This window comes from Alosa pseudoharengus, unplaced genomic scaffold (assembly GCF_046254945.1).
Source record: "Alosa pseudoharengus isolate Yale_2024_CS ecotype anadromous, Long Island Sound unplaced genomic scaffold, YU_APseudo_1.1 YU_APseudo_1.1_scf_5, whole genome shotgun sequence".
Lineage (NCBI taxonomy): Eukaryota > Metazoa > Chordata > Actinopteri > Clupeiformes > Clupeidae > Alosa > Alosa pseudoharengus.
The window spans coordinates 2,398,318-2,522,457 of NW_027468837.1; the positions used below are offsets into that span (position 1 = coordinate 2,398,318).

A 124,140-nucleotide genomic window follows, 5' to 3' on the forward strand; every position below is an offset into this window, starting at 1 on the left:
CAAAAATACACAGATATAATGGTCATGTAACAAATATAAGATGTGTTACCATCAAAACAAGATGCATAGCTAAATATAGGATGTCTTACGGTACTCTGAAGTGGCTAAATCAATTGTGGGGAGGAAAGATAAAGGCTGAAATAAAGACTAGCCAGATGGTAACTGCTTCTCCGTGTGCTTCATTCTACTATGAAAACAAGAATAAGAGACACTGGCACATGTGTTAAGTTTACAAAAGAAGAAATAAATCATTTTATTTAGATAAGTCTTTAACAATTTCATTAAATAATCAGGAACAACAACTTCAGGTAAATAACAAAACATATGTTTACAAACAAGCAGTAACTATTAGAACTACAAGAATGACAAGACAACAGTATAACAAAGATCAACAAAATACTTTAACATGATGAACAAAACATCAATTCATATTAACATTCACACATATAAACAATTAAAACATTAGAAGAAATTCAATACATTTAACAACCATACAGCATATAATTTGATACAATATATAATTATCGATATCATTTGCCCTACACATAAGGTGATACACTAACGCCGCATTCACACCAGATCCGTGTGTGTGTTGTCACAGCTGTGGCGTGTGTGTGTGTGTGTGTGTGTGTGTGTGTGTGTGTGTGTGTCCATCTAAGCCTAGCAGACGATGAGGTGTAAATGCTACTGGAGTTGGTGTCCCTGTCTGTGTTAGAAGGATAGGCAAAGTGTATGCTTTCTACCTAACATGGGACTTGACCAAGCTCAAAATAAAGAAATTGTCAGATAAGAAAATTAGAAATTGAATTACAAAACTAACCAAACTATTATCACTATAATCCCTGTCATTATTGTTATAAGCAACACTCTTATCACAACCAGAAATGTGCATACGCCCAGTTGGGCGAACACACACACACACACACACACACACACACACACACACACACACACACACACAAACATGTTTACCCAGTTGAGGATGATGGGAGATTACTCTCCTCCTCTACCACATCATTGTCTTCCTCTTCATCCAGAAACTACCCATCCATGTCCCATGTCCATGCCACCGTGGTCCTTGGGGTCATGTTTGCCATCAGCAGTTGGCTGCTTTCACCTCAGTTACACATACTTCTCTCCCTCCATCTAAAATAGCAAAAAATCACAGGTCTGATAGTAAATAGGTTGTTTAGTTTTATTTTACATTACTTCCACATAATCTTAATCACCACCAACCATGACTCTTTTCACTAAAAGTATTATTGTCACTGGAGGACTCCAATATTGCTTGGAGAGGTAACATTAGTCTTAGAGCTCACTAGGTGTTATTGCCTTGGCTAAACCATACATAGCATACCAGCTTACAAGCAAACATTGATTCATGAACACGAGTCAGGAGATATGACAGAAAACATCTAAACAGCATATGCATACACATACACACCGTGCATAGGCTACTGCAGTTGCGTAAAGACAAAACACCCCCTTAGAAAATAATGTGTCGACGACTAGGCTTGGGTGTATGAGCTCCCATCATAGTTAGCCACCCAAAAACCTCATAATCGTAGCAGCCAACCTTACAGCCTAAAAGCTAAACAATACTAAGACACATTTATAACAAATCTTCAGTCATGTATTCATGAAAACAGCAGTCAATGAATAAAATCCTTACGTTACACCATCGGTGATCAACACAGTCTTCACGTCGGTAACGTAACATTAACGTTGTCATTCATGTCAGATGTTTCTATCTAAGTAAGCTAAGCAACTTGGCTACAAACAACTGTAAATTGTGCTATACATATTACGAAGGAATGAAAGGTTTATTTGACAATAAAATACCGAGTAGGTGTACTTGACATAAAGTTGGCAGTCATGAAGCACGGGAGTGAACTTTATCGCGACTACGCGTCAGGGACATGTCGCAGCCTCTTTTGATGCTAACGTTACCTAACTTAGCTAGTTTTCTGTATCAGCTGACAAGCAAGGAACATCGTTCAAAATAGAACAAATCGTTAAAATGTCAGTCCTAGTAGGTATGTAATCTTTTTTGACATATAGTAACCCCCCAGAAATGACTGAAAATAATGAGTTTACTAAAGATTACGGTGTGCTAAAATACCAGCTGTCATATCAGCTGAAGTGAACACACACACGCATTATGTTACGGCCATGCATACAAGGTGTAATTACCAGCAAAAATAACTTTTAAAAACGATTTTGAAGTAATAACATGGATAAAAAGTAGTAATAACATAAAAAGACTTGTTTTTACCTCAGATGATCCAGTAGTTTCTCCTTTAGACGACGTCAAGATCAATGATGCATAGTGCTTCCTGCTGTTTTTCCTCTAGTGGAGGGAGACGTCAACTCTTGATTTTTCCTTCACGTAGTAAAATAAATTCGCGCCACAAATCCCTTAACCAATCATATCGCCAGAAAGCCTATGATGTGACGTTTTTGAGGAAGTTTTCATTGATAAAATTGGTTGGGGTATGGCTGAGTTATTAGACTGAATGTCATCGGTACTGGGGTACCGAAATTAGAGCGTGCGGTCTGCAAAGGGTTAAGCATACAATCTGGCTCTCTTAAGACTACAGATCCTGTTCAACTGTTTCCTCTGCCCACAACTGTTTAAAAACTAGTGTGATCAACTCCCAATCTATATTCAACTTTTAAACTGTCTACTTTTAAACTATCAACTTTTATTCAGCTGTGCAACCACCATGTCTGTCCTAGCGTCATTTTCATGCACTGGTAATTCCTTGGAATTGCATTTCTAGTTAAACATTGTTGTATGACAAATTCTTAAAATCAGATCTTATAGATCATACATTAGAGTCTAGGCAATTGAGGGACCAAACGTCCACAAAACTCAATAAGTGCAGCTAGGCGGGAGCTTACCCAAGGGAGGCACGCTACTGATGATGTGTTCCAAGATTCACACCAAACACACGTGCACCCACACTCGGAGTGAAGTGAGTTCTCTATAACGCAGGCTGCAGTAAGTAGTACACTGAACCGCACAGCTCACCGCACAGCACAGCAACACACGGCACGGCACAGCACAGCACAATAAAGCACAGCAAAAATGCAGTGATAGGGTCCCACCACCAGGTGCCTAGCCTCCCCTTAGGAGCGCCCCGACCTGCCAAACAAACAAACAAACAAACAAACAGACAAAACAAATAAGGCACCAGAGGATAGCAGTAAATAAACCAAAGAGGACACAACCACAATACACTGATGACAGCAACACTTAACACTAACAAAGCTTAAATCATGCAAAGCGACAGCATACACAATCACATTAAAACAATTAAACTGAGGGAGATACGAATCGTGCCACAGCGCACGGGAAACACTGGCAACATGCAGTAGATGTTATAATTAAGCAGCTTCATGCAATAGATGTCATAATTAGGCAGCTTCATGCAGTAGAGGTTATAATTAGGCAGCTTCATGCAGTAGAGGTTATAATTAGGCAGCTTCACCAACGAAACCAAAAGAAAACCCAAAATAAAGTCAGAGTCTACGAAAGCAGACGCAGACACTAACAATACGCGACTGGACAAAAGACGGAACAAACCAACAAAATAAACTCACGAAATAGTCACAAGTTGCAAACAAGACAAAGAGACAAACAGCAATCAATCAGACAAAACAGCAGCGCCTGTGAGTCCGGCCTTCCAGTCAACCAGGCTACACGCACCCGCTCCAGATACGGTGAGGTCACAGATCCGCACTGAGCTGGCAGGAAATAGGAATACCCTCAACAGGAGTGGTGGAGGAGGCAAAGAGCAGTTACGAGGCACGCTAGACAGGGAGCATTATCAACGGAGGGGGAGCAAGAATTACAGCGCAGTCACTCACCGGTACTTCCAGGTCTTTTAAAGGTGTTTGGGCAACAGCTGCTAATCAGGGGGATTGGCAAGTAATTAGGCTTGAGCAATCCAACCCCACTACAATCTACCCCTGGGTTTTTCATCGGCGCCCCGACATTGGACTAACAAAGGGCATAGAAGTTAAGGCACCGATCTGGGAGAGTCAACAGCCCCTAATGCAGCCCCCCCTGCTGGTGTCGGGAGGTGGTGTAGGTTGGAATGCTGACCTGCCTTGAGTCTGGTCGTCCTCCGTACTTCAGGCATACTGGTACTGGATTGGGTTGGCGACAGAGGGGCCTCACCTCTGGATGCTGCCCAGTGTGGATCAGCATGTGACTCGGCAGTGGTTGTTACTTCCCATCCTTGAACCAGGGTTGGTAGGCTGATAGGCTGCAAGGACAGAGGAGCAGCAGTGGGTGGTGGTTCAGAATCAGGGACAGTAGAGGCAGCTGGTGCAGGTTGATCGTGGGACTGGGGCTCGTCGGGTCTCAGAATGAAGAGGTCATGAGACTCCTCTTCCTGGGAGGCCACACATCTAGGGACAAGAGGAGGGGGACTGTTTGGAGGCTCTGTGCCAAGATGTGGCTTCAGCATAGTGCGATGGATATGCTTCACCTTCTCCAGAGCATCAACCGGTGCGATGGTGTAGACCACACCTCCTGGCCTGGGAACCTTCAACACTTGATGTAACCGTGAATCCCACAGATCTTGAATCTTATTGCGGCCCCTGACCCCATGATTACGGACATACGCCAGCTGACCTTCTTGCAACGGCCTGTCCTTCACCCGAGGGGCATGACGTCTCTGGCGCTGTTCAGCAATAGTGGCCAGACGCTTTTTGGCCCCATCAAACGCCAGATTGAGTCGAGTCTGATGTTCCACTATCCAGTCGTGCACTGTGCCCGGCACAGGATCAGCCACCCTACCCAACAAAAAATCCACTGGTAACTTAGGATCTTGACCAAACATAAGGAAATATGGTGTCTCACCCGTCGACTGATGTGGTGTGGTATTATAGGAGAACACCACCTGTGGCAGACAAGAAGTCCAGTCCCTTTTACGTGAGGTGGGGAGAACACGGAGAAGATTGTGCAGCGTCCGGTTGAAGCGCTCACATTGGCCGTTACCAGCCGGATGATAGGGGGTGGTCCTAGACTTTGAAACATCATACAAGAGGCAAAGTTGTTGTATTAACACACTCTCAAAGTTACGGCCTTGATCTGAGTGAACGCGACTAGGGACGCCGAACTTGTAGAACCACTCGGTGACGAGTGCCTGAGCAACGGTCGCAGCCCGCTGGTCCCTAGTCGGAATGGCCAGGGTATATTTGCTAAACACGTCAGTCATGACAAGCACATTTTCAACCCCGTTACGGGCAGGTTCCAGTATGGTAAAATCTAAGGCTAAAATCTCATTAGGTCGAGAAGCCAGCAGGTGTCCCATAAAGCTATGTGCCACAGGCTGCGTTTTTTTACTGACCTGGCAACGTTCACACTCCTGGCACCAACGTTTAATTTCCAAAAACATGCCAGGCCAGTAGCAACGCTGCTGCACCAACTGGCTCGTCCGCTCAATGCCCTGGTGACCGTGACTCTGATGGAGCTGGCCCAGAACAACAGACTTCAATGCCGCAGGCAGGACCAGTTGGAGGACCTCCTCATTACCATCGGGACGGAAGATCCGACGGTACAGTAGGCCATCCTTGTTAACCAGGCGGTCCCACTGGCGCAACAACACCAAAGCGCCAGGAGACAGTTGATGCCGTCCAGCTGCTGTGGGACGTTCCTTCCTCCGCCAATATGCCAAAATGTCCCGAATGTCAGGGTCAGCTTCCTGCAGAGATTGTTGCTCAGAAAGAGAGTGGTGAGGGAGAACAGCAATAGAAGATTGAGTTACCCGAGTAGGGTGTTGGTCCACCACAGCCTGTTGCAAAGAGGCAGGGAGAACAGATCCGGGGGCACCTACCAAGGAAGAATCTGGGGCCAAGTACTGCCGTGAGAGGGCATCAGCATTAGTATTCGCTTTGCCGGACCTGTATTTCAGCTGGTAGTCAAAAGCAGCCAGCTGAGCCGCCCACCGCTGTTCCGTGGCACCTAGCTTGGCGGTAGACAAATGACTGAGAGGATTATTATCCGTGAAAACTACACACTTTTGGCCTAGCAGGTACTCACGGAATTTCTCAGTCATGGCCCACTTGAGCGCAACAAACTCCAGCTTCATGGAGCTATAGTTTGACATGTTGCGCTCAGTGGGCCTCAGACCTCGGCTAGCATATGCGATGGGTCGAACCCTCCCGCCCTGCTCCTGAGAAAGAATGGCACCCAACCCACTATGGCTTGCATCGACTTCAAGGATAAATGGCAGGGAGAAGTCGGCATACGCCAGTACAGGTGCACTAACCAATTTGCTTTTCAGTTCTTCAAAGCTGTTCTCACACTCTCCTGTCCAGGCTGGGGTTAAGCTTCGGCCAGATGCCTTTCTTGATTTGGTACCTACTAGCTCTGCCACCAACTTATGTAAAGGGACTGCCAGCTTGGCAAACCCCTCCACAAAGCGGCGATAGTAGCTGGCAAAACCCAAAAATGAGCGGAGCTCGGAGACGTGGGAAGGCCTTTGCCAATTAGCTACCACCTCTACCTTCTTTGGGTCAGTCGAAACGCCCTGACTGGAGATGACGTGACCCAGATAACCCACTTCTTTCTGGAAAAACGCACATTTCTCCAACTTGGCTTTTAGGCCCTCCTGTTGCAGGCGTCCAAGTACCATGTCCAACCGCTGCAAATGCTGTGACACAGAAGAGAAAACTACCACATCATCCAAATATAGCAGTAATGACTGGCACTGCTGGTCTCCAAACATGCGCTGCATGAGTCTCTGAAAGGTACTAGGGGCATTACAAAGCCAAAACGGCATTCCAGAAAGAGCATTCAAGGTTTCCTCGATACGAGGAAGCGGGAATGCATCCTTACGAGTCTTCCCATTTAACTGGCGGTAATCCACACACAAGCGGGGACTCCCATCTTTCTTCTTAACAAGAACGATGGGGGACACATAGGGGCTGCAACTCTCTCGATTGATCTGTGCCTCCAGCAGTTGTTGGATGTGAGACTTTACCACTTCGTATTCTGACGGGGGCAGCCGGCGGTAATGCTGCCGGACAGGGACATCATCCACTAGGGGGATCTCATGCGTAATGAGGCGAGTGCAACCCAAATCCCCTTCATTAGCAGCAAAAACTGAACTGTAACTCAGCAGCAGTGACCGAACCTGGCTCTGATCTTGACCCGATAGGGCGGACAAATCTAGGGCCTTTATTTTGGACTTAATTGGGTCAGGAGTTACAGCGCAGTCACTCACCAGTACTTCCAGGTCTTTTAAAGGTGTTTGGGCAACAGCTGCTAATCAGGGGGATTGGCAAGTAATTAGGCTGATAATGACGTGACACCGTCAACGTGAGCAATCCAACCCCACTACACATATCACGAATTGTTTGACAACTGGGTTTTTTGTGTCTTTTAGACCAACACATGGAGTGGAGGCCAGACGTGTCGCTGGATTCTAGAGACCATATCAGCTCAGGTACTGCTACTGCACACGTAACTCCAATTGTAAACAATGAATCAAATACTAGGCCAAAACCATGCCTTGGAAAATGCACTGTGTTTCACACACATGTGGTTATACACCAGGGCTCTTCAATTGGGTCCGGCCCGCGAGGTCATTTGTACTGGCCCTTTAAAAAAAATGTAATCTCTAGCAAGCGCATGAGTTGTTGTCCACTCTTGCATCTCTCGCTCGCTTTAGTCCTGCAGCCACTGCACCTCAGCCCATTGAGCAAGTTAGGCTACATTACAATTCATTACATTTGTACATTTATAAGCTGAACTTAAGTGCCATAGTTTAGTTTCAACCTAAATTGGCACGTTGGAGTTTATTAACTACTAATATTTAACAGGTTGCACCACACAAATAGTTTCTGTCAACAATATCGCAAAAAAACACGGGCACAATTTCTGCAAAACTTGGTGGAAAGGTGGAGCATATCCGACTCAAAGGGAATTTCAAAGTATTTCTAGTAGCCTGGCTATTGCCAATGTCCTTCATTTCTTCACGTCTTACAACATAAACAAATGCAATAATAGTCTAGTGAAGTCAGAAATGAGCCTGTCTAAAGGCCTCTTGGAAATCATGTGGCATGTTACATTAAATGCGCAATCAATTGCGATTCGAAGCAAAAAGTATCACTGATAGTAACGAAGGTAAATTGCATATTTGTAAATGTGGCGACGGCAAAACGTTAAAGTGAATCGTAAACTTTATAATAACCAAAGAAAGTAAAGGAGATGATTTGCACCTCCGTTCACCAAATATAGGCCGTGGTTGTGTTTCTACAATATGTTGGCACAAAACGTAATTTCTGTCAGAAACCAAGTAGGCTAAACATTTTCATTGTCATTGTGAACTATGACGATGCCCATGTTCAGTAGGCGTTTCATTTAGGCCTATTCAAGCAGTGACATTTGGTTTAATGCATGGGGTAACGTGAGGTGCGTCAGAAAAAAGATGGGCCTGTCCCTCTCAAAACATGTTAAAATAGCGTGATTAGCAATCAGAAAATAAAAAAAATCCCGGGGGAGACACCCCCGGACCCCCGTGTTATTATTATTAGGCTATTATGACTGGCCTGCCACCACTGCTAAAAACAATCTAGAGGTCACGGCCATCTCATTTAAATGGTGGGAACGTCAAATGTAACAAGTAGGCCTATAAGTCAGAAGAGCTACATATGCGACTGATTACACATTTAATTCACCTGAACTGTGTGTGAAAAAAATCTTGGACCTAGCAGTTACTGTGCAAAGCACAGATTCCATTTGTGTTATCTGTTATCTCAGATTTCATTCCATATTATATGGAGTAAAACTTGTGCCACCTTAAACTGAATTTGAATATGTTGTATTTGCATTTGAATTGCTGAATTTGAACAATTGTATTGGAAAAACGAATTTGAATAGTATATGTTGAAACTGAATTCATTATATTGTAACTGAATCTCAGGCAACTTGAAATTGAATATAATATTTTGAAATTGAACTCATTTGCTCTGATACATAAATTATCCTGACTGAAAATTTCGCTCTTGGAACTTTCACATTCAGTTCTCAAAATTCAGTTTCAAAACGTGAAATTCAATTTCAGTCTACCGAGACAAAAACAGCTGGTAGCTCAGGAAAAGCAATCGAGTGCAGAGCTATTGTGATCGCGTGACTAGTGCCGAGCGCGAAGCAGAGCATAGTGTGGGCACTTGGTTTGCACGGTTATTAGATCTGCACGCACGATTCATAAAACACATTCTGATTGTAGGCCTACTGTCTCACCTACCGTTTATGTAATTTTAAACAAATAAAACATTTGTTGCAGTATTATTTCAAACTTCTAGCTTGTCAATCCTTGAAATACAGAACAGCCTAGGCTACCCAGCCATCAAAAATCGATGTAGCCTAGGCCTACTTACCCACCGTTTTTGTAATTTTAAACAAATAAAAATGTTTTTGCAGTATTACATCTAAAACTTCTAGCCTGTCAATCCTTGAAGTACAGAACTACCCAGCTAGCCATCAAACATCGATGTATGGTCTTACCTACCGTTTTTGTAATTTTAAAGGCTAAAACATTTTTTACAGTATTACATTTCAAACTTCCAGCCTGTCAGTCCATACAGAACTACTCAGCTAGCCATCAAACATCAATGTACTGTCTACCAATTGCAAACTTCTAGCCTGTCATTCTTTAAAATGTCATGGGCATAACTTTCTCTCGTTTTCGTTTTTCCTACTCAACTACTGCTCTATTTCTTATCCTGGACTGCCACCTACTGGATAGAAAAGGCAACAACCTAGTAATTATGTGAATAAAAATCTACATGTTTGAATGACCAAAAAAGGACAAATCATTACCGTTTTCTTACGTTTAAAGCCACTCTTGTAATAGAGTGGTGAAGTCCCGCCCCTTCTACTTCCGATCCATGGGACCTATCTTTCAAAAAATTATGAACGGGAGTTAATGGAGAGATAACAATTATTTTTTGGTCCAGTTTGAATTGTGCCACAAATTTCACATATGATGTGTGTGAATTTAAAAGATAATTTTTCACGTCAAGAAAGTACTGTTGTTCGATAGACTTCAAAAGTTATGTTGGTTTTGTGCGAATCCACTCAGTGGACTACATCTCTCGTCTCGAACGATGTACGTCACCAACGTAATGAAACGATAAGAGCTGTTATGCTAGTTAACGGTTGCATCTTGCTGCCTGCTATGTCACTTAACAGTATGTAATGTACAGTCTATGGACGAATACAACTTACCTGATGTGTTTAATCCTCTGACTCATGGTATTTTCTTCGGCAAGGAAAGCCCAATTAAGACCTGTTGCTGGTATGCTTGTACAATCTAGTGTGGCTGTGAATGAGCTAACGTCACTAGCGCGACTGATGGGTTTGTAGTCGTTGGAATTACGATCTTTCACAATGTTGTAATTCAATAGTTACGAAACAAACTGCAAATGTCTTTACATGAAAAATTGTCTTTAAAATTGACAAACATCATATGGGTAATTCAAGGCACAAGTCAACCGGGACCAGAAAATAATTTCTTTTTCGCCATAGACTGCCATTCAATTTTTTTTGAAAGATAGGTCCCATGGAGGCAAACGGAAGGGGCGGGACTTCACCACTCCTATGATGTGTAGGCTACCTTTATTTGCTTCCAATTACATATGGTTATGGTTACGCTTTTGTCCAAAGCAACATAAATACAAAACAATATAATACTTAAAATTGAACAGGGAACAAATGAAGATGTTGGTCAGACTATAATAAAGAGAATAGCAATAATAAACAACCATGTCAATTCAATCAATAGCCTAATGACATAAACAATGAGAAAAAAGGGAAAATAGTAATAATAAACAATAATGTACATTAAGTCAATAATATAATAAAAATAACAATAGCATGGTAAGACTACATTATGGAGAATATCAATAATAAACAACAATGTCAAATTAATCAACAGCCTAATGAAAATGAAACAATACTATACAAACCATAAGTGTTAATTCAAGTGCATGTTGAACAGATACGTCTTTAGACCCCTGTTAAAAGACCCAAAACTATCACAGGAACAGAGAGCACTGGGCAACTCATTCCACCAACATGGAACCACTGAGGAAAAGTCTTGAATTTGACCTATGTCTGGTCGACACAACAGACACTCTTCAGAAGACCGCAGTGGGCAGTTGGGGATGTACGTCTTGATCATTGAATTAAAATAACAAGGAGCAGATCCGGTCAGTGTCCTATAGGCCAAAGTGAGAGATTTAAATTTAATTCTGCCTAATAGGGAGCCAATGGAGAGTAACTAGGAGAGGAGTTACATATGTCTTTGGCTGATTAAAGACCAGACTCATTCTGACTCAGCTGTAACAATCTTACTACACAAGCAGGTAAACCAGCTAATAGTAAATTACAATAGTCCAGCTTGGAGATGACCATGGCCTGAACAAGAAGTTGTGTGGAATCCTGTGTCAGATAAGGTCTGTTCTTCCTTATGTTGCAAAGGATAAACCTACATGATTTTGCAATTGCATCATATCTAATATCAGCTGATTACACACATAAACTAAAATTTAGATTGCCCATAAATTTGGAAATCCATTTGGAAATCCATCACCACCAATGGCAAACAATTGGTGATGGTGAATTGGCAAACATCAATTCCAGAGAAAACAACAGTGGACATGTTTATTAGTGTGTAAAGTGTTTTACAATATGTGTTGCATCTTGCAAAGATATTTATTAAGAGAAATCAAGCTTCGGTGTCCATGTCTGATCGGTGCCAGTCCATTGTCCTCAGTCTATCTCACTGTCCACTGTTCATTGAGGCCTCTCAACCTATGAAAATAAAACCAACAAACAATCAGTGTTTAGCTTAAAGGTCTACTGTGAGTCTTTCTCGTTAATTGTTTATTCATCTCTGCGCAAAGAGGTCTCATAAGCATCAGGCAATCAGGATACACAAGTCTGTGCACCTAAGAGACAAATCAGTTGTTTCTCACACACACATATATACCTGGGATCGTATACATCATAATAAATATCATTACACCTTCTCTGCACACACACGACTTGGTCAATACAATGAGTTAATTAAGAACCAAGGACATTTCTATCGTCATACAACACATTATTTGCAATCTACACACACATTACTGAAACAGAAGTATCAAGACAACACACAGTTAAAGTATAATAATTAGGTTATTGTAATATACTGTGTCTATTTCTCAATAACTTTTACTAGCTTCTAAGAGTTTCAAACTGAATATGTTCTATATCGATAATATGATCGATCAAGACTCAAGAGACCCTAGTTTAACAGTATTTCTACAGGCTGATTTATGCTTCTTCATCGGCTCCATGCAGATTTAGCTAGCTACCATTTGCTAGTTATCGCAATCCAGTTGTCTGGCAACATCACGGCACGAAAAAATTGCCCCACGTAGCATTAGCTAACAGACAACACAACGATGAAAAAAGCTTAACTAGGGGGACATATCCAGTTTTCCATGAATGATACTGTTTAACCTGAGATTGTAACGTGTTCTTACAGGCCTAAAAGGCACAATGATATGACAATGACCAATCATATTGTTCTATCAAAGAGTAAAGTTATAGTAGTCTAACTGGTTCTGAACTATGGAAAAAACTTTAACTTAGTCGATGAAACTATGCTGGCTAGTCAGCCAGCGCTAGCATATAATGTACATTATATAAAGTAACGTTAACAGACATGGCATATGATATCAACTTACTTGGACGTTTTCTGATGTGCCAGTCGCTTCCATCTCTTCTTTCTCTGTTCGACACTGTAAGGAGGTTCAGGAGACAGCTTGCTAAGAGGGTGCTATGCTCTTTGCTTCGCGCTCGGCACTTGTCACGCGATCACAATAGCTCTGCACTCGATTGCTCTTCCTTAGCTACCAGCTGTTTTTGTCTTGGTAGACTGAAATTGAATTTCACGTTTTGAAACTGAATTTTGAGAACTGAATGTGAAAGTTCCAAGAGCGAAATTTTCAGTCAGGATAATTTATGTATCAGAGCAAATTAGTTCAATTTCAAAATATTATATTAAATTTCAAGTTGACTGAGATTCAGTTCCAATCTAATGAATTCAGTTTCAATATATACTATTCAAATTCGTTTTTCCAATACAATTGCTCAAATTCATATTCAAATTCATATTCAAATTCGGTTTAAGGTGACACAAGTTTTACTCCATAATATTAGCCACCATCAACCAGCCAATGATGTTGTTATGCATGTACAAAATACAACATTTGAACACCAATATTGCTGCTGTTGTACTTGTATATACAGCTGTTAATGTGATTACTCATATTTCAAGCCGCATTTCTCCGGCCCCTCAGTTGTGATGCTTTTCATGAACTGGCCCCCATTACAAACTAATTGAATAGCCCTGGCCTAGGCTTACCACCATATTAGTTCTGATACCAAATAAAGTAAACTTCATAAATAGGCCTGCATCCATTGCGAACATATTTTATTATTAGTCTTAAAATGTCCATAACATAAAATCATCGTTGAGCCACAACATCATCAACATACATAGTTTGACTTGTACTGCGCTGCGCTGATTAAAGACTGCTGCACAGTGGCGGCGACTAGCGCCTTGAGAGCTCAAACAACGCTAAGAGAGAGCTACGAATGGTCCAGACCAACCTTACGAAAGTGTGACTTACAGAAGATATACTTAGCGTACGAACGTGTCGGGAATCATGCCATAACGTTAAAGGTGCGATTTGTAGGATTGTTAACGAACGTTCTGTAGGCCAAAATCAAAACACTGGTGAACGTTCTCAAGACTACCAGAAGTGAGCCTCTTCTGGGTTGCCAGATGTAATGAAGACTTAGCTAACGTCAGGGGCGGAGCCAGACATTGTAAACATTCGGGGCTTAGCCCATTTAATTCTTTTTTAAATAACCCCCTAAATAATGACTTCTAGTGAATTTTGTGTAAACTAATGGACACATTGAGACTTAAAAAATGTGAAACTAACATTCAACAGATTCAAGGTATCTGACTGGCACAACACTGTGTAAAATTATAGTTTTGGGTCTTTCAAGAGGCAATATCTGTTCATATCTGTTTAGCATGTACTTAGTTAATTAAGCGTTTCTTATGGTTTGTATATTATAGTATTTGTTTATTTTCATTAGGCTATTGTTTGATATGACATTATTGTTTATTATTGCTATTCTCCTTCTTCCTCTTCCCTGATCTCATCTGTGTGACAAATATATAGAATATCTTATACTATAATATACATAATATTATGATATAATTACAGTATGGCCAGTCATCATGATACAAGGGTATTTTAGAAGGAATGCATTAACATCTTGACATAGGCGTTTCTAAATTATATTAATTTTGTAATTTAGCAAGATTATTCATAGGTTTCATCAGGCCCCTTTACACAGGTGCATAAAATCAAGCACCTAGATTCTGAATGCAGACTGCATGGTGCTTGATTAACACACTTATGGAAAGGGCCCTTTCCTCTCAATATATCATTGTAATGTTTTTTTTTTTTTTTAGTTAATAATTAGTTAGGCAGCCAAAACAACATAACATGACTTTTATACTCCTTTTATGTGGACTCTTGGATTATAAGATCTGTGGTGGTGGATAGGATATCAACAAGGTTTTAAGGTAGGCTAACAGTTAACATTATTTTGTGCAACATATGACACTGAAAAGTTGACATGGGCAGATAGCTGTTAATGGGTTTTTCTGACATTTCAAAACAGTGTAGCCTAATTTATTACAAGACGAGGATCACTTTGTTTTGGGAGCTGGAATTTCTTATTCTGCAGTAGGCTTAGCTAGCCTATGAGAGTATTGAATTTGCCTTTTCCGCCGACGAACGAGGACATTTAAAGGTGCGATTTGTAGGATTGTTAACGAACGTTCTGTAGGCCAAAATCAAAACACTGGTGAACGTTCTCAAGACTACCAGACGCGAGCCTCTTCTGGGTTGCCAGATGTAATGAAGACTTAGCTAACGTTAGTTGACCTGCAGCTGCTTTAACGTTTCTCCAACCATGACCCAGCTACACATTACGGAAACAGTGAAAACAAAAAATACCTCTCTAACCAACGTAACATCCTCGTGTTAGGCGTTCGTGTAGGCGTTCATGACTACAACTGACAGCTGTTGACAGTTGGCCTTTGCCAATTTGGCAACCCAAATAGGAGGACGCGCTAGCCCATTATTAATATGCTATTCTAGAATTAATCGTTCAAAACATAAACGAAAATTCCAAGAGATTCCGCCCCGTAACTGATTTTTTTTCATGGGTTTTACGGGGTTTCACGGGTTAGAGTAATGTTGTCAAATAAGCCATTACTTCAATTCATCGTGTTTCCTCACTCTCTGACAACATATGGTGATCATTTTTGGAATGGTTACAGTTTATTTTCCATTATTTCCTACATACTGGACCTTTAACTTTCGGGAACTATTTGAGGCTTCCATTAGCTGCCATTGTTGAAAAAAAATGGAACATTAGCGTCAATGGAGTTGTCGCAACTCTACCTTTATATGGCTCTGGTAGGCCCTATTGGTAACCAGCAACAAGTGCAATTTGTTAATCGCTGTCATTCTCTCTCCTGCCAACAAAAATGTGTTACTTTCCAAGTAGCAGTGCGTAGGCCTAATTCTGCTTCATAAAGCAGAATACAGAATACAAATACATTGGTCATATAAATAGCCAGTTTGGTCTACAGTGTAGGCTAGAGTTGGTAAGTTATGGTAGGCCAACTTGGAGTGAATATACAGGAGGATTTCTTTGGCTCTTAGCCTGGCAGGTGCGCACGTAGACATAGCCTACGGCCGAACACTGCAAGCGCCAATGAATCGAGCTCTCCCAACAACCACGTCGTTAACTTAAATAGGCCTACTGTAGGTTAACATCACTCTGAGTTCGCATTCAAGCAAGCAAAACGATGATTTGAATACATCTGTTTCTCTGGAAGGAACACAGAGACAGGCCAGAATGCAGGACTAATGTTATGAGAGTAGATATGGGATATTCTACGGGAAAATATTAAAACGGCAAGACAGCGGGGAAAAGTTAAAATGATAGGCATAAACCCGGAAAAAGTTGGCATGTTAGGTATTTTTCGGTCCCTGTGATTATTTGTGAAATTGTGCAAACGGTCTTTTCAAGTCATTTGAGAATGAAGGAGTGTAGCAAGCTCCCAAATTGACGCTCATCTGAGAAATTGAGTTTTGGATAATGTTCAGCTTCGGCAGCTTTACAATGACTCATGTGTTGAATTTGTTATTACCCAGTGTGCTTTGTTGAATGGTCTCAATGTTTTATTGTTTTATTTCATGTGAATACTTACTAGAGGAGTAAATTATTTCAAGTAGGCTAATGCAGTTGCAGGAAGTGTGCATTTAGTTTCCATGCTTCTTGTGTTTCCACAACAATGTTAGTGAGTAAATCTACAGAAATGGCCACCATCTTGGTGAAGTGTGATGTGTAAGATCAGAAAGCAGAGGGTGAGTTTAGAACAATTGCTTAAATCGACGTGTTTTCATAGCGCTCCATAGCGCTAGGTAGGCTATCGACGATTGGCCGGGGAGGGTCATGTCTTTTTTGAAAAGACTGCTGGAGGGTCGTTGAAAATTTTCTTGCAGGCAGGGGAGGGTCATGCAACTTTTGATTGAAGCACTCAAAATCCCTCCGGTGACCCCGTTTATAAATAACGAACGGTCCCTTGGGACAGCGCCTTTGTAACGTCGAACGTAAGAGGCAGCTTGTTAAGAAGCTTCCTAAGGGACACTTCGGGGAACACACTTAGGAACATAAACAACTTTGGAAAGATATATCTTTTGAGTCTTCTTAGCGGGCTAAGAGTGAGCGTTATCGGGGAACCGGCCCCTGTTTCGTTGGAAGGGCAATGGGTAGCAAAAGGGCAACACAGAGACAGGTCCGATGGCAGGGTTGTTGTGAGAGTATTAAAATCTGGGATAGCCTATTCTACGGCAAGACAGCGGGGGAAAGTTAAAATACGTGATAAACACGGAAAAAGTTGGCATGCATTGTTTCGGTCCGCATGCACAGGGATTATTTGTCATATTATTAATCACATATGATTATTTGTGAAATTGTGCAAACAGGCGCAACACATTTGAAAAGGAAGGACTGGTAGCATGCAAGCTCACGAAAGATTGATTTAAGAACGTTATCACAGTGTGTGGCTGTGGCGCAAAGCAGCGCGGGCGGAATGGCAAGGGGAGGGTCATGTCTTTTTTAACAATTCTGTCGGAGGGTCATTGAACAATTTCTAGCAGGCAAGGGAGGGTCATGCAACTTTTGACTGAAGCACTCAAAATTGTGGCCCCTTCAATAAATAACGAACAGTCCCTAGATTGCTGCTGGGCTATAGCCTATGTCTTGGTTCATGTCCGTTCACAACTCATTGCCGTCAAACGCGTAGCCTATCTCGCGGTTGCATCCATTACAAACAAACATGCAATGTGAACGTCTGGGATTGGAAAGAGCAATAAGCACGAAGTCAAACCTTTAAATGAAAAACACTCTTTAATAATCAAAAAAATAAACCGCTAATGAAGTAAACTTGTGACCTTAAAAAATCGTTTATCGCTTGTAACTCCGTGATAACAGGACGTAACAGGAAGGCATTTGGCTGAGCAACGGAGGTTAATATGCTCTATATTTTGTCCAAATGATGTCTGTCTATCATCGTTGCACTCGGAGAAAACCAGAATGTTTAATTTGTCCTGCGTTTCTTCTACGGCTGCAAACGGGATTCACTCGCAGTTAACCCTTAGAACCCTAAGCTGTTTTTAGGGCATTTTCACTACCTTTATTCATAAGGATTTATTCTGGTCATTGTAAGTGCCACACACATATATTATATATTGTTTTTTTCAGGAGAGTTTAGGCTATTCAGATCTGCCATCATTTCATGTATTAATACTAGCATTGATTTTATTTTGATTTTTAAAGAATTAAAATATAAAAAGTGTATTATAAAAATTCTTATATTTCGACATGTATCTCACCACAGCAAGCTCACAGCTCTACATGCATTTCATGTGTGTGTAGGGCAGACTGTCCTGAAACGGGCAATATAATTGCCATGTTGGAGGGATACTCTGGGGCTGAGCAATTTACAGAAATATTTGCTGTGTGATTTACGGAAATAAATGCCATTTTTTATTTAGTGATGAAAAATGACCTTTCTGCGCTCATATCTGTGACACGAACTGATCGATCTGACCTGACTTGACCCGAGGTTGCGTGTTAGCCTGCGTGCCTGTGTGTATGCAGTCATAATAATTCTCAACTCTTTACTGCATTGCCATGAACAAAGTAAAGGCAAAAAAGGTGTTTATTTGTTGAAATTGGGATGCAATGTGAGCCTTGAATTGGATGCCATGCAGGAATTTGCTAGGATCTCAAAACCGGAATATGAACATGCTTTGCCATAGAGAAACACATGATAGCATTGGATTATAAACATGCTTTGCCACAAGAACAGACAAAAACGTGGGGTAAGTCCAGCTATATGAAGTTATTATTTTGCTGTCACTTCGTCTGTTTTATAACCCAGAAGGATGTACTTGGTATCAAATGATAGCTCTGAGTCTCCTCTTTCATCTGACATGCGTGGCATATCTATGCGATCACGGGTCCGCGAGTAATTCAAACGAGAGTAATGAGTGTGCAGCGTTGGTTTGTGTACATGACGTTATTATTTTGCAGTCACTTCGTCTGGTTTTATAAGCCAGAAGGATCGATACCAATGGATAGCCCTGTGCCCCCTCTTTCATCTGATATGCTTGCCATATCGATGCGATCACGGGTTCGCGAGTAATTCAAACTAGAGTAATGTGTGTGCAGGTGAATGCAGAGAAGTATAGACTGTAAATATGATGCAATTTGATTTAATTTCATGATTTTTTTTAATTTTCATACTTGATCGTACAGACAAGTGTGTAGTCTCGTTGGAAAGCCCCACTTCTGCTCTGTCGTGCAATAAAGGTTTCATCTCGCTGCGATGAACCGTTCCGGAGCAATGTAACAGAGAAGAAAGGGTGTGTTTTTTGACGCACTTTGCGTCAATCGGGTTCTAAGGGTTAACCAAATATTTCTTCATTAGGGCAGGGCAGGCATATTTCTGGCTATTAAATGATTTCTAAACCAGTCTGCTAAAGTCTGTAGTGAAGTCTGTGTAGGGTTTTCAAGGGTTCCATTTCTTTTTACGAGACACCCTGCTCACTTGAGCCATCTACCGGTTGTTTGGGTTGTTGCAGCGTCTCACTGGGAAAATACAAATTCAAGTTGCGTGATACCGCGTGATCCCACGCGCGGACCGCGAGTGAAGCTGGCCAAGTCGAAGCACTGCCCACTGTACGCCAGATCAAGATGGAGAAGAAGGCCGAAGACCAGATCAGCAAGATGGCAGCGAACCTCAGCAGATGTTCCAATGGTCCTTTTAAGGACTAACCAGCTCGCTGAGCTCGCCACTGCAGAGGATGGAGGACCTTCCGGCCAGAGGGGGCTACCGAACGTCCAGGGGTTCCAGCGTATCCAGGGGTTCCAGCGTATCCGGGGTTTCGGCTTGCAGTGGGACTGTTTGCTGCTGTTTGAGGTAGCGCAGCTGCACGGCGGGAAACCGCTTAGGGAAACCCAAGCGACACCACGACCCACGTCTGGCCGGTTCTGGTGCTTGTTCGGGGGAGAACTGACGTGACAGAGGCAGCCGAGAGCCCTTCCAGTCGGGAGGGGTTATCGTGCAGCCGGAGGCTTTCCGGTCACTTGGACTAAGCACTGGGACTGACACCGACGCAGCCGCGAGCGGTGAGCTGAGCTGTCATTGCCGGGGACGACAATGGCTCAGGAGGGGGTTATGTAGCGTCGGTGGATGTTCATGTCTAACGTTGAATGAGTGTCTCCCAGAATGCAGTGCGAGTGAATGCTAGAATGTGTAATGTCGGTTATAATAGTTGTAGTTACGTTTACCATGTTGTGTAGTTGTTAGCGTGTTACTAGTCTCTTTGGTTGTACCTCATGTGTTTATCCCCGTGTTGATGTGTGTGGTGAACCCTTATTGTGTGTAGCATGTGCGGCTGAGACTACCCCTGTGTTGCCCTATGTAGTTGTCCTAGTGTGTCTGAGTCTTCCTGTTCCAATAAATGGCCGTCCTGGCCAAAGGTGAATCTTGTCTGAGGGTGAGATCGCTACAATATAATTATCAACAGTATTGAGACAGGGGATTGGCTGGCAGTGGTGTATGATGATCACTGGTGGTTAGGAAAGTCCATTGATGTAGATATAGAACACCAAGATGTGAAAGTTGAGTTTTTGCATCGTCGTGGTCCTACTGCCAATTTTCACCCTAAATATGGGAGGAGGGTAACCTAGAAATCTAGACGTACCCTAGCAGCAGCAAATGTAATTTGCAGCCAGGGTAGTCTAGCAACTCTCTGTTGGCTTGTGAGCTGGAAAAATCAAACTTTGATCAGGCCAATCATATTGTGTGTAGAGTCGGTGGGCGGGCTTAACATAATGATGACAGAGTTGCGACGGTTCCACGTGAATTCCCTGCTACTTGAAAACAAAAAAGATGGATGCTGTTGCTGGAAAACAGCAGTCTTTGAATCACGACTGGAGTTAAGCTTTTTTTTTAAGTTGGCAAAAGTTTGATCAACTAGCCAACTAGCTCCACTGGTGGGAAAGCGCATGGGACTCATGAGATGTAGGCAGTGTTGGGAAGGATACTTTCAAAAAGTATTCTGTTACAGAATACAGAATACATGCCCAAAAATGTATTTTGTAACGTATTCAATCTGAGTAACGTATTCTGAATACTTGGATTACTTCTGCATTGATTTCCAATGCAGCCATCAAATCCTGCTTACTAAACAGGCCTATTCTGGTGTGTTCTTCTGTTCCAAATGGCTAAACCCTGCTGAAAAAAACAGCTAGAAACCAGCTTATGCTGGTAGCTGGTTTTAGCTGGTCTTTGCTGGTTTTCTTCCAGCTCTTGCTGGTCTTTGCTGGTGTAGCTGGTTGGGCCACCAGCTGGATATGCTGGTGTGACCATCTGAGGAAGCTGGTCATGCTGGTGTGACCAGCCTGGGATACAGCTGGTACAAGATGGTCATGCTGGTGACCAGGCCGTCAAGCTGGTCATGCTGGTCTGCTAGAACATAAGCTGGCATGGCCAGTTAAACTAGCACTATAGACCAGCAACACCAGCTAAAATGACCAGCTTGAGGTGGTACGACAAGCAAAACCAGCTGAATTACCATCATAAGATGGGAAAACCAGCTGAAGGTATGTGAGTTTTGCTGGTCTAGTAGGTCAACCATCATAGGGTGGTGAAACAAGCTGGTCAACCAGCAAACCCCCTTTAGCTGGTCAGGCTGTTTTTTTCAGCAGGGAAGTGTTAGGCCCATATAGGAGAATGTAAAGTCAACAAAGCTACCAGATACAACTATAAAATAGCAAGGTGACCAGTAAAACTACAGCAGGCAACTAGGCTAGGAGGAGGGATGTCTGTTTCTGTCCAGTAAAATATTTTTAAACTGACAGGGACAGCTTGTTCCCTGTTCAACACCTCTTGTCCAATGTCCAAGTCCCGCAGGTTAGACAAACTATTATATATAAATATCTAATACTTGGCTCTACACCGAAGGCAGTAATGACAGATAAAACACTACATGTACTTACTTGCTGAGAGAAATTGGAGCAAATCATAGAACTTACTTGCCTGAGGTCCTGTAGAAACTCTTTGTTTGAAGTTTGATACTCTTTCCCTTGATACTGCCATGTCAAAACTAGTCAAATATCTTTAATCAGTTTGATTCTCGATTAGTTTGTCAACACCGTCAGTTGTGTGTCAACACCGTAAGATGGAGGTTTTTCATTTTTATAAAAAAATGTATATTTATTTTGTTCAATTGAGTGTGTTCATATATTAAAACACCAACTTATCTACATGCATCAGTGTCTTGTGTGCACAAAACCACTAATTGTATATATTAAAAATGTCTACACACTTAAAGACTTTAGAGTGTTGTTGAATTGATCAAACACACAAAAAAACATATTTTCATGTGTCTGACGGAGTTGACAAATGACAAGTTACGTCAGTAAATGTCAATTTTTATAAAAAGTGGTTAATAAAAAACCTGTTCCTTTTCAGGCATGATGAGATCTATGTTTATGATGATATCCAATTCAAATTAATGTAGTATTGATTTTTTGTTTGTCACTTTTCAAAAGTACTTTTGTCCCTTATCTCAAGAATCAGTGAACCATATCTTCTTTTATCTACAATCTTATTCATTTTTATCATTATCATTTCTATTATTTTTTGTATTTTAATTTATTTTTTGTCATTTGTATTTTGTTTTATTACCGTTTTTATTTTATTTTATTTCTGAGAGCACCTTGGGTCAATTGCATTGCGTTTAAGTGTGCTATATAAATAAATGTGACTTGACTTGAACTCAGTGACGCTACCACAGAAGATGTATCGTAGCAACTATTAGCAACCAAACATGACTAGCCTAGCAACCAGCATAGTGACATCATAGGTGGCCAATCAAGCCACTTCAAAGTCTCCCTTTCTCTGTGTACCTCTCCATACAACCATCAACAATACCATGATAACAGTAACATTAAATTAAATAACTTAGTGTTTTATTAACAGAAGAAAAGTGAAGGTATGACCAGTATTGCGTGACTCTTGTAACTGGCTCCAAATCAGACGTTAGTTCATTTAGCAGCTCCAAAATGGCTTTGCTGGAGGCAATATGTCTGAATTGTGTCTTTTGTTGTGAAATAACAGTGGAAAAAAAGACATTCTGTGTTCAGCTTCCTTCTCACAATAACAGTAGCCAACTATGCGTAACGCTTAGCACCTCCCTTTCAAAGAAATTAACAAATTAAACACAGATACATTTACAATAACCTGAAATGACTTTTGGACTTGGTAAATGGCAATGTGTGTGCTAAATGAACATATTTCAGGTATAAATGGCATAATTGCATAGTCATTAAGGCAAACATACTAAAAGCACATTTCAAAGAAGCAATACTACATGTGCACCATTAATAGATGAGCTTGCACATTTGTTTGAGGGTGATCAAGTTTACAGTTAATATGACCAAACCTTTAGTAAAATCATATTAGTAATCATAGACCACATCATCAGTCATCCATCATCAATCCTATGCTGAGATTCAGTTAAATTATGCATATTTATGATGGCAAATAGTCCAATATCTCGTACAGAAATTTGCTAAAGGTGGAGAAATATTGTGCAACAACCGAAGTGTAAAAGGAAGTATTAATACAATGAAGAGACGACAATGATATACTGAAAAAAGACCGCAAATACAACTCTAACATCTTGGTGAAAACACTTTTTTAATACAAGATTTGAACATACAGTGTCTAGTGGCAGAAATCAAATAATGTAAAACACAGACAAAATAATAGATTCTTCTATGCATTCTCTTCATCACTGATTTTATTCAACGTGGAAACAGAATAGGTCAGGCTTCAAAAGATTCATGAGGCTCCCTTTCATTCAATCATATGTCCAGTTACTTCTTTCCTTTCTCCTCTAACCGTTTCTAACAGTCTCTGCATTGTGAAGCCCTCACATTTCAGCTGGCTGCTGATGTGGTTTAGCGCAGGATAGGTCTTGCCCACTGAAATGGCTGTCTGCTGCCGCTTGATAACAGTTGCAGCACAAGGAATATATATGTGTGAAAACAACAGAAAAAGTGATTCCAGTCATTAAAACTTTGCAGAAAGTTATTGTCAGCCTTCATTTTCCAGTTGTAATGATTCATTTGTTCGACCAGAAACACACGCACACTCACACACAAAAAATATATATATCTTGGTTGAAGCTAGGGCACTAATGTCATGCGTAAGGCCCATGGGATTTAACACACCAATGACAAACTATATATTTCAAAAAGGCAACAAAAGGTACAACATTAAGAGATTTGAGATGAAAACTGACAGGGATATCGATCTGTATCTGTTCCAAGGTTCTGGTTAACTTTAAATCTCAAAGAATTGCTTTAGTAAAGAAAAACTGCCTTTGTTATACAATATGCGCCACAGTAGTCACACATGAAGTAGAGTGAAGTGCCTTAACACATTTTGTGTGTTGTGCTATTTCCCACTTTTAAAAAAACAAACAAAACAAAAAAATGCATGTATGTATATATATATATATTTATATATTTATATGATGTTATGATAATCACTTGAATTAGTACTTTAAAGACATATCATATACTGTTTGTCTAACTTACATCCAAAAAACTGAGCCATATTCTACGTGATTAACACTTTGCATCTTTGGTTTTCCACCCAACATGTGACTTGCTTGAGACTATGATTGTGGAGTGTTGATAACATCTAAATTCATTGCTTTATGATATGAACTTCATGGTCAATGATACAAATAGATGAAAATTCTAAACATATAATAAAAGGCCACAAAAATATTCACTGCATTAATCTAGCAGACTTATCACAATTAAATTGAAGTACTGTCTCCATTCTCAACTTTAAAGACACTCAACATCAGGGAAAGAGAGCTGAGGAGTATGTCAAACACTACAATTGTATCAAAACGTCATGAGTACTTTATTTTGTTGTTTTCTCTTTTCAGCGCCTTATTCAAATTAAAATTGACTCACACAAAACCTGATGTGAAATATAAATTAACTGCACATATGATATCCCAGACACAGAATCAGAACTTTCTGAGGTCTGAAAATGATCCAATTATATTTATGGAGGAGCATTTTACTCATTTATTGATAACATTTAAAGTACAGTGAATCTATTGGCTTATACTGTGCATTGGTCCACAAAGTATAGCATCTGTAGTATGTGGGCACAGGGAGGGTAATTTAAGAAGATAAAAAAAAAAAAAAAAACAGCTCAGCACCATGATCTCGTTACAGAATGGTTATAGCCATCATATCAGTATACCTCCCATTATTGCAAGGGCTCATTTCTCTGGAGAATGCTGATGTTCTGGGGTAACTGTTAATATGGCAAAATAAAAATGACCATCACCACCTCCAGCAATAATAATAATGATAATAATAATAACAATAATAATAATAATAACAACATTGAAACTGATCCATTACCTATGTGAATTTGACCATTTAAAATTACATTTAGAAATTGCAATTACACCTACATTATATTTCTTGTATCAAAAACTCTGTAAAAAAATAGACTGAGAATTCACATATTCCTTTAAAAGATTTGAGATGACTGATGAACGTTTCACTTTATCCTGGACTTTTAGCCAGCTGTATTCATGCAATTGAGGATTTCCAACTAGAATTTTCATATCACTGAATACGTTTGTCCATTAAAGTGTCAAAGGGAGCATCACTGCATAATCGATTATCCTTTGTCCCAAATATAATCAATTTCTTGTTTCTTGACCACATTTCACCTGAATGTATTATTATTATTATTATCATTATCATTATCATTATCATCATCATCATTATTATTATTATTATTATTATTATTATTATTAGTTGTTGTTGTTGTTTTGAATGAATTTCAAGCATGTTCCATCTATAACATCTATCATAGGTATAAAAAGCTACTAAATCCTAGGAGATGACTACAAGAGGCCTTTAATAATAGGAACATGAAACAGATACAGTCCATTATTTCAGCATACAGTACCATCTTTTATTTCTGAATTGGGTGTCAAAATGAAATAAAAACAAAACAAACAAAAAACCTACCACTACTGCTGCTGCTACTACTACTATTACTACTACTAATACTACTGCTAGGCACACACACACGCACACACGCACACGCGTTATGCATGCATGTATGTATGAATGCATGTGTATATATAACTAGGTTATTTCAGTCATGTGCTCCCAACCCTTGAAATAAAAATAATAATAATAATAAAAAATAAACACTATTTTAGTCTATCAAGACATCTTTCAAATATACATTGGATTAAACAGAAAAGAAAATCTCTAGTTTTAGACTTTTTGGCTACCTCTTGTTATGCTCATTACAAGAATATGTATGAATCAATACAATTAGTGTCAAGGCAAACCGTATGAAATGAAACCCAACCAGACGTTGCCTGTCGGGCTGTCAGAATTCTCCATGATTACCATTCTTCTTGATTTGTAGTTTCTCTATGAAATCCTTGCCCCTTTACTCAGTACCTATTTCATTCTTGTATTATTTAAAAGTAAATGTTCAGAAGTTTAAAAGAGTGCTGTTAGGCAAATAGTTTCAAATCACCCAAAAGGAAAACCAAACTAAAATAATGATTAAAAAAAAAAAAAAACCCAACATGGAAAAGAGATTTTACAAGCCCATAGTGGGGGAAAAAAGCATTGGGACAGAAGGGCATGTGTCCCAACTTGCGGTTCAGCAGTAGCTCGAGTGAACTCACTTGAGCAAGTGGTTGTTGGCAACTCTTGCAGGCTACGTCCTAGATCATTCCTTCTCTCCATTTTTTGACAAACCAGCCCATGCCCTGCCCACCCCAGCCCACCCCAGCCCAAAATCCCACATTGTAGTGAGCCTCTGTTTCCCCCTTTTAATTCCAAACAGAAAACACTGGCATGGAACTGCAGAAAGTCCCCTCTTGGCTTTATGTGATGCCATTGTCAAATATTAGGGGGGGACATAGGGTGGTGGTGATCTGTAGGGGGTCATGTTCTTTGGGCGGGACCCCTTGCCTTCCATGGGTGCCGTGAAGGGAGGAGGCGGCTGGTAGGGAGGGGCATTAGGATCCTCATCCCGCAAAGCAGTATACTCTCCAAGTAGGTCCTGATTAAGGGGAGTGGTCTCTGGACTGGCCATGTTGGGGTACTCTGGTGGGGGAAGAGGTGGCTTCTCTTCCTGCAGAATGAGGGGCATGCTAGATGATGGAGGTGGCTTAGAGTCATCCAGTTCATCAGCAAATATGATTGGCACTCCCTTCTTGATAAATGTTGCCTGATCCTCAATAGTAAGTTTGCCCTTACGTTTCTTACGATAGCAGATCATAGCTATAATGCCTGCAATTAACAAGATGGCTGCCACCACTACTGCTGGAATGACAGTGTGCAGGTAAACATCATCAGTGCTCTGGCGACTCCCGCCTAATGGTGGTGTGACAGTAGGCGGAATAGGTACAGGGATTTCACCAGGAGGAACAAACATGTAGTTACGGCAGCTTCCAGTACCCGTGATGGTGATGTTTAAGGGTTTAAATTCAGGACCCATTATCATAGCAAATTGTTTGGATGGTACGCCTTTGATATTAGAAATCTTGCTGCTCATAGCCTGAATTTGTTCCTTAGGACAAGGGTTCTGCTGAAGGCTGTTGTTGGTCCACTCCACCACAATGGAGCCCTTGGTGATGTTCTTCAAAGTTACGGTGCTGCTATTACGATCTCCGAATGAGATGGCCAGCTTTTTGACAAGAAGAATTTTCTTCTGGATGTTGCTGGTTACACTATGTGGTTCCCCTTCGAAACGAGCAGCAAACAGAACAGGTGGCTTGTCACTAGTAGCCCAGCGATTTACATGAACCTCAAAGGCATCTATTGCATATAGACTGCCCTTGTCAGTTGCCTGCATGAAGTACTCATGTTTACCAATATGCTGCCAGTCTGGCAATCCATACAGAAGTTGGCTTGTGCTGTTGAACTGGATCCATGAGTCCTCTCCTACCACCTCATTGTGGTTCTTTCTCAGAGTCAATTTCAACTGATCAGTAGTGCCATCCTCTTTGTCAAAGAAAGTGTCTCCTTGTATTTTCACTTCAAAATATGTGCCTACCCATGCATTTACTTGGTCAATAGGATTGTGAAGTTCCGGCTTCTGATTATCCATGCCAGGAAAGACAGGAGAGGGAGTAGTGCGCCTGGGTGGTTTGGTTGGAGTCATTTTAGACATAGGAGTGGTCTTAGGTCTCCTGGGTTTCTTGGTTGGTTTTCTCGTCGTTGGTGTTGGTGGAGTAACAGAAGGCCCAACAGGCATGGGTCGGGTCATGGTGGGCTGGATTGCAATAGTGCTGGTTGTCTCCATAATTGTTGTTGGCAGAACTGGACCAATTGTTGGTGTATGGGCTATTGGATCTCTTGTGTGAATTGTAGGCTTCACAGGCAAGGGCACAGGTCCCCTCACAGGGAAGGAGGAGGTGTCTGTTGTGGGGGCAATAGAAGGGGATGTGGGAGTGGGAATAATACGGGTTGGAGGTTCAGAGTAGGTGGTTGGAGGAAGTAATGAAGGTACAGGAGTAGGGGTGTTGTTGATATGCCTACGTACTCGCTTAGGAACATGAGGTTTTTTGTTAGCAATGTGCCATCCAACAACAGGGTATCCTAATTGTGCCGACATGGTTCCTTCCTTCGCTGGTACCTGGACACTGCTGATGTTGGGTACAGAACCTTGGTCCAGAGCACAGCCTAGTTTCCAAGATAAAAGAGCACCATTTTCTACCACCTTTTTGGCATTTCCAGGCCCTGCCATAAAAGCAGACATGTCGAACAAGCGGTTGTTCACCACAGGCAAGATCTTCATGTGCTGGAGCCCAACTCCTGAAAATTTCTTCATCTTTGCAAGCAATTCCACTCTCTGCCTTGAAGTCATCTTTGTAAGGTCAGCATCAAGGATAACTGTAAGCACTGTTACAGGCTCCTCATTAACACAGACAAATGACTGCACATTGTTGCTTGCTGCTTGAATTGCCAGTTGAATAGGGTCACTGTCTGCATGCTCCTCTGGATGCACTTCAATGGAGAAAACATCAGGATGGGGTGAAACCTGGCTTCCATTAGAGATGAGAACAGATATGTAATGTACACCTTTGTCTGCCTCTAGAGGAAGGCCATGAAGGATGCTGCTCTTGACATCCCAGTGTAACCACGCAGGTAAGTCATCCTTGCCAGCCTCAACAATCTTAGGGGGGGAAAAGGAAGGGAATAGGAGTTAGGCAATTGCATCTGAACCAGTGTTAACAAAGGCGTATTGCATATTAAAATAGAATATACAGTTAAGAACAACATTATTCAAATGCAGGCAAATATTGATTTAATGTTTTTTTCTCTTTATTTAATGTTATTTTCTCTTAATCAATATTTTTGTTCTGACTGAAAATGACACTGCCACATGCCAAAAGGTTGCAACCCAGAATCTGTGCCACTCACCAGGGTCAGACCTCCCATGCAGGGTTTCCCGCAGAAAATTGGTTAGTCAAGGTGGTAGGGTGGGGTTTGCGGGGGGGGCACTAAACACGAGCACTAAAAAACATTGTTTCGATTTAACTAAATGAAATTAAAGAGCTCTTCTTAATAGTTCATATTGTTGGTTGGTTTAATAGCCTACTGTTGCCAATGAAAAGTCATTGCCCTAATGGGTCAACACATCGCTCTCAAGCTACCAGTCGCTTGGGCTACTACATTTAAACACAATTGTTGCGCGAGGCATTCCAGCCTACGAATTTAATAAACAAAGTAAGTAAATCATGCATAATTAATAAATAACTCAATTTAGGCTACCGTAGGCCTACTTGGCTAAGCAATACGGTTTCCATTACAGCAGCGCACATTTAATGACTGAAAGCGACTGCCTGTCTCGCAATAAACACAGCGGGTGGAAATCCCGACCCTCTTTCAACTACATGAAACTTAATAATGAACCATCAAACCAGATTTCAGTGCCCATCAGTCCCAACATTTAGCAATATAAATCAAACAGTCCAAAAGTAAAATAAATCCCAAACCAAACCGAAAATCGTATGCTTTTGATAGCCTGCCGGCGGTATGCCGCTCCAAATGAAACGGATGCCTCACAATAAAACGCAGAAATAAAGGCCTGTCTCGATTACAAGCCTGGCCCAAATAAAGCCCTGTGCTTTGTGCAGCCTAAGTAAATAATAGAACCCGGCCATAATTTGAGGAAATACGGCATTTAAATATTGTAAAAACGTCCAATTCATGGCACGTTGCTTGTTATTTTTTATGCGTTCTGCAGAGAAGGGATACTGGCGTTGGTCATGGTTTGGAATGAAAGGGAGAAGTAGGCCTAGAGTAACAGAGCGGATATCGCTCATATACCTATACATTTTTTTTTTTTTTTTTTTTTTTTTTTACGACGTAGTTAAGGCGGCAGGTGTGTGTTACTAAGGCGGCCACCTTAGCTGCAAAGTGCTGCGGGAAACCCTGGTATGAGATATTGCATCCATACTCAAGATTAATTCTTTGTCTCTCCTTAATTAAAATGTGATGTAAAGATGATGGTACACGGGGCAATTTTTTGGGCAATGTTGCCGGCAACACAGGTCAACTAATGAGCGAAAAGGACAACTAGCAACTTTATTAGCAAAACCACTGCGAGTTAGCTAAATCCCATTCAATCTCAATGGAGCAATGGTAGCTAACAGTTTACTGGGAAAAAAGCGACGTCTTCTTCAAACACCAAAGAGTTTTTTGTACCTTAAAATAATGTTTTCAAAATCGTTTCAGAGGTTCATCAACTCATAACAGGGTGAACTACACTTCTGCATTTGCTTCGTGGGGGTTGGGGGGTGGGGGTTAAGTAAAAACAATTAATATCTTACTACTTGTATTTTGGATGAAACCATAACCATATGAAGTAATATAGAAAACTATATTATATTGAACTATACAGTATCTTAATGCATTCTGTCAAGTCCAATATCCTATATGGCAGGGGTGTCCAAACTACAGCCCACAGGCCAAATGTGGCCCGCGTTTGCGGCCCCAAGCGTTTTACAGGAAGGGTACACCGTAACTGAATCGCTCTGATCGCGACGCGCAGAAATAGTACAAGACTGGTCTATTTTTTTTTCTCCAATGTATGCACCGTTATCACATCTGGTGTAGCCAGGTGCACTGATCACAGTGGAAGCTAGGCTCCCTGTCAGTCTTGCATTGTATCATACGCAAAACTGTACCACACCAGTGCTACAATGGTAAATCATCCATTGCACAGATTGATTTTTTTGTAGCATAATATGTCGCACTGTACAGCCCTGTGAGCTGGCCCTACACCCTCAAATCACTGGTATAGCTTGATCACTGTTGCAAGAACAGTGCTGCAAGAACTACATGATTAGTCGTCAGATATAAGCAATTCTACAAAGTACAGGAAGACAAAGGCTTTCCTACAACAGCTCAGTAAACCAGTACATCAATAAAACCACTGACAAAATCCTCCCAACTGGCATATCCAAAACAAACCTACATGTCATGATTCACTCTATCCGTTACACAAACGACAGGTAAAAATGTTATGAGAGGCTGTGAGAGAGCACAAGCCGCCATCAGCCAAAGACAGACAGAAGGGGGGAGAGGAATGTTCCTTTGCCACAAAAGAATTTCACCAAACCTACAGTCGAGGACATAGGCTAGCCTATAAAGAAGCGCATTGTTATAGTGAACTTGATGAGGGTACAAGAGAAGAAAGAGCTCATTGTTGCGTTGAGAGGACAGCTGGAAAGATAAGATTCATAGTTTTGACGGAATATGTTCAGGCATGTCTAATGTGAGGACAAATATGAAGGCAAGGAGATGGGGAGGGATAAACTCAAAGTTAAGGATCAGTTCTACTAGATAAGTGGAGGATGGGAAGGTATTTTTGGTAAGCCAAACAGAAGTTTTGAAACTTTCTTTGCTGTGATATGGTAAGCTAAGATGCTCCAAATCTATGTAAAGAAGGGTAAAAATAGAAGTCCAAAAGTCCCAAATGGACCACAATCAGGGCTGGACAGGCCATCTGGCATATTGGGTATTTTCCCAGTGGGCTAATGGAATTCAATGCAATTGAATTCATTTGTATCAATTCAATTTTAAAGAGACACCAGGCAATGTTTTCGTGTTAATTAATCATCTTCGTAAGTCAGTATATTGTTAAATGACTTATTACAGGGCGAATGAAGACTCTCGTCTGCCCCTACTAGGAAGAATATCCCGCTTGCAAGTTCAGTGTATCCGACCCGCCGACCTTCAGTCTCAAAAAGACTCAGACATCGCGAGAAGCAGGATCAGTTTACATCCAGCATCCCCAGCACAGAGGCAGGCTACGAAACGCTAGCAATTGTTGCAAACGTGTGTATAATGGCAGAGCCGGCGAAGAAGCAGCGAAAACCCTTGACGGAAGATGCAAAGAAAAGGAAAAGAGCTTCAGACCGAGCGAGGGCTCGCATACGTATCGACACGTAAAGACGGTAGGGGGAGCTTCGTAGAGAAAAATCATCAGGCTTGCCTGGTGTCCCTTTAAATAAATAAATAAATAAATAAATAAATAAATAAATAAATAAATAAATAAATAAAAAAGACCCAACGATCAACCAATAACAACCTCTTATTAGGGCCCACCCATCCCAGTCTGGCTCAGTGCCAAAACTCTGTGATCTGTACATCAAAATAGATAAGCAAAGCGTATACAGGTTGAGGAAAAAGAAAGTTAAGGCAAGAAGAAATACAAATGTAGCTTCAACAATACCCAATATTGAATTATTTGCAAGTAGCCTAGCAACAGGTTGAACTTGGATGAGGATAATGGAGAGGTAAGCAAGCATATTACGGGGCGGGCAGAATAGGGTTGGGCACCGAAATTCGGTTCCAATATGGATACCAGTGCCGATAACTGAATAACAAGACGGATTTCGGTACCTCATTTCGGTGCCACTTCAGTGTCTCACAACTTTACTGATATGTCTTCTGCCCGTTGCCCGAGTGTCTATTGACGCTTGATGTTTTGGTTTAATGTTGTATTTGTAGGGGTTGTATGAATGTCCTCTTTTTGTTTGTTTTCTTCTTTGTGTGTGTTTTTGCCTACGTGGTTGATGTCTTGTCTTGTGTTGTCACCTTAAGGTGTCTTATTTTCTTTGTGCTGTTGTTACATAAGATGATGCATAACCTTCTCTGTGTGTGCAGTAACACAGCCAGACACATCCACAGTTAGCCTAGCTTAGCATAGCTCATTGAGTTGCCAACTAGTCTATAGATCCCAAAAATGACAAAAGAACCAGCATTTTCCTATTTACATCTTGTGACGTGTATAGCTACAATGTGTACAAACAGGGACGCAGGAGACATTTTCAAGGTGAGGGGGACCAAATTGTGAGCAAAATCCCAGATAGTAAAATCCAGCTTCCAGATATCGGACTACCACTTCTGACCCACTGTCGACCATCATAATATTTTAAACTTGCCAGAATATTAAGATAATAACATTGATTGTTTTCAAAATATGTTTTGATCAAAATTGTCAGAAATGGAGGATGGGCAGAATGCCAGATCTGCCCTCAGATCAGCTTCTTGCTATTTGGGAGGTCTCAGCTTTTTACACTCATGCAGTTCTACTTTTGAGTTATTTCACACCGCTTGGGCCCTGAATGAACATGAGTTTATACAGGTCATCATATGCCTGTGATCCAAACAAACATGATCAAATGGTCAGGCCTACTTAACCCTTAGAACCCGATTGATGCAAAGTGCGTCAAAAAACACACCTTTTCTTCTCTGTTACATTGCTCTGCGACTGTTTATCGCAACGAGATGAAACCTTTATTGCATGACAGAGAAAAAGTGGGGCTTTCCAAAGAGACTACACACTTGTCTGTATGATCAAGTATGAAAATGTAAAAAAATCATGAAATTAAATCAAATTGCATCATATTTACAGTCTATACTTCTCTGCGTTCACCTGCGCACCCATTACTTTCGTTTGAATTACTCGCGAACCCGTGATCGCATAGATATGGCAAGCATATCAGATGAAAGAGGAGAAACAGGGCTATCCATTGGTACCATGGATATCGATCTTTCTGGCTTATAAAAACAGACGAAGTGACTGCAAAATATTAACGTCATGTACACAAACCAACGCTGCACACCCATTACTCTCGGAGTAATTACTCGCGGACCCGTGATCGGATATATATGCCACATATGTTAGATGAAAGAGGAGACACAGAGCTATCATTTGATACCAAATACATCCTTCTGGGTTATAAAACAGACGAAGTGACAGCAAAATAATAACTTCATATAGCTGGACTTACCCCACGTTTTTGTTTGTTTTAGTGGCAAAGCATGTTTATAATCCAACGCTATCGTGTGTTTCTCTATGGCAAAACATGTTCATAATCCGGTTTTGAGATCCTAGCAAATTCCTGCATGGCATCCAATTCAAGGCTCACATTGCATCCCAATTTGTTCAACAAAGAAACACCTTTTTTGCCTTTACTTTGTTCATGGCAATGCAGTAAAAAGTTGAGAATCATCATGAGTGCATACACCATAGTCACACGCAGAATGGTCATTTTTCATCGCTAAATAAAAAATGGCATTTATTTCCGTAAATCACACACCACATATTTCTGTAAATTGCTCAGCCCCAGAATATCCCTCCAACATGACAATTATATTGCCGGATTCAGGACAGTCTGCCCTACACACACATGAAATGCATGTAGAGCTATGAGCTTGCTGTGGTGAGATACAGGTCAAAATATAAGTAATAAATATGATTTTTATATTTTAATTCTTTAAAAATCAAAATCAAATGATGGCAGATCTGGATAGCCTAGACTCTGCTGAAAAAAACAATATATAATATGTGTGTGTGTGGCACTTACAATGACCAGAATAATTCCTTATGAATAAAGGTAGTGAAAATGCCCTAACAACAGCTTAGGGTTCTAAGGGTTAAATTGTTTGGCATAAAGTTGTCAATCAAATTACCAAATCAACATGCACTCTCCACTAGTTACCATTTATTGATGTAATGTTACCAGAACACATGGTAAATACCAAAGAAATGGTAAAGACCAAAGAAATGGTAAAAACTAGGGCTGTAACGATATGCGATTCGATACGATCGCGACACTCATATCCACGAACCTGTGTCGCGGTGTGAAAAGGCAGAACCGTGACACACCCTTTCTAGTGTTTCATGCAGTGCTTTGCAGCTTACGCCGCCGCATAAGCAACACACATCTCCCGCTTTACTTAGGCCTACCGGTAGCCTACGTTGTCCAAAAATAAATAAATAAATAAATAAATAATAATTTCATACCTCTCTCCTTGCTTTCATTGTAGACTATGTGTTCAACTTTACCAAACAGTATAGAAGTAAACCCCCTCTCCTTGCCGTCCCTCCCTCTCTCTCTCTCTCTTGCTCAATGGACACGCGCGACTCGGCCAACACAATTCAAATAATACAATCGTGAAAGCAATGACGCATAGAAGACGACTAGCTAAATTACTATTACATCCGCTTAGCATCATTAGCATACTGCACATATTTGTTTAAAACTCTTGCATTCAAGTTGACTGATACTCTCAATACCAATGTTTACCAAAAGTGCTGCCTGTTCCAGGGAGAACAAGTATTACCTTAAAATTTAAACACACATGGGGGAAACTGAAGAGTCCAATCAGTAGCCTAGACTATGATAAGCTACCCAACTATGCTACTTTGTTTACAATATTTCCAGGCTTCAACCAGACAGCTGAATTAAAGAGGTGGAGTTGTAATATAAATAGTAGGCCTAGGCTATAGGCTAATCAGCATAGTGTGCCGTCATAAATATCAGACATTCAGTACTCTTTTTATATCAGGATATAAAATACTGTTATATTATATAGCCTATTACTTTGTAATCATCTGGTGTTCTAAGGTAGGCCCCTCCCCTCCAAAAAAAGAAAAATCGAGATTTGTATCGAACCGTGGGTCAAAAATCGTGATATAAGGGGGGTCGTGAGGTTGGTGTATCGTTACAGCCCTAGTAAAGACTGTTTTTAACAGTGTGTATTACACCAGGTGGAAAACTGTCTGACAAGAATTGACAGCTGCCACCACAAGTACAATCCAGATCTGTGGGAAACATAGTTGCTTTTATTTGTAGTGTACTTGTGCTGCTGTCCCTTTTTGAATTCTAGGAGTTTTACCATCCATGTTAAATGTTTCATTGCTTGTTTGTTTATCTTAACCATGTTGGAAATATGTGTCTTTTCACAAAAACACATTATCCTTTGGATTATGTCATGCGTCTGTTAATCTATCAAATCAATCAATCGATCAATCAGTCAATGACCTAGGCAAAGTCTTTAGAAAGTTAAACCTAACAACAACAAAATACTAGCAGTTTTTTTCTTCTTAAAGGGGAACTATGCAGTTTTTTAGCTTAATTTACCTTAGTAAGTAACCTTAAGTAACCTTAGTAGTCATTGGAATGGTTATATGACTTTTCTGGGTTGAATGGTGGCAGTCTCGCTTCCCCCTTGCGTCTGTGAGTGGAAAAAACAGCCTTGCAACTTTGGTTGGTGAGCCGCCGGCCTTAGAGTCAGAAAGTCTTGCAGTCTTGCAATGTAACAAATTGCTTTACAGCACTACACACATATACGGCAAGAAACAAGGTAGCGATGGAGTCCCTCAGACATTCGTCCTGGCAGAGCCGACAAAAAGACGCAGAAAGGGAGTAAACCATTGTCGGAGGAACAGGGAAAGAGGAAACAGCAGACTGAGCAAGGAGTGTCATAAAATATATACTGTCTTTCTCACTAACTTTCACAAAATCCAAGCATTAAAAAGCCAAACAAATGATGTTTATCTGCAAATACAACCGTCTTGGAACATCTGTAAAGTTCGGGCACCATACTTCCGGTGAAGTCAAGTCTGCATGAAGCTGGAAATGGGCTGGTGTGTATGTAAATTTCAGGACTTTACAAAAAGGTAAGGACCAGTGTCAAATAAGAGACACCACCAGAATCAGTTCAGAGCTGCGTTGAGATTCGCCCGTTTTACGGCGGCAGTATCAAGTTGTGAGATTTGCATATGAAGGAGGTGACAATGTGATTTTGAAGTTCTCTGTATGTCCATTTTACCCACCGAGCTGCCGTTATTCAACTATGAACATTCAACAATCAAATGAATCATTGTAAGAATTACCTGGAGATTGTCCAAAACACAAACTGGTAAAAAAAAAAAAGGTAGACATACATTTAACAGCCAACTTGTTTTGTCTTTTACTGGGCCAAGCCTGATTCCCTCATCTTGTTGTGACTGATTTGGTTTTGGAATTAGGAGGTTATGGAAGTCATCTTCCTCTTTTTCAAAGAAATAACAATGAAGTCAAATTCAGCTTAAAGCTGCAGTTTTTTATTTATGCAAGATTTTATTGATCATATTCACTGAAACCAATACTAAGCTCCGACAGAACAACATAAATCAGCCGGTTTTAGAAAAACACGCGCACTTCTACCTCCACCTAGAGCAGTGGTTCTCAACCTTTTTTGAGCAAACGCCCCCCTGACCTTACTTTGATCCTCTGGCGCCCCCCCCCCCCCCCCCCCACACACACACACAAGAAAAAAAAAAAAAAAAACTACACTCCCGGGTAGGCTATAGGCCACTCACACTCATGCTATATTACTTAAGTAAAAAAACGAGCCCATTTCTGTGCTGTTTTGGTTTCTTCTAGCCTGGCGGGCCATCCTATATCATTGACATGTATAGCCTGGCATCGAATCATTCACCTCGCTTAATCCAAGGGGCGGGCAGAGAATTGTCTTTCAAACTGCCTAGGCATGCAATAGGCCAGCGCTACGACCATATCCGTATCCGGTCGGCAAAACGGCAAATACATCCTTCTTCGAAAGGAATGACTTAAGTGCATTGTGTTGATCTACTTTCAAAGAAAAGCACAAGTCCAACTCCTCCAAAGTTGACGCCAACGCCGATTCAAACAACCGCTCTTCGTTTGCCATAGCCACCTTCCTTGTTGTTCACCGTCGCAGGATGTCGTTATCCTGTTAAGCCCGCCTTAAGACTCTCTAACGAAATAGAGCGCTGTGATTGGCCGTCATCCACGGTGTTAAGCCAATAGAAATTCCTATGGTTCGATACTAGACGTACAAGCTGAGCAAATTAATTTGCCGCCGCTAGGGTGCGTCTAGATTTCTAGGCTAGGTTTCTTCTGGAATTATAAGAAAATGTCCCTATGAGCCTATTTTATTATTAAGCAGATTTAGCCCACTGTTAGAAGCAATAGGAGACTGGTTGGATAAAAAAAAAACACTACCACATCAGCATTGGTTGTAATGATTTTTTTTTTTTTTTTAATTAATAGGAACATTAAATGTAGGCAACAAGACGTGTCATTTTATCATGGACAAAAATCAAGTGCACATCACGTGAACAACATATGCACCATCGCAACAATCCAACCAATCACAAAACAGATTCTGCGCGTGAGGCCTGTTTAGGCCTATATTTCGTATTTGATTAGCAACGGTGTTTTTCGTGGAGACTATGGTCAGGTGGTCGTTTCTAGAAAAGTTAGCAACGACGTTGCTCAACCACCATGGTACGACGCAACTTGCGACCAAACAACGACACTGTTACCTAGTGTTCATGTGCTTCGGAAAAACCTTTCTCCGAGTGAAAACATCATCATTCAGCGTCATTCACGTCACTTAATGTGTGAGTCAGAGGTCGGAAACTGGGGCTAGATTTTGCTAACAGAGTTGCCCAGTTAGGGGCTCATCATCACTTTTGTCGTCACGTTGTAGTTCGTTTGTAGTCCATGTGGCCTTTCATGTCCAACAGTTTTAATGTGAACTTGGTAATTTGCCCTTTTTATCACTTGAAAAGCTGCATATCTTTCTTTAACGAGCATCTTACACTATATTTTAAGCAAATACAGTTGTTTGTTTAGGATTAGTGAGTGTATGTTTTAACCTTTGTTGTGGCATCCGTGTTTGTCACACATTCGATGGCAAAGCACTTGAACACTTGCTGTCGGAAAAACAAAGTAGCCATGGGGGCGGTCCTTGTCATTCCGAGGTGCTCTGAATGCACCCTTACACCTGTTCCCAGAAAGCATCGTACCTGTGTCGCAATTCACTACCTCCGACGTTCGAACACCGTAGTTCCAACAACGTTGTTGATGATGCAGCGATACATATCATTGGTGGAAACAGTGGCAACGTATAATACCCCACCCCCTAGAAATGTTCTGTCACGGCCTATGTCGACACTTTTCTAATCTAAACCGAGTGATTAATGCTGGCATTGTCATTGCCATCAGCCAAAACCTAAACCTATTGCAAGCATATAAAACAGTTAATTTAAGCAGACCAATATGAGTCATTATTTGTGTTAAATATCTATGTTGGAAAAAATATATAGCCTGGACAAATGTCTGGGTATCCCATAGGATATCAACTGTCTCGTGGCTTAACGGCAGCGCGTCAGTGCGCTGAGCGCTCGGCCGGAGTTCGCGTCCTATGTCTTCTTTTCATCTCTGACTAAGAGTAGGCCTACGAGACACAACAATAGGTTTTGACCATACATATTTATGTATATAGTTACTCTACATCGAGAGACCATAGGTAGGCCTATAATACATCAGTCAAAATCAATTGAATGTCACACTAGTTCACCTGCAGGTAGCGAGAAGCAAGAGGACAATCTCATATCATAAGAAAATCGAACCTACAACGTTGGGATAATAAGTCATCTGCTTTAGCCACTACACTATTTATCACTGCTGATGTAAGGGACTGTGAAGATTATAATACTAAAAGCAAGGCAATACTTGAATTAACATAAATAGCAAGAATGAGCCAAGTAGGGGAGTCAGTGTCTTAATCAAAATTAAGCTACAGGATAGATCAATCATTGAGTCATGAGATAAACATCCACTTCGCAAATTTTGGTTTAGGCGGTTGTGATTTTTGGTTAGGCGCTCCGGACACCAACAGGAACTACCAAGGAACGACACAAGTGCGACTGCCTAGGGGCAGTAGTTCAAACGACCAAACTTTGCGTCCTTGTTTGCGATTGAGAGTTCGAACTACCCTTTCTAGAAACACCAAATCCAAGAACGATGGAGCGTACTACCAAGGTTGCGACGCAAGTTAGCAAACGATGCTTTCTAGAAACGACCCCCAGAGCAGCGAGCAGGGCTGGGGACGTGAGTCCGGGCGTGTGCAGGCCCGAACTGCACTGTATGACCACTGAGCATAGATAAACAGTAAAATGTAGCTGGGACGGTAGAGGGGTTAGAAACCCATGAATGAAAATAGTCTATTTATTTCAGGTAGCCTATTTTTGCACCAAAAATATGTGAAAACCATGGAAGTTTAAAATGTAAAAAAAAAAAAAAAAAACTCACGTTCCCAGCGCCCCCCTAGGTTGTATGAACGCCCCCTAGGGGGCGGTACCGCCCCCGTTGAGAAACCCTAACCTAGAGCCTGTTATTTGTTTTGCAAAAATCCACAGCTCCCGAGCACGAACTCGATGTGAGGGTGCTCGGTGGTAGTGGGGGAGGGGCATGAGAGTAAACATTCAAAATTCCCCTCAATCTGTCAGACTTGCCAACTGCAGCTTTAACACTGTAGTCATTACTACAACATCGCGTAAGTGTTGTAGAGTGGTCACTATTCAATTGTTATACCCTATTCCTCCTTAACCTTCCAACAACAGAAATACGAAAGAACATACAGAATTTGTTACCACAATTACAGGACAGACGTGTGACTAGTTTGTTTGGTTTGTAAACATCTTGGAACAAAATTCTGTTTTTAAATTAAATGTGGAGAGTAGGGGTGATCAGTTTGGAGTGGGGTGATATCACTATGACCTCATAAAAGTGCTGGGTGTTCGTATTCTCTGCTACAGCTGTCAGACAAGATTTCCCAAGTATGCACAAAGGGCCTCTGGTTTCAACTTCAAAAATGCTCGACAGAGCAGAAGGGATGCAGTGAATATCGGATTAGCTCATGCGGCTGAGAGAGAAGCATGTAATTGACATGGGCCAGGAGAACACAATGATGGAATGGGAAAGCTTTGTAATCGGGAGTGGGGGGAGGGGGTGGTCAAGCATATCTTGCTTTCACACTTTTTGTTAATTTTATACAACTTCATCAAAAACATCAATCTGTGCTATTGTACACCAATGCTAAATTTGGAGAGACAAAACACCAATTTGATAATAATAATTAAGCACGTGGGGTAAGCACTTGATTTATTTTATTTAAATAGGGGTTAACAAAAAAATAAACAAAATTACTACGATTCTCCACCAGAATCAATTACGGGCTACTTTGTAACTTTGAATAATGTGTTCATTCAAAGCAGGTTAAAGTGTGTTTCTATGTGCCCTAGATCAAAGGTTACAGCATTATGAACATAAGGATAAGTAGAGTGTCAGGCAGTATAGATTTGTGCTCTTGAAAACATTTATCTGAAAGTAATTGCCAACTGTTTTCTTATCCTATTCTTGTTTTATGTTGCACACATTTCCCTTGATATAGTTTCGACATAAAAATGAAGAAACAATATATCTAAAGGGGTTTTAGGAGACTTTTAAAATAACTCTTACCGTAACTCTGTTACCATAAAATGCTGTTTTTCCCCCCTCCCTCAATGGCATTAATCCCAAAAATGCCATGGTAGGACACTTGATTTAGAATATTTAATTTGAAATGTTTCATGCAAGTATAGGAAATATTCTCAGGTTTAAATGTGTAACTCTGTTACCGATATGGTAACGGAGCTACAGCAAAGTCACAGAATTCTTTCTATGTCATTCTATATTTTTATCTATCTATGATGTGTATGGTCACGCTAAAAGCCTCTGGGGCATGCCAAGTTTCTTGAAATTCTGTCCACGGGGGTCCATGAAATAAATTAATTTGTACATGCACATCTAGTGACTGTACACCCATCAGCTTGTAGATAGTGGTGTTAAGTGAAGGGTTGCCGGTAGGTGATGGTGATCAGGGGTGGGTAGTAACGCGTTACAAGTAAAGCACAAAACGGTACTTCTACTCTTACTCAAGTACATTTTTGAACCTGTGTGAAAGCTGGCCCCCCATGTTATTATTCAAAAATGATTAAAAACACTGCTATTCGTTTGTGCTACGTTTGTGCCGTAAAAATTATTGTTTGTGCTGTTAAGGGTTTTAAGCAATTAAACTTTACATTTTCTAGCCAGTGACGTCACTCAAATTTCCCCAAAATAGTCTCAATCGTTTGTGCTACGTTTGTGCTCATTTGTGCTGTTAAAAGTAACATTTGTGCTACTATGTTTTTTAAGACATTCCACGTTATTTGTTACACGTGTGACGTCACCAGCCCCCCATCAATGTCCAAAACTCACCAAAATGGTCTCAATCATTTGTGCTATGTTTGTGCTGATTTGTGCCGTTAAAAATAACATTTGTGCAGCTATGTTTTTTAAGTTAACACGCTTTGTTACATGTGTGATGTCATTCAGCCCCTCATCAGTGTCCAAATCTCCTCAAAATAGACGCGATCATTTGTGCTACGTGCGTGCTGATTTGTGCCATTTAAATAAACGTGTGTAGGGTAGGCTATGTAAATTGTCCAGTGGCCTTGTCCAGCAGTTGTAGCTTATGCTTGACATCACCCAGCCCCTCCATGTCCAAACCTAGGCCTATACCCAATCGTTTGTGCTGATTGCATCAACATTTCTCCTACTATGTTTATTACACGTGATAGCCTACCCAGCCCCATCAATGGGTTTTCTGTAACTATTTTTACATTACCAAGTTCTATCTGCTATGTGCATGACATCAGTCTCACACACACTGGCCAAATCGTCCCAAACTTTAGCCTACCAAATGTTTTTTTTTTAGGTTTATAAAGAGTATATTAATTTAGTCAACTTTATAAAGTGCTAAAAAGGCTACAAATGTACCTTTAGTTTTAGTTTACTGTCGTATGACTTTTTTGAATGTTTAAACATTATTTTGACAAACATACCAATTTAGCCTACCTTCTTGCCCATCTGAAATAACTCCTAGCTTTGCTGCCTACTTCCTTTCTGTTTTTGCTGTTTCATATCCACGGTGGCCTTGGAGACTTGGGTCAGCAACAAGTAGCCTAAGTGCTGCTTGTGTGCACAATCCACTGTAATTCTGATGCATAAAATGATGGAAGAAATGTGTTTATTTTAGAGAATATGGGCTACAGTGCAGTGATGAGTTATGGTAGGTCAACTTGGAGTGAATACACACACGGGAAATTATCTCTCGTAAGTCTCTCATAGCCTACTCCATAGCTGCGTGATAGTATGCCTACGCACACTGCTGTGCACACCTGCAGACGCTACTGGCCGGAGAATGGAGTGGTGTTTCTCCACAGCTGCTGACTAATGGCCAGCAGGTTTATTCTGGTAGTGGTTGCAGTAATTCTGACGTTATGCACAAGCAACTGGTGTACTATAGAATCCCTGGCAGCACAAACAGCCACGTAGGCCTAAATAGTAGCACATCTTCTTTTCTTTTCTCGGTTAAGATCAGCACGATATAGCTTTGTAACTTAAAAAATAAACAAATGTTTCTTTTTTTTAAAAGCACAATCAGCACAAACGATTAGGACTACGATTGGACATTGATGACGGGGGGGGGGGGGGGGGGGGGGGTGCAGGGTGATGTCTAGCTTAAGCTACAACTGCTGGGCAACTTCTACATAGTACACGTTTCTTTAAATGGCACAAATCAGCACGCACAGCCAACGCGATCGCAGCTATTTTCAGGAGATTTGGACACTGATGAGGGGCTGGATGACTCACACATGTAACAAAGCGTGTTAACTTAAAAACATAGCTACACAGATGTTATTTTTAATGGCACAAATCAGCACAAACATAGCACAAATGATTGAGACCATTTTGGTGAGTTTTGGACATTGATGGGGGGCTGGTGACGTCACGAGTAATAAATAAACCATAATAACTTAGAAAACATAGTAGCACAAATGTTTCTTTTAAAGGCACAAATGAGCACAAACGATTGAGACTATTTTGGGGAAATTTGTATGGGGGGCTGAGTGACGTCACTGGCCAGAAAATGTAAAGTTTAATTACTTAAAACCCTTAACAGCACAAATGATAATTTTTATGGCACAAACCGGCACAAACGTAGCACAAACGAATAGCAGTGTTTTTAATCATTTTTGAATAACATGGGGGGCCAGCTTCACGCAGGTCCTTTTTGAGCCAGTAATCTACTCTTTACTCCGCTACATTTTCAATTGCCTTTCGTTACAGAGTACAAGTTTATTATTGGAGGAGAAAATATCTTGAGGGAGAAAAGCGCACCTCTCCCTTGGTGCACAACGCTATTATAAAAGTAATGACTGGCTTATGTAGCCTACTACACGCAAGTAGATGTTCTATCTAACAGCTCAGTTACCGCAATGACGTCCTGCCAGCTGCTGCATCTTTTGGTGAGACTGCCAGAGTAGCAACGAGACGAGATGTATGACATAACACGGAAACTTTCGCTGTATTAATTTCTGGCCAGCATCGTTCAACAATCACATTGGACAAGGAAAGACAACTTAATTTACAAGCAAAGCAAATACACTGGAAATAGAGCACACAAGAAAAAAACCTAGCATTCGTTTATGTAGCCTCAATGTTGCAGAACATGACATGAGATGGTCGGCTGTGAAAACAGATAGCCTGCTCTGTCGCTCTGTCTGAGTGGATATGCCTAGGCTGTATGTACCCATAATATAGCCATTTTTTTTAGGTTACATTGTCTGTATGGTGAAGTTATAACCAGACTTCTAGCAATGCAAAGCAGAAGAATCAGCTGGCAATGGATTGGAAGTGACTGCTTTTCAATCCTTTGCCACTTAATGCTTATTCTGGCTATGACAAGATAGCCTACAAAAGTGTGTCAAATAATATTAAAGCATATTAAACTAGATGTACCGCGTAGCGGTACAAAATATGACCGCCGCTCAGTCCTGCACATCCATTCCGCGAAAATAAATCATATTAATGAATTTGTCTCCATCTTCTACTCCATCCCCCACTCTTGAAACTTTTGTGTATGCTTGTTTGGAATGTGTGTTTGCCAACGTGAAGGAGACACCGAAAATCGCGTTGTTTGTATCCCTGTAAAACAACTGAAAAGGCGAAAATGTTGTTTGTTGGCGTCGCTGATAGGCTGTCAACCACGGAACTCTACACAGTTTACTTCTATGTCATTGCTATCGACTCCGACTCACTCAGGTCCTGTTAGCACGTATATATTTTTTAATTAGGCAAGATGAAGTTAAACCATGTAGACACAAATATTAAGCAAAAAATGTAAACTCATTAAATATTGAGGTGGTGATGAAAAATTTACTACCAAGTCAAATTGCATTTATTACCTTTTACTACCTTTCAAGGGCCTTAATTTTGGTAGATTCTATTTACTACCTTTTACTACCGCGCGGACACCCTGTAAATGCAAAAATGCATAGAGGGAGTTATGACAAAACCGTGACTGTTAACAAACTATAAGCTATATAAGGTAGGACCTATGCTAGGCCTATCACACAACACAAATTGTCACTAGGCTATGCTGGCGACCCAAATAAAATCTCCTTTGGAACCAATGGCTTACACCTTACAGTATCAAGCTGCCACCTCTTGGCGAAAAGTTAATAGTTTTGCATATCAGTAGTAATACATTTCACATAGCTGTGAATCACGGAAAGGGCGAATGAAGTGGACACTTCTAAATGGAACCCAACCCACTGTACAGTAGCTCAAGGTCTGTGGCTAAAGCAGCCATAATGAAAGCGTTATCATTGTTTGGATACTTCACACACACGTGTTTTTTAATCGCATAGACTACAACTACCAAGCTGGAATCAACGCACATCGACTCCCCTCTCACACCCTAAACACGCACTTCGAACAAACAAAAAGCGCCTCAGTCTCACGGAATAGCCATAGGCAAAACTGTATCTGACCGGTGTAACGTTGGTACTAAATCATCCATCGCAAAGAATGATTTTTGTAGCACGTGCAACAAATATGTGTAGGTACAGCCCTGCCCTGAATACATCTCAACGTGCGCTCTAAAACATCTGGTTTAAATGGAGATGTAGATCATCACGTGTGCGTTAATAAATCTACATTGCGGCGAGTTGACACAAATTATTCACTTTGACGAATTTATGTAGTTTCAGTTACTTTTAACTAAGACTAAGAAGACTAAGACTTTAACTTTAACTTTAACTTTAACTTTAACTAAGACTTACTTTAACTAAGACTAAGAAGAGAGAACACATCACCCCTGTGTTGGCTGAACTGCACTGGCTCCCTATTTCCTATAGAATTGATTTTAAGGTTATGTTAATTACTTACAAAGCTCTGAATGGCACAGCACCTTCATATATCTCTGAGCTTTTAATATCTTATCAACCACAAAGGAAACTTAGATCATCCAATTCTAATCTTTTAATCGTACCCAAAGTGCTCCACAAACAAAGTGGAGAAGCTGCTTTTATCCATTATGCCCCCAAACTATGGAACACCCTGCCTCTGTACATCAAGCAGGCGAGTTCAGTAAATATTTTTAAAAAAGATCTGAAAACATACCTGTACAGGAAAGCTTTTAGTTAACTCGTCTTATCCTGTAGACTACTTTTTCAGATTATTCTACATCTGCTGCTATTGGAGGGCGCAGCCAGCCAGAAGCAGATGGGCTCCCCCTATTAAGTCAGGTTCTGCTCAAGGTTTCTTCCTGGAATATGGGAGTTTTTCCTTGCCACAGTTGCCATATGGCGTGCTTGTGGGGGGTAAGAGGGTTAAGGCTGCCAGTCTTATGACATGTCATTTTCTATATTTTTGATATGTTGCTGAGTGGATCATAAACGGCCCCAGCAATGAAGAAATGTGATTGATAATGACTGACTGACTATTATTTTGTTACATGCTTCAAATGTAAAGCACTTTGAGCTGCATTCTGTGTATGAAAGGTGCTATACAAATAAAGCTTATTATTATTATTATTATTACTTTACTTTGAGCCATGCTCTTCCTTACTTGAATCACCTTTGAAAATAGAGGATTGAAGTAGCCTATATGGGTGTTTGGGAATGAACGTTGACTCAGATGCTTTTTGAGACCTTGAGCAGAAATGTCCCAGCCTGGTGTTTAGGGTGCATCATAGACAGGTTATCTTTCAGGTAGCCTATATATTTTCCATTAAAAAACCATCACGTAGCGAACGTGTTGTGGCTAACTCACTTAATTCCTGGGTTCCTTAGCCTAGGTTATGGTCATAAGCAAATGAGATGACAGTCGAAAGATACAAATAGTGCTGTTATCGATTTGCTTGGTAGCCTATAAACGCATTTATGGTTTTCTACAAATACATCAATAATCAAATTGGCCTCCATCACTCAACCATGCTAACTGTAACATTATTTTACCTACGTTCTGCTATTGATAGGATTAACGTAGCCTACCTGCAGTAAAAAACAAGCATGTCCGATAAACATTCTCAGATTTATTTCGGCTTCAAGAGGAAATGGGAATTACATGTCATGCAGAAATCATCCTACCCTTAGACGTTCTCTGCGGTAAACTACTGTAGCCTACAGTCTTGTCCTTGTAGGAAGCGTGTCTTTCCAACCCACTTTAGATTAACTTCCAACAAAATTACGTCTCACTGCAACGATGCGCCATCTAGTGGACAAACGACTACTTATCGCCAATACTGGAAATGCAGCCATGATGATGATGAATATTTATTTTGGCTTTCTTTTAATCCTACTGAATTTGTAATTATGTATCGGCCGTTCTAATACCGATAGTATGTGGGTGCCTGTGTGTGTGTGTGCATGTGTATATGTGTGCGCCACCATCTACAGGCCAATGAGTGTGCAGTCACTAAATGTACACATAACTTAATTTTTTAGACCCCCCCCCCCCCATGGATGAAATTCTATGAAACTTGGCATACCCCCAGAGAATGTCAGGTTAATCATACACATAAAATTTGGTGCAGTTCTGAACGTCTTTACTGAAGAGAGGGGCGATTAAAGCAGAATGATATTGCATTTTCATTTTTTACCGGGGGGGTGCAAATCACAAATGAGTGATTATGGGCTAGGTTGATGTGGGCCCTTGAGACCAACATACCATAAAAATTTCTTCATCCTCGGTGCCACGGTTCAGGTAGTTATTTAGGAAAAACTGCATTTTTTGGGTTTCGGGGGCCCAGCGCGGAGGGGGAGTGGCCCCCGGGGACCAAACTAAATTTTTCCGTAAAAGTCTAGTGGGGCTACATACCCACCAAATTTCATGTGCCCCGGTGTTTCGGTGTTTTACCAAAATTTCAGGAAGTAGATGACGGGGGAAAAAAAAAAAAAAAATTAAAAAAAATAAAAATAAAAACTTTGACAATCCCTATATGACCGCTTCGCTAGCGGCGGTCATAATAAAATTTATTTGAATTGGACTGTTAAAATATGTAGTAATTTTAGTAGGGAGTAATTGTACTTTTCCTTGAGTATAGATTTTCAGTACTCTACCCACCCCTGATGGTGACACAGTACTCACTCGCTCTCACACACAGGCACCTCCCCCACACTAGGGATCGACCGATATGTTTTTTTCAGGGCCGATACCGATATCAATTATTACCAAAACAGGAGGCCGATAACCGATATGCAAAACCGATGTCAGTTGTCAAAAAGGGGGGTAGATAGTAAAGGCGATATGCTGCATAAATTTCATTCAAAAGCATTTAAAGGAACCGTTTGTAAGAAATGTATTTCAATTAATCATAAAATGGCCCTGATATGTCACTAGGCATTAAGAAGTCATGTTCATTTCAAATACTGAAAAAAAATCACTGACAACAATAGTCCGGCCAGGATATTGTCATTTAAAAAGTGAAGTTTCAGCCCTCAACTGAGTTGATGTTGTGTTTTGTGATGTCATGTTGTGTTTTGGCCTGATGCGCCACCCTCCACCTATCTACTAATCACAAAGTCAGTAGTGTTTCGGCATCCGGTTTGGCAACCTCGAGTCAGGGGTGAAGGGGGAGGGGATACACCGCTCTACAGGCTCTACCCGTTTACCTGCTGCTCGCTTATGTGCTGAGCTCACCGGCTGTGGACGCTCTGGGATCTGGTGATGGATCATTTGAATCTTCCCAGATTATTCTCTCAAACTCGGCAACTATGCTGCTCTCTGATACCGCCGGCTTTACATCAACCCTCATGGCTTCATCGGTCTTCCCTGACTGTTCTACTGAGACCTTGCACAAGTACGAACTTCTCGGTTGGGCAGAAATACGGCAGTTTCAATCCATCTCCTACAGGCGTGACTATGGAGTCGGCAATACCCGCCCGACAAGATCAGCAGGCCTTTGGATTACTCTACTCTTGTTCCTATCAGGTAACATCCATGCCAAGAACTGATTGAGCTTTTGAACCCTGGCGAATTAAAAAATAGCAGTGGCTTGCGTTTTATTCATGTCAACGTGCGCAACCTGATTAATAAATTTGACGCTAAGCCATGTCTCTGACCCTTGTCAGAGACATGGCTCAAACCATCAATCACGAACAATATGATTCACATCGAAGGGTACAATCTCTTTAGGACTGATCGTGTGAGTAAAGGAGGGGGAGTATCCATATATCCCATACAAAAATGTGATATATGGCAATATATGAACATATATGTCAAATAACAGGGACTTATAATTTTACTTATATGGACATATATGCGATTCAAATATTTATGGCAAACATATATTCAAAGCTATATCACATCTTGATATGCGCATGCGCACACAGCAATACCCATCCCCCACCCTTGGCTGACTTTTGAACTCCAACCACGGTGACTTCAACAGTCAGTTTTCTGTCCTGTCATGCATCTGACTTTGTAAGCTGTACAAACTCTGCCGTCATCATATCCAAGGTAAGAAGGCCTTTAGTAAACGGGAATTAGTTAGAAAAATATTGTTTTTATAATATAATGTTAACCAAATCCGTTTGTTAGCTAATTCTAACATGATGGTTAGACTGTTAACGTTAATGTTATCAATTAGCTATCGATAATGTTAGCGAGCTAATATTGCTAACGTTAGCGATGTTAGCTGTTAATGTTAACTTTTCCATTAACTAACTTTACCATTATGTGGAATATCTAGAATGGTAGTTAACATCATATCCAACTACAAGCCTGTCTGAGATGTCGTTATGAATATAAGTTTTAGTTTGAATGAAATATCAGGTGTGAGTAAGTTAGCTAACCTAGCTATAACTTCCATTTAAAGTGGCTGCTAATAACCATGCAGGCTAACGTGAATGTTAGTAGGGCTAAATAGATCTTTAGTTTGTGAAGGGTAGTGTTAAGCCATCCTTACAACAGAAGACTTTGACAAGATTTGGGAAAGATTCTTGAAAGAGTCTTTTGAGTAAAGCTTGAATGGGGGGCATTAGTTAAAAGAATGACTGAAAAAAATGGGTTATAAGACTAGGCCTGTCACGATAACAGATTTTGCTGGACGATAAATTGTCTCAGAAATTATTGCGATAAGCGATAATATTGTCGTTCTGAGAATTTTCCTCGGGAAGAGGAAGACGGCCCACTTGTTGTGTTTTTTTTTCCCAACTGGGAAAACTGCAGCGGATGATTGTGTTTTAGATGCATATGCATGTTTGTTGTGTTGCCGCTTTTAATTGCGACTGTTTTCCAACAAATGCAACACACCGACTCGCACGCGTTCAGTGGTTCACCACGGGCATTCGGTTTAAATCCGAAATGCTCCCACACTGCAGCTGTCGCGTTTGGCTTAGAAACAATTCCATCTTTTTTGTCTTTATTAGGTGTAGCCTACTGGAACTCGCAACTAGCTTTCTCTCTGCCTAGTGCCTACCGGTATACTTCTCACACGGCTTTTTAGCTGCACTCTGTGGTAGGATACGCCAGTAGTCCCGCGTCCCCACACACCATGCGACTGACAAGTGACTGACATGAGGGTTCACTCATCGTTACTCTAAGGACCCGAGAGAGGGAGAGAGAGAGACGAGGAAAGCAAACAAGCAAATGGCATTTATCGCGGCCAGAAAAATTATCGAGCTAATTTTAATTATCATGCGATTAATTGATTTATTGAATATCGCGACAGGCCTATATAAGACTCCAATCTTTCAAGAATCTTTCCCAAATCTTGTCAAAGTATTCTGATGTATGGATCATTATGTTCTTCATCTCATAGCCCTTATTTAAGCTTACTTGTGCCAAGGCGTGTGTTTATTAAAGATGTATGTGAAGGTAGTAGTGCTTCAGTGATGGTCTTTTCATGTTCTGTGTGTTTTACAGCATATTAATCTTCTCTGTTCCCTGTTTGCAGGTGGTGATTTGTGAGGACTGCTGCCCTGAGAACACCGAGTGCATTCTGCATGCCAAATCAATGTGTGCCACTTCCATACAGGGAAAAAAGTTTCTACCTGGAGAGTCTACTCACTGTTTGTGTGAAAAAACGAAACTTTAATAAAAGGTTAAACAAATATTTTGTGTGTTTTCTTTGGAACATCAACAATGTTATATTTCTGAAATATACATCTATTGTGACATATTTCTATAAATGTGACATAGCAGAACATTACATATATTTTGCAATATATGTACCTAATATGAGTGCAAATATATGTCCATAGACATTTGCAATATATTGGCATCCCTAGTATGCATACAAATACATAACTTATCATATGTAATTGACATATATTTGTAATATATTTGTATATCTGGGAAATATGTGACATATATAAAAACGGCCAATTTTGCTATATTTTGAAATATATGAGACATGTATGTGTATATATGTGACATGTGTGAGGCATACATATGTAATTTACATTGCCATATATCACATTTTTGTATGGGATGCCAAGGAGTCGTTGGACTGTTGCTCCGTCGAAAAAATAACAAGGCCAAAATTCCTCGAATTATGTGCCATCAAATTAACTCATTCGCGCTGGATGCTGCATGACGCAACATTGACCCTCCTGCTGGATGCTGCGTAGCGCAACATTGACCCTCCCGCTGGATGCTGCGTAGCGCAGCATGCTTTTTATTTCATGTTTCTAGATGCTACAGAGGCTTAGATATTAAATTTTGGTAGACATTGACAATTTTTAGTATGTTTTCAGAAAACCCTCAGGAAATAAGGTTATTTAGTCTAGAATGCCATAGGATTCTATAGGCGTTTTTAGCAGGCATTTTAGGAGTAAATGGGTTAAATCTCCCCAATATCGCTTCCCTGACTGTGGTCGGATGCTACCGTCCACCTTCGGCTGCAGCTGGAGCAACTGCCCTGCTGTCTGACTTTTTGCATAATCTGCCCAACGAGTATATTGTCCTAGGAGACCTGAACTGGGACTGGCTATCAACTTCATCAGCGTTAAGAGACCTATGTGATACGCTACATCTGACGAGTACAGTCACCTACAATTCAAAACGAATGGACAAGTCCACATTAATTGACGTTATTCTGACTAATGCTCCACATAAGTATTCGGCGGCTTGTGTTTTCTTTAATGATGTCAGTGATCACTGTATGGTTGCCTGTGTTAGAAATTGCAAGCTGATTAAAACAAAGCCACGGTTTATTTTTAAACGAAATTACAAACGTTTTAATGAACAAGCTTTTCTTCATGAAATCTATCGAAGTGATTTACACTTAGTTTGTGTTATGGATGATGTTGAGCTGGCCTGGTCTTATTTTAAAAATACCTTTTTAGCCATAGTTGACAAACATGATAGAAGATATAGAGTGAGGGGCAGAGATAATCCTTGGTTTAATGACTCTATTGCAACTGCTATTAGAGACCGGAATGAAGCATGGATCAAGGCAAAAAGAAATAATAATGATAAATGTCGGTTAGATTATAGGGTATTAAGAAACAAATGCACACGATTAATAAAAAGTACAAAAAGTGAATATTATCTGAATTTAATAAATGAAAACCTTAATGACCCCAAAAAGTTTTGGAAAGCAATTAAATCTTTTTCAGGGGAAGTGCCACCCGCCACTATCCCGGAAGTTATAAAAACAAGCCAGGGTGAAGTAAGGGGTAAACAAAATATAGTAGATACTTTTAACAATCATTTTATTAATGCAGGAATAGCTACTCAGTCAACACTCCCAGCAAACCCCACAAATTGTGTAACCCCCATTACAGACTCGTCTAATGTAAGTTTGAATAATTTCAACTTTATTTCTATATCTGTCTCTGAAGTACGAAAGGCACTGCTGGGCCTGGACCATAACAAGTCTGCTGGCCCAGACCAGATTGAGCCATATTTCCTCAAAACGGCTGCAAACTTGATTGCTGGTCCCATCTCCTCCATTTTCAATCTTAGCCTGCACAGTGGTTCAATTCCCAAGTCATGGAAATCTGCATTTGTACTCCCACTTTTAAAAAGTGGAGACCCGTCAGTCTTAGACAATTACCGTCCAATCTCCAGACTATCCGTCTTGGCTAAACTATTTGAATCTCTTATAAATGAGCAATTAAAACATTTTTTAGCTGACAACTGTATTTTAAGTCCTACTCAGTCTGGTTTCCGACAAGGACACAGTACAATTACGGCTGTAACCTCTGTTGCAAATTATATTGTTAATGCTTTGGATAACAAAAATGTTTGTGCTGCTCTATTCATTGACTTATCTAAAGCATTTGACACCGTTGACCATAATCTTCTTCTGCAAAGATTGCAAAGCATATGTTTGAGTAGCACTGTGATAAATTGGTTTTCTAATTACCTGAGTGATAGATCCCAGTGTGTGGCATTAGATAACTGTACGTCATCCTTGCTAGAAGTAAAAATGGGTGTCCCCCAAGGATCAGTTTTGGGTCCTATATTATTTTCTATTTATATAAATAATTTAGGTATGAATTTAAACCAAACTAAGTGTCATCTGCATAAAGATGAGCCTATCTTGTACACCTCTGCCAAGTCATTAAAAGAATCAATTCATAATTTACAGGCTGCCTTTAGCAAGGTACAAACATCTCTGGTAGGATTAAAATTGGTATTAAATGCTAAAAAAACTAAATCAATGTTTTTTACACATACTCATTCTCTTATAGATTTGTCTATTTCAACACAAGATGGTACCCCAATAGAGAGAGTAATAATAATAATAATAATAATAATAATAAGCTTTATTTGTATAGCACCTCTCATACACAGAATGCAGCTCAAAGTGCTTTACATTTGAAACATGTAACACAATAATAGTCAGTCAGTCATTATCAATCAAGAGTAACTTCCTCTCAGAGTCCTCTCCTTGCACAGTTTTGAAAACGAACGTTAAGGGTTGTTTTAAGGACATGTTTGTGCATGCCCATAGCCAGCCAGTCAAAGGCGATTCAAAACGAGTCAGAAAGTTGAGATAGGACCCATCGTCAAAATTTCGGTGTCCACCCCTCTAGTTCATCCAAAACAAACCAGAAAAGGGACTCAAAAGGTGCTAAATACCGGAATATTATCCTTTAAGGGACCTGTCACAAAGAGGATGCTTTGCCATCGTGTGTGTGAGCGCACGAGAGAGGGAGAGGAAGGTGCATGCGTGATTAAGCAAGTGTTAAGGTTGAATAGTTTAACAAAAACAGTTTTAAAATAGTTCCTAGGCTATTTAAGCATGCAATGTGTGTCCATATGTAGGCTATAAGCTACACTTTTGTGAGCCTAAAAGGCACGTTAATAGCCAGCTCAGGACGCAATTTAGTTCAGGTCGGATTAAATTACGGCTGGCCCTGGGTGCCTGTAGTCTTTTCTGACATTCCGTTTCAAAAATTGCAGCAATGAGACTTTTTGACATTCGCTATCGCATAATTTAGGACTTGTCTACTATGTAGGCCTAAGGGATAATAATGTCCACCGAGGTGTCCCGTTATTCACAATTAATGGACGAGGCAGAGGCAAAGAACTCCTGACGCGCAGCACCCGAGTTTGTAGGCTAACTATAAACAGCATATCACTAACGTGCATCAATCGAGAATTCGCTAAATGAAGGAAGTGGGTGCTTTACTTATTGATCCGGATCAAAGAGACAAAAGCTTACAAAGTGGTGTTTTTGTAACTTCAGTGTAGATGATTGTGATTCATCGCAACTTCAGCAATGTAAGGTACCTTCCTTATCTTCGAAAAATAGCTCTGTAAAGCTGAAGCCCAGTTTACAGTCTGCCTCAGTGAGAATCCTAAACTTTCACTGTGTTCAGTCTTCGATCCTGATTGGCTGCATTCCTGCTAACTAACAAATCAGACGGTGTAGTGGGCGGGACAATGCTCTCGACCACAGAGTAGCAAATGCAGGGAGTGAGACAAGACAAAGTAGCGCATTTCATTCTAGATCCATTTCAATATCGGCTTATCGGTGGAAATGACCGATACTGATTATTATAAAAATGCTAAATATTGGCCCGGCCGATAATTGGTCGACCCCTACCCCACACACACACACCCATTACACCAGTGGTTCTCAAAGTGCGGGGTGGGCCCCACTAGTGGGTAACAGAGACATGGCAGGTGGGGTGTGATGAAGGAGGATTTTTTTTTTGTTTGTGCCCATCGTTAACAAGGCCTTTCTTTTTTGACAAGGAAGATCATCGATTTAAAACCAAAAATAATCACACACACACATAGGAGTCATAAACAGACCAACATATGAATTAAAATAACATTTTGAACCAGCGGAACGAGACCGGAAATATAACATGGAGCCAAAATGCGAAAACAAAAATATTTTAAGTTAGCATTTTGCCTGGTTGATGGGGTCATGTGGAGTTTGTAAATTCCCCACCTCCAAAATGGGGAATGACAGAAAAAGTTTGAGAACCACTGCATTACACCATAGCCCCCCCCCCCCACACACACACACACACCATTATAGAGCATCACAGTCCCGCCCACAGGAGTTTCCGGAAGTAAGAATTCAATGCAATTTCTCCATTGACAATTCGGGTATAAGCCATAAAAACTTAACTGCACATGGTAGGCTCAAAACCAGCTACGGCTGTACTAAGCGATTGTAAGGGCAAGGGGCACTAACCTTTTTTTTTAAATAAATGTCTTTTAATCGCGATGTCTTGGATAAGTACTTCATTACCCACAATCCTGAACAATCCCACAATCCCACAGTGACGCCTCTGATTGGTGGAAAGGCCGTTATGATCATAGTTTGAAACTTTATCAGCGAAAATTATTGACAAAGATGGCGGAGTCTTTTACTGCCTATGGCGAAAATCTTAATGTGAATAAAAACTTTTTAGACGAACATTGGTACTTGTATTAACAAGCATTGTGGTTTATATATCACACAAACTTAGTCAGGGCCAATACACCATCAAATAGAAGACTGTAAATGCTAGTTTAAACACTTAACTTTTCAGGTAGCCGATAGGCTAATCATTACTATAATGTTTTAGTAACTACTAACATTAATATAATGTTTTAGTGACCTTGTTGTTTCTATGAACATGAATTGTTGTTTATAGGAAACTTAGTCGAGGCATAAAAAGCCCTGTATCTCATTAAGTACTTCAACTTTTGAACTAGCTAGCTAGCTGATAGCACATGCAAGCTGGATGCTACCACCGGCTAGCAGCTAGAGTCACTGCAGTAAAATGGTTAGCAAACCGTCCATGCCCCCGTGAATATTTCACTGTTTCAAGGACGAAATCAAAAGTGTCCAAAGGGGTGAAAACCACTTTAAATCGGGTCACATTATTGACTGTTGTGTCCGAGGGTTAGCTTGTGGGTTTTGTAAGGGCCAGTATGAGGGACAAGACCTACAAAGTTGTGTGGTGAGTTTTGCAGGGAGGTTGGTAATGCTAGTTAACATTAGCTAGGCTACTGTAGCCTTCATACTGTACGAGTCTAGAAATACTTCTTCGTACATTTAATGAACATTTTGCGTAATAATTCACAGCAAACTGAATATGGTGGTCCAAGAGCAGACCATGCACCGGTCCATGCATCAGGATGGCAGTCAGATACGAAGCACTGCACAATGTTGCTAACGTTAACCGCTTTCACACACACACACACACACACGATATAAAATACACGATGGTAAATATAACATTCAATACCAAAACACGATTATTTGCACGATTACTCCTGAAATAACTGCTATTAACTGCACATTCACTATATAAAAATCACTGTTTGGAGGAAAGGGTTCGCATGCTGTCGCCGGTTGGAAATGATTTTGCGCTGGTTCGTGCATTGCTTATATATTATTCAGTGAGGCGCGGTGGTTTATGGGATGAGTAGTTCCTTCGCTCGGAAATGAAAATATGTACACAGTCTTGTACCTTTGACTTTTTTGGGGCTTTCTCTTCGTTTTTTCACTCGAAATGATATGTTGTATGCTTATGAGTTACTCCGTAGCTGATTAGCCTAAGACATGCTCTAAAACTCTTTAGATACGGATTTTTCCAAAACGTCAATGGGAGAAATGAATGGGAAACTTACTTCCGGAAACTAAGCTCTCTCGGAGGAGGGGCGGGACTGTGATGCTCTATACCCCCATACACACACACACCATTACACCCCCCCCCCCCCACCAGGGCTCAACATTAGCTTTTAAAAGTGGTTGCCAGCTAATTACTAGTAGCTAAACATATGTACTAATTTCAATACTTCATATTGATTTTTAAACTATTACACTTAGGCATATCTTTAATGTCATAGATACTGACAGTATATATTTATGTTTAATGTGGTGTGTACGGCTAATTGAGTGCACATTGGTTGTGTGTAGGCGTAATTGAGTGCCTGTCACTTTAAGAAATATGTGAGAGTAAACCTTCAGTCTCACGGTTTTAGGCTAGTGAATAATAGTTGTGCATAGTGCGTAAGGATATGTGGATGCAATTCATTATGTTTTCTATGTCATTAGATAAAATAAATGTTCTAAAAACGAACAAGTCTGAGAAAATCTTTCTGGGATCAGAGATAAGTGTATTGCAATGTCATTAATGATTTTAGTGACCACTACACGAATGAAAGACTTTACCTGAGCTAGCGGGATCGTTAGCAAGGAGCTCTCTCCAGATGTAAAAGTTTGCCAAGGTTGCGTAGCCTATTTCTAAATAATGTTAAACCTAGTAGGCCTAAATTACCTAAATCCCATAGCCTAGGTAGGTTAGCAACACAAACTTGAGAGATGCAAGTGAGCAAATCAACTTGATATTAGCCTATTATTATGTGTTACAATAGCATCACTTAAACTAGCAGCCATGTCTCGCTGTTTATGGCACGACAGCTGCGCAAGTGCGCATGTGAGTGTAAGGAGAAAAGATGCACAGCCACAGGCTGGGGGAGGCTCTAGAAGCATGCCTTGCGCACACGCATGTTACTTCAAAAGAACGCGGTCATTCTTAAAAGTATCGATTATATCAAAAATGAAAAAATAATCAGACTACAGGAAAATATGTGGGGAAATTTTGTGGTTGCCAATTTTGTGGTTGTGGAGTGAGGAAGTGGTTACCACATGTCATAATTTGGTTGCACCATACCTCCCACACAAACACCCCAATTCATAAACTAGCACACAAACATACCCCAAACACACCTCATAACACCCCCCCACACACACACACACACACACACACAGACACACACGTACATACACATAGTACAGTGTTTCTCAAAGTGTGGTCCGGGGAGCAGACGTGGTAAAATATAATATAGATGAGTTGTTTGCAATATTGAACCAACTTGTGTAAATCCAAACAGTTCTGCAACACTGTCTATGTAAGATATGCCAATTTAAATCATATGAATCCTCTGACACAATAAGCAAAGTGCAAAGACAATAAGCAAGATGGTTCAGTGAGTAGGCCTATTGGGTAGGGTAATATACTGTTGAATAGGTCTAAAAAAAAATTTAAGCTAGGTGGTCCGTGCGTTTTTTTATTTATTGGTTAAGTGGTCCTTCATCTGAAAAAGTTTGAGAAAACACTGACATAGTACGAGTTGCAAAAGTAGAGGATAGAGACAAATTGACAGGTGTGATCTATTTCTACGGAGAGAATGTGCTGGACTGAGCGCCGGTCGTATTTTGTACGACCGTACATCTACTTTGCGTTTTTTTTCCCCCTTTCATTATGATAAATCATACTATAACTAATGAATACATGATAATTTTGGGAACAATTTACACAATTAAATCTTGTTTTAACAATTTCTAACTCTGTTACCATGTAACTCCGTTACCATGACTTATGAAACATATAAGCTTATGTCTTAGAAGTATATCAAAACTAGTCACAGTCGCAAAACCTTATAGGAAAAAAGTTTAGAAACACTTCTATATCAGTTTTTTTAATGTTATATTTTGAAAACCGCATGTTTGATGATGTTGACTTTTATGTTAAGAAAGTGATGTTAATTTTCTCTAACTATGTTACCAAGCACTTTCTGGCTTTAAAATCATATGAAGATTTAATTTCACCAGACCATTTTGTACTACTATTTAAGTAAATGTAGGTAGATATAAACTGACACATTGTTCTTAAATTTTGGTTCATTACTGCATGATCTTCCCCTATTGTCTCTGAAGGCTACTGCTTATGTTAACACCTTTTTAAGTCCCCCAAGTAATGTTCACAATGTTTTGAAAGTAGCACATTTTTTGGAAGATTCTATTATATCTATATAATATCTATCTATTCTATCTGTCATAAAAAGGCTTAACATAATACTTAAACCAGTAAGGGAATCAGTGTGGATCCATTTTGTGTTATACCATACTCTAGTGGACTGTGGACACCTTCATGGCAAATTGTGTTGTAAATATTCAAATTTGTAAATGCTTTAACAAATTGAAATGAGAGCCAATGTGTGATACCAAAGTGTTACAAAATGGGTCCTATTTGCAAAGACTGGCAATGAAGTCATTCTTTGGAACTTGCAGGGCTAATATCTCTGCTCACCTTTACTGTGGAGCCTGCATCCATCTTAATTGGCACATGCATCTGGAATACCCTTCCCACCACTGCAGAGGAGTCTGGGAAGCTAGCAGCTTGTGTGGATATAGCCATTGCCTCAGCTTCCTGGAGCTCGGAGATGACAGCAGAGTGCATGGAGGCCTCGAGCTGGCCATGTAACTCCACCGGTCCCTGAGGCCAGCTGGCCTGCACACCTCCCAGCAGCAGCAGCCCCACCACCACCACCAAAGTAGTCCTGCCAGTGCACAGCAAGGGGCAGACCCCCTGCCCCAGCTTTCTCTGTTTATTGCGCATTCTTCCCTTTGTTTCTTTCACTCAGATGGGGGGAATGATGTCCAGTGAAGAAAGACAGCATGCACACTGGCAAAGTCCCCAACAAAGAAAAGAAGGAGGGTGAGGGGATCCTCTTTTGAAAGCTCAATCTCCTTTACAATTCTCTTCTTTTGTTTTCCAACCTTTTACTTCTCTTTTCTTTCTTCTGTTTTTTCCAACCTCCCCCGTCTTTTGTTGTCAAATGTCTTCAGCAACTCTTAATTTCCATTGTCAAGACTGGATCTGAGACCTGAGTAAAAAACAAAACAATGAATTAGTTGAAAGGCTAAGCTGAACAAAAGAGGACAAGGTGAAATGTCTAGGATTTTTTGAAAAATGTTGTCTCTATCATAAGCCAATGGGCTCTAATTTGAATGTTGAGCAAAGTGCAAAGTCAGTCTATGAGCAAAGTTCTCGTGCATGAACTAAAGACATTATGTGGCGTGAGACCACTTTTAGCTGACCCACCGATGTTTGTGCTTATTCATGGTATTACATTTTGCAAATACATTTTGCAGTTATTAAGCTTTAGTTTGACTTTACACAGCATTTAAATTAGGGCACAATGAATTTGTAAGAGATATGAAACCTATGCGAGCATACTCTGTGGGTAGCCGACTAGGCTACTTTTCGGCATACGTCATGAAAGCTCATGCACAAAGCTTGATGTCAGCCTTGTACCTGTAGGAATTCTACCTTTTACTTAGTAAAAGTAACTTGGTGTTTTTTATCAAAGCCCATGCATTCATTTCCCCCCAAATTAAACTGAGAAAAAAAATATTATAGGCAATGTTGTGCTCTACATTTAAGTTTAGAAAGACAGCAGATGATGCAGTATTGCAGCTAAAATATGTCTGAACAGACAAGCAGTCCTTGCTGACTGGCAGCTTCTAGAAGGCAGGGAATGAGTAGCCTACATGCCTTTCTATTGTCAGGGGTTGGGGTGGGTTAGCAAGTTGAGCTGGATGTGGATTGTTATACAGGTCTTTAAAAAGGAGACTAGGGTGTAGGTGTAGGAGGGATGTATGTTCAAAAAGAGAGGGTTGGCTTTATACTATGCTCTTACTTTCCCTTAAAAGCCCTTAGAAAGACAAAACCATTCTCAAAAGAAGGGTGCAAAACAGATTAGAACACATTTGTAAAATGGTGCTAATGGCCCAGAAAACAACCTGAAAATTCATTCAGCAACAACTGATGAAATAGTACAGTGAACTCCTTATCAATTCAAACATAACACATTTTACACTAGGAGAAGAACTTGAACAGATAATTTCGCACTGACCCCATAACAGACAGATGTTTAAATACTATGCCATCTAGTAGCAAAAGTTTTAATGATCTTTGAAACCACTGCTGCATAGGAAAGCAAAATTCTAAATGATGCCTAAACTGTTTCTCAATCTATTATTATCTCTTCTTATTTCTCCAAAGGGGGGTTTAAGAGAAACAATGGAGACTTCCCTCAACAAAAGCGGATTTATTTCTTGAGACAAAGAAAATACATCATCAAATAGGCTACATTAAATAGTCTTAGGAATAGAAAGCGACAAGGATCAAGGGAAGACAACAATTCAATATTAAACTTCCCAATCCAAGAAAATAAGCCAAATAGACCCTAAACCATTAAACCTACTTTAAACATACACACCTCTTGGCTATTCTCTGATATTGCAAATGGCCACAGCCAGCTAAAAATCCTATGGAATATGGGGTGAACATATTTCAGGTGTGCCTTGTATAGGCAGGACAGAAAGCAAGATGACACCTCCACATGCTAAGTGTTACTAACTTCGTCCGCAACTGTACAGCGGATGTACATATCACACAACACACTAAGGTATTCTGAGATTTGGTGTGTTAAAATAGAATTACATTGGAATTATTCACCGTCATGTCCAGTGTATGTCCGTATGTCAGGACATGTGCAAAGTGCTTGGCAGACTAAGCCAATTCAACCAGCAAAACTGTCCATCAAGAAGGAGCTGTAAATCATCATGTTTTTCCAATAAATGGAAAGATTCACACCATGACCACAACATAACCAAAAATGCTCCTACCTTCAAGTACACTACCTTCATTCAGCTTGTACGGGGATGAAAGGCAAATTTACTGAGGCAAGCGAAAACAGAGTTTACAAATCCTCAACTTCATGCAAAGGAGAATCAATCGGTTCAGCATGTATGTTTGGAAGGTCTAGAAGAAGGCTAAAAACAAAAAAATCTGACGAAGATGGTAAAGGCTGGTGACCCTATAATGTGATAAGTGTTTCCCATACATTGACTTATTTGTGGCGGCCCACCACAATATCAACATTGACCACCACACAATGATTTTCCAGGTTGTACTAAATTGTGCTTAAATCTGGTTAGCATCATAACCAATAATGAATTAATGAGCCAATTACACTGGGGATGATTAGGGGGACAGGTTGAATGAGAAAGGTTGGGATTCAGCCAGTACGGTTGGGAATTCAGCCAGGACACTGGGGAATAGGGCTGGGCGATAAAACGATAGCGATATGCATCGCAATAGACATGTAATCGATATCAATAAAAACTATGTTCGATAGAACATTCGATAATTAAAACACACACCTCCCGCCTTACGTTGTCCATAAATAAATAGCAGTGTTTCCTCTATGTTGATTTGGTAGTGGCGGCCCCCCACGGTTTAATTTTCTTCCCCCCAGTGTCAGAAATGGGGCAGACCTACAATAGTCGCAGTTGCCTTTCAAAATTCATTGTGCAGACCTGTTGTAGATTCTCCAAATATACAGCTCAATCACAACTGAAAATAATGCCTCATTGTGTGTGAATAGAGGTGAATACATATAATTGTTTGTGTTGCAGCGAAGTGTCAGTTGTCAGTTCCGTGGGACGGTGGGGGGGTGGTGGTTCGGACAGGCCTGCCCCCACTGCTTTAAAAAATCCTAGAGGAAACACTGAATAGGCTAAATATATCTTGCATTGTAGCTGTGCAACTCTACCAGAGTAGGCGATAGAAGTAGGCCTACCTCAACACAGACTCTCAATGAGTCCTTGCCCTCGTGCTCTCTCTCTCTCTCTCCCTCTCAACAGGCGCATCCATCCTCAGCATGCACATAATCCAAACATTCACAATCGTGCAAGACGATTGGCTAAATTGCTATTAAATCCGGTTAGCATCATTAGCACGCTACACGAATTTGTTCAAAACTGTTGCATTCAAATTGACTGCTAAGTTCATCATTTCAATCCCGATGCAAATGGAAAAGTATTTTCCAAGACTCAAACCGGCCTGTTTCAAGGAGAAAAAGTATTCATTTGAAACTTAAACACACGTGGGGAAACTGAACAGTCTAACCAGTAGACTATGATAAACTAGCAAATTAAGCTACTTTGTTTACAATATTTCCAGGCTTCAACCAGTGCTGCTTTTCATTCAGTCTTATGTGCACATTTATTTATTTGAGTGTTTTTCATGATTGTGTTGCTATTTCTTTTACCTGTTTGATTGACAACTGAGGTGATTAAAATCAGAGGAAGGTTAAGTTTAAAATAAAAGTGTTTAAATTGAACTTTTTTTCCCTTTTTTTCCCCTATCTGAAATAGATTTTTTTTAAAAATCAATAATTATCGATATCGACCGATATTAAATACTTATATTGTGATACAGTTTTCAGCCATATCGCCCAGCCCTACTGGGGAACCCCCTACTTTTTTGCAATAAATGTCATGGTTTATGACCACAGTGAATCAGGATTAACATCACATCAGAAGGACGGCATATCCTGCAGCACAGTATCCAACACTGCACTGGGCCGTAGAAGGGGGTCACTTGCGCTTCAGCCTGGTTGGTGCTCACGGAACAGGACGCAGAAGTCAAAAAGGGAGATCCAAGGTCTAACAGGAGCCAAGGAGCAGGACCGGAGCACTCGATGCTTAAAGTGATTTTTATTTGTGCAAACTGACTAACGTTTCGACGCCCATGCGTCTTTAAGCATTGAGGTCCTGCTCCTTGGCTCTTGTTTGACCTTGGATCTCCCTTTTTGACTGCACTGGGCCATTGAGATCGATTTTTAGAGGGAGGGGTGCCACCTACAAGCCACCCATCAATACCACTTCAGTGTTTCCCACAGAATTGGATTTAATTTGTGGCGGTAGCTGACTTTGACAACGGGGGGGGGGGGGGGGGGGGGACGTTTGAGGGAACCCTTGCAATTGTAACACAGTTGAAAGGCTGCTGATGTGTGGATGCAATTCATAACATTTTCTACATAGTTAAAATAAAGGTTCGTACTTCTCCTTGGGACAAGCACTTTTGAATTTTGGAAAACACTTTTCCATTTACATCGGGATTTTGCAAACATTCAGTGTCAGAGTCAATAAAATGAGCCCTTCAACGAAATTGACAAGCAGCTGTAAGTAGGCTAAGCATGCTAAATTCGACATCCAAACAGTATTGTAACGTTAGCTTTGAGATACTGCTTGATTTCATGACTTAACTTAGTTTAGTCTCTTCAATGTAGCCTACTATGTTGTGATAAGACCTTAGCAGAGTTCACTTCAATGCAGCAGTTTTGAACAAATTTGCGCAGCATGGTCACGATGCTAAGCGGATTTAACAGCAATTTAGCCAGACGTCTTCTATGCAATGCTTCTATGTGGCAACAACAATCCTTCAACAATCGTGAATATTTTGTTAAATGCACATGCAGAGGAGTGGGGCAGCGGGCTAAGAGAGAGAGCGGGGCGGGGCAAGGAAAGGCTGCGTGCGTAAAAAGCGCAGCTCAATGCCAATGCAAGGATTTGAACTTTAATTTAATTTCATTTAAATTAAATATAACATAGAATATTCATCTGTGGCGGCTGATTTTTATTTTGTGGCGCCCCGCCACAGATTAGTCAATGTATGGGAAACACTGCACTTCAAGCAGCAACTTAGTTTTTCCCATCCAAGTACTAACCAAGCCCACACCTGCTTAGCTTCAGTTATTCAGCAGACAGGGTATTTGCTGCTGGAATATTATACAATTGTTTAGTTATTTTTGTGTCTTGGGAGAAGCATTTCAACAGCCTCTACACTGGAACCTCATAAGCAGTGAGTGATACTATGAATGTTTGACAAATGGATATGTAGGATACAGTTTAGCGATGAAGGGGGCAAGCAATTTTCTGTGACCTGGAAACTTGGGGTCCGACTCCCGAGTCCATGTGCCAAGTTTGTATCAAAACCAAAGTACCCCATTTTGAACGATGTGCAGAGTGCAAAGCCTTAAATTTAAGGTTAAGGTAGCTGATTGAATAACTTGGCAAATCAATTAGCTGATTTAAAACCAGACCTTAAGCATAAACATTGATGAGTCAGCTCAATGCTCAGACTGACCTCACAGCTAAGCATGAGGAGTTGTAAAAGCTTAAGGAGGATTTAATGATTCTAAGCCAATAACCAACACTTTTTGTCACATTTAGCAAATATATTCTTACAATCCACTAGGTGTCAGTTTTGTGCGTCTGCTGAAAAAATGGTGTTCGCACAGTCCTGGATACCTACATTGGAAAAAAGCACCAAATCCCAGGCAAACAACAGTTAATGCTGGTGCACAGAGCAGTGGGAAGGGGTGAGGGAGGGTAAAACTATTGCATTGTCAAGTGTACTGAAGAGAGGTGTGTATTTGTTTAGCTGTTGGGTTCAAATGTCTTTTTCCAGTTTTGCTAATTAGTTATACGTTATTGTTACGCTCTTCCACAAGAGGCCTATATCTTTACAAATTCCATAGATCCACTGCAGAGGAAGGTAAAACATTTGAAATGTTTTCATCCACCAAGAATTAGGTAGCTGGCATGATCACAGTCAGACTAAAATAAAAATGATTTATGCCGTCTCTGTGACAAGTCTGTTCTTGGTATTTCTTAAAGGGGCATCATTAGGCCTACAACATAGCACAGCACTTCCTTCCCTGATTATAACTCAGAACATGACAACAACAAACCTTGTTGCATAGCCTTCTTCTGAGTCAATGTAAAATGATGTCTCTCCAAAGTAGGGTGGGGGAATCACTAACCTGAGTACACAGAGTATGTTGGCTTCCCACCCCGTCTCTTTCCACAACAATACCACACATTGGTTGACAAAATGCATTAAAAATGACTAGTGTGCCCCATTATTGGGCATCTGATACCTTTTCTCCAAAGGGAACCAGAAAAAAAATAGTCCCCTGCCGAGCTCAGCTATTCTTGTAAGCCTGACATCACATGGCAGATCTAGTCTCTGAAGCAGACCACCAGCAAAGTCCTCCATGTTTGGTCAGGTTGACAGCTGGGAGCAGTTGGGAGATGATGTGAATGACAACTGCAGGCGCTCACAACCAAACAAACACTCAACAGACATAACCACACCCAGACAGCAACCTCATATCCTCTTTGCCTGAGACCATCATTACAGCACTGCTCAACCACACTTCTCAAGGCATCATGATCCAGAGTCCATCTGACAACCATGGATTTACTGCAGAACATTTAAACAAAAAAGAATTCAACAGAATGTTTTGGTCATACACAATAAAACCATTTCAATCATTTCCCCCTCCATTGACATTCAAAAACACACAATATATGGAGAGTGAGACAGACAGAGCAGACAGAAACACATTTTGCAGGCTACGGTTACTTCATTCTCCTCTTACGTTCCTCATCTCTAGCTGCTCTATTAATAACTAGCCTATCCTCTCTCCTCCATAAGTACTCCCTACCCCTGGACATAACTAGATAGAAATAGTCTCACTTCCTCAGAGGTCAAAGCCAAAAAGACATTTTGATACACTCATTAGTGAAAATAAAATTGACACTAAAGACATACTGCTCTGATATTATTTTATTATGTTTAGATGACTGTCTCTCTGTAGTTTAGGCACAGGCTTTGCAATAAACTATAGAGCTAGCTTTAAAACTGAATGAGTAAATACAGTGTTTCCCATACATTGACTTATCTGTGGCGGGGCGCCACGAAATAAAAACCAGCCGCCACAGATTAATATTCTATGTTTAATTTAATTTAATTTAACTTTAACTTAAATATAAGATCAAATCCTTGCATTGCCATTGAGTTGTGCTTTTTACGCACGCATTCCTTACCCCGCCCCGCTCTCTCTCGTAGCCAGCTGCCCCTCCTCTGCATTTAACAAAATATTCACGATTGTTGAAGGATTGTTGTTGCCACATGAAGCATTGTATAGAACAGTGGTTCCCAAACTTTTCAACCCGCGACCCCCAAAATAACCGTGCCAGAGACTGGCGACCCCCACTATCCCTGGATGTGACTCAAAAAATAAAATAAAATGTGCGCACCGGCCATACACACTAGGCTTATCCAAACACGGCCTTAACGACAACACAAAAGAACAGAGCAGCCTGTTATGATTTTACATATAGAAATTTACTATATGATAAAAGCAGAATACCTTAGTCAAAAAATAATATCCATGTAACATGAGTGCACATTATTGCTGTCGTGCAAACTTAACTTTGAAACATTACTTTAATTTCCATTTTAACAGAAGAATATCTCAGTCAGGGTAATATCCACAAACTGTTGTAAACATATGTACATTGTTGCTGCGCAAATTTACATGTTTCAGCGTTAATCTCACCTAATGAGATGAATGAGCGCTATGCGCGAAACACAGCAAGTCCATTCTTGGTTTAATTGTGGAGACGGCCACACGGAGATCATCCTCCACATTTAGACGCGATCTGTATTTGTTTTTAATATATGTCAGTGCAGAGAAAGTCTTTTCGCACAGGTATGTGGAGCCAAACGGCGTCAGTACGTCCACTGCGGCCTTGAATAGCTGTGGATATTCCCTCTCGACTGAAATCCAGAAAGCAAGCGTCTTGGAATTAAAAACTGTCTTTAATTAAAGTGCGGTCATGTGACAGCTCTTTTATTTTTCCCAAATTTATTTGATTTATGGAAATCATTTCGCGACCCACCCCTTGGCGTCCCGCGACCCCCGGGGGGTCCCGACCCCCACTTTGGGAACCCATGGCATAGAAGACGTCTGGCTAAATTGCATCGTGACCATGCTGCGCAAATTTGTTCAAAACTGCTGCATTGAAGTTAACTCTGCTAAGGTCTTATCACAACATTGTAGGCTACATTGAAGAGACTAAACTAAGTTAAGTTATGCAATCAAGCAGTATCTCAAAGCTAACGTTAGAATACTGTTTGGATGTCGAATTTAGCATGCTTAGCCTACTTACAGCTGCTTGTCAATTTCGTTGAAGGGCTCATTTTATCGACTCTGACACTGAATATTTGCAAAATCCCGATGTAAATGGAAAAGTGTTTTCCAAAATTCAAAAGTGCTTGTCCCAAGGAGAAGTACGAACCTTTATTTTAACTATGTAGAAAACGTTATGAATTGCATCCACACATCAGCAGCCTTTCAACTGTGTTACAATTGCAAGGGTTCCCTCAAACATCTTAAAGTCCCCCCCCCCCCCCCCCCCGTTGTCAAAGTCAGCAGCCTTTTAACTGTGTTGAACGTGACAGGCACTCAATTAGACCTATACACTACCAAGACGATCTTAATACCCCCCCGTTGTCCAAGTCAGCTACCGCCACAAATTGAATCCAATTCTGTGGGAAACACTGAAATATTGTTGAGGAAAATAAATAAATAAATAAATACACAAAACACAAAAAGAGGACTACCTTACAGCACTGTGAAAAACAGAAATGCAACAGTTCATTAGGACAAGGGGATGAAAATGCATTCAACACTGTCAACGTGTATATGTGTGTGTGTGTGTGGGGGGGGGGGGGACTTAGAGTGCTAGCCAAAGAAATTCTCAAGGAGTCCCTGAGCAAACAAAAGCTAGGCTCAGACACCAAACTGATTGTGAGTGTGGACCTTCAATGTGAATGAATCTACAGTGAGAGTAAGAGGGAGGGGGAAGTAGGAGGTAGCCTAGCTGAAGAGCGAGGTCATGGCTGACTGCCCAAACGGCTACTCTCAACTGGAAACTTAAACTTTCCAACAGCAAGGCACAGCTACACCTACAAAGAAATATACAATTCATTATCATTCTCACCCCCTCAACACCTTTGGTAAAATACGCCAGCGTAATACAGATAAACAGGGTCACCTTCATTTTGTGTCACTTTTATACAATTTTTATACAAAATACCTACTGAAACTGCACTAAGCTGACAGACAGGATGGCTCAACAGCTTAGATAGCTTTAAAGGGACACCAGGCAACATTTTCGTGTTAATTAATCATCTTCGTAAGTCGGTATATGGTTAAATGACTCATTACAGGGCGAATGAAGACTCTCTCGTCCGCCCCTACTGCCTGTAAGAAGAATATCCCACTTGCAAGTTCAGTGTATCCTACCCGCCGACCGAAGCAGGATCAGTTTACATCCTGCATACAGCACAGAGGCAGGCAAACGAAACGCTAGCGATTGTTGCAAACGTGTGTATAATGGCACAGCCAGCGAAGAAGCAGTGAAAACCCTTGACGGAAGATGCAAAGAAAAGGAAAAGAGCTTCAGACCGAGCGAGGGGGAGTTTCGTAGAGAAAAAGCATCAAGCTTGCCTGGTGTCCCTTTAACCCAAGACTCTTCAGCAGACAGTTCTTCAGACCATGTCAACACTTTGGCTTAATACATGGTGGATTGCAGCTTCAACTATCCCAAAATACAAACATGAGAAATTCTAAAATGTCAGTTTAAAGGCATGAAGCTGTTTCTCCATGTGAAACCCATAAGAAACAGGGACCCAGAATACTGGTAATCAGACTGCACATAGCTGTAGCCCTATTCTTTTGCCTGTGTTCCATCTAGGCCTACTGGTCTGTGGAAAGTTAGAGAATTAGTCCTATTCCTAGATTGTGCAGTTTTTCTTAACAGCGTCATTTGGTGAGCTCTGTTCCCAGGTGTAGTACACCGCGATCAGATCTAGCAACCAAGGCTTAAGTACAACCAATCCACCCACTTACCCACCCCCTCAAATATATCAAAATAAAACCACCTCTGCTACAATTTCAGGATCAATCAGCACACATACTTTCACAAGATAAGCAAAATTTTAAATTCACTCCATGCTCAGGCTTAGCACAAGCCAAGCAGTAGAGGGTGAGTGAGCAGCTCACCGTTAAGTAGCCCATGCTCTGTGATTGGAAAAGTTGATTCAGAATAATGTTTGTGGGATTCAAAGCTGAAAACATGTGGAATATACTGAATGGTTTGTGTGTGCGTGTGAAATTATAGAGAGGATCAGTGGACAAATCTGTTTAGGACTCAAGACATCAAGTACAACATTGTCAATTTAACCAAAGAGACTCTACGTTTGTAATGTTTGACTGTGAGAAATGGCACAACCCTGTTCCTCTGCTTTCCATTTTATGATGTTTATGTAAATTTACCACATCAGGGGCTTCAGTCCATGTGGTGGAAGGTTAACACCATTTGCTTGCACCAAACAAAGCACTGGAGTCTGTTTAGGCCTACATCCTCACTAGTACAACCCCCACTTAAGTGTTCTACAAGAATCCACCCCCCTCAGAAAAACACAAAATTCCCTCTCAGTGGTGGAGAGCTCAGATGGCTCAGGGGATGAAACATACCCGATGGAATGGAACAATGCTTCTTAGCAGGTATTAGGTTATAGGTACAACACCACCTTGCACTGACAAATTGAGAACTAAATTAGCAAAATATTATGCTCATCCACTCTTGGTTAAGACAGCATGTTAGGGTTCCAAGCTTACTATGACACAGGAATGCTAAACCTTGAAGCTTACATTTCATTAATTCATTCTCAGAGTTATCATTTGCATATTTATGGTTTTGTTTATTTTCATTATTGATACTTGATTTTGTTATTGATGTCATTAATAGTATTTAGTTTAACATAGATTTACCCATTTTGTTATTATTATTGTAATGTTCATTTTCTGTAAGTCATTTTGGACAAAAGTGTCTGTCAAGTAACCATAGCCATGTGAAACATTGATTTAATGTAAAATTGTTCTAGTCACACCAATGCTTAAAATGGACTTAGACAAGAGGAGGGCTAGGCTATTTGCCAGCTGACAAATACCCCTCCTCTTGTCTCAGCTCAAGTCCAAGATCTCAATTCTCTGTTTTTCTTCTCAATCTATGAGGAAAAGAATGAGAGGAAAATAATGATAGACAGATACAGACAAAGAAGTCTTAGCTTGTGCTGGAATGTAAGGGATGGGTGTTTTCTTGCTTGCCTGCCCACCTCATGTTAGGGCTTATCTTCAATCCAATCAAGTCATGAGCTTGCATGTCTCATCATGATGTACAGGAATGTGGCATAGGCCTTCAGGACTATTTACCTCTAGATCTAAGGAAGGCTTACTTCAGAGGAACGAGATGGTTTTGTTTCTATTGAAAAGGAACATAACTAGCATAACCTACTATTTCAGTTTGATCTTTGCATTTTTGAAAAACAAAATAATAATAATTGAAGCAATCAAGCCATTACGTTGAAATTTTGACAGCAGAGTTGTGACCTACATGTGGACCATGAGTACTAATTCAGCACCATTGGTTACTATCAAAACTGACATTTCACCTTACTTGAAACATTTGATTGCTTTCATCATGTTAGACCCTTACAACATCACCAAATAGCAATTCACTATATAAAATACATGTAGTTAGTTAAAGGAGAAATCCGACAGCTTTTCACATAGATCTCCGTTTCTCGAGGTCACAGAGTACTGTCAGTACGAAAAAACATTAAAACAATCGGTTCTAGCTAGCTCGAGTTGCTACAGCCAGCAGCTAACGCAACCAGGCAACTACAGCGCTACACTCTGGGGGCATGTCCGTGAGCCTCCATGTACATGCCCACAGAGTGTAGCGCTGTAGTTGCCTGGCTGCGTCCATGAAAACTTCACATAGCATTATCCGAATGAAGGTTAAAACTCCACTCAGATTCAGATGTTACAGGTAGAAAGTCACAAGCTGAACATTTCATCTATAAGTTGAAGGTGTCCGTATCTGAAAATGCTACAACACTTTTTGCACATTGCATTTGAGAAAATAGGCCTATTAACAAACAACGTATATTTTCTGATAAGGCATTTTATGGGTCGAAAATGGCTCAAACGCCATTCCCTGTCTAAAATCATTCAAAGCCAACTCTGAAAAAATGGTGTTTGTAGACCATTTCGCCATGATCTAAGTAGATATTACTAAAGTGGAAGAGAGACTCACTTTCTGTGTAGGTAGCATTCAGACAGGACACCACACTAAAACTTACAATAAATGTTTTTCAAGGTCTGAAACCTTAGCTTTCAATTTGTACATGTTTGCATGCTCATTCATTAACCAGGTCATATTTTACTTCCTCTCATAACTAGGCTATATGAACTGATTAAATTAATTGATCCATTGTGCCATTATTCCTTGCGTCTAATCATCTGGGCCTGTATTCACAAAATAAGCTATGCTAAGGCTAGAAGTAGCTTCTAACGTGGCAAACCATACTAACTAAGCTTTATAGGATTCCCTAGCCCTCCAATGTCACAGTTTGAAAGTTTATCATTTTAATATCAGAGTGATTGTTACAATTTTGCTGGTTATTCACACACACTCTCTAACCACGCACGCACACACCATAACCTTTAATCTACAGCATAAGTCTTCACAAATTATGTAACCTACTTCTTGAACATCCAATATAGCAATACAGGATTTAGGTAAACCCGCTTCATGTTAGGCCCTTCAAAGGGGGAGTTTTGAACATTCTAACAACAATGTAACCAGATCAGACACAAAGTTTGAGGGACCCACTGCCTGGATGACGTTCCAACTGTGACACATTATTTAGATTTCTAACCAGACATAACAGTGTCATCCAATATAATTTACATTTACTGGTAACACAGAAGGAAAACGTAAAAGTTGTTTCACGGTAACAAGTAATAATATTAGTTGTTACCCTAAAATAACTTTTACTTTTTCACGGTATATATTATTAGTGTGACGTTTAATGACTACAACGTTCCATCATGCCACAAGTCCAATATCGACCTAATTCAATCAATCATGTAAACACACAGTCTCAACACCTAACAAAACAAATCAGACCTTCACCGTGTATCTCTAGTTTAACTGGTGGAACAGAAACGTGGTACGTTACATTAGGCGAAAATGCTGGTTACGTTTAGCCTGGGAAACCGGGCTAGGTTACGTTACATTAGGCTAAAATGCTGGTTAATCATGAAACGCTACCACACAACAAGAACTCATTACACGTTAACATTACAGTAATGTTGACAATAAGGTTTACATACAACCGGAATTTAAAATAACTAGGCCTATGTCTAGTCTTGCTATCGCATTAATTTTAACATCACATTAATTAGTCGATGTAATGTTAACGTAAGTTAGCCCACGTTTCGTTGTTGTTTTCACATGGTTTTGCGAGCACTGATACCAGGATTCCCACGGGTCATGGATTATCATGGAAATTTGATAAAGTCTATTCCAGAAATGGAAAGTCAGGGAATTCTATCATTTGTGGGGAATGTCATGGAATATCAGGGAATTTTGTTATAGCAGTTTAAAATACTCGCCAAAATACATCAATGCAAATACATGTGTCCACGCAGAATTGGTGTATATCTGGTAATTAGCTTTACTGCTTGCTTGAGTGGTTAGCCCAACTTTGTTTATTCAATGCCCATTTATTCCTCTCCCACTCAAAGATTCTTGAACGCTATGCGGCTACTCTGAAATCTTTGGTCGGTATTGTACGATTCATTCTATAGTAGCTCATGGATATTCAGATTTTTCGTCAGGGGAAAGTCATGGAATTTTACATCTGGCTTAAGAGTGGGAACCCTGTGAAACTAAGTTACACATTATCTGCGAACTTATGGTTAACATCTCTATGGTTAACGTCATAACATTCTTCCTGAAGCTTTCCATTAGACACCGATAACACTCAATCGGAGCCCACTTCATGTTTAACTCGGCTAACTAGATAGCTAACTTCCAGGCCTAGGCTACCTGGTTTAGGCCTTGGCTTATTTGTTCAACGACTGCGTCTAACATTATAAAATAAAGATAATTTGCAACACCAATCTCATAATCACTGAAGTTAAGGATTAATTAGTTAGGTTAAAGCATCTTATTATCAACGTAGGCGATGTCAACATCGTCAGGGCGCGACGGATTCTACATCGTTAACGTTACATGTAGCGAACATAGATAAATGTGGAATACAATCCTACCGAACTCTAGTTCTAGCTAGCATTGTCGGTATTATTCCATCCGCAAGCTGAAGGGGTTTATTTTTTCACACCACCAACATTTCAGACATAACCCTCAACCGCCTCTAGTCGCCACAAACCAACTATACGTCCAAAAAGTCTTGAAGTGCACCTGTTTGGAGGGAAGAAAATGATAGTTGTAGCTGGCGTCATCTTGCTATCAAGTAAGCTAGCAAGCAGACTTAGCAAGAGGCGTCTATCGTTAATCAAATCCACTTTAACGTCGGCACATACAAAAATGCAACGCGCTATACGATCAACAACCAACGCTGTTAGTCTTACCTTTTTCAAAACACCGCTTTCACAAAGCCAGTATTTTCATCTCAGACTTCAATGGTGTATTGTTTTCAGACAGATTTGTATCCATCAAGAGGAGGCGAAGACTCTCGCCCTCTCCTTGAAATTTCTCCCCATCCACAAATAGCAGCAGACTCGATTAGTCGATCGCCGAAACGCTACTTTCAAATCTCTTCAAATAACTCACTAAGACATTGGCTATTTTACTGTAATGCATCCAGTCATGACTAAATTTCATTAACATCCACTAGATTCGTCTCTACTGAAGGCACCAGGGGCATTAGGCTACATAATCTTTCAGGATTCTCGTTTTCACAGGTAACCGTTATGTTGCACGCAAACAGACACATACACACACACACAGCCCAAACAAGAATACAGAAAAAAAACGTGTAGTAGTTACTTGATTTTTGCCCGCAGCTCTTGCTTTGATGTGTTTGAATCCATCAAAGGTCGTATGCGCCACGAATACGAGGTTCGATTACAAGTCCTGTTTTGTTTATGATCTGGAAACAAGGAGGGGGGATAAACAAACTAAATATAAAACAAGAACTAGGCTGTTCAACCCTGGACATACAGACAATCATATGGCGTTGCGTTGCTCACTCATAACAATAAACCGCTAGGAGATGTTTATGAAGTCATTACGCCTGATATTCATTTGGCTGACAATCTGTTTTGTCTCCATTCGGTAGGCGAATGAGATTGCTAGGTAGCCGATGAGGAATGCTCCCATGGAATGTTCCCCTTAGAGCCTTTCCAAAGAAGGAGAGGTTGTTAACCAGCTATCTGCCCAAGAACTACTCCACCCCCTGCGTACCTTCCCTACGAAACCTGATCTACTCAAATGTACCCTAAATTACCCATGAAAACATATCAAAACCACTTAATTTAGGCTATATTAAGTGGTCCTTGATTTCACAGCCCTTTTTTTTACCTTAAAATGCCATAAGGTGACCCCTTAAACTACATTTAAGGTGTCAAGTCAGGGGTTCCCTTTATTTGTTAAGGGTTAATTAAGGACAGTAGGCTATATCTTAATTTTATTTCAAGGTGTCAATTCAGGAATTCTTTCATTAAGGGGGGGGGGGCAATTAAGGGGAAATCGAAAAAGTAAGGGATACATTCAGTAGGTTTTTCTCCTTAATCGAATCGAATTACAGCGAATTTTCAAACCTGTACCAAAACACATTTTTATTCAAACATCAAGTCTGCTTCAAAATACAACAGAGAAATCATGAACTCAAAATGTCATTGTGGGAAAAAAAAAAAAACAATGACTATGTAACAGTGCAAATCAGACCTTTCAGAATAAGGATAATAGCCTAACGCTAATAACAAGCCTTACCAAAATTATGGGTCATTAAGTAAGAATACAAAATAATTGTTAGATTAAGTAGATTATGTTAAAACGACATGGACATTAGGCCGAACTTCCGACGTATTTTTTTTGCACACACGCTGGCTCTGCCTGCTGCGCTGCCTGCACATTCAATGTCCTCTGCTTCGCGAAATCAGTGCATATTCGCGCCTAATTATAGAACGTCAAAAAGAAACAAAGTAGCCGGGCTGCATCCAGACACTTAGCTGCCGTCGGGGGCTGCATGCAGTCGACTCAGACTCTCTATGGACAGTTTTTAATGTTTATCAGAAAATAACTACTCAGTATTCTGATTGAGTATAATTTTCGGGACAATTAGGGCAGGATTCGGGATTCGGGACAACTGCTTGGATATCGGGACTGTCCCGAATTTTTCGGGACGTCTGGTCACCCTACACTCGAGTCCGTAGTTACGCTGATTCTACAACAGCTAAGGGTTTACGAGTTTTAGGCACTCCGCTAGCACGTCGTTCCTAACAACGCCCCTTAGCCGTTGCAGAATCAGCGTAACTATAGGCTACGGCCTCTCGGGGCTTATTGCTTAATCGATGCCATGCCTATGTCCGTCAAAAGTTTGGAATACCCTAATTGACTGACTTAACTACCGACTTGTTTGTGATAATATTTTTGCATGGTAGGAAATGTTGACCCAATGTGGACATCATGACTATGCCTTGGTAGAACTCCCTCTAGAGTAGCAATATATTTATATTTTACTCTGCTGTTGTAAATAGCAAACTTGTGACTTATCCACACTGTACATAAAGAAAATGCTTTAGTTTTGGAGGTAAATGATGGTTTTCTCAATAGCGACTTGCTATGTCTCTGCTGTATAGCTTTGCTAGGTGAACGTTCCACCTATTACAATTAATTTTATACAACCCCACCTCCATCTTGCCTGTTCATAATTCTGAGAAATTCTTGATTGTTTGTGTTATGTTTATGTTATGTATGTGGGTGTGTGTGTGTGTGAGTGTGTGTGTGTGTGTGTGTGTGTGTGTGTGTGTGTGTGTGTGCGTGTGTGCTTGTGTGTGTGCCTGCGTATGTGCCTGTGCATGCAAGCGTACATATGTCTACTGTGTGAGTATGTGTCATACGTATGATTACTGTGAATGTATGTGTGTGTGTGTATCTGTTTGTGCACATGTGTGCACATGAAATGGGTTAACATGACCCCTGGAGGCAAACATACGGAAAAAAATGGTCATCCTAGGCCCTACAGTTCTCAAGATATTCACAGAGAACTGTGTCTGCCCTACCCTCCTTTCGGGGGTCCAGTCCAGCGGGGGGGCTACAGATCAAAACGAAAAATGACGGTTCCATGCTATCCATGTGGGGGTACATGCCCACCAAGTTTTGTGTACCCCGGTCTTTCAGTGTCCCGGGAATCCTTGTTGGTGTACGTCACTAAATGTACACATAAATTATTTTATTGTAAGGCCCCCCATGAACGAAAGTACACACAACTTGGCATGCATTCGGAGGGTGTCATAATGATCCTACACTTTTAATTTCGTGCAGTTTTGACCTTGTCAGCCAGAGATATTGTGATGAAAACACCTAATTTTTTGCTTTTTAATTTTTAACTAGGTGGCGCTATACATGAAATAAGTGGTAATGGGATGGGTTGACATGCCCCCTTAAGACCAACATACATAAAACAGGTGGACCTCCTAGGCCCTACGGTTCTCGAGATATTCACAGAAAACTGTCTCCGGCCACCTACAGGCCAGTTTGTGTATAGTAGTACAGCGGCTAAGCACCGGAATCGTTCAGTTTTTGCAGAAAGCATGAAACTTGGCACAGTTATACTACTACCCCTAGTGATCAAAAATTGAAATGGACCCCAACACATAGCGCCCCCTAGTGGCCGCCATCTTGAATTAAAATATGGCTACCATTCTTAATAGAATTGTTGATACAACTTCAAAATTAAACCAGATAAAAAAGTCTTAAGTTCTAACACTCCATTTTTAGGGTCAAGGAAGCTATTGACATGATTTCCAAACAAACTTGATGTTGGCCATTTTGAAATCCAATATGGCGGATACCAAATGTGAAAATATAGACCATCTCCATTGTTATACATGATAGAAATATAATTCAAAAACTATTTCAAAGTTTGAACAGTCATTTTATAACATGACAACCTCAATAATACACGAGGCATCAAGTATAATCTGGTAAGATTCCAATATGGCCACTATGTGTAAGAAAATAAGCCAATTATTCTATATCTTGGTTAATTGAAGTAACTACCTACATCATCAATAAATTCTTATTCTACCTTCTCTTTCTGAGCAAACTTTAACGCTTACTATACACTGCTCAAAAAAATTATACACTTTAAAAAATAAATAACATCAGATCTCAATTGGGAAAAAACATCATGCTGGATATCTACATTATATTACATTTGGCTGACGCATTTTTAGCCAAAGCGACTTGCAACCTGGGAAACAGTTTAACGCTTTTAAAACAATTCTCTCAACAATTCTAGAACAATTTAAAACAATTCAAAAAGGTAGAGTACAATAGGGAAAAGTGCACCAGTGAGTGCTGTTTTTATACAGTCAAGTCAGGTGGTAAGTGCTAGAATTAGCTAGTTGTAAGAAGTGCTACGAGAGGAGATATTATCTGAAGAGCTGGGTCTTCAGGAGTTTTTGGAAGATGGAGAGGGATATCTCTGCTCTAGTAGGAACTGGTAGTGCGTTCTACCAACGAGGAACAACAGATGAAAAGTTTGAATTGACCTGAGCATACCGGTGGCAGAGCTAGACAATGTTTGTCTGCAGAGCGCAACGGTCGGGGGGTAGCATATGCCTGTATGAGGGCATTCGAGTAGGTGGGAGCAGTAGGTTTAGCTGGGAGGACCAGCAGTTTGGTTTTTGAGAGGTTTAGCTGGAGGTGGTGTGCCTTCATCCATGTAGATATGTCTGGGAGGCAATCCGAGGTCCGTGTCGAGACCAAGGGGTCATCAGGTGGAAAGAACAGATAAAGTTGTGTGTCATCTGCATAGCAGTGGTATGAGAAGCTGTGTGAATGGATAATCTGTCCCAAAGAAGTGGTGTGGATAGCAAAGAGAAGGGGGCCCAGTACTGAGCCCTGGGGGACCCCTGTGGTGGGATGGTGAGGTGCGGACAGCTGTCCAAGCCATGATGCGTTAAACGAGCATCCTGTGAGGTAGGATTCAAACTGATATGGACTGGGTAATATGTTAGGAACAAAAGGATGCCACTTCGTTATTTGGGAATGAAAATGATCAATCCACAGAGGACTGAATTCAAAGACCCCCCGAAAATCTAAGTGGAAAAAATGACTCAGCAAGCTAGTCCATTTTGCTTGAATTTCAGCGCAGCAACTAATGATGCTTGATGGCATCGGGATGGTGTCCTGGGGGATCTACTCCCAGATGTGGACATGGCCATCACTGAGCTCCTTGACAGTCGGTGGTACAACCTGGCAGTGTTGTATGGACCAAAATATAATGTCCCAGAGGTGTTCAATCGGATTTAAGTCAGGAGAGTGTGGGGGGACAGTCAATGGTATCAATGCCTTCATCCTCCAGGAACTGCCTCCACATTCTTGCTACATGTGTCCATTGTTGCCAGGAGGAACCCAGGGCCCACTGCACCAATACAGGGTCAGACAATGGGTCTGAAGTTTTCATCCTGATGCCTAAGAGCAGTGAGGGTGCAGTTGTCTTGCCCATAGAGGTGTGTGTATCCTTCCAAGGATGCAGACCATCACTGCTCATGCTGAATGATGTTGCAGGCAGCATTACATTCTCCAAGACATCTTTAGACGTCACATGCTCAGGGTGAACCTGGTCTCATTTGTGAAAAGCATGTCAATGGCGAACCTGCCAATTTTGTATTCTATGGCAAATGCCAATTGAGCTGCACGGTGCTGGGCAGTGAGCATAGGTCCTTCCAGAGGCCTTCGGGCCCTCAGGCCACCTTCATGAAGTCTGACAGTGTGGTCAGAGACAGTCACACCAGCGGCCTGGAGAGGTCATTTTGTAGGGCTCTGGCAGGGCTCTTACTGTTTGTTGTTGCACAAAGGAGCAGATACTGGTCCTGCTGCTGGGTTAAGGACCCTCTACCATCCTGCCCAGCTCTCCTAGAGCAACTGTCTCCTGGAATCTCCTACATGCTCTTGAGACTGTTCTGGGAGACACAGCAATCTTTCTGGCAATGGAACGTATTGGTCTGCCATTTTGGAGGAGTTAGACTACCTGTGCAACGTTTGTAGGCTCCAGGTACTGGCTTATGCTACCAGTAGTGACACTAGTGAAAATTCAATCAAGGAGGATAAAGATGGAAAATGTATCATTTGCCACCACCTCTAAAACCATTCCTGTTTTTACAGACCTCCCTTCTTCCTTTCTTGTCAAAGTTTTTTGAGAAAGTGGTCTTCAAGCAAGTCTTGGACTTACTATATCAGAACAACCTGCTAGACCCTATGCAGTCTGTTTTCAAGAGTCATTCTACTGAAACTGCTTTTCTGTCTGTGACCGAAGCATTGACAGTAGTCCTCATTTAAGTTGCTAAGTCATTAGTATTCATTCTACTAGACTTATCTGCAGCCTTCGATACTGTTAACCATGACATTCTCCTTTCTACACTATCTGAACTGGGATGTCTAGGAAAGCCCTTGACTGGTTTAAATCCTACCTTAAAGAACACATGACCTCACCAAAGGTGTGCCTCACGGATCAGTATTAGGGCCCCTACTGTTCTCTATATACACACTTCCTTGGGTGAGACCATTTGCTCCCATGAATTTGATTATCACTGCTATGCGGACGATACTCAACTTTACCTGTCTTGAGCTTTTGGTGTTTCCACCACAAAGCACACCCAAGGACTGGGCGCTGAACGCACTAGCCAGTGTCCTAAAAGTGCTGGTTCACTGACTAGCAAGAGCCCTAATGTGTCAGGAGGGAGCTAAACTCATAAGGTATTACATATTTAAATTAGCTTCATTGACAGGCATAATCATTTTATGGGATGCAAAATGTTAAACTACAATAAAACAAAATGGACCTTTTCAAACAAGCCCCACCCACCTCAATTGAATTAGGCTAACAGTAGGATGTGTTGGACTGGGTTATGTACTAATTTATCTAACTATGACTGGGTGTATGTACTAATTTATCTAAGTCTAGGATAGAAGACAAAAAAGCTAATTTCCCAAAAGGCAGCATATGTTTCTTTAAGAGACTTGACAGACACTAGCATCCATGGGTTTTAGCCTTCTTGCTAGCATGCCAGCCTCTAGGGGGCAAATTAGAAGGATTGAGCCCAGGCAAGTGCAGGGTTTAGTCACAGTCAAAACTTCGCACATAGCCTAAATGCACCCCAGTTTTTGACTCAGTGTCAGAATGTATGGCTACTTCCTTAAAATCCAACATGTCTGCCATTTTAATTATGCTATAGACACATCATATTATGTGTTAAAAGCAGCATAGCATTATAAATGTAGAGTGGTGGTAGATGGTGGCCATATTTGAAGTCACGAGTCAAGGGGCCACTAGGGGGCGCTATGTGTTGGGGTCCATTTCAATTTTTGATCACTAGGGGTAGTACTATACCTGTACCAAGTTTCGTGCTTTCTGCAAAAACTGAACGATTTAGGTAAAAATCTGGCCTTAGCCGCTGTACTATAGTAACATAAATTAATTTATTGTGTGGCCCCCCATGAACGGAATTCCACACAACTTGGCGTGCATACAGAGGGTGTCATACACTTCCAATTTCGTGCAGTTTTGACTATGTTAGGTCACAGATACCTTCGATTACAACACCTCATTTTTACTTTTTTGTGTTTAACTAGGTGGCGCTATACATGAAATGAGTGGTTATGGAATGGGTTGACATGGCCCCTTGAGATCAACATACAAAAAAAAAAGGTCCTTCTAAACCCTACGGTTCTCGAGATATTCACAGAAAACTGTGTCTGCCCTACCCTCCTTTCGGGGGGTCCAGTCCAGCGGGGGGGGGGCTACAGATCAAAACGAAAAACGATGGTTCCATGCTATCCATGTGGGGTTACATGCCCACCAAGTTTCGTGTACCCCGGTCTTTCAGTGTCCCGGGAATCCTTGACGGAAATTTGGGCATGCGAAAAAGAAAAAAAAATCTGACTAAACCTATATGACCGCCACTTCGCTGCACGGCGGTCATAATAATTTCTCACTTCAGTGCTGCGGATCATCTCATACAGATCTTGTAATGTGCAGTAGCCTATAAGGGTAAATCACGCTGATTTGAAGTTACCTATAATAACTACCAGTGAGCCGCAATCTCCTGCACAGCATGGCGCAGCACACTATGAAGTGCGTCCAAATTCACCCATTCTTCTCTATTTAAAACCTGAGAAAAGGCTCTTTCATGTGACACATGTGTGATGAGTAGCCTACTCCTCGAGAAGTAGGCTACTCATCACACATGTGTCACATGAAAGAGCCTTTTCTCAGGTTTTAAACGGTGCTAGCTAGCCACTATTGACACTATGGCATATGAATGCTGTTCTATTGACCTTTAGTTTTGTTGCTACTGTGCATGGAGGACAGGCCAATTATGAATTCTGTCCAACATTTATACTGTATCTATAGTGGCTGGTGAAAGAGTTGAGTGGCTTTTTTTCGAGGGGTGGGGGGTTTAATGGTCAGCTTTTACACACCTGATATCATCCATATTTTAAGTATACAAACAGAAACTCCCCAGGACACGTCTCGAGGTTCGAGGCTGAAGGCCATATAACGTAACCTAGCCTATGCTGGAAGCGACCCAGGTCACCTGGCAACCAATTTCACAAATGCTTTTACACTCTGGAATAGTACATCACCTCTACTGGGCTTAAATACCGATCCAAATGAAGTTTTACCCATTATCATTCAACATTGATAGGCTATGTTACATCATACATGCAGGTGTCTGAATTGATTCTGCTATGGTTATTGTTATTATTTAGCAGACGTTTCGGCTAAACTCCAATAACTTGACTAGTCACACATTCTTTATTATTCCTGCATAACAAATTGCATTTTATCACTGGCAGTTGGATGCTCTCTGGTTGTGTCACCAACCGACTCGTATTCCCTGGCTTTCGACCATGCTGTCCGATACGCGTCCGGCGGCGTAAACATGGAATCAGTTCTGGAGTGGGGTGTGGCCAACAACAGCTCATTTACATTTAAGGCAACAGGCCTCAGAAACAGTCTATTCTAAATGAGACTGAAACTGCCAAGAATGGAGCTGCTGATAATGTGTAATGAGGGGAATTTTGTGCAAACAGCTTCAGGGACATGTTTTGTGCAACCCATATGTCTATTTTGACTTGTTGAAAAAGAAGTATAATATAGGACCTTCAAAACTTGCAGTGCAGACACTGTTGTGAGAAGTCACCCAATTAGCTGTCTCTGAATACTGAGAAAAATATGATATTCACAGAAGAGTTCTCGAGAAACGTTGTGCGAATTGGAAGCATGGCCAGGTTAAATTGATCAAGTTGCTAGGACCTTTGTGTATAGCCACAGATATGCAAAACTCCAAACTGGCTGTTGGAGTTTTCCAAAGACTTTATAGCTGAGGGCAACAACTGGATCTTGGCACTGATACTGGTCAAAGGTGAACAGATAATACAATGAACTCCTGACAGTGGGGACCCCTCCTACAGACCCTTTGTGAATTCCAAACACAGATGACAAAACATGTCAGAAATGTGAGACACTGTTTTACCTCTCACCTAAGGCTACAAGAAAGTTAGGCCCCAACGCTGTCTTTACAACATTCTTTCCCTAAGGGCGTCCAGGTGGGTCTCTAAAGTCATGCTCAAGGGGCACATGTAAAGACATGTCATTGTTCCTTTGTGCTGTTAATGTGCTGCACTCCTATACCTCATTTTAGGCAGCAGTTGCTGGCTATCCTGCCTTGGAGAGAGACATTCCAACATACTTGAAGAGTCATTCAAAGGGGCCAAAGAGCATGCATCTGACATAAGTGGGACAGCATTTCAGCTTACAGTACACATTGTAGATAGTTTTGTTTATCTCATCAATAACACAGAGACGGGGGGATGGAGCTGTAGGAATGTGGGTGAGTTTAAAGTACTGGGTAAAGTCAGGGGAATGGACAACCAGATTAGTATTTCAACACAATGGGATGTATTATATATGACACACACCATGCACTGTGTTAATAATATTATCCAGCACAAACTAATGCTTAATTCAGCTTCTGTCAATTCTGACCTCACACCTTCAAAACAATTAGCACACATTTAACAAAATTTCCCCTATTCTACTCAATTTACTTGAGTGTTGGGCACAACTTTGGCCTTTAATCTCGAAATAATATATGTTCCACTCCATCTTTGGTGATAGACTTTTAGTATATGATTCAGGAGTGTATTAGGACCAATAAAAACTATGAGACATTTCTGTTACAATTTTTTTGTCTTTATGGGCTAGATTAACTGGCCTAAAGAGAGCTGACATTGAACTACCACTGGTCAATTTTCATTGAAATAGACCTAGCATCTGGACTTTGTAGGGCCTTCTTCAGCAAATAGATGACACCGTACTTTTTCTAAATGTGCCTTTGGCCTCTTTGATCCATACTTAACACAGAACAAAATGAATGAATGAATGCTGCTTGAGTTCCACACACAGACATTACAACTTCATAATTTCTTCCACTCAATTAGGCAGGGTAAAGGGGGAACAACTTTCTCTATAGTTGCTCTAGAGTCAATTTTGGCGACTTATCTTCCTTCGAGTATATCGCCCTCACTCTGAAGGCTGACCCAGCTGTACTTCTATTGACCTTATACTGCCCTCCAAAACTATGGACTGGCTTCCTCGACCAGTTTTCAGTTATGTCACTCATTTCACTTATGTCACTCATCATCAATATTCATGTCAATAAAACGACTGATGCTAAAGCCAGTAAGTTCCTTAATACTTTGGATAGTTTAGAGCTAAAGCAGCATGTTACAGGGTCCACCCACAACCTTGGCAACACCCTTGATCTAGTCATCTCTAGAGGGATAGAGGTAACTGATTTATTGGTAAATGATATCAATATGTCTGATTATTATTGTGTATCTTTTAATGTCATACTAAAATGCCTTCAGAATTCATCCCGAAACTTCAATTAAATCATGTTTCCTGCACTAGAGCAGAGCAGGAGTTCATAGCTCTAGCAGACTCCATAATTTCAGAATTGTTCAATCATTCTATTGACCAAATGGTAGAAGCTTTCAATACTGATAGTTGTCCTGCTCGACAGAGTGGCTCCTTTAAAGACTAAAAAAGGCCCTGTAGCAAACTGACGCCTTGGATGAACGAAAATATCCATGACCTAAAAAGATCCTGTAGGAAAGCTGAGAGAACATGTATAGGAAAACTAAGCTACAAGTTCACCGTGTCATTCTAAAAGAAAAAAATAGCAAACTATAATAAAGCTGTTCGGAGTGGGAGAAGGATCCACTTCTCTAAGGCAATTGCTGAAACCAGTGGAAGCTCTAGGATGTTGTTTTCCACCATTGATAGGTTACTACATCAAACACCCTTTGACACACTCAGTCAGGCATCTTCTCTAAGATGCTAAGAATTTGCATGCTTCTTCAAAGACAAAGTCACTTCTATAAGGGTGGCGCTCGTCTTCGGACTCTGAGGATTTCACAGGGTAAAAGAGGAGGTGTGCGTTTTGTGACTACTCTGGTGTCCAAAGGGATTCCCTTTAACACAGTTGAGATCGCTACTCCTGTGTGTAGTTGTCTTCGGACTGTGATAATATCACAGGGTAAGAGAGGAAGTGTCTCTTAAGTGTGTGTGTCTCATGCGAGGGCCCCTTTTCAATGGGTTTATGATGTACGATAGGGTTGACTTGATTGAGAGGTTTTCTCTATCTGAATCAAATTCCCTAATTTGGGGTTTGGGGGCTAAGGAAGGTGGACTACTTCAGTCCTCTCTTAGTCGCTGTTCCCTATTCCCTTGGTTCATACTTCAAAATGTGGTTCACATCATTAAAAGAGGAAGAAATTCAGGGGCCGTATTCACAAAGAATTTTAAGGCTAAAAGTAGCTCCTAACTGGCGAATTTAGGAGCAACTCCAAAAAATAATGGGCGTGTCACTCCTAACTTTAGGACTCCTAATTTTTTTCACTAAAAGTAATTCACGAAGCATTTTAGACCTAAAAGTAACACCTAAGTCTGGGACAGCTTAAAAGAAGTCTAGAGGACTCCTAAGTCACTAAGACCTATTCATAAACAGCTTTTTGTGGCATTTCACGTTGCGATGTTTTGAAATGCGTATAGCCTATTAGGCGGGTCAATATAGGGTTCAACATCAAAAAAATTGATACAAAAGGTTTTTTTATGGATTCTGGTACTGTTGGACATGCTAAATAATATACTAAAAATCTAGTAAAATCTGACCTTGGGAAAGGGGTCATTTTCAAAATGGCCACCAAAATGGCTGTCAACAGGTTAGAATGGCTATATCTCAATTACTATTCAGCCTACAGGGGTGAAATTTACGGAGCCCTCCGGGTGACATGGGGGAAAAAAACATGGGTTAGAAAAAAAAAAAAAAAAGTAGTGGGGAAAAAAAACATGAAGAAGAAAAAAAAAACGATGCACTTTTGCGGGATCTCATTGCGGGATCTCGCAAAGTTTTGCGAGATCTCGCAAAACTTTTTTTCTACTTTTGGAACTTGCTGGGCTTCCTACTTGACCCCAATAGGCCCACAAACCACTACCGCCAGATGGCAATCGTATCATGATACTCTGATTGCTCTATCACTGTTGCGTGTTGTGGGTTTTCTGGACACATTACATAGGCCTATGACACGGGAGGGAGAGGGAGACACCTGCCTGCAGACACGCACACACAGCAGGCTACAATAAATTGCCTAACAGACAGCAGCCTAATTTCGAGGTATCACCAGGGTGCGATTTGTAGGGGGGGATGGTGAGGATTTCCCCAACTCTGGTTTTCCTATCCCTACCTCTGCTAAATTATTTTTATCTCCGGTGGGGACAAGGATTAAACCCCTTGATAGCGATGAATGCAACTTAACTGCTAGCCTACTTAAACTCTTGAAATCTAGCGATCTTCAGTGTCAATACATCAGAGTAGGCTATTCAGTAGCCTTCTGGCAGACGGCGCATATTTCTGAACGTCATCGAACACAAAATCTGTACAGCAAAAACAAATGTTGGTGGGTATTTAAACTATCTAGCGGGTGTTTTATAGCCTGACGTAGTCATACTCAATTCTAGTCAGAATTTGAGTCTGATACTGCTCCATAGAGCTGTGATTATGGGGCGTGTTTCAAACGAACCAGGAAAAAAAATGCCTCTGCACTCAATTGGATAGACCTACAACCAATCAGAGCAACGGAGTGTGTGACGTATGTTAAGCGACGCATAGTTGATGTCAACAGAACTCAACTGCACGCTAGAAGAAGAAAATGTGAGCGATTTTCGCAGGTGTTGTAAAAATAATGTAAGGATACACGGAGTTCTTCAACACACGAACCTCATTTTTGAGAGAAAGTAAAGGTGAATGCATATACGATCAAGTTATCCGTTTAGGATTACAACTCCACAACACTGCAAACAAATCGCATCGCATTTGTCGGTCCTGTCAGAACTTTATAACACGGTTGGAACGCGACATGCCCGTGTTTAAAAAATGGACAGAAGACGAAGGAGACCAGCCTGAAGAACCGTGTTCATCTGAGGCATCAGAGACGCCCCGGACTCTGAAGAAGTTCTGCCCCAATCCGTCAACTCCAACCGGTACAAAAACGCGAAGAAGCATTACAGAGGTAAGCTTGTTAATACATTTCTACTTCTTATGATATGACTATGAGAATAACCTCGATTGCCACGTTTCACATGAGTTAATAGTGAGTCGTGATTATTGTCCAATGTGATAAACACTGTGCATTCCCACACTCCTCATTTCCGTGAAATCTATCTATGATTAAATCATCTAGTCATATTTTGACATGCCTAGTATTCTGGAAGCCAGCCCGAATTTCAGTGTAGTGTGAGCAAATGTTACCAGGATAAACTTGTACCTGATGTGTAAGTTGGCCTCTGTCACTTTGTCAATATGTAGAAACTTCATTTTGTAATGGACTAGCATGTTATCCAACCCCCACTTCTGTGCTCTGCACCTCTGTGGGGGGTGGGCAGTGTTTCTCTGACCTGCTCAGCAATTGCATCTGGTGTCACCATATTTAACAGTCTGTATTTTCCAATGTATTGTCAATGCACGTTATACTTATTAGGCTATACTGTAATTCTTCACACTGATGTGTTCACTTATATTTCAGGTTGTCACCCATTTTCCATCCACTTGACCTCCACCTGGAACACCTAAACAATTTTCTCAAATCATTTATGAGAGGATTGGGACCAAACATGTCAGAAATGTCAGCAGCCAGAATCAGTAGGTCCATTGGCATCGTCAAAGAGCTAATGGACAAAACGGACACAGAGCTGGAGCTGACAAGGCCGGCTGGCATTCATCATGTGGCCCGAGAACAGGACGTTTTAACACTGGTAAACGTTTTCAGGGAGACACAACTTTCCCAACAAAAATCACCCAGGCAGGCAGTCTCATGCATTCCCGAATTTCAAGAGAAACTTATTGGCAACGCTGAATTACCAGGAGAAAATAATGGACTGGCAAAATGTGCCTATTTAAATAATTAAGTAAATGTGAAATGTAAATGGTGATGGTAATTTGTAAATATTGTTTTCGTAAATGACAATGTAAATAATTGTTTTCATATAATAGTTTAGTAGTATCCACATTCTTGAAAACATTTTTGTGTTTTCTTATTGGTTGTATGTTCAAAGTTCAGCGTATATCTTCAAACATTACCTATTATGTGTAGATATTAAAAATCTTTATTGAAATGTCTTATTGTTTGTCTTTAAATGCAGAAACATCACCAACCAGTAGAGAAGTATAAACCATTTTAATTTTATTCAAAAATATTAATGTAACAGAGGTAAAAAAAAAGGCATTTGCACAACAACAGGACCCTGAAGCTACAAATTTGAGCCTGAATTTGAAGCTAGCCTGAGATCTTCAACATTGACAAGCCTGATTCCAAGTTACTTGGGGATGATTGTATCTTATCATCCTCATCCTCGTCATCAAAGTAACCAGTGTAATCCATGTCAACCTGAACACGGTCATCCTGAACAACACAGTCATCAAACAAATTAGTTTGACTCTGTTCGATGTCATCAAAAACCTCATGCATAATTCATAGTATCTCTTTTGCATGTTCCAGCTTGTATGTAGGGAGATTATGGATAATGAAGTCCAGGTCAAATATCTGTGTGCACTGTTCTAAAACTGATCAATGAGTTCATCTCCAAAACCAGTGCAGGCTGTGTCGACTGTGTAAAGTGGTATGTTTTTATGGTCCTGAAGTAAACTACTCCTGTAAGTTTGTAACAGTTCCCTGATCAAAAGTGTGCCCTTAGGTGTGACTATTCTGTGTTTGTGGTGTGATGAAACCTCCCCTTGAAAGTGTTCATATTTGGGGATTAGCTCCCCACAACCTTCAGGTTCACAAGAACAAACAGAATGGCAGTGAGTGCAGCACAGATGTCCTAGATCAACAGATGTGGTGTGTTCCTCAAAATGGCAGTACAAAGCTTTCCGCAGACAACTAGTGACTCCATTAAAGTACCGTCTTAACTGCTGGGTCAAGCTTTGTACTAACATCCCTCACAATCCAGTGTAGGCACTCCAGTGTATGGCCAGGTACTTTAATCAGACCCACGCTGTTTCATAACCCTGGCTCTGGATTCCCGATCAGCAGAAGCGATCAATGTCAGCACAGGTGTACCTGGAATATATAGCAGTACAAAAAGCAACCAATAAGTAAGAGTAAAAATAAGAAATTATGAGTAGTATCATTTAGTACTTTTTAATGACTGTACTGACATCTAAAAAGAATACATCACTTATAAGGGGTACAGTGACTAGCCTACCAATATGGGTATGGTGCTTGAGTACATAAAGCAACACCCAAATGCCCTTCTGCCCTTTTGCAGCCTGACCACTGATAGAAATAAAACAGTAACCTACATTAGAATGTTTTAACAGCTAGTTCGCTACAATCACACTAACGTTATGATTGTACCAAGTCTGAGTTAGCGAACGTACAACGATACCTAGGCTACTATGTTTACAACATGGGATTCATATCACGACATTGGGAGTTATTTACTAAGTCAGACAGTTAGACTCTCTTACCATTTGTAAGTTAGATGAACTTCGTCCATGACGATACCCATTACGTTGGCTTGAAAAACATCGGAGCCTAGCATGTCCCTCCACTTGTTGTTCAGCAGCCAGGATTCCGGGCTTCAAAAAAGGATCTGGCAACGACCGCTGGCTATATCCACCTCGTCGTGCACGCCGAGTTGCATCGCCATGATGCCCATTTCAGTTGCTTCGGCAAAAAACATCTTTCTTATCAACAAATGCCTTGATCCCGTTACTCTGTTCCTCTTTTAAAATTAATTCGCTGTCGATATCTTCTAGAACAGACCTGATAGCAGAATCTACACATCTCAATTCTCCAGCGGCAGCCATCGTTGTTGTAAACGAATTCAACCCAAGCGCTCTTTGGTGACGTGGTGGATTACGTTACTGTTGAGCATCTGTCCATCATCGTATAAAGCCCGCCCTGACCATTTGATTGGCCCGCCAGTATTTGGGCGAGCATACTCGCGCCACTATTGATCAATGCCAGACCGAACTTCCCGACCTCAAACGTTGTGGGCGGGACTAAGTTCGGAATGGCACCCAGGCTAGGTGTTTTAACAGCTGCAAGAAATAGAAGCTTATGGCCAGAGCCCGTCTACGGAGAGCCTTGCCACTCCGTATTAAGTCCCATTGTACCGAATTTTGGTTGCAGTTCCACCAGAGTTCCACTGGGGGCGATCGCCATGAGTGCAGAATGAATGGGAGTCAATGGAGCTAGACGGCTAAATTTGCCTCTTTCACCTGATTGTCGTTGACAAATCTCAGATTTGATTGTAGTTTGTATAACTTCAACATGGGTTATAGGTCAAAAGTTGAATGAACGAGTACTTATGTCCTTTTGATTTCTTACAGGTTGGGTCGTTGTTGCCCATAACACGCTAGCATTGTGCTAATGAATGACGTCATTGACACGTTTGAAAGGCTTTTTAGAACAATTAAGTGACGTTAAAAAATATAATACTCAACCAAGTGTATTTTCTTTGCCTCCCCTTTCGAAAACAATATTCAAATTACTTGGAAAAAAATTATATCCCGAGAAAAGTGGATTTTGAGGGGTACAGCTCCATAGACCTCCATGCATTCTGCACTCGTGGACGAGCGCCCTCATGTGGAACCACAGAAGGAACTGCAACCAGTTCAGAACAGTTTAGAAACCGGAAGTTTTCCGAGAGTGGCAGTTCTCCCCTTATTAGACATTCTCTGTTATGGCCCATATGTTCTGGTTCGTAAATTATTTTCATAAAACTTCAAGTTGCCCTATAACTTCTCTCCAAACTCTTCACTGCACTGTAGCCAATTAACTGACAGTATGATAAGCTATTTATTTTCTGTAGGCTTCAATAAACACATTTATTTTTTCAACTTTTACAATATTACGCACTTGGCTACTGAACGCAAATCTGCAGGAGAGAGAATGCACGCAGCCTACGCAGCGTGTAGCGCAATGTGTAGGCTATTTGTATACCAACTAACACTGTTAGCCAATTCACCAACTCAAGACTTCAGTGTCATCATATACAACATTTTACATAACAAATACAGAAAGGATGGAGGCAGCAAAGGTAGAGGAGTCATTTCAGATGGGTCAAGAACAAGGTGAATTTGTATGTTTCTCAAAACGTAGTCCAACCCTGCATTAGAGGAGCTGAGCACACTCGCTGTTTAAAGTCATACACAACTAAAACTAAGCTAAAGGTAAATGTTACAAAGTTGGCAAAATTAATATAGGCTATTATTAGCTATGAAATTATTCGTTCGTTCATTTTTTTTTTTGTTTGGGGGGGGGGGGGTTACAAACATATTCAAAATCCCCCCCCCCCCCCTCTGTTTTTTACACAAATCGCACCCTGGGTATCACTAATACCTATTAAATAAATGTAAAGGACACAGAACTGTAAGCTCAAATTCAAAAACGTTTGAAGTCTACCCAAACATATGCAAAGGGAATAGCCTATATATAAATTGTGTTGCATATAGCCAGCTTAATTAATGTCAATTTAAAGATTATGATTAGCAGTTTCTATCCATTTTTCCATTGATAGTTACAGGAAGCCACGTTTTGTTTAAACTATTGTTGCTTCTAACCCACGTTACCTCCAGTTTCACTTGCTGCAGGGACGCACACATTGCATGATCGATCATAAGCGTTCTATCTCCGATGTAGAACTCAAATGTGTCTTGACGCCGCCGTTTGTAAGATCAGATCAGAGCCATATAGATTAGGGTTTCTCAACGGGGGCGGTACCGCCCCCTAGGGGGCGTTCATACAACCTAGGGGGGCGCTGGGAACGTGAGAGTTTTTTTTTTTTTTTTTTACATTTTAAACTTCCATGGTTTTCACATATTTTTGGTGCAAAAATAGGCTACCTGAAATAAATAGACTATTTTCATTCATGGGTTTCTAACCCCTCTACCGTCCCAGCTACATTTTACTGTTTATCTATGCTCAGTGGTCATACAGTGCAGTTCGGGCCTGCACACGCCCGGACTCACGTCCCCAGCCCTGCTCGCTGCTCTGGGGGTCGTTTCTAGAAAGCATCGTTTGCTAACTTGCGTCGCAACCTTGGTAGTACGCTCCATCGTTCTTGGATTTGGTGTTTCTAGAAAGGGTAGTTCGAACTCTCAATCGCAAACAAGGACGCAAAGTTTGGTCGTTTGAACTACTGCCCCTAGGCAGTCGCACTTGTGTCGTTCCTTGGTAGTTCCTGTTGGTGTCCGGAGCGCCTAACCAAAAATCACAACCGCCTAAACCAAAATTTGCGAAGTGGATGTTTATCTCATGACTCAATGATTGATCTATCCTGTAGCTTAATTTTGATTAAGACACTGACTCCCCTACTTGGCTCATTCTTGCTATTTATGTTAATTCAAGTATTGCCTTGCTTTTAGTATTATAATCTTCACAGTCCCTTACATCAGCAGTGATAAATAGTGTAGTGGCTAAAGCAGATGACTTATTATCCCAACGTTGTAGGTTCGATTTTCTTATGATATGAGATTGTCCTCTTGCTTCTCGCTACCTGCAGGTGAACTAGTGTGACATTCAATTGATTTTGACTGATGTATTATAGGCCTACCTATGGTCTCTCGATGTAGAGTAACTATATACATAAATATGTATGGTCAAAACCTATTGTTGTGTCTCGTAGGCCTACTCTTAGTCAGAGATGAAAAGAAGACATAGGACGCGAACTCCGGCCGAGCGCTCAGCGCACTGACGCGCTGCCGTTAAGCCACGAGACAGTTGATATCCTATGGGATACCCAGACATTTGTCCAGGCTATATATTTTTTCCAACATAGATATTTAACACAAATAATGACTCATATTGGTCTGCTTAAATTAACTGTTTTATATGCTTGCAATAGGTTTAGGTTTTGGCTGATGGCAATGACAATGCCAGCATTAATCACTCGGTTTAGATTAGAAAAGTGTCGACATAGGCCGTGACAGAACATTTCTAGGGGGTGGGGTATTATACGTTGCCACTGTTTCCACCAATGATATGTATCGCTGCATCATCAACAACGTTGTTGGAACTACGGTGTTCGAACGTCGGAGGTAGTGAATTGCGACACAGGTACGATGCTTTCTGGGAACAGGTGTAAGGGTGCATTCAGAGCACCTCGGAATGACAAGGACCGCCCCCATGGCTACTTTGTTTTTCCGACAGCAAGTGTTCAAGTGCTTTGCCATCGAATGTGTGACAAACACGGATGCCACAACAAAGGTTAAAACATACACTCACTAATCCTAAACAAACAACTGTATTTGCTTAAAATATAGTGTAAGATGCTCGTTAAAGAAAGATATGCAGCTTTTCAAGTGATAAAAAGGGCAAATTACCAAGTTCACATTAAAACTGTTGGACATGAAAGGCCACATGGACTACAAACGAACTACAACGTGACGACAAAAGTGATGATGAGCCCCTAACTGGGCAACTCTGTTAGCAAAATCTAGCCCCAGTTTCCGACCTCTGACTCACACATTAAGTGACGTGAATGACGCTGAATGATGATGTTTTCACTCGGAGAAAGGTTTTTCCGAAGCACATGAACACTAGGTAACAGTGTCGTTGTTTGGTCGCAAGTTGCGTCGTACCATGGTGGTTGAGCAACGTCGTTGCTAACTTTTCTAGAAACGACCACCTGACCATAGTCTCCACGAAAAACACCGTTGCTAATCAAATACGAAATATAGGCCTAAACAGGCCTCACGCGCAGAATCTGTTTTGTGATTGGTTGGATTGTTGCGATGGTGCATATGTTGTTCACGTGATGTGCACTTGATTTTTGTCCATGATAAAATGACACGTCTTGTTGCCTACATTTAATGTTCCTATTAATTAAAAAAAAAAAAAAAATCATTACAACCAATGCTGATGTGGTAGTGTTTTTTTTTTTATCCAACCAGTCTCCTATTGCTTCTAACAGTGGGCTAAATCTGCTTAATAATAAAATAGGCTCATAGGGACATTTTCTTATAATTCCAGAAGAAACCTAGCCTAGAAATCTAGACGCACCCTAGCGGCGGCAAATTAATTTGCTCAGCTTGTACGTCTAGTATCGAACCATAGGAATTTCTATTGGCTTAACACCGTGGATGACGGCCAATCACAGCGCTCTATTTCGTTAGAGAGTCTTAAGGCGGGCTTAACAGGATAACGACATCCTGCGACGGTGAACAACAAGGAAGGTGGCTATGGCAAACGAAGAGCGGTTGTTTGAATCGGCGTTGGCGTCAACTTTGGAGGAGTTGGACTTGTGCTTTTCTTTGAAAGTAGATCAACACAATGCACTTAAGTCATTCCTTTCGAAGAAGGATGTATTTGCCGTTTTGCCGACCGGATACGGATATGGTCGTAGCGCTGGCCTATTGCATGCCTAGGCAGTTTGAAAGACAATTCTCTGCCCGCCCCTTGGATTAAGCGAGGTGAATGATTCGATGCCAGGCTATACATGTCAATGATATAGGATGGCCCGCCAGGCTAGAAGAAACCAAAACAGCACAGAAATGGGCTCGTTTTTTTACTTAAGTAATATAGCATGAGTGTGAGTGGCCTATAGCCTACCCGGGAGTGTAGTTTTTTTTATTTTTTTTATTGTGTGTGTGTGTGTGGGGGGGGGGGGCGCCAGAGGATCAAAGTAAGGTCAGGGGGGCGTTTGCTCAAAAAAGGTTGAGAACCACTGATATAGATAGAGAGTTGCGACATCTCCATTGACGCTAATGTTCCATTTTTTTCCAACAATGGCGGCTAACGGAAGCCTCAAATAGTTCCCAGAAGTTAACAATTAATAATAGCAGCAGTGCATTTACAGCAGTACAGACTGTTTGTAGCCAACATTTCAGACTCAGATTTACATTATTGGCTCATCCGAATAATAATAATAACATTAACAACAGTAATAGTAGTAAAGTAATAGTATTAATAACCTAATTATAATAATAAACTATTTATGTATACTTTGACAGCTTTTCTACTGCTCAGTTTTTATCAGTTCCTTATCAAATAAATTAAAAGAGGCTAAAGCCCAATAAATGTGCCACAGATAATAACCTAATATAAGATAAACCTTGCCTATACCATTTCAATTAGGCAGCACTAGGCAACACCACGAACGACCTGTCATTAAGTTTTTGCGTTTGTACTGTAGCCTACAACTTTTATGACGTGACGTGTCTTGGGCATTTAGCTTTACCATCATGTCAACATAGTTGTAACGTTATGCGCAATGTTCATCTAGGCTATGGATTTAAGTGGTTTAATTTTAAAACGAAAGTGGGATAAAGTGCAACTGCTTCCCCAAAACAATCCCTCCATAACTGTGGATTTAATCGTTTGATATGTGGATAACTTTCAGTGGACTAAACACATAAAAGGTAAGATTTTGTTATCACAAAGCTAGCTGCTAGCTGGTTCGTTAAAATTTAATATGGCTAAGCATATTTACAGCCAACTTTGTACTTGCAACAGTGAAACTTGAGTTTGTTGTTAACACTGTTGGTAACGTAAACGTTTCTTCAGTTAGGAGCAGGACTGTTTTTTTTTGTTTTATTTTGCATTCATTTTCATTGGCAAAAGCTGGCCTAATATGCATGAGAGAACCTAGATTTGAGAGAGCTGCAGCTGTTAGCATCAGCACGGTCATATTAACACAGCAGGGCACACTAGCCCAGTGATGGCTAGCCCAGTGATGAAGGATCGTGTAAAATCCCCATCCCCAGAAAGTTTCAAACCAAGCTTGCACTGATGATGCATGATCACTGATCAAATTGCTATTTTCTGACACGATGCACACCATTCCCAGGTGCTCACCTGTCTGAATCTCAAGCTATTTAGCCTAGCATCTTAATGCTGTTCACAGCACGGTGAATGACAAACGATGACAAAATGCTGTTCATGTTTATGAGTTCATAGCCTGGTTATTTATCGAAGGACTTACATGCCACGTTTTATATTTTATTATGATCACTCGCATTACCATGGGGTTACTTAATAGATAGGCCTAATGCTACGGTTAACTTAGAATGCCCACCATTACACTGGAGATGTTAAAAAACGTTTAAACTTTTTTATTCTCCCGCGACGATAGGCTAGGCTTGGCTAGGTAATTCGCTCATAGACCTCTCCAGAATATATCCCGCCTCCTAACTTCCGTATCCATCCAACTTCCGGGCGTGGATTGTCTATGGGAAATAACATGGCGTTTTGAAAGATCGTACCTGTCAAACTCTGTAGGTGACAAAGTAGAAAAAGCTGCTGGGCAGATTGACCTACACACTTCTGCCATCTAGTTTCCACTGGATTTTTTGATTTTCGGTGCCGTTTAAGTAGTATAGTCTATAGTATACTACTTAAACGGCACCGACAATCAAAAAATCCAGTGGAAACTATATGGCAGAAGTGTGTAGGCCAATCTGCCCACCAGCTTTTTCAACTTCGCTACCTACAGATGTTTTACCGGTATGATATTTCGAAACGCCATGTTATTTCTCATAGACAATCCACGCCCGGAAGTTGGATGGATACGGAAGTTACGGAGGCGGGACTTATTCTGGAGAGGTCAATTAGGTCAGATCAGTGACTACCAGAGGAAACGCGGGGTAGAAAACTCAAACAAGTAATGTTAGACTAGCTGTGTCAGTTTCTCGTTGCAACGAGCTTCACAGGAGCTCCATGCGCTTTTGTAGGCTACACGCAGTCTCAAAAACACTGTTCACTTTTCGAGTCACTGTACGAGGTCATTTATTTTATATAGCGATAATTTAGATACACTTATGGTGTGGGTGCAATTGCGTTTTCTAAAGAATCTCCCGTCTTGATTTTGTACAGAACTTAATATTAAGTGACACGTAAAAGGGCGGAAAAAAAGCTCACCTTATATAGCAGGCTAAGATATCTGGAAGGTCTGGAATTTAATTTAATATTATTATAATGGTAGGATAACTACATAGTTTACACAATAATTGCACTGTGTTATAAATATTGTATATCAATGCATTTATTGACTGTCAATTACCCAAAATCGTGGCTCTGTCTATTCATACTTTGCACGTGATGTCACAACCACTGGCTGGCGGGAAAAACGTCGTTCTCCAGCATCGAAATCCAGTAAATTAGTCTAGGATCTGGCCAGGACGTCGCCAGTTTTACTATACAAAAGTTGGTGTTTTGAGGTGTAAATAACATGCCAGATAGTTGTTGTGCGATTGGATGCACTAACCGCCGAGGAGATAAGCCGGGGTTATGTTTTTACCGGTTCTGATAAGGAGAATTCAGAGAGAAGACAACTATGGATAGCAGCTACAGGCTATCAGACGTGAAATCGTTTCAGGAATGGACATGGCAACCTTCACAGTATAGGCCCTACACGTCTGTGCAGTGATCATTTCATCAAAGGTAATTTCAACATTTGTTTGAATACAATGGGGGTATGATCATGTCATTAATCGTGTCTTAAGTTACCCTGTAGTTTCGTTAATCAACACCACCAGCTGGTTCCGCGAGTCAGCTGTTTGTGTTATGAGTCTAAGCTAGGCTAAGAGCTGTCGTCTTTTGCTAACAACAACAAAAGTTGTGTGATAGGTTGTTTTGAGGTTTGTGATATCTATGGTTTTCAATAAGAACCAGAGATGACCCAACAACAGTAGAGCTAGATTATTTACGGAGGAATTATTACTGCTCAAATATAAAAAAAAAACAAAAAAACTTGTCTGCTTCACACAATTTAGCTAGTTACAGTTTTTCTCAGTCGCTTTGGTGCTTTTTGCAGATCAGAATGAAAATTCTCATAACTATTAGTTCATCCTCCACAACATTTAGTCATTTGTGCACATCATAGTAGCAAATTATCCTTCCTCTGAACAAATTGCAAATGCTTTTGGACATGTATCAGTTGCTTTCATACAATTCTCTGCTGTTTTTTAACATTATCATTTGCTTATGTCATGTCAATCAAAATGAACTATACTTATGGATACTGAATAGTCGTTCCCTATAAAACTAATAGTCTTCATTTCATTGCTTGAGTCATTACATACAAAATTGTTGAACTAGTTATCAAATTCTGTCACAATGCTGTAGAATTGCAAAGAGCATACAGTAAAAATGTACGTATTCAGTGTCTTGTACTCACTTACTCCCCTAACTACAGCAATGTGTAACTTTACTTCAAATGGCTGTACAAGTACTGTATAGTGCTGTCTTGAGCATGTTCAGGTAGTGTCACCGAGTTCTGCCCTTTTTTGCATTGAGAGAACTGTCATAATGAAAACATGACAAAGCCATTTGACTATCTTGTTCATAAACGATGGTGTCGAGACTTCTCATTTTGATGACACTGACAGTTTCATTGACATGAATACGTGCTTTTGAGGAATGGACTATCCATTTTGAGTGTCATGCTTTTGCAGGTCATCCACTAGGTTTTGCAGTTTGCACTAATTGTTTTGAGAAATGCACTAACTGCTGTGCAAATGTTAATAGTGATGTGAGAATAGCACCAAAGCGACTGAGAAAAACTGTAATCCCAGTCCCTTATGCAGCTAGCTTGCAGACAGACTTGATAGTTACTAGAAAGACCTGGAACTAACGTTACAGGACTCAATGTTGAAAATACCCAAAACTTTGTGTGGCAATAACGTGTTTTATCTATTATATTATCTTATTTTATTATTTCAGGTGCCAAATCTGATGATCCGCTGTCCCCTGATTGGGTTCCGTCTGTCTTCTCTCACACCCCTGCCACCAAAACGAGGAAAAGGGAGAAAGACATGGAAAGCTTGTCCCATCATTTTTATTTTGGCCACAGAGAGAAGAGCTTCGGCTGTCAATGCCCATGATATTTAGACAAACTTACCCTAGATGTGCCTGCATAATTGATTGTTTCAAAAACCCAAAGACTTAGAAGCAAGAGCACAAACATATTCAACCTATAAACATCATCACACCATAAAATACCTAATAGGCATATCCCCACAAGGAACAGTCATATTCATATCTAAGGGATGGGGAGGCCGAACAACAGTTTTAGACAAAGTAGTCCATGTGTGTTGTGCCCTTACAAATGTGGCACCCTCAATCATTCCTTCTGGTTAAATACTACAATAATACAATGTAAATATGCAATGATTTATTTATACAAACACACACTGTAAATAATAATAATAATGAATATATGACATTTTGTATATTACAATAATACATGTATTACATTTTCACTTTAAATACCTTTGTGCATTGTATTTATTTGTATTCATCTGTTTTATTTATCTATGTATGTGCATTTTATTTATTTATTGAATAAATCTGTAATTGTCTGTCTAACCGTGCAATTCAAAATGTAGCACTTTTCATTTGTTTTCTTTGTGCACGCTTGCGTTTTGCCAATTCCTGTTTGCAGACACCACCTCCAATTCAAAACACTAAGATCAGTAGTCTGCAAACAACTTCTGTGCATGTACATACAGTCTCTTACAGATTCCTGATGTACACTACATGTGAGCACACTTCACCTAACCCGGCCATACAGGTGCAGTGGCCAAATCGAATCAGTCCCTCCTTTTCCACAGCAACCCAAGTTGTCAGAGGTGATTCATTCAAGCTGTAGGAATGATGTACCTAACATAGAAAAAGGTTTTAGTTAGATAAAGTATATCATTCACAAGCACAGTAGCCTACAACATATTTTTTAAAGCTACACATTTCTTTCCTTTTTTTACCATATATGTTTACATGTGGCATCACGTGGGTAGACAAATCAGACGAACTGCAAGCTGTGCGTCCTGCTGGGTTTCACTTCTAAGTGACGGTCATGAAGTCTCCTGTCATAGAGACAGTTGACATAATGGATAATTTCAGATTTATGATTCGCTGATGTTGTTTCATTTATCTTAACTAAACGTGCTTACACGTTCGCCAGTAGGTGGCGAGAACGCGTTATCATCTGTACGTGATTTGATATGAAGAAGAGTACATGGTGAATGAATGACACGTTACTGTTGTACTGCGTCTACTTATTACTTACAGTTACTTTGCATGCATACTATTGTACACTTATTACCACTACATTACAACCTAACAGATTGCTAACAGGATTATACGCATTTCGCTGCCCCAACTGCTCTTGTCTGTTGTCTGATGCTATGTGGAGTGGATAAGCAGGTAGGCTACAATGTTGACATCCTGCTAGCCATATATGATACAGTTGGCATACGTTTTTTTTTTAAACTACTTATCAAGCTGTCATTCGCCGGCAGGCAGGGTGTGCATATTCAGATGAAGACTTCATCACACGATGGAACAGATGTCACTTTGTGTAATTTATAGCTACAAACATGCAAACATTAGCAAACGGGTAACGTTAGCTAACTAGTAACACTCACCTTTTATGAAGATATTCCTGTTTTTCACCTCCCATACGACAGCGTTGTTAACCCATCCACTCTTGATAAAAAGATAGCTATCTGTACTTTTGTAGGCTTTCATTTTTTGTGCGGTGTAAGGTGACGGATTCTCTATAAGATATGTAAGTTAAATATCTCCAAACTCCAAGTCTGGTAGAGACTTTGCCAGCTTCAAAGCAATGAAAACATCAGCGGGTGCTGTGTAACGTTATGGATCACACGTTCCGAGTATGTTCATCTTTTCTTGATATCTATTTGAACATTTGGTGACATATGGTCTAAATAGTTAATTGATTGTAGTATTGGAAATCTGCAATTCCCCTGGCTGGCCACTGTTCGTCGCCATTTTGTTAGCGTTTCTTGCCCGCCAGGTAGCCATGGTAGTCACGTGACTGCAAAGTATTAATTGAACAGTAGCCTATTTAATGCATTCTAATCCATTGTCAATCACTTCCGGGAACTAGTTGAGGTTTACACAAACCACGTGACCAACGGAATTTTGAACACCCATTGTCGCAACTCTATCTATAAGGCTCTGGATCAGATCAAATAAAACGTTCTAAATGGAACGCGATGTAATTAAGCTGTTCCTTTCCAAGCGTCTTGGAGACGTACTGTATGTGTGCTGACTGGGCTATGTCTATATAGTTGATGACACCAAATGAATAAGTATTGTAATTATGTTATTGGTAGTCGGAGGAGGAGTTACACACACACACACACACACACACAACTCGGGATTTACTTTTCACAGTTTATTCACAAGAATTAATTAATACACCACTACCTCCCACACACAACCACCCCGCATTCATACAACCCGCTTAAACTAGCCCTCTCTATGGCCGAGTTAAACTAGGGGAAGGGACTGGCCATTAACCCCGGCCGGGGGCTAAACTCAAAGCGCGCACACACACACACGCGCGCACACACACACACAGTAGGCCACACTAGACTGCAATAACAAGGCAATCAATAGACTGAGCTAGATCACAGGGTCCTATGACCGGCTTTGAGAAAGTACTGGTTTAGTCCGTACAGCAGCTCCAGCCTGGAGCGTTATGAGACTGACCGTAAGTGTCCAGAGATAATTCAGAGTCTGCAAGTAGCCTAATCCACAGAGTTCGCAAGTATCCACAGTGTTCGCAAGTAATCCACAATGTTCGCAAGTAATCCACAACGTTCGCAAGTAGCCATTCACTACAGTATGCTGCAAATGAGCAGATGTGTGAAGCACCGGGCATAACTTAATTTCGCGGCTACGTGGAGCAGTAGTAGGTTCATTGTTGAGGAGGCCCATAGTTTGAGAAAAGCTGCAGATCATAGGCAGAGAAAGCATAATGCTCTGAGAACAGTAGCCAAAGGTTTTCCTGCAGAAACAGGTGCCTTGGTGCACGCACCCCGCTTTCACTTTGACTCCCTGCATTGTGGCAAAAACTGTCAGTCAGACAGTGAATTTTGGTTTACTAAATTAGCATAATGCGGTAACAATTATCATTTCAATTCTATCTGAAATCTGCTCACTGCAGACGTTACAATGCAGACCCAAGCAGCAGCCTTGAAAGACGTACACTTTGAATTTGATCAGAGCGGCTCTGGTTCTTCACCTAACTTGGTGTGATTGGCTGGATGACCGTTCAATCAAATCAACAGACCTATTTGTGTTTCTGTGTGTTCGTTATAGATACGGTTCCAACTCTTTACGGGAGCGTTTATTTCCATATTTTACTTTCAATTTAATCTGACAAAAAGTGTGGGGGATATAATCGTGTTCCAGCAAAACTGTGTACATTATAACACCCACATCCCCCACGCTTGCTACGCGCCTGCGTGTGTGCGTGTCTGCACGCAGGTGTCTCCCTCTCCCTCCCGTGTCATAGGCCTATGTAATGTGTCCAGAAAACCCACAACACGCAACAGTGATAGAGCAATCATAGTATCATGATACGATTGCCATCTGGCGGTAGTGGTTTGTGGGCCTATTGGGGTCAAGTAGGAAGCCCAGCAAGTTCCAAAAGTAGAAAAAAAGTTTTGCGAGATCTCGCAAAACTTTTTGCGAGATCCCGCAAAACTTTGCGAGATCCCGCAATGAGATCCCGCAAAAGTGCATCGATTTTTTTTTCTTCCTCATGTTTTTTTTTCCCCACTACTTTTTTTTTTTTTTTTCTAACCCATGTTTTTTTTTCCCCATGTCACCCGGAGGGCTCCGTAGAAATTGATATCAAATGATGGTCAAATTAAACAAGAATAGGATTTTAAATGTTAAAATTTAAAATGTTTCAATGCTTTACCTTTTTCAGCCATGAATTAAAATCAATGCGTTTTAATACAGAGCAAATGCAATACAGGATTATTAACCATATCCATGGCATGGAGGAAGATAAGACATGTCTTAACTGGTGTTATATCTCATCTAGAGGTTATATGCTTTTAGAAAATATTTGGGGTGTTTAATCTGTTTTGCCTGGACAATATAGGCTAAAATGTATCCCCTTTACACTAGATTCGCCTATACAGAATAGAGGGCAATGCATTGTTCATGGCATGGAGGAAGATGGGACATGTCTTAACTGGTGTTATATCTCATCTGCAGGTTATATGCTTTCAGAAAATATGTAGTTTAGGGTGTTTGATTTGTTTTCCCTGGACTGTACATGCCAAAATGTATCTGCTTTACACTAGATTCAACAATACAGAATAGAGGGCAATGTATTGTTCATGGCATGGAGGAAGATGAGACATGGGACACTATATTTGCCTATACAGAATAGAGTATGTATTATGCTTGGTGTGGAGGAAGATGGAAATGTTATTTTGTTGATTTATGTTATATTTCATGTACAGGGTATATGCTTTTACAATATGTAGAGTAGAGTTTGCGAGTAAGTGGCTGTTTTATGACTTTAATGAACCATGACCCATGTACTGTATAGGCATGCATTGTATATTTGTGTAGATCAATAATTGTTGGCATCTATCATTAGGGGGGAGCTAATTAAACTGAATCTTAAACTATATGCATAAGTAGATCAGAAATAATTATTATATCATTATTCATCATCCTCTGACTCCTCTGAAAGGAACTTGTGTGGATTGTCACATTGTTCATTTTGACACGTTCCATAGGCAGCAGTGCAAGGTAATCCATATCTTCTACACGAACAGGGCAGCCTGTGGCCCACTGGTTAGCACTCTGGACTTGTAACCAGAGGGTTGCCGGTTCGAGCCCCAACCAGTGGGCCGCGGCTGAAGTGCCCTTGAGCAAGGCACCTAACCCCTCACTGCTCCCCGAGCGCCGCCGTCCTAGCAGACAGCTCACAGCGCCGGGATTAGTGTGTGCTTCACCTCACTGTGTGCTGTTTGTGTTTCACTAATTCACCGATTGGGTTAAATGCAGAGACCAAATTTCCCTCACGGGATCAAAAAAGTATATATACTTATACTTAACAGCGGAGTGTCTTGCAGAAATGCACACAATTAAGAACAGTTGACTGTCTCTGTACTTGGATCTAACATGAAAGAGTATTTGATTGAGGTTGATTCCATTCCATTTGGTAATCAGTATCTGAAAGCTAAACTGAGGGAGCGGTACGGGAATGACATATGTTTCACAGAAGGGAAAGGTTTAGAAGGCATGGTGACACTGAGAGAGAAAACATCATGCATCCTCAGGTCCTACTATAAGAACACTAAAAAAGGTGGAGATGAAGAGTCATCAGTGACCTCTTAATCTGATAAAACATGAAAAACACTTTCCTAGGCTGAATAATGCTTCAGATATAGCCAAAATTAGCCTCTGGTGGCCATCTTGAAAATGACAAGTCTTTGAAAATGATGAACTGATACTTTAGTCTGACGTATATGAATCAGTGACCTCTAAATCTGATTAAACACGAAAAACACTTTCCTAGGCTGAATAATGCGTCAGATATAGCCAAAATTAGCTTCTGGTGGCCATCTTGGACGCCATCTTGAAAATTATAAGTCTTTGAAAATTATGAACTGATACTTTAGTGAGACATATATGAATTAGTGACCTCTAAATCTGATTAAACATGAAAAACACTTTCCTAGGCTGATTAATGCTTCAGATATCCCAAATTAGCTTCTGGTGGCCATCTTGGACGCCATCTTGAAAATGACCCCTTTACTGGGGTCAGATTTTACTAGATTTTTAATATGTTATTAAGTACATCGAAAGGTATCATAATCAGTTGAAAAACCTTTTGTATCAATTTTTTTGAGGTTAGGTGTTTTTTTTTTCATATATTGACCCGCCTATATGCAGCAACAGGAATCGCGAGGGAACAATTTTGCATTCATAAAAGGGATGCAATAACGCCACCAAAAACAACCAAAACTACTCATTGTTAACATGTAAATTAAATGTAACGTTTCATTGTGAATCAAATTAAAATGTTCTCCTCTTTGCAAACGTAAGCATATGGTGACAGATTAATTTAATAATGTTGCAAAGATACTGCATCAATCCTGTTAGGGTGCTCTGTCTCTTTTGGCCTCCAGGGGTCACTGTTGAACACTTACCTGTCTTGTTTGTTTTGGTTTCGGCTGTCTTTATGTGACAGTGGGGTGTACTACGAATCTCGATTAGTGGGTTAGCGAGGTATGTTGCGCTCAAAGCCAGGCTATGCTGTGACACGAAAGTGGATCTGTTTTAGTGTCGCTATATCACCATGGTATCTTATGCTGTCAACCAAACCTGGTCGGGAGGAGGTTATGTGCTAAATTATAGCTCAAATCGTGTAATCTACCGCACACTGACCAATCAATTGTCTTAAAAACGAAGTTATCTCACGTGTAGGATTCTGTCATATATCTTACAGGTGGAGCTCCGCCTCTACTAACATTTTGGATCTCGAATGCGCTTTAATAGTGCTGTGCATGCAAATATCCCACTATGGACGTGCATACCATACAACAACTGATGACAATTGATTTATTTGATGTTAAAGGTTAGACACAAAAAATGACCGCAGTGTAGATTAAGCTATCGCTCATGAATGCGGAAGTAATTGTTTTTAAATAGAGGCGGTCTTGTGCGTCTCCACGTTACACGATTGGGCAAAGTCATCCCAACACCGAGAACGCGCACAGATCTGAGCTGAAAGCCTAGTTTGACAAATATATCACATAACTGCAATCGTAGTATCACTTAACGTATACCCCTGAGTCAAGGCTTTGTCAAGCCTCGATATGTCTACATAGCCTAGATATGTCTAACGTGCTTCGTAGTATACCCCACAGGTGCTTGATCTTGTGTTTTGGTTTGCCATGTGCTCCGGGCCACGCCTTTCCTTTGTGTTTCCCTCCATTTTTGTTTCTCACCACCTGTTGTTAATGAGTTATTGTCAGGTGACCAATTAGTCTTGTATTTAAGTTCCGGGTTTCTGTTTGTTGGCCACTGAGACTTTGTCAACTCCACATGTCCCTGGTGAGCTCTTTTTGAATTCTAAAACCTTTTGTGTTCATGGACTTTGCTGTTCTTATTTGTTGATCTTTGTTTTCGGACGTGCCTTTTGTTGCCAAGCAATTTTTCTAATTTTGGATTTTCTGTTTTTTCCCTTTTTTTGTGAACTGATTTATGGACTCTGTTTCTGAGCTTTTTCTTTGGAATAAACAAGACAACATTTTTTGATTTGAACCTCTGCATTTGGGTCTGATCTCTACCTGGACCATAGCACAGTGGTTAGCACTCCTGGCTGCCAAGCCAGCGACCCAGGTTCAATCCCTGAGTCGGTTCTAATAAATCCGTAGGCCTATGTTTCATTAAGCTACTAGGCTATTTGTTTTGCCTTACCCTTTATTCATTTAGGCTAGGCCTTTTTATTCAGTTATTCATCATCTTCCGTCCTTCGCACTATGCGCAAGCATTCTCAAATCATTCCCGCGTTACAATCGTCAGCCAATCAAGGTGTTCACTTCAGTCAAGCTCGTGCATGAGTAATGACGTCATCCATAGCAACGAAGACTCACTCCTAGTTTAGGAGTTGTCATTTATCTTTACTAAGAGTAGGTCTGAAAGGCTTTGTGAATAACTTTTAAGAGAAAACTCCTAGCTAAAATCTTTTAGTGCGATTTAGGAGTACTCCTAGTGGAAAGATAAAAGGCTTCGTGAATACGGCCCCTGAGCTGTATTTGCAAGAGTTGTTTGTCATCATGATCTGAGAGAGGTCAGCAACTCACTACAGATGTTCGTCTGCCCGTCTAGATTTGAGAGAAAATCAACTACCCTATTATCTGGGGATTCTTGTCAAAATTAAATGACAATCTTTGTAAGGGACTGTTCGTTATTTATTTAAGGGGCTACCGGAGGAGTTTTGGGAGCGTTGGTCAAAAAAGACGTGACCCTCCCTTGCCAGCAAGACATTTTTCTATGACCCTCCAAAGTGATTGAGAAAAAACGCATGACCCTCCCCAGTCCCAACAATTTATTGATGCCTTCTGTACTGTGTCAATTTGGGAGCTTGCATGCTACGACTCCTTCCTTGAAATGCCTTGAAATTTCACAAATAATCACCGGGACCAAAACAAACCTGTCAACTTTTCCTGGGTTTATCGCGTATTTAAACTTTTTCCCCGCTGTCTTAGGAGGAGCTGCAGGGCCGTCACAAGGGGGTGCGAGGCCCTGTGCGAACTTGACAGATGCAAGGCCCTTTTCACTTACGTGCATGAAATCATGCGATAGCCTGGTGCCAGGGCTCGAAATTAACGATGTCCTGACGTCCCGGGGACCATTAAAAAATGCCTCCGGGACACAATAGAATGATGTCTGGGACAACTCTGGGACAGTAGAAAAATGGCAAAGCAAATTTCAAAATGGGTACTTTTTTCCTAACCTGTTCACATGGGAATCTAAACGTATCTTTCTTGTCTGAATAAAATTATACAAAATTTGACCTTGCGTAATTTGACCTGGCAAAAGCAGCGTTAGCCAGCTGATCTATAAAGAAGCGGTTTTATACACGCAGCCTTACAACACTGTTTACTGCTCTTCGAATCACTGTAGGCTACAATGTCATTTTTGGTACAAATACAAGATATCCAAATGGGATGGGTGCTTGCGTTTCCTTAGGAATCCGCCATCCTAGCTAACACACAACTAAACAGCCACGTTGCCTATAAGTTGCCAGTTGGTCACGGCCAACTAACCTTCTGGCAACCTTCCTGCAATGTGGCCACAACGTTGCCACTATGAAGTGGCCATTTGGTGACTTGAGCAACGTTGCCACAACGTGGCGCTAAGGTCATTTGGTAATGTTGCCGTTTGGTGGTGTAAATAACGTGGCCGCAACGTGGCGCTATGGTCATTTGGTAACGTTGCCATTTGGTGACTTGAGCAACGTGGCCATAACGTGGCCCTAAGGTCACTTGGCAACGTTGCCATTTAGTGGTCTAAATAACATGGCCGCAACGTGGCGCTATGGTCATTTGGTAACGTTGCTATTTGGTGACTTGAGCAACGTGGCCATAACGTGGCCCTATGGTCATTTAGCAATGTTGCCGTTTCCCAACACCAATTGTTAGCGGAGGTTATATAAAATGCAATAATAATCAGAGATATTATTTATTTACTTTTTATTTTCTTTTTTTAAGTCAAACTATCTTCCAGCCAGAAAAATGGACCACTGGTTTGTACTGTTTATTTACTACCTGATGACTCATCCCCACAAAAATAATGCTAAACTGAGATTAATGTTGACCATCCGGAACTACAATTTTCTAATTTCCACAAACTCTGACCCAGTTGAAAAATAGCAATCAAATATATTCAGATACTGAATTGATGAATCATTTATTTTAAATGCATGTAGGGAACACATTAATAAATCACACTGACAATTCTTTCTATTAACATTTGAAGTAAAATTCATGTGTTTCATGAATTTAAGTGATGTGTACAAACAAACCACGTTGCAGGGTAGGCATTGGTCAACCAGGAGAGAGCACAAAGACCTTGGAGAGGCTGAGGTGGAGAGTAGCTAAACCACTGACTGCTAATCAGAATCCAATCCAAACTATGCTTTATAGTCCAAATTTAAGTTATAAGAAAATAACAGCAGTGCACGACCCACAGGATCAGACTGATAACTGACAATCAACCTGAGTTTAATTTTAGTATTCAGTTACCAAGGCTGAAATGAGGTTAAGCAATTTGAAATTTTGTGAGTAGGAGTGTTGGGTAATGATATAATCACAGGTGTTTTGTTTGGCTGTAACCTCGAGGTTCTGAGGCCGAGTGGCGAAGGTAACAACCCCGCGATCACAAATGCTGTGTTGATTCAATACATTAATTCTGCTGCCAACTAATTAACCTTAAAACACCAGATTATTCTATTGACCTGGGATATTCCCACTTTTGGGAATAGCTGTCTCCTGTCCAGAAAACAAATAATTCCATAGAACCCAAATGTTGTATGAAATTATAGCATGAGAAAATAATTCTATATTACAACACCAGCTTAATTATAATTCAATTATTATTGTATTCACCAAATTATTCGATCAGCAAGTAGGCTAAGTGGTGCCAATCCAACATCAGTTCATATGTCAATTAAGTGTTGCAAGTTTTCTATCAAGCTGAAGTTGTCCTTAAGCCGTAGAGATGCTGGTTCTGCTGTCGCAACTGAGTCAGAGTTATCAATGTTGCCTGGATGGTGGATCGATTCAGTTCGGTCCCTGGAAAAGAAAAAAAGGTAAGAATGTCTTAATACTTTCTGTTCACACACTCACAGTTTAATAAAATATCAAGCGAAATGAAAAAGTGTTCAAAGACAGCTATACAAGAACAATTTTGTCTAGCTAGCTGAGTTTGACTGATCCAAAGTCCTTTTAGGCAAGTCCCTCCACTCGGCAGTCATATTGCAACGCTTTTTGGGTACTCATCGGGCATCCTATTCGGCAGAAATGCGCGTGCACAAGGCTTCACGACACCAGTGTGCTCCAGTGGCGAGTTCACAACACATGATTGGCACGATGTCTGCACAACACAGCACATAACTGGCTCAATGTATTCACATCACACCACATGATTGGCTCAATGTATACACATGTCGACATTTTGGCGAGGAAGGGGTGGGAAATGTGTAGACAACAGCCATATTGGCTTTACAAACTAACCCCATGCATTTCTATGGAGGATTTTTTGAGTGCTGTCTCCTCATTAGAAAGTCTCTGACTGATCTTGTTTTTATGCCTGTAACTCTACTCTACACCAGATGTGAGGAGTACCACCACGCTTCCCTCTGCAACCTGTGCATTGACAATGAGGAGACCAAACATTGTTAATTCGAGCTTGCCTTTTAGATGTAACATTAGGTTAAGAGTCAATTGTCTATGCTTACCTAAATCTTATTTTGCTTTGACATTTTTATGTGCATGCACAAAGTCGATAGAGAGGGGTGAAGGTGTAACCCACATTGGTTACTAAACCCAAAATGAGTTGCCAATGTTAAATAAATAGGTACATAAATTGAATAAATAACAAAATAATTAAAAATCCAGAAGAAGGACATACGATTTTCTAGTCAACGGGAAATGCTTTTATTTTGATAAGCGTGTTGCTTGGATACCAGAATTCGTTTATTTTACGTTCAATGGATTCGATAACGTTACACTTGAATGAATAGACTTTGAATGAAAACCTTTTACTCCTTGACGGTTACATGCTGCTATTCCGACATGCCGCTACTTAGACATTGGCGTCTAATTGTCGAAGTGGCGGCATTAACATTAATTTTCAGGCGTCTCACTACTGCGACATTTTTTTTCCATTGTCGGAGTAGCAGCACTTGACCTTTTTTCAAACGTCCTGTCATTCCGACACGAGGTCATTAACAGTGCCATAGCCAGGATTTTTCAACGGAGTGGACTTTTGCGAAGTAGGCTAGGCCTAGGGTGGGCCTTTATTTTTTTTTTATTCGAATATGGGCAGTATAGCCTAGGCCTACAGTAATCGTCCCAACTTTAAACAACACACGATTTCATCACAGCTCAGACGATTCATGGCAAAAAAACAATAAAAGGCTACATTGATAAATAGCAGGGGCATCGACAGGATTGGATTCTATAATAGCCTACGCACAATAACTTTTTAACCGAATGAAACCGAAAGGTTAGTTGCGTCTTTAAGAGTGCGCCTCACACACACCAGCTCCGTTGAACATCAATGTTCAATACATATTTTTCGTGTTTAAGAGCTAAAACTAGTTGATTAGAGAGTCACATTTAAAATGTCGGGTAGTCTAAATTATAGCCTATAGCGCGTGCATCTCAGAGGAAGAGATTTTGGAGAGAGAGAGAAGATTTAACCTAGGTGATGATTATTTGTGTCTGGTGGTAATTAGACTTGAGTATAGATACCTACGAATTGTTTTGAATAAAAAAAGATAAGACAACAAATGAAATGTGACCCTGCAAGGCGAAACCAGTCGTTTTGGTAAAATTTACAAAATTAAGTTATTGTAGCCTACTCACACGAACGGCCATAAACTAAACTTTAATATGCATATCGAGGGTATTGCAAATAGTATTGGGTATTGGATAGTCGCCGACCCTCATTAGATGTGGATATTTGGAGGTTAGGATAGCCTTAAAGAAACAAGGTTACCGCAGTTGCTGTGAGACATACGGCCCTTCTCCAGTCTCTCTCAAAATCAAAACACACCCAATTCACGCTTGGACTTTTTGATTATGTTTCTAAATGTTGGGACTGATGGACACTGAACTCTGGGGGTTATTTGAACGTTCGTTGTGAAGTGGTTTACTGTAAAAGGAGCGTCGGATATCCCGCCTGTCTTTGCACAATTATAGGGCCATGATAATGCATGCGCTAGCCTAGAGAAAGAAGACTATAAATATGCAGACATGTTATGTGCAATTCAACAACTGCACGCATGACATATAAAAGATATATTCCTAGCCTACATTATTGTGTAGTAAATTGAGTTTATCCAACCTGCTGGCAAGCCAAAATGCGTTGCACATTATCATTGTCCTCTAAAATGCAATATAAGCAACTTGAATATATCGCACACCCAGTTTGAACACCCTGATGGACACTGAACTCTGGGGGTTATTTGAACGTTCACTGAAGTGGTTTAGGCTACTGGAGCAAGAATTCCGCCCGTCTTTGCGCAATTGGCCATTGATTGACGGCCCTGCACGCACAGAGTTTGTTTGATGTATGGACTGAAATGTGTGCCGAAAAACATTGTTTGGAGTGGATGGCGGGTGGATTGTTGATGTAGCTGCAAGTGCAGATGACATGACTCATCCATGCATCTAGGATGTTGGAATTTGATAGGATACAGGAACTGAGATAAATTGAAAATGAGGATTGGTAATGTCGGAATAGCGGTAGGCTACTAAAAAAAGTCAGAGTAGGGGCATGTCTAAATAGAGGCATGTCGTAATAACGGTAGGGGAGAACCGGTGTTCCAGTTTAGATCATAGACTGTATATATAGAACTGGACAGTGTGGTTGCATTCAGCAGTGTTCTATGGAATTGAAGCCGCCGAGGCGACGCCATCTTGGAAAATTTGCAACCAATTTGAAGTGCGGCTGCGCAGCAGAAGTTGAAGCATGCGCAGTGAAGAGGAGTCGCGGTCAGGCACGCCCACTCAGTTGTCACTCAGCGAGTTAAACACGCCCTTGTCAAGTGAAACCCGCCCCCTTCTCCTTTCCACAACGCAGGTCGACTCGGCGCCGAAGGCTAGCTGGCTGGATGAATTTTGCGGCTGTGAGTTAGCTAAACAGTACAAACAACAATCGGTTTGTTCTTGTCTGGTAAGTGTTGCGTATTAACTGAAAAGTTTTTTTTGTCTATTGTTGTTCTTAAATACGTCTAAGAGAGCTTATTATGTTGATTATAGACTGTGACAATTTAGTATGGTGAATACTAATGAGCTAACAACAAAAATACGGACAGCGAATTACATGCTAACGTTAGCAGCTACATTAACGTTACCGTCAACGGGAGGCTAAGTTAGTCGTTGAAGTGAAGATTACCACACAGCTCCCGTAACAGTCGATGCATGATCTACTTGGTTTTATTAGTTGTTGCTGTTTTCAAATATCTCAATCTTAATGTATGCCATCTCAACATGGAGTAACCATTGACTGTACGGGGATTAATAACACTAGACAGTCAGTACAGTAGCAGCTATATGATGTGATAAAGCAACGGTATGATGTGATAAAGCAACGCAAGTTAACGTTAACGTAATGTGAAGCATGGACCTCATCAACCCATCATTTTAATGTAACTACTAGCCAGTTTGCCAGCGTTGCATTTTTTCTAACGTTAACGACAGACACCTCTGTTAGAGCTACTTCTGTGATGGTAGGTCGGTAGCATAGACTGTAAGAAATAGGTCGGTAGTTGTAGACCAAGTGAATGATCGATAAATGAAACGCCTGCATTAAACACTACGCCAAGAACCAGTCACTTCCCAGGGATATCGGTGAACATTTGAGAAAGACCTTAGTTTGTCATCTAACGTCCATGATCAGTCATACTGATAACATTATTTTTCAAGCTGACGCAAGTTAATAACATTACCACCGCATATTTAAATGTGTAGTTAACATTAGGTAGGCTGTGAAGTTTATTGCACACATATATTTAATTAATTGGTATTACTAGTGGTGTTGAGTGCCTGGTTAGATGCTTTGCAATGTTGTAAAATTGTCTGACTAACTTTATTGTAACTTTCCTTTTTGCAGGTAAGATGGCTGAATGTACTGGAGGTGGCGGCAAGGTGGTCTCCATGGTCTACATTAGTCTGCAAGCAAGGGAATGCCTACGTGAAGTGGTTTGGCTGGGGTGGTCTGAGGTGGCATGTCCTCCTCCTTTCTCCAAGTCCCCTGACATCCATCTCCCTGACATCACCCACGGTCACTGGATCAACCTGAAGCCCCTTATACATGGGACATTGCACAGCACCACTACGTTCTGAAAACACATGACTTTCAATAACTTGCGTGGCACCAAGAAAGGTCTGCCGCTGCTCTGAACCTTCTGTCAATGTGACATCATTCATACTTGAGGCTGTACACATCCCTTTGTTTCTATTTTCTTTATTGATGTCACCCAAACTCACACAAATTGTAAATTGCAATGCGCCATTTAACCAGTGGTGTAGTCTAGTTAGTTAGTTGCAGTGGTGGGTATACTGTGAGCAACCCCAAATGTTATTGAATACGTATCCTTGCCTATTTTAAATGGGTATACTGAGATGATGATGCTTTTTAAATGGGTTTACTGTGTAGTCCTGTGTATCACGTAGACTATACCATACCACGGTCATTTAACTGCCTTGATATTTAAGTCAGAGGCCATTGCTTAGTATTTAACTGTAGCCTACACAAAGATGTAGACGTTACAAGAATATTAATATCAGAATAATTATTGGTTGATACGAAATCAATATTGAATGTTTTTTTTTTATTTCTTTTGTGTGATATATCATTCAGAATGTTGCAACATGACTGGTCTTCAATCAGCCAAAGAGGACACATCGTAACTCCTCTCCTAGTTACTCTCCATTGGCTCCCTACAGTAGCCAGAATTAAATTTAAATCTCTCACTTTGGCCTATAGGACACTGACTGGATCTGCTCCTTGTTATTTTAATTCAATGATCAAGCTATACATCCCCAACCGCCCACTGCGGTCTTCTGATGAGCGTCTGTTGTGTCGACCAGTCTTAAACGCTAGGTCAAATTCAAGACTCTTTTCCTCAGTGGTTCCATGTTGGTAGAATGAGTTGCCCAGTGCTCTTCGTTCTTGTGATAGTTTTTGGTCTTTTAAGCACTTCTTATACATTATGGTTTGTATGCAGTAGTACTGTTTTATTTTCATTATAGGCTGTTGATTAATTTGACATTGTTTATTATTGATATTCTCCTTAATGTAGTCTTACCATGTTATTGTTATTATATTATTGATTGAATGGGTATTATTATTTATTATTGCTTTCCCCACTCATTTTCATTGTTTATTTCATTAGGCTATTGATTGATCCCTGTTTTAAGTATTATATTGTTTTGTATTTGTTAAGGGTAACCATAACCATCATCATAATGTGGTATTTTCTTATGCACTTGAAACAAAGAATAAAAATGTTTCTTTAAACGTAGTACCACTTTAAACACATCACACACTGAACAGCAAAGTAGCTTCCTGATTATGTGTAAAATGTTTACGGAGTATCCTGATGTAGTAGGTCCATGTTCTCATATTTTTACAACTGACATGAAGGCTGCAATATTACATTTTTGATTTATAATGGAGCACCCTCTCTGACTAGCAAGCCTGTGGTAGAGGCATACGATTACAGACATATTGAGAGAGCCTATCAATGAGTTCTCACAGTTTTCAATTTAGACGTATTATTTTGAAATGATGTACGTCTACGGGAGGATTACACATCACTGGCAAGACCTGATCAAATCATACCAATGCAAAATGCTTCTCCAGCAGTGCAATCGCAGGTAACAACGATACCTTAACGCATTTTCAGATACCGCTGTTCTGAGCATACTAAGCATTTGTAACTTTGAATCCCTCCTCACGTTAAGCTATGGTCCAATAATGTGTTCACTAAAACACAAGTAACGTTATTTGTCGGGCTGATTCATAAATGGGCATAGCTGCCGGCTAGGTGGCGTTTATTGCCATTCGCAAAACTAGCAAGCAAGAGTTAACGTTAATGAAACTTTGCTAAGCAAGAGTTAACGTTAATGAAACTTAACATCGCCTTCTCCAGTGACTTAACTGTATTCAAATGAAGTTGCAACGATGATGGCGGCAATCACTGGTTACGTTAAACCATTTGAAACAAGTAGGACTGTAAATGATGGTGACTACGGCTAACGTCACTTCAATATAGCAGAGCCCTTTTACTTTACATATCAACTGGCTAATGCTAGCATGATGTAGCATGCTATGAGCTAATATACTTAGCATCTACGAAAGAACAGCACATATCTTTTTTCACAAAGAATCTGTCACAACTAACAACGATGTCTCTCTCTTACAAACAACTACACAATGTATGCCTATCAATTTTGTATTTAGTCAGACTGTGATAAGATATAGCCTAATGATAATAACAGCAACACTTATTTAGGTTAGATTATGTGTCGAAATCAGGTGTCGTTAAAATAAGTGAGCGATGACGTGGTAGTGTCTGCAGCCTAGACGTTAAAACATAATGGACAAAGCGTCGTGTCTGCAGCCAGCCAGCTGTCAATCATAGGTGTAAACACACCCTTTTTAGATTTGTTAATATAACATTAAAAAAAATAATTTCAGCGAGAAAAGAAAAATTGTATGTATTGAAGCATCTTGAAAACTATTTTTTCGAATAAAAAGTTGTAGATACAAAAATAGTTTTAGGTGAGAAAAGTGACAAGGAAAGTTGGCTACTTGGCCATTGAAATACATGGGGATGGGCGGAGTTACACATTGTACTGCAACCAGCCACCAGGGGGCTCTGGACTAGCGCTCGCATCACTCTTAACGGACGGCACACTGTCCAGTTCTATATATACAGTCTATGGTTTAGATGGTGAGCAGTTTAACTGGTGATATTTGCATAAAATCAGTGAATATTCAACAAGACCCTGCCTACTTCTTAATCTGCTCTGCCTCCGATAGTGCAGGTTTATATTAGGCTACATTTTCACGAAGTGTTTTCAAGTGAGACAATATAACGGACATCGCTGAAAACATCACCAGTGTATGTCTAATACATGTCCGTTTAAGCATTATCCACAAATATGACACATACTGAATAAATGGAAAAAATTAAAACTAGCTGGGATTCGAACCACGCATGGACAAGAAAGTTGATTGGATTAGCTTCTACATCATCTATACCACTACACTACGAGCCGCTGAAATTGATGCCAGATTTCTATGTATATATTGAACTGTTAGTCAAAGTTAACACAGGTTAACATAAGAGAGAAATATACGCCCATGTTAACTGGTGCCATCACAATTTAACATGGGCATATGCAAGCCTCAAAACAACAAAATAGGTTCATCTTTGCCTCACATACCAAAACCTAACTGATGTACAACAAACTGGCATGTCCCACTAACACTTTATTCCGTTTTGGGGGTTAATAATATGAAACACGTCAGTCATGTGCAAAAATTATCATAACTTAGTGTCATGTCTCGGTGAAGTTATGCAGTGAGCTGTCTCGGCAAGATCTTGCTTCATATTTTGTCACGCACATAGGCTTGTGAAAAGTGAATCTCCAGCACTGGAAGGGCGGAGGCAGAGCAAAGCGTTGTTAACAAGTAGGCAGGGTCTTGTTGAATATTCACGGATTTTATGCAAATATCACAAGTTAACCTGCTCACCATCTAAACTGGAACACTGGCACAATTGTAACACTTTTTTATTTTTCCAATTCAAACTCGATTTACACAAAGACGATAGACTTGAGAGTTGTGAAATTTGACCAGAACAGAGTCGTACATGTCTACTCCATGAAAGTTGAAACAGAATTTAAAAAAGATGTTAGTTTGTCAATAATTTAACTTAACAGCCATAAAAAAGTGCGGTACAGTTGTAACAGCGTCATGAATGTAACAGTGCTAAAATCGTGAATCCTATAAGATATTTTAACACAAAACAGTGCTGGGTTAAACAAAGAGCATCTGTTTTCATATAAAATCAAGAAAAAAAGTCCAAATGTATGACTGTTAAAGCTAATTTATTGCATTATTGATTAGCCATTGCAGACCATATCACGGTGTTATGCTAGCTCACAATAACCTTTAAATATGCTTATTTTGGCCATATCCACTTGATAAAACCAGTAAATTTTAGTTGATAAACTGCTTATTTCTTACATGTCTGAAGCATTTGGTCCAACAGTGATATTTCAAGTTGCTGTGTTAACTTTAATTGGGTGATGGCGGCACAAAAATCATAATCCATAACTCGCAATAGAATGCGCGATAAAATCAGTTCATTTTGCCATAGAGACTGGTGTTACAACTGACCCGCACAGGTCATGTTTTTATTTTCATTTAATTGCATGTGCTGTGACTACATAAATCAAATGGGACTCATGTTAACTTGAAACAGAGGGACTGAAGATATGAATGACATGTGATTGAAGTCCACACGCTCAAATTTCACAAAGCAAACTTAAACAAACAGTTGCGGTTAAAAATAAATAAAAAATCGCGATGCTTGAATTTTGCACCTTTTTGCTTAATATCTCTGGTCATATTTATAGTAGACCATTCATATTTGGATGGCTGTAAGATTATACATAATTACATGATATGTGTCTGTTTACGTTTTCGTAGCTACACCATATGTTGAGAATAAAACACTGTTACATTTGTACCGCTGTTACAATTGTACCAGTTCTCCCCTATGTCGTAATAACGGGATGTCGTAATAAAGAGTGAACCCCCTCCTGGACACCTTTCTATCGTGAATCATTTTTAATACCTCTTAAGTCGTTTTACTATTTCTACTTTGTCCTTAATCTTTCCTCATTGTTTTCACGTCTTTATCCACTTCTTTTGAACGCCGGTGAGTAATTTATCTGCTAGCAAAGATTGTAGCGAGTGATTAGCATCACGTAGCAGCAATTGCATTAGAATGGGGCTAGCATGTATCGGAACTCCCCCTATTACCGTCGGTCCCGTATTTCCACCGTCTTGCATGTGTCACTTAATATCCATTTCTATACAAACCAAGACAGCGGACTCCTAAAGAAACGCAACCACCCACACCATAGGTGTATCTAAATTAGCTATGTACCAAAAATGACATTTTGCCGTGACTCGAAGAGCTGTAAACAGTGTTGTAAGGCTGCGTGTACACAACCGCTTGGAGCTCCAGTGGAATTTTAATGGGCTACTTGCACAATCGCTTCTGCGTTCTACTTAATACTGCTCAGCTGTTTCCGGTGGAACGATGGCGACAGCTATTTTACACCTGCTTTCAAGAGCCAAAATATGTAGCCTATGGCAGACGTCCACCTGGATCTGCAAGAGATCAAAGGTCCCATCGTTCAAAATGGACAAGGGTTTTCAGCTGTATGTGGGCACTTACATACACAACTATGAAGGTAAGAACATCATTGTCTAACTGACTGTTAGCGCTAGCTAGGTCTCTTCATAGACGGTTGATAATTGATCTAGAAAGGTCGTTTATCTTTTCGGTGTGAGTGTCATGATGAGTATGCTATCTGAGTAGCACTGTAGTAAACACGGTATGCTTTATCTAGGTTGAATTCACAACATTAGCGTTAGTGAGGTTACTTTGACAGTGTTGTCTGTCAACTGTAACGTTATGCCTAACTAACGTTAAAGGAACACGCCACCCAAAATCAGTAGTAATATATGTTCTTACCTTAACTATCACGAGTTGAGTCATACCTCTCCCGCGCCGGTAGGTGCACTCAAACGCTCTGTCGCGCGGCGCGAATGTGTTAGCATGTTGCTATGCTAGCGGGCTCTGCCGTGGCCGTAGAGAGAGGAACATAGCAGTAATCAAACACCTCCATTTTTTCCCTACTTAAATACAGTTGCACGAGTAGTTGATAAAAATGTGTACGTCACACAACATGAAACGTGGCGATTTTCCAAGGGAATAAACAGGAGAACTACAATGTGTGGCGCAATAGCACTTGGGAGTACTTCGACCTAGCGTGGTAAACACCTAATTGTAGATCCTATCCACCACAGAGTTTAGAATCCATGCTGGATCGACCCTCAGCCTCTCCCTCCCCTCTGAGCGAGAGAGAGGCACACACACTAGAGATGCGCTGATGGGCTATTATTTCAACCATAACTGCATAGCAAAACTTATTATCATCCATCAGCCATCCAACAGCACCAAAGTTTGTTGACCAATTTTCAAAACTGCACCCGCCCACCATCCGTTGGTTGTTTTAATGTAGGCTATATGGGTGATGCAGCGCTGCTGACGTGAGGATAGAAAGCCCTTGCCTGTTCTAGAAAGACTGATCTAATGCAGCAAATATATTAAAAGGCTGAAGTCGTACATTGGCTAGGCCTATCCGCAGAATATCAGCAGCAAACTCAGTCTCTGTCGCGCAAAACAGTCTCCAAATAAAACGCACATCGGCCTGTTGCCTATTCTGCCAGCTTGTGACAATATATCGTCCAAAATGCTTGATTGCATTGCATTCTCCACATTTTTAGCTAAATTTTCATGTACCACATCAGCATTTTTGTTCAGTGAATCTTTTGTAAATTACTTTACAATTACCGCCGGGCCCTTGTCAGCAGACTTCGGCTTGCCTCTTGCCACTATTCACTCCTTGTCTTCGGATGTCATTTCTGAGTCATCTACAGATGTTTACACACATTCACCTCCCTAAATAGAACCAACTTGACGTTGACTTCAACCTGTGTTATATCCTAGATGAGACTGCCTGGGTTATTTTGTTTAGATATTAGCCTATATATAAAACACATAATTGTAGCCTATACCATTCAGGGAATAGGCATTTAAAAGAGAGACAGAGAGTGATATGACTCAGAAATGACATCGGGCGATGGCAGTGCGAGATGTTCAGAACGTAAGAGCTAAAACTTCTAGAAACTCCATAACATCCACAGCGGAAAAAGAAGGCAAGAAAAATAGTCGGAAAACTTAGATGTGTAAGGCAAGCAAGCAAGTTTGGCGGTTGTTACTAAAAATGTGAACATGCACGTTGCACTGTTGTGCGGTGGACTTTCAGAATGAATGGAGTCGGAGTTTCTTTAATATCGAGGCGTCATATTTGTCCGATGGCCTGCTATAAAATGAATTGCGATGTCTGTCTGAAAAAGACGCGCTCATGCAGACAAAATGAATGGGAGTCTTCAGAACAGGCTTGTCAGTCAACCTGACATATGTGTAAAGTAGCCTATAATGTGAATGACTTGTTATTTTATCAAGGATTTCTTTTTTTTGCAAAAAATAAAGTACAATAGGCATTAATTAGTAGGTCAGGAGCATGCTGAAATTATGTGGCAAATTGCGTTTTTTATTACAATGATAAAATTGTAAAAAGACGTGACCAAAGCTGAGGCAAGCCAGGCAATAGGCCTATAGGCCCGACGGTAATTGTAAAGCAATTTACAAAAGATTCACTGAACAAAAATGCTGATGTGGTACATGAAAATTTAGCTAAAAATGTGGAGAATGCAATGCAATCAAGCATTTTGGACGATATATTGTCACAAGCTGCATGGCAGAATAGGCAATTTGGAGACTGTTTTGCGCAACAGAGACTGAGTTTGCTGCTGATATTCTGGGGATAGGCCTAGCCAATGTACGACTTCAGCCTTTTAATATATTTGCTGCATTAGATCAGTCTTTCTAGAACAGGCAAGGGCTTTCTAGCCTCACGTCAGCAGCGCTGCATCACCCATATAGCCTACATTAAAACAACCAACGGATGGTGGGCGGGTGCAGTTTTGAAAATTGGTCAACAAACTTTGGTGCTGATGGATGGCTGATGGATGATAAGTTTTGCTATGCAGTTATGGTTGAAATAATAGCCCATCAGCGCATCTCTATTGTGTATGCCTCTCTCTCGCTCAGAGGGGAGGGAGAGGCTGAGGGTCGATCCAGCATGGATTCTAAACTCTGTGGTGGATAGGATCTACAATTAGGTGTTAATAATATTACCACGCTAGGTCGAAGTACTCCCAAGTGCTATTGCGCCACACATTGTAGTTCTCCTGTTTATTCGCTTGGAAAATCGCCACGTTTCATGTTGTGTGACGTACACATTTTTATCATTTACTCGTGCAACTGTATTTAAGTAGGGAAAATGTGGAGGTGTTTGATTACTGCTATGTTCCTCTCTCTACGGCCACGGCAGAGCCCGCTAGCATAGCAACATGCTAACACATTCGCGCCGCGCGACAGAGCATTTGAGTGCACCTACCGGCGCGGGAGAGGTATGACTCAACTCGTGAAAGTTAAGGTAAGAACATATATTACTACTGATTTTGGGTGGCGTGTTCCTTTAAGTCCTTTGCCATTTAGTTTTATTTGTTGCTCATGAAGATGGTTAAAAAAACTCTCTCTCTTTCTCTCTAGCCCTGCAGGACAAGCTGGCGTACCGTACCCCTCCCATCGTCTCCATCGGCCCAGTTCAGCACCACCTTCCAGACAGCAAGCAGTGAAAGGTATTACATACTGTCTCTGTACTTTTCCATTTTCTAACATGGCTACAAATGAAACAAAAACAAACTTGGCTATTTATTTGTATTTGGTGCTAATGAATATGGTATCTAATCTCCCTCCCCTTCTCTTCTCTTCTTTCTTTCTCTCTCTCTCTCTAGTCTTACAGGACAAGCTGTCGGACCATTCTCACACTCTCCATCAAGCACATCAAGTGACAGGCCAATCTTCCCCCCAGAAGTGTTACAACAAATTATTGGAGAAACACTGTGTCTTGATATGTCTATGCTAGGTGTTTTTAACAGAGTATCAAAATCTTGCTGCACTGTCTGTCCACTAGCCACTTTTTACCACTGTCTTACTGCTTCACTGTTTCAGGGCTTAAAATAAATTTTTCAAAATGGGGGGGAATTCCCCCCTTAGTTTATTCATGTGTCAATTCTGATACCAAGTCAAGAATTGCGATTTCAATACTTCTTCGATACTTTTTTAAAAAAGTGTTTGATTTTGGTGCCCCCACCACCCTGACGTCATCAGTAATATATGGGCAATTCCACGGAAAATGGACTTTGTCACATCCATAACGCCAGTGAAATGCCTTGGCATTTGTATGATGTGAATGATAACATTTTTTTTCTTATGTACATTCTTCAGCCAAAAATAGCAAATGCTCAAATTTCATGTAATCATTCACATCATACCATACCATCACATTTCATTGGATGTTACAATTAATCATGGATGTTACAAAAAACGTAATTTTCCATGGAATTGCCCATATACTGTAGTGGGATCATTCACAACAGTGGACATCCTAGATTCTGCTTGACTCTCTCCACACACACACAAACACACACTGAAAATGATGGCTTATGTGATATGTTTCTATTTCATATATTTTTTAATTCATATAGAGTGTATTTAGTTAATAATGTATTTTTTAATGTATAGCATTTTACTAGTAATTACTAGTAGCTAAACATATTTAGTAATATGAATGCTTAATTTTGACGTTTAACCTATAACACTTAGGCATATCTTTATTGTGGTGTGTAGGTCTAATTGAGTGCACATTGGTGATGAGTAGGTGTAATTGAGTGCCTGTCACTTTAAGAAAATACGTGAGAGTAATTAGCCTCCCTTCAGCCTGACGGTTTTAGGCTAGTCGCTAGTGAATAAAAGTTGTGCATAGTGCATAAGGATATGTGGATGCAAATCATTATGTTTTCCATGTCATTAGATACAATAAATGTTCAAAAAACGAACAAGTCGAAGACAATCTTTCTGGGATCAAGTGTTGACGTGACCTGAGCTAGCAGGATAGTTACCAAGGAGCTCTTTCCAGATGTAAAAGTTTGCCATGGTTGCGCAGCCTATTTGCCTAAGCACAAAGTGGTTCTCTCTCTCTCTCTCTCTCCGTGTGTGTGTGTGTCTGCGTCTGCATGAGGCTATGTTCAATTCAACTCGGTAGTTGATCCGTCCGGTCAATAGCACCACATTCATGCCACTTCATGATTATATTAACGTC

The 124,140-nt window shown here is 40.6% G+C and overlaps 1 protein-coding gene and 2 long non-coding RNA genes across 4 annotated transcripts; all 3 read right to left on the reverse strand.

Moving 5' to 3' along the window:
* Positions 1-11,672: 11,672 nt before the first annotated feature.
* LOC143104287 (uncharacterized) lies at positions 11,673-12,931 on the reverse strand. Its single transcript, XR_012983038.1, has 2 exons — positions 12,757-12,931; positions 11,673-11,836 (listed from the first exon to the last, which is right to left on the reverse strand). It is a non-coding gene; the product is annotated as an uncharacterized LOC143104287 (long non-coding RNA).
* A 10,499-nt stretch (positions 12,932-23,430) lies between these two features.
* On the reverse strand, positions 23,431-75,506 carry dag1 (dystroglycan 1). Of its 2 annotated transcripts, none has more exons than XM_076268775.1 (3): positions 75,200-75,506; positions 59,874-60,450; positions 23,431-29,003 (listed from the first exon to the last, which is right to left on the reverse strand). In XM_076268775.1, exons 2-3 carry the CDS (start codon positions 60,180-60,182, stop codon positions 26,730-26,732), a joined length of 2,583 nt encoding a protein of 860 aa, XP_076124890.1. In that variant the 5' UTR covers positions 60,183-60,450; positions 75,200-75,506; the 3' UTR covers positions 23,431-26,729. The 2 variants fall into 2 exon arrangements, with proteins under 2 accessions (XP_076124890.1, XP_076124889.1); XM_076268774.1 differs by lacking the exon at positions 75,200-75,506 and adding an exon at positions 74,782-75,111.
* A 13,664-nt stretch (positions 75,507-89,170) lies between these two features.
* Positions 89,171-91,152, reverse strand: LOC143103825 (uncharacterized). Its single transcript, XR_012982948.1, has 2 exons — positions 90,481-91,152; positions 89,171-90,070 (listed from the first exon to the last, which is right to left on the reverse strand). It is a non-coding gene; the product is annotated as an uncharacterized LOC143103825 (long non-coding RNA).
* Positions 91,153-124,140: the final 32,988 nt, after the last annotated feature.

Bases quoted from the DNA above. Each gene is read 5' to 3' on its own strand.
- dag1 (XM_076268775.1), bottom strand. From the start codon at position 60,182: ATGCGCAATAAACAGAGAAAGCTGGGGCAGGGGGTCTGCCCCTTGCTG. The intron at 29,004-59,873 runs GTGAGCAGAGAT...TCCCCCCCTAAG, and splicing joins ATGCAGGCTCCACAGTAAAG to ATTGTTGAGGCTGGCAAGGA.